The sequence below is a fragment of the Beta vulgaris genome, chromosome 3 (genome assembly GCF_026745355.1).
Source record: "Beta vulgaris subsp. vulgaris cultivar EL10 chromosome 3, EL10.2, whole genome shotgun sequence".
Taxonomy (NCBI): Eukaryota; Viridiplantae; Streptophyta; class Magnoliopsida; order Caryophyllales; family Amaranthaceae; genus Beta; species Beta vulgaris.
In genome coordinates, this window is record NC_079204.1 from 13,694,386 (window position 1) to 13,838,564 (window position 144,179).

Sequence of the window (144,179 nt, forward strand, 5' to 3'; positions counted from 1 at the left end):
CGCACAAAACTCCAATCTATAGGCTCTTTCTTCATTTCTCAATTACCTACTGAAAGAAATAGAAATACTCTAAATTAAATTTGACAGATTGCTTGTAATTCAATTTAATCGACTCTTGCCTTTCTAGTTTTTTAACTTTAAATTCATCAAAGTTGATCAATACCCAAATCTACTACAACAATGAATGCACGTATCATATGGTTTTAGGCTTTTAGCTTTGGTTTTTGTCTTTCTAACTATTGAAGAATGAAGAGGCACGGATACGTAATGATTTATTGAAAGCCAACACAAAAATCACATTCTAGTCAATCATTAAGGGAAAACATGTGAAAAGTATCTTACTTGTCAATCATTAGTACTAATTCCAATCCAAGATTTCAAATTTCATCCTAGTAAGAGGTTTTGAAATACTCCCTCCGTCCCATAATATAGTGCTTGTTTCTTTTTTACACGGTCTTCAAGACGTAACTTTGACCTTTAATATCTTCAATTCCGTATTAATAAAAAATATAAAAAGTTGATATTATGAAATTACACATTAAGGCGAATCTAACAAGATCCCACATGAATATGTTTTTTTATATATACAAATGAGAATATTCGGTCAAAGTTTTTAAAGTTTGACCCACCAAAAATGAAGTAGGCACTATATTATGGGACGGAGGGAGTAATATAGGTTAATTGGTCATAATACTGCAACAAGCAAGCAAAAAAAATATATATCATGATACGCTAGTAATTATACTCAAGAGACACATAAAATGAAAATATAATTATACGCTCCGCCTCTTGTAGAAAAAATCAATAAAACTCAACCAAAATCAATATTTTTTTTTACTAAGTAATTAAGTTTCATTCATTACACAAATTACACCAACACCACCTCAATCAGAGGAAGGCAACCAAATACAATCATCACAATCACCACGCTTTTCCAATAGCAGTGAACCAACTAGGTCGGAACACAGCAACAAGGAAAAGAACCAACTTCACTTGACAACTATCCATATAATTACGGCACATTAAGCATCTATGAACTGACAAACCAAACATAATCTCTCCTACTAATCTTATTTAGTACCACAGTACCAATTCTTTGTTTAACAACATTTTTAATTTGCTTAATACTACTATTAATAGTAGGCACACTTCCATTCCAATAGTTGTTATTCCTTTCTTGCCATATTGAATATATGACAGTTGCTAACGTAGCATACATGACTTGTTTTTGAAACTTTGTCCTCCTGCATTCTGAATCCACCTGCTCAGACCCAGAATTGTTGTTGTTGTTGTAGCTTGAATATCTAACCAGTTTTGCAAACAACTACTATTGAACTTGCACCGAAAAAACAGATGACTATGAGTCTCAGGAGCTTCAGCACAAATTAAACGTAAATATGAATTGCTAATCCCATATATTGCCAACTTCTCTGTTGTCTATAATCTATCTTGAACAGCTAACTAACAGATAAACCTTTGCTTAGGGACACTCAGCCTATTCCATACCAACATATCCCAAGTAACATTCTCATGTATCCCTTTTAACTTCTCATACACCACTAGTATTGAATAATCAGTCATTCCCAACAATTTGACTTCACTATAAACAACCTTCAATTGCTTTTTCACTTGACAAATTATTTTCCAGTACCAGCTGGCACTATTAGTAGGTACATATCCTCACCAATTCACCCCTTTTGTGAAGACTGAATTAACCCATTTTATCCATACATTATCCTTCATAGGTGACATTGCCAAAACATGCAATATTCCACACTATGACATCTCTGAACCCAAGTCCACTGCGTGCCTTGTTCCAACACTACTTATCCCAAGCTACTAAACCAGGTTTCTGAGTGAATGATTTGCCACTCCACATGTATGCTCTGCAAATCTGATTAATCTCTTTTAGCAAGCTCTTAGGCAAAATGAATACTTGTTCCAAATACCTGTGAATACTCATCAATATTGTATTGATTAATTGCATTCTTGTTGTATAGGATAAATTTCTGGAGATCCATATTCTTATAATTATTGTCATTTTATCAACAACTCACATTGTGCCTTAGTGATTCTTTTACCATAAATTGGTACTCCCATATACCTAAAAGGTAGCTTGCGCTTGAAAAATACAGAAGCTTATGTTATTCTTTGCACCTCCCTTTCCTACATTCCACAAGTATAGACTGCAAATTTATTCACATTTTCCTTTAACCAGGAGGTCTCAGAAAAGAGTTTGAAAGCTCTCAACACCAGATAGGTTGAAGAAAAATCTTGTTTACAGCACATGATCAAGTCATCTACAAAGTACAAGTGAGTAAGCTTCATTTCTTTACATCTTGGGGGAAATTGAAATTGCTCCAAGCTGCTCAATTTCTGTAATATCCCGGAAAGGCGTTACATGCATATTACAAACAATTGTGGTGACATGAGGTCACCTTGCCTCAATCCTCTTGAGGATTTAAAATAACCCTCCATACTCCCATTTATCATGAGTGAAAACATAGGAAACACATGTCATCACAAGGCTTATAAAGCTAGTAGGGAACTGCAATTGAGTCGACATTTCCTGCAAAAATGACCAATTGATTGTGTCAAACGCCTTCTGAAGATCTAACTTCATCATGCAACTTGGTTGAGCTTGCTTTCTACCATAATATTTCACCAAGTCTTGTACCACCATTATGTTATGCACAATAAACCTACCGTGGACAAAACCACCTTGATTCTCCAATATTATGTCAGGCGACGCCATTCTCAATCTACCACAAAGCACCTTTTTAATACATTTATATAATGTATTACAACAGGAAATTAATGAGCCTAAATTCACCAACATTTTGAGGGCATCTTGTTTTAGGAATTAAAGTTATCATTGTGTTATTTAATTCCCTCAACACTCTTCCACTTTGCAAGCTATCCAAAACAACAACTACTATATCATCACCTACAATACTCCAACAATCTCTATATAAATGTGATTCAAAGCCATCTGGACCATGTGCTTTACAACCAACAACTGAAAATAAAGCTCTTTATAGTTCCTTCAAGTTATCTTGTTTTAGGAATTAAAGTTATCATTATGTTATTTAATTCCTTCAACACTCTTCCACTTTGCAAGCTATCCAAAACAATAACTACTACATCATCACCCACAATACTTATACAATATCTATAAAAATGTGATTCAAAGCCATCTGGACCAGGTGCTTTGCAACCAAGAATCGAAAATAAAGCGCTTTTTATTTCCTCGACTATGTAAGGAGCTTCTAAAATAGCTTTATGATGATCCGCCAAAAGGGGACCCTCTTGGTGGCCTTCTACTTGCTTCATTACTACCCAACAACTGCTGGTAATAATCTAAGAAAGCAAAAGCAACACTTTCAACATTATCATGCCAAGTACCCTTCTTATCATGGATACTATATACATGATTATGCAATTTTCTAGCCTTGATACTCTGATGTAGCAGCTTAGTGTTTTCATCAACATTCTTAAGCCACTTTGCTTTCTGGTTCAAGAACTCCATATACACCTTATGCTTCAACTTATAATCCTGAACTGCCTGGTGCTCTTCCTCTTGCAATCTAAAATCCCATGGCTACTGATGCAATTGTTGCTGCTTCTCAATCACTACCTGCTGGAGACTGAATCTCAGTAGCTTGCAAGTCTGAAAACCCTTTTTGTTCACTTCTTTCAATGCAACCTTCACTCTTTTCAATTTCTTCATTATGTTAAACATTCTAGTACCTTGAACTTCCATATTCCAAGCTTCTCTAATAATATCACCAAATTGAGGAGCATTTCTCCACATATGAAAATATTTAAAAGGTTTTTTTTCACCGCCTTTAACATCAGGATGCACTGTGATTAATGCAGAGGAATGATCAAAATCACGCTTACATTGAAAGCAAACCTTTTCTAAACTGTATATATCCTGCAAAGCTTGGTTTGCCAAAACTCTATCCAGCTTAGAAAGCACCCTAGCATCGCCATGTTGCTTGTTATTCCAGGTAAAGAAATTACCTGTGCATTTTATATCTTCAACAAAACAATCCATCATACAGCTTCTAATATTAATCATTTCAGATTCTCTAACAGATGAACCTAACCTTTCATCAGCATTCATAATACAATAAAAATCACCACATAAAACCAGTGGATCTTGTGTTCTCAAACTCCTTAAGTCATCCCATAGTTCAACTCTTCTACTCCTCTCATTGAAAGCATATACTAAGGTAAAAAAAACGAGGTAAACTACTGTTACGTTGCACATAGCAATGTATTACCTAACTACTTCCTTTGATGATATTCACATCAACAACAAGGATTCCAAGCTAATTAAAATCATCCTTTCACCATCATGGAAACTTGCATTAGATGTGAAACACCATCCACTAATACCCTTTGATAAAGACTACCTAAATTGATAACCTTCACCTTTGTTTCTAGAATACAAACCATGATTACAGAATATCTGCAAATATAAGATTTCACATCTTTCTGCTTCCTAACACAGATAATCCCCCGAACATTCCAACATAGGATTCTATCCATGTTGGGAGGGAGGGTCCCCCCATCACCTCTGCTTCCCGTTTTCCATCATTCACCTCTGTGTCAAACCCTTCTTCATTCACATCTACAAGAGTAGTAAATGTATTCACAGTATGAGTTGGCTTAACAGAAGCTACTCTTACCTTAATAGGCTTTCATGCTTTCTAAAAACCTTCGGGATCCACCACTTAACTAGATTTATCTCTCTCTGACGGAGCAGATACTTGAGCAGGTTGAACAGGCACATGCTGCACTTCTGTCATCACTACTGGTTGTTGTGGTTTCGGAACCCACACCTTCTTGACAATCTTTTTTGCGCAGTCCTTAGTATAATGACCCAGATTCTGGCATTGTGCACACTTTTGAGGCCTCCACTTATACACCACAGGTACATCAATGTCCATATTATGTTCATTAATGAAATGAATGGAATCTGTAAAGTCCTGATCCACTTTCATCTCCACCAGAATTCTTGCATATTGTATCTTATCCCTATTCCTTGTAGCTTCATCCCTCTTGATTGGATCCTTCAACCGAGTTACAATCTTATGTAGTGATTTCTCCCCTAATATTTAAGTCCCAATTTCAATTGAACCCATATTGGAAGCGTTTTCACATCCTCCTTCTCAAAATCCATCTCAGTTGACCATGGTTTTAGGATCAAAGGCTTTTTATCGAAGAAATAATAACATGCGAGAACCTTATCTCTTGTACCTATCGCCTTGAACATTACTAAGTAAATCCCCTTCTTGATCATGGCCACTTTATCCACATTAAAAGATCGCCAAATCCTATGAATAATGAATCCTTCCATTACATGACTAGGAGGATTTGCACCAATTACATAACAAAGTACGGATGAGTTCTAGTAATCAATTTCATTCTGAATGTCGGCTAAATCAATTTTAACTGATTCTCCTATTCCGTCCATACAGTTGTTATCAGCAATATGTTCATGTTAAAATTCCTCTTCTATTTCATCATCCAAATTTACAGCAGTTAATTCATGAAGAATTGGAATATGTGACATACCTTGTTGTTGCAATTGTTGAATTGAAGAATTGGAATATGGCGTTTTTTGTGATTCAACACTCTTGTGAATTGACTGTAACCACTCATTGAATGTGTGTTTTATCTTTGATTGCTGCTGCGATTGTTGAATCGAAGATTTTGGAGTATGAACCTCCCCTACCCCTAATCTGAAATCCAGAGCTTCCACTCCCAAAATTTCATCCATCAATTTTATTTGGAGTGCTTGTGTAACACCCCGATAATTCTCTCTTTTTCAAAATACCTTTTTATATAAAACTTAGAGAATTATCAAAGCATTATCGTCATGTGTAACGTCTCGGCTTATTTTGAATTTTGCAGCGGAAAACATAATAAATAACTTAAGAATTGAATCTAATTAACTACAAAGTCAACTTCCAAAAGTCAACAAACAAGTTCAACTTTAACTCAAAACCAAACCAACTATAAAATATATAAAACTAAAGTACGATAATTAAATTAAACTACACAAACTCTCCAATCTCGAACCCAATGATGCATCATCTTCAAACCTGTAGATGACAATGCACTAGTGATCAAGAGACTGCTCACCAAAATGGATTGTCACAGGATCAATAAGACATAGCCATGATCAATATATACAAACAAAAACACATAATCAACAAAGCTGAGTACTACATAATAAATAAATAAACAATCCTAACATGACACTACTACATAATAACAATTAAAAAAAACATAATAACTTGCAGATAACTCTTATTAAACTGAATTCCTCAATCAATTATTCAATTACTTCAAATGGAATAGACAATGGAACGAGTTGTCTGGCTAAAAATCAACCTTCCCTTGAAAGACGAAATACGGGCGCGACTCCCTATTCCCATGAGCTACGATATCAAGGAACCTTTAAAATAAAATGGGGAACGATGATCAATCTGATCCCAGGATAGCCATGGGCTACCCATGTACTCCAACTCTCTACTAGTCCATACTTCAGACGTGCACCGGTCTAAAGCTATTGTTATCCATGTTTCACTTTACATGATTTACCGATTATGACTTGTTATGACTCACAAGCAACACATATAATATATGATCAAACAATCAAAACCTTCATTTTATCTTAATTAGGATTAGATAAGTGATCACAAAACTTAACAACCCAAGATTAATTCATTGTTTACTTCAGTCCTCTTATTTGTTGGACCTAGCCAAAACCAAACTACCTTTCAAAGGTATAAAAAATATTCACTTACCAAATAAGGCCCTCGGTCCTCATAGAGTAGTGAAATAATAATAAAAAGGGAACAACATGATTCAATCATGATCCAAACCTACATTATATATATATATATATATATATATATATATATATCAATTCCTCCATGTGAATTAATAAAATAAAGTTTCCAACCATATGCTTGCATCAATCTTCTATACAAACATAATATAATCTCATAATCAACATGTTCCACACAACGACACAAAACATGCAAACTCAATACAATAAAATCATATATGAACTCAAATTAGTTCCTATGTGAGACTATATGATTCTCATCCTTAAAATCATGATATTAAGAACATCAACACATAGGTATGTACATACCTTGGGTAGACAAATTGAGTGGCCACTTTCACAACCTTAAAAGTCGCCTACAGCAAATTGTTCGCCTAATAATAATCAACATAACCAAGAATCAATACTCAAATAATTTTCATCAACTTTAAAATATTTTATACCTCCTCTAAAAGTATTTAAAAATCTTTCCCATCATTAAAACTTCAATTATTAATACTTCCTAGTGTAGTACTACTATACTAGTCATTAAAATCCTCAAAACTCCAATAATAATACCCTTTTTAAAATTCCAGCAACATAGAATATGTTAAAACTTCTTTTAAACATGCTGAAACATACTTAAACTTATAATTAAGAATAGTCAACTCCATTGTTTATAACATACTACTATTATTTTTCAATCTTTAACACCCTGAAAATCCATGCTTTGATAATTAAAAATCCAATCTAAACATGATAAATAAATCTAATTTTTATTTCCTCAATACATAAATTATATAGTCTTAGATTCATAATCAAATGATAAAACTAAAGCTTTTAAACATAATCAAACTAAAATAAATCTTAAAAACACAAACTTTAAATAAAAACTTAAGGAGGAAGAAAAATAATCAAACCAAAGCAAAAGAAGAAAGAAGCAAAGGTGTGTCGGTGAGGCGGTGGTGGCAGCAGCTGTCTGGGAGGCGCGATGGTTTGACGCGAGGAGGTAGATTACTTGCGGAAGAAGAAAGTGTTGCTTGGGGAGGAAGAAAGAAAAACCAAGAAACAAAGAGAGAAGGGATGAAATTTCGATGAGTGAGGAAAAAGAAAATATTGTGCGGGAAAAAATATGGGTTTAATGTTTCCCTTGTGAGCTTAGTAAAAGGTAATTGGGCTCAAATAGAGTTTAATGATGAGTAAAATTGGTGTATGTGTCTCCATACCCAACTAGACGTCATTTTGCCTAATATAAATAGTGTTTAGGTTCCTCAAAGCCATTTAGTCTCCTTTTTCAAATCAAAAAAGTATTTCTAATGTTTTTTAAAGCATGCCTAAGTAAAATATTTTAACTTCTTTAAATCCTTAAAATAATTTCTTTGACTTTCAAATAGTCAACCTTTTAAAGAAATAAATTATTTTGATACTAAATTATATTTAAATATAAATATATTTATATAATCGAGTTTTTTAACCAAGTACCCCCGAGTTTTCAGAAAATTCACCTGGTATCCCCCAAGTTTTCAAAATTCACAGGTACCCCTAAGTTTTTTTTTTTTTTGGTAAGTAAAGAAAGTATATTGATGCTTCACTCCATACAACCTATCTTCCCAAATTGGGAAAAGAAACTCAGGCCAGAAACAGCCCCTACTTACAGATTAGCTAACCAAGCTCTATCTCTGTCACTCCACTTGGTGGACTGACACATGTTGCTCCTGTAATGTACTATACATTGTATCTCCTTATATACACTCTCTATTCTATTGACTTTTAAATGCCATAAAGCATCATTGCGAGCCCTCCATATCTGGTATACTACAGCAGCCAGCACTGTGTATAGGACCTGCCTTCTCATTTTTGTGCCATTGTAGCTTCTTCTAATCCATTGCATCCATTGCTGAAGTGTTTTATTATGTGCTGTTATTCCAAGCCAGCCACACAGCTTAGTCAATAGTTGCTTGCTAAATTCACACAGGAAGAATAAGTGCCCATGAGTTTCAACTTCAATTCCACATAGGCAGCAGAGATTGTCAGTACTGACACCATATTGGTATAGCCTATCCTTGGTTCTGAGCTTATTATGGATACATATCCATGTAATAAACCTGTGTTTAGGAAGAGACATCCTATTCCAAACACCTGTAGCCCAATGGACTCTGCTAGATTCCTCCATCAACATGTCATAAACATTACTGATGACATATTTGTGATCAGCTCTCCATGTCCTCATTGCAATCTGCTGCATTTGATCCTTCACCTTGCATAGACATTTCATGATCCAACTGGCACTTGCTGGTGCTTTGTAGTCCCACCAGCTGCCATCTTTAATATATATTGAGTGTACCCACTTAACCCATAGCTCCTCTTTTTTACACCCAATATGCCACACAAGCTTGCCAACTGCTGCTTTATTCCACACATTGATATTCCTGAAACTCAGACCCCCATACTTCTTTTGTGTACAAACAGTGGTCCATTTAATGTGGCCACTCTTCCCACCCACTGCATTTCCACACCAAAGATAATTTCTGCATATATCATTCACTCTATTCAGAATAGCCTTGGGCAAAATAAAGATTTGTGCCCAATAACTATGCAAGCTCATCAAGACAGCATTCACCAACTGAGCTCTTCCTGCAAAAGACAAATTTCTAGTGCTCCACCATCTGATTTTAAGCACCATTTTTTCAATCAGCTTTTCACAATCAGCTATCTTTAGCTTCTTAGTGCTTATAGGTACCCCAAGGTACTTAAAAGGAAGTTCCTCTTTAACAAACCCTGAAAAGCTTGTTATTCTGTTAACTTCACTCTCCTCTACTGCTGAGCAATACAAGGATGATTTGTGTTTATTTGCTTGTAATCCAGAAGACTCAGTAAATAACTTCAACCCTTGCATCATGAGGTAGGCAGATTTGGCTTCTCCTTTGCAAAAGAGGATTAAATCATCTGCAAAGCATAGATGATTTATCTTCAGATCAGCACAGCCCTTAAAGTATTTGAAATCTGGTTGCTCTCCTACATAGTCAAGGATCCTTGACAAGTAGTCCATGCATAGTACAAAGAGCATGGGTGACATAGGGTCACCCTGTCTTAACCCCCTTTTTGCTTCAAAAATCCTTCTGCACTGCCATTCATCAAAAGTGTAAACTTTGGATTGTTATACAAGCCATGACACACTTGATGAACTGAAGAGGAAAATTCAAAGCCTCCAGAAGCCTTTGACAAATGTCCACTCAACAGAGTCATATGCCTTTTTTAAATCAATCTTCATCATCAAACCCTTCACTTGGTTACTTTTATTGCCAAATCTTTTAACCAAGTCTTGGCACAGGAGGATATTGCTTATGATATTCCTTCCAGTAATGAAGGCAATCTGTGTATGTGACACTATTTCTGGTAAGATCTTCCCAAGCTGTGTGCAAATTAGCTTAGTGATGATCTTATAGAGTATCGAGCAGCAAGCAATAGGTCTATAGACATCCACATCTGCAGGGCTTGAACTCTTTGGTATCAATGTGATGGCAGTCACATTAATTTCTTTTAGAATCTTCCCATTTCTGAAAAAATCTTGCACAGCTTCCACAATGTCTCTCCCAACTATATCCCAGCTCTTCTTATAGAAGCAACTTGAATACCCATCTAACCCAGGTGCCTTATCATCAGGAATAAAAAAGAGAGCAGCCTTGACTTCCTCACTGTTAAACTTCATGTTGAGAGCTTGCTGTTGTCTATTATCCAGAATTTTCCCTTTTGCAATTATGCTAGGTTCTATCTTCCTGGTAGCACTATTGCTCCCCAATAGACCTTGATAAAATTCTAGGAAAGCCTCCACAACTTCCCCAGAATTTGCAGCCCAAGTTCCATCTACTCTTCTTATTGTATTTATTCTATTCTGCATTCTTCTTTGTTTAATACTCTGATGGAAAGCTCTAGTATTATCATCTCCCTCAGTTATCCATCTCAGCTTTGCTTTCTGACTGAGGAAAGCACTGTAATGCTTGTGAGCTGCACTATAGTCCTTCCTTGCTTCTTGCTCTTTATGTCTCAACTCAAGATCATGAGGATTGAGCTGTAATTCTTTCTGCCAGTGGGTCATATTGTGATAAGCTTGAGTATGCTTTACTGAAACATCACCAAACTGAGTGCTATTTAACACCCTCAGATCCTTCTTCAAAGCTTTAAGCTTACTCACAATTTGATACATTTTACACCCCCTCACTGGTTGCTGCCACACCTTCTTCACCATGTCCTGGAGCTCAGGTGCTTGACACCACATATTAAAAAATCTGAAGGATTTCTTCTTTAGTTCATGCTGAAAAGATTTGACCAAGAGTGGACAGTGGTCATATTCCCCTTCAGGCATAGTGATGATTTCAGTGCTAGGCCATTGATCATACCAGCTATCATTCCCCAAAGCTCTATCCAGTTTGCAAAACACTCTGTCAATTCCTTCTTGTTTATTGTTCCAGGTATAGAATTGTCCAGAAGTTTTTAACTCATTCAAATTACATTCTTCCATACATTGCAGCATATCCATGATCTCTCTTGTTCTAATAGGTTGCCCTACTCTTTCATTTGTTCTCATTATTGAGTTGAAGTCTCCCATAATCATCCATGGAGCATCAACTATTTTTATATCCTTCAAATCCTTTCATAAGTCCATTCTCTCCTGTCTACTATTTAAGCCATAGATGAAAGAGCAGAAGAACTTTTTTCCACCATTAAGCACCTCTACCTCAGTATGTATCATTTGACTTGAACACTTTATAATATTCACAGCCATAGCAGTAGGGTACCATCCCAATATAATCCTTCCTTTGCCATGCCAAGGGTTATTAGTTGTAATACACCATCCAGGGCACACATTAAGGTAAAAGTCACCTAAAGAGTGAGCTTTAACCTTTGTTTCTAGGAAACTGAACAGCCTAATGTTGTGAGAAACTAAGAAGTTCCTCACCTCTTGTTGTTTTTTCCTGCTATTCAGCCCCCTCACATTCCAACACACCATATTATCCATTCATGGTAGGAGGCTCCCCCTCCTCACCATGAACACCCAATTTTGGACTCCCATCCATGTCTTCTTTCCCTCCTTCATCCTCCAGTTCACCTAGTATCTCAAACCCATTCTGGATTAGGATTTCTTGTCTGTTTGCACTGTTGGGACCATTACCCTCAGTAGCACCTCCTCGGACCAATTGAAAACCCTCAGCATCCTTAGAAACTGGGCCTTTAGGTATCCATTTCTTCTTCACTATTTTCTGAATCTCCTTCTTACACTCATCTATGTTATGGCCAAATCCTTTACACTTATTACAAAATGTAGGGCGCCATTCATAGACTATTAACCCTAAACCCTAACCCTTAACCTAAACCTAACCCTAACCCTAACCACTCTTCCCCCACACTCCCACCACTGTTGCAGCCTCCCCTAGCCCCCCTCCCTCCCCCACCCCCGCAGGCCCTCCTCCACTACCCCGTCGATACCCCGTCCCCACCCCCACTCTCCTCGATTTCCCCACCCTCTCCCCACCATCTTTCTCGGCACATTCCACCCTAAGTCCCGAAGATCTGGGCATCCCACATGAGCCACCATCTGGGCAACAACGAAGATCTGGGTAACGAAGATCGATGGTGGCGTGGACGAAGATCTGGGTAGCGAAGATTGACGGCGGCGTGGACGAAGATTTGGGGAGTGAAAATCGATGGGTAGGGGAGCAATGAAAATCGATGGGGTAGGGGAAATCTGGGCAACGAAAATAGAATGGTAGGGGAGCAACGAAAATCGACAGCGGTGGCAAGGGAGGGGTTGTGACGGTCGAGCGGCGGTGGAGGGGTAGGGGGTGGGGGGGAAGGGATTGCGACGGTCGAGCGGCGATGGAGGGGTAGAGGGTGGAGGAGGGGTGGGGAGGCTACAGGGGTGGTGGAGGGTGGAGGGTGGGGGCTGGGGTGGGGGAGGCTGCAGGGGTGGTGGGAGTGTGGGGTAGGGGTGGTTAGGGTTAGGGTTAGGGTTAGGTTTAGGGTTAGATGTTAATTAGGATTAATGACTAACGGCGATTAACGACGTTAGTCATTAAGGGCATTTAAGGGTACCCCGTTTATTAGTTTGAAACTTAGGGGTACCTGGTGAATTTTGAAAACATGGAGGGTACCAGGTGAATTTTTTGAAAACTCGGGGGTACTTGGTGAAAAAAACGTTATATAATTCATAAATTTATGAGGGATTACAATCTACCCTTCTTAATAGAAGTTTCGGCCTGAAACTTGACACGAAAACTCACATATTTTCAGAACTTTTTGAACTCAACTTTCATTTGAGAAATACCTGTGCCACTCATGTACACACTTTACCAACTTTAAAAATCACTTGTGTTACTCCTGAACACATTTTTCATGCGGCGAATCTATTTATTTTGCACTAATATGTGCAAATCGCCAAAAGAAGCATAAAAATGCATAAAAATATCATCAAAATAGGTAAAAGCGCGAAATGCTATTGCTTTCTACCCCCCTTAAAGAAAATGAGTTACGCCCTCGTAACTCACCTCAAAGAACAAATCTGGATACTTCTTCTTCAGTTCATCTTCAGCTTCCCACGTTGCCTCTTCAGACTCGTGGTTGACCAAAGTACTTTCACGATATTGACATCCTTATTGCGTGTACTACGCACCTTCTTGTCAAGAATTTTCACAGGTCTTTCCTCATATGTGAGGCTACTATCAATCTGGATCCTCTCATGCTCCAGAATAGGGCGACGTTCATTAGGGATATAATGCTTGAGTTGGAAAATATGAAACATATCGTGCATCTTCTCAAACTCCATTGGCAAATCAACCTATATGCTACCTTTTCAATTCTTTGCAATATCTCATATGGGCCAACCCTTTTCCCAAATCTTATCACGCTCTTAGTTGGTGATACTTTCAGAAACACTTTATGACCCACTGTGAACTCATCTTCTCGTCGCTTTAAATCGACATAACTCTTTTGCCTATCTTGAGCAGCTTGAATTCTAGCCTGAATCATATTGACACTCTTAACAGTCTCCCAAATAAATTATATCCCCAATACTATATTTGGTGGTAGAGCTATATTTTCGCTACTAAGTAGTACTTAATCTGACACTTACACAATAAAATAAGTACACTATGTTTTTTCTTAAGTACAGATCACAATATAAAATTCATGTATATATATCTTAATATTATTAAAGTCAAAGTGGGCAATAGTAGTTTTATACTAAAAAAATTATTTTTTTCAACACTTACAACTTACTGACACTTAAATAGTGGTAGATGTAGTAAAATCGAATTGCTATTTATGAACTCATTATTTTTTTAATTATTTATTATGATTTATCATCGTTTTAAAGTGAATAGTTGTTGGTTGACTCGAACTAATAGAGTCCATAATTTTCGTCCAGTTATAAACTTATAATACAATATAATGACATAAATATATAAAGTTATTGAAACATAATGGAAAAAAAGTCAAAAAAATCGATAACGAACAAATACTCACTCGAAATTAATACCATAATTTGTAATATTGTTTTATTCCAATGCTCATTAAAACAACGAAATTGCGTTACTATTGAATATTACAAAATTCTATTAGTAATCGTTTGATAAATAATGCAACAACGTTGTATTTGTAGATGGTATAACATCTCCTTGGTTCAAGTTGGTTTCTTGAAATGGAACCCTTTCAACTTTATGAACTTTGTTAGGATTGCAATGAAGAAAATGTAGTGTCATATATTCTAAATTCAATGTAATTCTCAAATCCTTGATCATAGAAAATACATATTCATCCATATACCAATTATCAGTATATAAGTCTTCATCCATTTTTACATCTTTGCAAACTTACTTGAATTTCAGATGACTTGAACGGAACATTGTTAACACTATACTTTCGTGATCTATAAAATTCGAGTCTTCCACTTTATGATGTCAAATCTTAAAACATGTAGGTGAAGATGATTTATCTAGAGAAACATATTATTTCTCCATTCAGCAAAAAAAAATAAGGTGATCGGTTTTAAGAGATTAATTTAGCGTCTAAATATATGTTAGGACAATGAAATATATGTAGGATATTTATAGTGCTAGAAATAGGATTTTAAAAATATTTCCTCGATTTGATTACCTAACATCAAAAGCTAATCAATTATTACAATAACTTTTTGCAAGAATCACTCCACTACCTAAAATAAACATATTGTCATTTATATTCATGATTCTTACAATAACTTTTTGCAATATGTAAGCACTCAACTACCTATAATAAATGTTTTCCATTTTAATTACATAGTAACATATTGCCATCTATATTAGGAAAATTTAGTCCATTTTTTCCATAAAATCAATCTGAGGAATACAAATTTTTTTTATCCAAAAAAATAGTGCTTTATGAATCGTTTTCATGCGGGTTTTCTTTCCGATGATATAATTAGTGAAATCATAAATTGGAACAATTTATTGGGATAATAAATCGAAAACGTTCGTTAATATTGGTTGCATTGTATAGGGTGAATTTCAATTAATATTATTTATATCTTAAAAACTTAAAGTGAAAATCCAAAATACAAAAAAAATACAACAAAGCAATTTACAACAAAAATACATTCAAATAAAAACACCATAATATATTATATTAATCATAACGATTAATACAACTCACATCATGACATGATGAACTTCATAAAACTTAAAAGACTACGACTTCGAAAAAAAAGGGACTACAAATAAAAACAACTTGAACTAATAATAACTCCATCACTACAACCAATTACTACTTTGAAAAAAAGAGAGTCAAATTAAATACAGCTTGAACTAATACTAACGACGAACATTACTTTTTTTTAGCTACTATTATAGCTAATGACTACATATTAAAACATATCTTCTATATTAGAGTTTCCATATACTCAACCGTACTCTTTGCTTCTTTTGTAGCAAGTTCAATATGATTACGAAAAGAGATAATCATACCAATGTAACCCGTGATTTTTCATCCCTTCTTTTCTAGTTTATATAAACCTTGAAGAGATTAGGAAATCTTCTCATCAACTGTGGACCAATGGTCAAGGAATTTGATATTACTTCATTAACATTTTTAACATGCTTGACAATTTGTGAAGTGGTGGAATGACAAAAAAAAGAAGAGAAAGTTAGCCTCTTTTATAAAGACATATCATAGTTAGGTTAGGGCATAATTTATGCCACACTAGTAGAATAAATGCTATTTGCTGCGGTGATATTGCTGCGGTTTTACCTATACGCAGCAATATAACACGCAACAGAAAAGAAAAAACAGAAAATAACAATATTGCTGTGGTTTTCGCCGAAAATCGCATCAATATGATTTCAGAGGAAAATTTTTGGACCAAACATATTGCTGCAGTTTCTGACAAAAACCGCAGCAATATATTAAAATAATATAAAAAAATATTATTTGGACATATTGCTGCGGTGTCTAACATAAACCGCAGCAATAACTTTTAAAATTAATATAAAAAGGTTCATTTAGGGTTTCTTCATTTCACTCCTCAACTTCTCCAGTTTCACGCCTCTCCATTTCACCTCTCTCCTCTCCACTTCACGCCTCTCCTTGCCCAGTTCACGCCTCATCCTCTTCTCTCTTTCATCTCATCCTCTCCTTTCATCTGCCAGTGCACCGTTCTGACCGGCCCATATTTGTTGTTAGACAAAATCACTTCAGTTCGACCGGTCCGTTGTCTTGGGTGTTCGACAAATTACTTCAGATCTGGTCGACCGTCCGTCGTCTTCGGTGTTCGAAGATTTTGTTCGTCTACGCTGTTCGACCGCTCCGTTGTCTTCGGTGTTCGACAAATTACTTCAGATCTGGTCGACCGTCCGTCGTCTTCGGTGTTCGAAGATTTTGTTCGTCTACGCTGTTGGACTGGTCCGTCGTCTTTGGTGTTCGACAGATGACTACAGATCTGTTCGACCGGTCCTTCATCTTCGGGGTTCGACGATTTTGTTCGTTTATACTGTTCGGCCGGTCCGTCTTCGCCGGCAACAATGACGATGCGTGGATGGTGGCCATCTAGATTTATTGTTTTATTTTTTATGTTTTGTTTTTGTTTTTTGGTACAACAAATTTCGCATGATTTTTTGTTTTTGTTTAAGTGTTTCTGTTTTTGTTCAAGTGTTTAAGTGTTGATCTGAATTTTTTGTTTTTGTTTAAGTGTTATTAGTTGGTTGTACTCATATGACCAGTAATATTTCATGCATCAACAACAACTAGTTAGTAGCAATCGTGTTTTGGAGGGTTGGAGGGTGTTGTAATTATATTTATATTCTATTTGGGTTATAATTATTAAAAATTAACGTCTAGAGAACATTATATCTTTATATATTGATGTAATTAGATTTTTCATCTTTATATATTAATGAACATTTTATCTTCAGTTTGTCTGTAAATTTAATGGATAGTGAATATGTTAATTGTTTGGTTTTAATATTTCAAATTTAATTGGCAAATGCAAAAAAAAAAAAAAAAAAAAATTATGTACCAGGTCATATTGTTGCGGTTTTGACCAGAAACCGCAGCAATATACTAGATTTTTTCTGATAAAAAATGATAATATTGTTGCGGTTTTGTGCTAGAAACGCAGCAATATAATTAATACCTATTGCTGCGCGCCCAAAACCGCAGCAATAGGGCACTTTTTAACTGCATTTAATAGCATTTATTCTACTAGTGCCATTTGGTGGGACTATTTCATTTAATGTGTTAGAATGTTAGATAAGAATCCATAGTGACAAATCTATAAATGTGATATGTCTTATCTATGGATCCTTAACATATTTGTGAAAATAAACATATAATAAAAGTGAAATACATTTAACATAGAAAATAAATGTAATAGTCCACAAATATGTTTAGAATGTTAGATAAGTAATCTATAGTGGAAGAAGTTGACATGACTATGCAACTTGAGAAGTCGAAAATGAGTAGTAATCATCCATGATAAAGCTTAACTATTTATACAAAAAATGTTATGTAAAATTCAAATATTTAGGTTGATTGTTGGCTAATTAATAACCGAAATTATGGTTTGATTGGCAATTAGCATAAATCATGCTTGATTGATATATTATTTCCATTACCATATTTGAAATCCGAAATGTAATATGGGAGTGATTGATTTCCGACCAAATTTATATGGGGACTGAGAATCATGATATAAATTGACATAATTAACATAGCTAATCACCTAAATTATCGACTTCTGAAAGTAACACTATTTTTTTTTTCCGGCCAAACTAAGCAAATGCCACGTGGACACCAAAACGGAGAGACTTTATTTTGTGAAACTCTAAAATTGATTGGCGAATCTTAGCTTACCATGTAAGATTTAGGATTTTGCTTTAGATAATAGTATAGATTTGCAAAATAAATACTATTAGTAAATTATTTTATGACAAACTTTTGTTTATTATTTATATTTATTTAATGTAAGTGGATTCCTATTTGTTTGATAGGAGTGGGATGAAAAAAAGTATTCTTTCTCCTATTGACTAAACTAGAGCTTGTCTTGGCAACCAACCGTTTGAGTTTCTTAGGAGACTCAAACGGGGGTAGTTTGGTCATTTTATGCGTTGGAAGATTTCACGCGCGTGTGGCTGACATTTGCTTGGTACCAATGCTAGGTTATAATGGTACCATTCTCCGAAAATATTGATACCTTGGTACCAGTCTTGATAACAATTTGATACCAATGTCAGGTTATAATGGTACCATTGTGTTTTATTTTGGGTGTTTGAGTCTTTTTTGGACTCAAACCGTTGGTTACCAAGTCTTTCTCGACTAAACTACCATGTCTCCAATAACTAAGGAGTATATGTCTATTCTTTTTGTTTGACAGTATATTTCGAGTATGCTGTACATAGCCCACTAGGCACTAGCTAAAGCATGCTAAAAAAAGTTGGGCTGGGCACAAAGGAAAGAGGCAACACGCTTATTAAGAGCAAATATAGATACTCGATATATGCTACTCTCTGAAACTACAGGAAAATTGGGTTTCGCTCCCTTTCTCTCTCTATCGATTACAATAAGTTGATTTTCACATTTGTTAATGCAATATATTTTATTAGTTTTTTGATTCATGTAAAATACATGAAAAGTATTTTGTTTTATAATTTATACCTATGTGTATAAACTATAATAATTTAGAAGTATTTTGTTCACATGAATATGTGACGATTCTCGATTTAAAATTTAATCTTTACAATATTATATGATAAATCAACCTACTATTACTCATTAAACATTTAAAAACAACAAATTTGCATTGAGAATAGTGTTTTTCTTTTGTAACATAGCATTATGGAATTGAACTTTTAAATTTATATAAGAAAAGAATGATTAGATATTATGTAATAAGTACCTTGTGACAAAGTAAAACAGAACAAATGTTTACTAAAGAACACTTTTTTTTAGAAAATAAACATATAATAAAGGTGAGTAACTTATATCAATAGACGAATTAAATCATAAGTTATGGACTACTTCTTTATAAACAACATTATTTGTGGTATTAGATACCACGTGCTACTTGTCACAAAATAGGATATTGAGGGCTTGAGGCCCCGTCTGTTTATTACTTTAGAAATGGAAACATAGAACTGATCGTGACTAAAAATCGATCTAGCGAGATACAAACCTACCAGAAATAGACATTGACCGTAACATTTGCTATTTTATAGTCATTGCAAAACAAACGACCAAAGGGAACTGCCTTTTTTAAACTTAATTAGAAATATCGTTGCATCAGATGGAGTTGGAGTCATGCAAGGAATAAATTTCCAGAAATGACTACCACTTCAATAATGCAATTCCCAAGATGCTTAATCACCAGCCTCGTACCGTTACACAACCCATATGTCGATCTGGTAGATATTCTGTAACAACATAATAGGTGCACCTACCCTTAATCTTAAATGCTGATTAGGTAGGCGGTAGGCCTCAACATGTAATGGCATTTAGAACTCCAGTTGAGTAAATTTTACTTGCTCCTAAATTGCTTTCAACATTGCTTATCACATCTGAATTGAGATATATACACTTTTTACTCTCCTAGTAAATGGGATATTTACTATCTCAACTATCTCATGTGTTGAAGCTAAAATAGTTCATTCTTGGAAATATTTTGGCACCTACAGGTGATCCATTAAGAAAGGATATGTCTTTCTACAATTGCCGCTATAGAGTTAGATTCCCTTGCTATGAGAATATCACTTGACACCTTTATTTTAGCCTCGTCTCCCAGTCCTTCTGCATTGCCGTCTCCAACACTAAGTATCCATTCTAAAAATTATTTTACCTCTTCCAAACTTATTTTAGAAATTCCATTTTGAAGACGCATATTTCTCGTCAATTTCAACACCTTATATGAATCCCCATATATTAGAAGAACTTAAGGCCGAGAACACGATAGCTTTTCTGCTTCCTTTCTAAGAAATAAGATTTTGTGCACTTCTCTAAGAATTTAAACCTTGCAAGCTTCATACTATGTGATAATTTTTTTATTTTGGAAAGTAAAATATAGAAGAAAGTGTGTTGTCAATTATTATATGTTACAAGCATGATTCACCCTTTCTTGTTCATTTTAAGGGTGAGTTTGCAATCAACACAATAACCCAAGTCAATAATACTTGTTCCAAACAATTCTAAATGAAATATAATATTTAGAACGAATAAAAATCAATTTATATGTGGAAATGTATATATGTATAAACAGTCACTACCTTTGTTATACTTTAATTCAGTCAAACTAAATCATTATGTCTATTCTTTTTGTTCAAAATTTATTCTCAAAAAATTATATTGAAAATCACTCACAACATTTTTAGTTTTTTATATTAGCGAATTTATATAATCTAAATCCATCTAACTATTAAGCTTTCACATTTTAAGTGTAATCATAACTATAGTATGAAGGGAGTATAGAATAACAAGTTTTGAAATTAACATACGATCGGGTGCATATAAGGCTAGACAGGACAAAAAGTCTGATATACCCTTAATGAATTTAAATTTCCATTATATTAAACAATATTTTCTTCTTTCTACTTTCCATATATATTGAACAATTAACAAAGGAATTTAATTTGAAATTTTAATTAATCATTAAATTAAGGAGAACGATTTCCTCTTCATACATATATGTGTGAAAAACTTTGATCAAACTCTTTCACTATATTAATATTAAATGATTGAACCATATACACAAATTCTTCCACTTCGTTAAGCTTTCTTATGATTTATATTTCCGTCTCTCAATACTACATTTGAATAATAATGAACAAATAACTAAAAAAATTTAATAATATATTATATTTAAGAAAAACAGATTAAAAGATCAAAAAAATATATATATAAATGTCTAGTCAAATAAAATTGTTTTAACACTGATTGATAAGTAATTGAGAAAAAAGAAGTCAATATGACAAGCAAGCATAGCGTGCAACAAATGCTAATAGAAGAGAGTTCATATGAGAATGCATAGTGTGTGTGTGTGTATGTGTGTGTGTGTGCGTGCGTGCGTGCGTGCGCGTGTGCGTGCGTGTGCGTGCGTGTGCGTGTGTGTGTGTGTGCGCGTGTGCGTGCGTGCGTGTGTGTGTTCGTGTGTGTGTGTGTATTATATATACATACATATATAGAAGAGAGTTCATATGAGAATGCATACTTACATGAGAAATGAGAATGAATTTTACGCACTATAACTCTTATGAATAAGTGAGGTAACTCTAATGAAAAAGTGATATAACTCAAAAAAAAAAAAATTAGAAAAAAATTCAAAAAAAAAATAATTTTTTTGGGCTCAAAATTTTTAGGGGGATATAACTCTAATGAACAAGTATTGTAACTCTAATCAATCGTGTGGTTGAGATTCATTCTCATTTCTCATGTAATGAGCATTCTCATGTGATCTTGCCCTTATATATATATACATATATATATATATATATATATACAACAAAGATACTACACTAAAATTATGAACAATTTTCACATAAATTCTATATGTAATTTTAATCTTTTATTTCACATAATAGAGATGTCATACAGTTAAGATAGCATATTCCTAGTGAACTTTAAATATTACATAGTGGTATTTTGTACAATGAATGGAGTCCCATTGTTATTATACTAAACTTAAGATATCCCCTATGCTTATTACTATTACAATTAGGCTACCCTCCTTTAGTTTTGACAAACCTCATGAGCTAAATACAAGTTAATTATATTGACACTTTGTTATCTTTCCCTATCTCTGTGCTTGGGAGAGTTTTTTAAATCGTATATAGTTGGTTTCTTTTATCAAAGTGAAATATGTACATTGGTTATTCCTTTCTTCATGCAGTTGCTAGTTGCTCAAACAATAGGGGCATGTTCTCTTCGGCATAAAACAACTGAACTGAACTGAACTAAATTGAACTGAACTGAGCTGAACTGAACTGAATTGATCAATTGAACTAAACTGAATTGAGCTGGACTAAAATGAATAGTGATATGTGAGAGTAAAAGTATTGTCAAGAGCTGAACTGAACTTATCTGAACTGAACTAAAAAGTTCAGCTCAGTTCAGTTCAGCTTAGTTCAGTTTAGTTCAGTTCAGTTCAATTCAGCTTAGCTCATTCTTTTATAACCATTTTGTTAAATATTATTATTATCTTGGTCTAATTTATTTTATTTCACATAATAGAGATGTCATACAGTTAAGATAGCATATTCCTAGTGAACTTTAAATATTACATAGTGGTATTTTGTATAATGAATGGAGTCCCATTGTTATTATACTAAACTTAAGATATCCCCTATGCTTATTACTATTACAATTAGGCTACCCTGCTTTAGTTTTGACAAACCTCATGAGCTAAATACAAGTTAATTATATTGACACTTTGTTATCTTTCCCTATCTCTGTGTTTGGGAGAGTTTTTTAAATCGTATATAGTTGGTTTCTTTTATCAAAGTGAAATATGTACATTGGTTATTCCTTTCTTCATGCAGTTGCTAGTTGCTCAAACAATAGGGGCATGTTCTTTTCGGCATAAAACAACTGAACTGAACTGAACTAAATTGAACTGAACTGAGCTGAACTGAACTGAATTGAATTGAACTAAACTGAATTGAGCTGAACTGAAATGAATAGTGATATGTGAGAGTAAAAGTATTGTCAAGAGCTGAACTGAACTTATCTGAACTGAACTAAAAAGTTCAGCTCAGTTCAGTTCAGTTCAGCTCAGTTCAGTTTAGTTCAGTTCAGTTCAATTCAGCTTAGCTCATTCTTTTATAACCATTTTGTTAAATATTATTATTATCTTGGTCTAATTTATTTTATTTCACATAATAGAGATGTCATATAGTTAAGATAGCATATTCCTAGTGAACTTTAAATATTACGTAGTGGTATTTTGTACAATGAATGGAGTCCCATTGTTATTATACTAAACTTAAGATATCCCCTATGCTTATTACTATTACAATTAGGCTACCCTCCTTTAGTTTTGACAAACCTCATGAGCTAAATACAAGTTAATTATATTGACACTTTGTTATCTTTCCCTATCTCTGTGTTTGGGAGAGTTTTTTAAATCGTATATAGTTGGTTTCTTTTATCAAAGTGAAATATGTACATTGGTTATTCCTTTCTTCATGCAGTTGCTAGTTGCTCAAACAATAGGGGCATGTTCTTTTCGGCATAAAACAACTGAACTGAACTGAACTGAACTGAATTGAACTGAACTGAGCTGAACTGAACTGAATTGAACTGAACTAAACTGAACTAAACTGAATTGAGCTGAACTGAAATGAATAGTGATATGTGAGAGTAAAAGTATTGTCAAGAGCTGAACTGAACTTATCTGAACTGAAGTAAAAAGTTCAGCTCAGTTCAGTTCAGCTCAGTTCAGTTTAGTTCAGTTCAGTTCAATTCAGCTTAGCTCATTCTTTTATAACCATTTTGTTAAATATTATTATATGTTGGTCTAATTTATTTTACTAATTCTTCTTCTTCTTCTTCTTCTTCTTCTTCTTCTTCTTCTTCTTCTTTTCTTTCTTCTTCTTCTTCTTCTTCTTCTTCTTCTTCTTCTTATTTTTATTATTATTATTATATTATTATTATTATTATTATTATTATTATTATTATTATTATTATTATTATTATTATTATTATTATTATTATTATTATTATTATATCATTATTATTAAGTACTCCCTCCGTTTCCTAAAGATCTTCTCTCTTTCCGTTTAAGGGTGTTTCCAAAAGATCGTTGTTCAAACAATAGGGGCATGTTCTCTTCGGCATAAAACAACTGAAAATGAATAGTGATATGTGAGAGTAAAGGTATTGTCAAGAGTTAAACTGAACTTATCTGAACTGAACTAAAAAGTTCAGCTCAGTTCAGTTCAGTTCAGCTCAGTTCAGTTTAGTTCAATTCAGCTTAGCTCATTCTTTTATTATCATTTTGTTAAATATTATTATTATGTTGGTCTAATTTATTTTACTAATTATTCTTCTTCTTCTTTCTTCTTCTTCTTCTTCTTCTTCTTCTTCTTCTTCTTCTTCTTCTTCTTCTTCTTCTTCTTCTTCTTCTTCTTCTTCTTCTTCTTCTTCTTCTTCTTATATTATTATTATTTATTATTATATTATTATTATTATATTATTATTATTATTATTATATTATTATATTATTATTATATTATTTTATCATTATTATTATTTTATATCATTATTATTAATACTCCCTCCGTTTCCTAAAGATCTTCCCTCTTTTCGTTTAAGGTGTTCCAAAAGAATCTTCCCTCTTTTGCTTTATTCCTTATTTGGCAAACAAATTTCCCTATTTACCCTCTCATGTCACTATCATATGGTCCACCATTACATTATTAATTCAATTTTACTCCCTTTCTCTCTCCTACTTTAATCCCTTTTTATTTGTTTATTTATCTTAACTCCTTTCTCTTTCCTACTTTACTCACACCATGCCCCACACAACTTGATTTTCCTTGGTATTTGTAGGAACAGTAAGTGGGAAGATCTTTAGGAAACGGAGGGAGTATTATTATTATTATTTCTATATATTATTTTGTTTATTACTCCCTCCGTTTCCTAAATATCTTCCCTCTTTCCGTTTAAGGGTGTTGTTTCACAAAGATTCCCACTTTGCTTATTCTTTGGCAAAATAAATTCCCTATTACCATCTCATTCACTATCATATGGTCCACCATTACATTATTAATTCAATTTATCCCTTTCTCTCTCCTACTTTAACCCCTTTTATCTGTTTATTTTAGATTAACCCCTTTCTCTCTCCTACTTTACTCACACTATGCCCCACACAACTTGATTTTTCTTGGTATCTGTAGGAACAGTAAGTGAGAAGATCTTTAGGAAACGGATGGAGTATAGCTTTACTCATTATTATTTCTATTATTATTAGCTAGGAGGAATAGGTTTAGGTCAAAAACACAAATAAACTCACGTTTTTTAGCCCATAAACCAATCCAATCGCGTCAAAACGGGTTATGATGCAATTTTGCGCGGTCCGACTGAATCATTATTTTTATTACTAAATATTATTATATTATTAAATCTAATTATTAAAATAGTAATATTAATTTACTTCTTAGATATTATTGTTATTATTATATAATCATCATCAAGTATTAATTATCATCATCAAGTATTAATATATTAATACAAATAGTATAAAATAATTATTAATTATTATTATTATCATTAATTATGATTATTATTATTAATAGTTTATTATTATTAATATTATATATTTCTAACTATCATTTAAAAATATCAAAAAATACTATTATTATTATTCATTATTAATTATTCTTTATTATTATCATTATAATAATTATTTAATATTCATATTATTATTTTTTAATTATTAATTATATATTTATTACATTTAATCTAATTCAATTCAGTTTAATTCAATTCAGTTCAGTTCAGTTCAGCGTTGTTCGGTTCGGTTCAATTCAACTATTTTATGCCGAAAAGAACAAGTCCTTAGTACATAAGATGCTTGTTTTTTTTTTTTTGCAATACATCTACATGAGGTGCTAATATATTAGTCATTTTATTGTAGATTGTATTTCATATTGCAGATAAACCTTTTTAATTATACCCATCTTACAAATGTCCCTATTATAATTCATCTCTAAGATCACATTATAACTCACAAATAAATCCTTTTCATCCACGTAAGAAAATATGAGACTAAGCACCTAGGATGTTACTATGGGCCTGTTCTCTCCAGCTTCTTTTCAGTTCAGTTCAGTTCAGTTCAGCTCCAATCAGTTCAGTTCAGCTTCATTCAGTTCAGTTCAGTTCCATTCTTTTATAACCATTTTGTTAAATATTATTAATATATTGGTATAATTTATTTTACTAATTACTCTTATTATTATTATTATTATTATTATTATTATTATTATTATTATTATTATTATTATTATTATTATTATTATTATTCATTTTTATATCATTACTATCAATTATTATTATTATTATTATTATTATTATTATTATTATTATTATTATTATTATTATTATTAGGAGGAATATGGTTTAGGAGGAACATGATTTAGATCAAAGCACAAATAAACTCACGTTTTTAGCCCATAAACCAATCAAATCGCGTCAAGACAATTTATGATGTAATTTTCGCGGTCCAACCCAATCATTATTTTTATTACTAAATATTATTATATTATTCAATCTAATTATCAAAATAGTAATATTAATTTACTTCTTAGATATTATTGTTATTAAATATCATCATCAAGTATTAATATATTAATACAAATAACATGAAATAATTATTATTAATTATCATTATCATCATTAATTATTATTATTATTATTATTATTAATTTATGATTATTAATATTATTTATTTATAATTATCATTTAAAAATATCCAAAATATTATTATTCATTATTCATTATTATTACTTATCATGATAATTATTATTTAGTATTCATATTATTATTGTTTAAATATTATTTATATATTTATTACATTCAATTTAATTCAATTTAATTTAATTTAATTGAATTGAATTCAATTCAATTCAGTTCAGTTCAGCTCCAATCAGTTCAGTTCAACTGCTTTATGCCGAAGAAAACATGCCCTAAATCATATTTTTTTCGTATAATAAAAAACAGTTAAATGTAATTATTATGTCATGCATGTTAATATTAGATATAAGGTTTATAAAAAATAGAACTTTGTTATAACTCATAAATGGATTATGCCTCTTTATCATTATAAATTTTCTTTTTTCTCTTCCACTCTTATGCTTATCGTCACTCGTTGTTGTGAGTTTTTCAAAAAAAATGTACAAATACTAGGAGAAAAAAAGGAGGGGTTGCGCTTTCTTCATTACATAGCCTTTCTATACAATAGGGCTACACTTTTAAATGAAGGACTGCGTTTTTTGGGACAAGCGCAGCTCTTTATGGGCTTTTTTATTTTATTTCTCCAACCCTCCCTCCCTCGTTCTCTCAATCTAAAAGTCTCTCACAATCTCATTCTCTCTCTCCTCTGTCACAAAGGTGTTCAGATTGAGAACTTCTCCTCGAGATTTCTATTTCTTCATGTTCATTTGTTTCTCTCTCTTCCATTAGTCCCTCAACAGTTATTTCATACTCTCTAAGATCTTCAAATTTCTCCTCTAATTACCATTGTTGTGTTTGCAATTCTCGAAAAAGTCTTCAAACTACACAATTCTTTTTTCTTTCATTTAAGTTTCCCTTAAAAAATTTATCCAATTATCTCAACCAATTCATCAATTTTTGGATTCTTTATGAGACAAAAAAATCCCAAACTTATTTCGAAGTGGGTAGAGAAAGAGATGGGATGTCGTGGACCTTTTTTTCTATAACAACTTTCTGGTTTATATTTCTCTCGGATAGTAAAAAAAAATTGAAAACATACATCAATATGTGTTGTGGAGCATTCATTTGTGAGATGTTACGATTGTTCTTCTTCATTAGCCTCTCGCCGCCGTCATTATTTCGGCCTTTGTTCGTCGCCTCCGACGAGTTTGGCGGCGGTCTTGCTAGAGATTTCCTCGTGAACTTCGCTCGTTAGTGTTTGATTTCAACTTTAGATCTATAATTTTAGGGTTTTTTTCATTTTCGTTTATTTTTTTCATTTTTTGTTCATTTTCAGATTAGTTTATTTTTTTAGGGTTATTTTTTTTCATTTTCGTTAATGTTCAGATTTGTTCAGATTAGTTCATTTTCAGATCTATAATTTTATATTTTTTTCAGTTTTTGTTCATTTTTGTTAACTTCTATTTTGTATTTTCGTTCCTTTTTTTTTTCTATTGTGGTTCTTTTGTTTTCATTTCAGCATAAAGATTTCAGGAATAATCATTATTTTGTTATATCTGCTATTTAATTTTAGTTGTATATTATATTATTTTGGTTGTATGATATTGTGAATTCAGCTCACATGAGGTGAATTATTGTATGAATAAAGAGTATTAGAGAGAATCTGATCAGATAGAGAAGAGAAGTTTAGAGAGAGAAACTCATATGTGTTTATTTCATTAGCTCACAGAAGAAAGCAACTAACTGAATACATCCTTTATATGTAAGAAAAGAAAATTTCTATTACAAGCTTCTAACAAACTTCTTAAACTTCTATTGTAAGTTTTTAACAAACTGTTGTAATTGAAAACTAACTTTATAATTTACTAAATGAGCTGGCAGCTGATAACTATCAGCTTATTTACATCCCCTCCTCAAGCTGGAATGTGATCAGTCAGAGAGAACCATGCCAAGCTTGACTGTAAGAAACTTGTGTTGCACAGCTCCAAGAGCTTTAGTCATTATGTCATCAATTTGCATATGAGAACTGACATGATGTGTGGCAAAAAACCCAGATTGTACATTTTCTCTAACATAATGACAATCAATCTTGAGATGCTTTGTTTTATCATGAAAAACTGGATTGGCAGCAATATGCTCAGCTGCTATGTTATCACAATAAAGAGGAAGAGGAAGAGATGGATGAATGTGAAAATCATTAAGCACCCCTGTTAGCCAAACAAGTTCACTAGTGGTGTGACTCATGCTCCTGTATTCTGCTTCTGTAGAACTTTTAGAAACAACTTTCTGCTTTTTTGTTTTCCAAGATATGAGTGAAGAACCAAGGAAAATACAATAACCAGTCAATGATCTACCTGGGTAGTGACAATTACCCCAGTCTGCATCACAATATGCAGTTAATTGAAGATCATTTTGAGCTGAATAAAACAACCCATGATGTAGAGTGCCCTTGAGATATTTAAGAACATGTTGAGCTCCTAAAAAATGAGGCATCCTGGGATCAGATAAGAACTGACTAAGTTGTTGTACAACATAACTGATGTCTGGTCTAGTCATGTTTAAGTAGAGAAGCTTGCCAATAATTCTTCTATAGACCTCTGGATCAGGCAACTTGTCACCATCATAAATGCTTAGTTTCAAACCTTTAGGTAAAGGAAAAGCAGCAGGGGAACAGTTCTCCATAGAACATGACTTTAATAAATCTAGGATATATTTCCCTTGATTTAAAAGAATCCCAGAAGAGTCTCTTTTAACTTCGATACCTAAAAAATATCTTAAAGCACCAAGATCTTTAATAGTGAAGGCTTGATGTAAGGCATCTTTAAGATGTTGTATAGCAGAAAGGTTGTTACCAGCAAGAAGGAGGTCATCCACATAAGCCACAACTACTGTAAAAGTAGACTCAGTTTGTAGAGTGAACATGGAATAGTCTAATTTGGATTGAACAAAGCCAAATTTGACTAAAAATTTAGTGAGCTCTAGGTTCCATTGCCTAGATGCTTGTCTTAAACCATAAAGAGATCGTTTTAGTTTGCAAACCTGTCCTGAGGAAGCCTTAGTATAACCTGGAGGAGGTTGCATATAGAGCTCTTCTTCAATATAGCCATGAAGAAACGCATTATTGATGTCCAACTGATGGATAACAAGGTTGTGAGCAGCAGCCATAGCAATGAGAATCCTAACTGTGCTGAATTTTGCCACAGGGCTGAAGGTGTGCTTGAAATCTTTGCCTTCAATTTGTCTATCTCCTCTAGCAACTAAGCGAGCTTTGCACCTTTCTACTGATCCATCTGGGTTAAACTGGGTCTTATAGACCCATTTACAGCCAATAGCTTTCTTGCCTTTAGGAAGGGAAACAAGATCCCAAGTTTCATTTTGCTCTAAAGCATTAATTTCTTGATTCATAGCTGCAATCCATCTACTATCTTAGCTAGCTTGTGTGTAAGTGGCTGGTTCAGATGTAGCAAGAACAGTAGTAAGACTTGCTATGTGTTCTGGACTATATGTAGAGAAAAGAGGAGAAGCACAGATATTGAAACTATGAGAGATAGAATCAAGAGTAGGAGTAGGATTAGTGTGTAGGGCAGGTAGATCAACAATGAAGTCTGCTAATCTAGCAGGAGGTTGAATATGTCTAGATGATTTTCTAGTAACAGGTAGAGAAGGAATAGAAGAAATAGAAGGGGAGAGGTTAGAAGAATCAGTGGGAGTAGTAGTGATTGGTCCAGCAGAATTAGGTGTAGAAGATGTATTAGAAGAAGGATGTAAGGGAGAAAAATGAGGGATATGCACTGGAGAAGAAAGTGCAGGTGTAGTAGTAGGCAAAAAAGAATCATTTATAGCAGGATTAACTAAAGATGTAGTAGTAGGTAAAGAAGAAGACAAGGAAGAAGGATCAGATGAAGAAAGTGAAGCAAAAGGAAATGTATCCTCTTTGAATGTAACATTTCTGCTTAGAATAATTTTGTGTGTTTGAAGATCATAGCATTTGTAGCCTTTTTGTGCAAAAGGGTAACCAAGAAAAATGCATTTTATAGCTCTAGGAGCAAACTTATCAGAAGTCTTATGTGCAACATAGCATAAGCAGCCAATAACCCTTAACTGATCATAAGTAGGGGTTTTCTTCATAAGAACTTCAAAGGGTGTTTTCCAGTTGAGAATTGCAGTAGGCATTAAATTAATTAAGTATGTGGCTGCTAATAAGCAGTCACCCCAAAATTTGATAGGCAAATTTGCATGAAATCTGATAGCTCTAGAGGTATCTAAAAGATGTCTATGTTTCCTTTCTACTCTCCCATTTTGTTGGGGAGTATTAGGAAGACTTCTTTGATGTATGATACCCTCTTGAGCAAATAATTGAGTACAATAACTCTGTATAATTTCAGTCCCATTGTCACTCCTGATATATTTCAAATGTATGCCAAATTGAGTTTTAATGTAGGCTAAAAAATGAGAGAGAATAATTGGAACTTGAGTTTTAGAGTGAACTAAATGAGTCCAGGTGACTCTACTATGGTCATCAAGTAGTGTGAGAAAATAAGTGGCTCCATTTAAACAAGGTTGTCTATATGGTCCCCACAAGTCCACATGAAGTAAATCAAAAGATGCAGAAGCATGAGAATTAGAGATTGGAAAAGGTTGTTTATGCATCTTACCAAACACACAAGATTCACAATCCAAAATTGAATTTGTAGATGAATGAAACAAAGTAGACAATTTATTCATTTTAGCCACAGATGGATGACCAAGTCGAGAGTGAAATACATCACTAGAAGGCAATCTACTAGCATTGAAAGCAGTTTTTACAGGAAGCTTAGAAGATGAAACTAGGTGAAACTTGTACAAATCAGCTTGTCTCACAGCTACTGCTTTGACCTGATTAGTTATAAGGTCCTGAAATACACAGGATGTGGGAGTGAATTTGGCAAGCAATTTATGTTCATCTAATAAACGACCAACAGATAAGAGATTGTGTTTGAAATCAGGTAGATAAAAAACATTTGAAATATGAATATTAGGAGTAAGAGAGACTGAACCAATATGATCAATCAATTTTAGTTTACCATCTGGTAAACCAACTGTTATTGGTTGAGTTAGGACCTTGTAATCAAGGAACATGGATTTATTACAGATCATATGATCTGTAGCACCTGTGTCAACAATCCAGTCCAGGTGAGTATAACAGGTAGATAATGGTGTAGGAGAAGTATGAGAGATACCTGCAAAATTGATTGAAGGTGATGATTGAGAGCATTCTCCAGCTGTGTTAGATTGAGTCTTCATCAACTTCATCATTTCTTTGTAAACAGCATTAACTAATGAAGGGTTGACTGCAACTTCTTGTGGTACAGAATGTTCAGAATGATACTCCAAAGGATTGGCACCAATATATTCATCAGTGTGAATATCAGAAACATGAGCTGCCATCTTAGGAGTAGAGCCTCCATTTGACTGCTTGTTTTTGAGATTTGTGAACCACTCATGTACATTTCCAGAAAGTTTAAAACACTGATCCATTGTATGACCAGTCTTCTTGCGATACTCACACTTCCTATCATTTTTATCAACCTTGTGTTTCTTGAAATCTCTTCTTCCACCAGAATTATATGACAATGAATTGTGCTTCATGGAATTAAATGCACTGATTTGAGAAGTTACAATCTGCTGTTTATCATTCAACTTGTTCTGTTTCTCTACTTGTAACAATATATAGTATGCTCTATTAACTGATGGTAGAGGATCCATACTAAGGATATTAGTTTTAGAGGGTGAATAGTCTAAATTTAGACCAGCTAGAAACTGGATCAACTTTTGCTTTTGATCAGCAGCCAAAACTTTTTTTAACAATCCACAAGAACAGTTAGCTAAAGCACCACAGTTGCAATCAGGAAAACCTTCAATTAGTTGAATCTCATCCCATACTCTTTTGAGTTTAGAGTAATACTCAACAACAGAAGAGTCATTTTGCTGAATGGAAGTCATTTTTTGATGCAATTCAAATAGTTGAGGGGCATTAGATTGGCCATACCTCTCAAGAATTTCTTCATATAGTTGGTGTGCAGATTGTTGTAAGAGAAATCCTTCAGAAATTGTCTTTTCCATTGAGTTAATGATCCAAGATTGAACCATATAATCATTTCTAATCCATTTCTGTAAATCTGCAGCATCAACATCAGGTTTCTTTGTTGATCCATCAATGAAACAAAGTTTATTTTTGGCACCTAATGCCATACGAATCATCCTATTCCAACTCAAGAAATTCTCTCCATTAAATTTGTGTCCAGCAAGTTGTTGTTCTGGATGATCACCAGATCCTAAGTAAAATGGATCACTATATCCAATGTTTGTGGATTTCTCAGGTACCTCAGGTGTATTTGGGATAAAATTTTCAGCAGCACCTTCCATTTCAGAAAGATTTGAAGAAGTATTCAGATCAGAAATTTCAAGAAAATCAAATTTTGAACTGATCAGATACAAATCTGATTAGTATTGAAGTAAGATTGAAGATATGTGCGGAATTTTAATCTTCAAGAACCTTTGTAGCTCTGATACCATGTGAATTCAGCTCACATGAGGTGAATTATTGTATGAATAAAGAGTATTAGAGAGAATCTGATCAGATAGAGAAGAGAAGTTTAGAGAGAGAAACTCATATGTGTTTATTTCATTAGCTCACAGAAGAAAGCAACTAACTGAATACATCCTTTATATGTAAGAAAAGAAAACTTCTATTACAAGCTTCTAACAAACTTCTTAAACTTCTATTGTAAGTTTCTAACAAACTGTTGTAATTGAAAACTAACTTTATAATTTACTAAATGAGCTGGCAGCTGATAACTATCAGCTTATTTACAGATATTCATCAGAATCAATAAAAATCTAAATTTTAATTTCAATTCTGGATTTGCATTTACACGCCTTTGGTTGTTGCTGCTGTTTTATCAAACTATATTATTTCAATTTTTTTTATTTTTTTGGTCTAAAAGGGCTGCGCTTTTTACCTAAAAATACAGCCCTTTACTTGTAGAAAGGCTGCATTTTTAGGTAAAAAGCGAACCCTTCACTTGTAGAAGGGCTGCGTTTTTAGGTAAAAAGTGCAGCTTTTCGTTGTGAAGGGCTGCGTTTTTAGGTAAAAAGCGCAGCCCTTCGTTGTGAAGGGCTGCGTTTGAAAAGCGCAGCCCTACTTAAAAAGTGAAGGGCTGCTATGGAAAAGGCTGCTGTCAAAATACGCAGCCTTAGGGGCCTTTTTTAGCACAATCCTTCCTTATCTCTATTACATAAGGGAAGGGGGAGCAACGATGTCCTCTTTTGAACCGACTATTTTGCCCCCCTTCTCTTTCTAAATTATAAAAGGAATCTCAATACCGAAATGGGGGTCAAACAAAGTCACCGGAAATGAATTTTCAACAATCACTCAGAAATCACTTATATGAGGAAACTTTACCAATCACTCATAGAATTGAAAAAATCACTTTGTAAAAATCACGCAAACCACACAAATGATCAGGAAACTTTACAAAAACTAAAAATTAACTTACAAACTAAAACTAATACACTATGACGTCAATACATACAAAAACATTCACAAAATTCACTTACAAATCATTGTTCTTAATAACCATTCACAATTACATACTCAAAAATATTACCTATAAATACAAATTTGAGAAAAATATAAGATTTTGACAGTGATATCACACATTCGTCCATCGGCGGTTTGCGAACTTTCAGATAGGTACATAATTCTTTTAATTTTCAAAGTTATTTCACATTATTCGACTGTTTTGTAGTTGAAAAATTGAGATAATAGCAATTAGTTGAAAAGGGATTTTATATAATTAGACTTAAATTTGATTCATTTTCATATAAAATCAGAAAACAAGATGTGTATGAAATTTGATTCATTTATGACACTGATGAAAAAGTTACAAATTTAGTTTTTTTTTTAAATTCCAATATACAATTTTTGCCCAAAACTTTTGCAGAATATCCATGTTTAGAAATAAATCTTGAAAAACAAAACAATATCAAACCTTTTTGCGAACAACTTTTGCAAAAATCCATTTTCAGAAAAAAAAAAATTACATTAATTTGCGGAAACCATTTCATGCGAAATCAGATTGTGTTTGAAAATTTTGAAATTTCATTTCACCTGTAATTGAAACTCAAAGTGTTCAAATTTAGAAAAGGAGGAAAATTAAAAATGACCATTTCATGCGAAATCTGATTATGTATGAAAAACTTAAAATTCCTTTCAAATATAATTGAAACTCAAAGTGTGAACATTTAGAAAAGGAGAAAAAATTAAAATGATGAAAATTCTTAAATATATCAATTTGGGAAATCAGAATTTAGAAGTTAGACAAGGAAAAAAAAAATTGTATTATATTTTTCGGTTTACAATTTTGGGATCATAGAGAAATTACTGAAATCCATATCAAAAACTATTATAAATTACAAAAATGAATAAAACCAAAAAAAAGAACATGACGATATTTAGTAAAGAACATCATACTGATTATAAAAGAACATGCACATATAGGACTTGAGAAACAAAAAACTATTCATATTCACAAAAATGAATAACAACATAAAAAGAACACGCAAGAATCTTATTCACAAAATGGAGGTGAACTTAAATACTACTCCCTTTATTTTTTTTTATCTTTCTCACTTTTGTGTGCACATCTTCCAAGCCACATTTTTGAACTTGAATATCTTTCATTATATATTAGTAAAAATTATAATGATTGAATATTAATAATGTATTAATTGAGACGAATCAAACAAGATCTCACATGACTATATTTTTTCTTATAAATTGAAAAAATTGAGAAGATTCTCTCTAAGTATGAATAGTGTCAAGATTCTAAGTGAGAATAATAAAAAAACAGAGGGAGTAACTTGCATTTTCAGTTTATTTACTACTTAGGGTATGTTCTCTTCGGCATAAAACAGCTGGACTGAACTGAACTGATCTGAACTGAACTGAATTGAACTGAACTGAACTGATCTGAACTGAACTGAATTGATCTGAACTGAATTGAACTGAATTAAACTGCACGGAACTGAAATGAATAGTGATATGTGAGAGTAAAAGTATTGTCAAGAGCTTAACTGAATTGATCTGAACTGAACTGAACTGATCTGAACTGAACTGATCTGAACTGAATTGAACTGAACAGAACTGAACTGAAAATAAGCTAGGGAGAACAGGCCCTTACTATTAAGCCTAAAAATATCATCGCACGGATCGCGTGCACAAAAGGCTAATTTTTCCACTAGTGAAAGCCAAGAAATAAAGAAAAACACTCTGCACTATTTAGTATTTTTAACTCGTTGTACTGTAAAGCAAATCTCTTGTAATATGGAACACTAGATTATTGATTGTGCAAGACTGTAAATTGCCTATAATAAAAAATTTCCGGAGTAATAATGCCAATCATGATATAAAATTGATCTTGTTGACATAAAACAGTCCTAAATTAATATTGAATATGATTTTGCACGATTAATTGTATTATGATGTTGACTTGTTGCCTATTAAGGATGACAATTTGGCGGGACGGGTGCGGTGCATGTTGCTTCCATAGTCCCACACGCATAAAATCCCCATCTGCATTCCAGCCCCACTATCCAATTTGGCGGAAAGTTCCAGACCTCTCTCCGCCTGACTAGCTACGTATTTAAACCCATCCATGCCCCATCAAGTACGTATTTAAACCCATCCCCGCCCTAATACCCGCATGGATACCCGCTTCGCACCCACTTCATACCCGCACCACCACCCACATGGGTACCCACACCCGCTTCGCACCCGCGTCATACCCACAAATTTATATTTTGTAAGATAAAAGTATTAATAATATAAGTATATAAATAAAATTTTAATAATAAATATGCGAGGCGGGCGAGGGTCGGACGGGGCGGGCGAGGATAGAGCGGGGAGGGCTGGGGTGGGGGCAAGTATAACATAAAATCCACACCCGCTCCACCACCCATTGCCTGTACAATTTTAATCCCCATCCCTGCCCGATTTCCATCAAACCTAGACCCATCCTCACTTTACTTGGATTGTTGGATATGAATGAGGTGAGGTCTTCTACTTGATCCGTCCCACTGCTATCTCTATGGCCTATAAAAAAAGTTCAAAAATTTACACCCAAAATTATAGACGATGTTGCCGACTTTATGTTATTACATGATAAGAACTTGCTGCCTTCAACTTCGATATGAATTCCAAGGAGCTGACACATCAACATAGTAATAAGAACTTGCCTATCTTTTTTATTTCTTAACTAGTTATTAGATCCGAGCTATACTTCGGATAATAAAAATTTTCATGTATTAATATTATACTTTAATAATATTATACATTAAGATAATAATACTAAATACTCCCTCCGTTTCCTAAAGATCTTATCTCTTTCCGTTTAAGGGTGTTTCCAAAAGATCTTCCCTCTTTTGCTTTATTCCTTATTTGGTAAAACAAATTTCCATATTTACCCTCTCATGTCATTATCATATGGTCCACCATTACATTATTAATTCAATTTTACTTCCTTTCTCTCTCCTACTTTAACCCCTTTTTATATGTTTATTTATCTTAACCCCTTTCTCTCTCCTACTTTACTCACACCATGCCCCACACAACTTGATTTTTCTTGGTATCTGTAGGAACAGTAAGTGGGAAGATCTTTAGGAAACGGAGGGAGTATTACTTAATATAGTGGTTAAGAATTTAGTATATAAACGTGAAGTCGCAGAATTAAGCCCTAATTATGCAATTTCTATTTTTTTTAAAGGTATGTGGATTACATGAAGTAAAACACCCTGAGAGAGAGCACCACATGACACCATTCCTTGTTTAGGAATGCCTTTTAATATATTAGTATAGATTGAGGAGTTATAAATCCGTTTTCATTTAGTTCTTGAATTAATTTTAAAATACAGATTATCTTTTCTACTTTTTTTTTCTTTTATACTCCCTCCATTTTAAAATATGAGGCATTTACTCTTAACTAAAATTTACTTGACCAAAAATATCTCTTATAATATGACAAATAAAAATTATAAAAATTATGCCATTGGGTTCTACTTGAAAAATACTATAATATATTTTTGTTTTATTTTTCTATCAGCACAAATTAAGAGCAATTAACAATTAAAGTTCGACTTCGAATATTTTTTGCCTTATATATTTGAAACGAAAGAGTAGCAATTAGCAGCTGATTCCTTAATTCAAGGGCTAAATTTTCATAATGTTTCATATAGAAAACAACAAAAAAAGGAAAGAATGAAAGTGAATATTGTTTTGTAAACTACTTGGCTGTGAATCCATAAAATTGACACATAAGCAAATCAATAAGAACTTGACACGTGGCAAAATTCTTATTGCTTTATAGTATTATACTAGTCTTTTATGCACACAATGCGTGCGTCAATTGTTTGAGTCTATTCTTAATAAATTTCATCAAAATATAATTATAGAAGTGTGATTTTATAATTATCTCTATTATATAAGGGAAGGGGGGGAGCAATGGTGTCCTCTTTCGAAATGTCTATTTTGCCCCCCTTTTCTTTCTAAATTACAAAAGGAATGTGATGAGTTTTAAAATATACCGCAAGTGCACGGTGTCTGTTTAGCAGAAACTGGCAAATGCGGGTCGATCCACAGGGAGAGGAGTTCTACAGATTTGTGCTCAATTATCTAACTACTTCAAGAGAGGAAATGATTGAATAATTAATAACTAAACTAGAATAAACTAGAACGCAGATAAATGGGAATTTATCAAAGAATTAAAAGCCTAGGGCAATCGATCGGTCCATCATGCTTATACCAATTTAATCAATATAATATAGTTCAACAACACTTGAATTGAGGTTTGAATAAATAAAGTATTTCGTTAATCCTTGACCAGGCATTAACAACTCTTAGATTAACACACTAGTGGAAAAATGAAGAAGGGCTGCGCTGAAAAAGGCTTGTAGGGCTGCGCTTTTTGACAGCAACCCTTTCAGTAGCATCCCTTCACTTTTTAAGTAGGGCTGCGCTAGAAAAGCGCAGCCCTTAAGCTAGAAGGGCTGCGCTAGTTAGGAAAAAGTGCAGCCCTTCTAGCTTAGAAGAACTGCGCTAGTTAGGAAAAACAAAAAATGCCTATTTTACTCATAATCTCACATTTTCTGAAATTAAACATTTTCTAGCTTAGAAGGGCTGCGCTAGTTAGCTTAGAAGGGCTTCACTTTTTTTTTTTGACATTTTTTTACTCATAATCTCACATTTTCTGAAATTAAACAGAAGAGAAGAGAAACGAAACGAAAATACTAAACCCAAAAAAAAAAAAAGAATGAAACGAAAATGAAAAAAAGGAACAAAAACTAATATACAAAGAGAAGTATACAAGAAGTATACAAGAACATTAATCAAAACAAAGATGAAAATACAAGAAATTATATACAAAGAGAAGTATACAAAAATATTAATCAAAATAAACAAAGAGAAGTATACAAGAACATTAATCAAAACAAAGAGAAATATACAAGAACATTAATCAAAATAAACAAAGAGAAGTATACAAGAACATTATAGATCTGAAAATACAAGAACTACCTCCAAACATTAACCTAATAATGTTTACATACATAAAACAAAACCCTAATACATAATTTAAGGGGAAAAAAAAAAATCGGAAAAACTTAAAATGCCTATTTGGAGGCTTAAACGAACTCGGATGGCTTAAAAAGCTTAAACGTCACGGCATAGCGGTGTGTTTGACTCGTTGGCCCGTTCCACTTCCGAAAAGGTATCACAATAGGCAATCGGACTCCGTCGCCATGTTTAGTGCAAATCATTTCAAGGTTTTTGTCGCAAATGTTTATGGGAGTTTTTGAGAGAGAAGAGAGGATGAGAGAGAAGAGAGATGAAAGAGAAGGAGGAAAGGAATAATGAGGGACGTGAGAGAGGAGAGAGAATGAGGGATAATATATTTGACGAATCCCCGCTCAATATTTCAAAGCCCGCGATTTCGAAATTTCAAAATTTTTCAGGAAGGGCTGCGCTTTTTTTAAAAAGCGCAGCCCTACATAGCAGAAGGGCTGCGCCTTTTAAAAAAGTGCAGCCCTTCACTTAGTAGGGCTGCGCTTTTTTAAAAAGCGCAGCCCTTCTTACTTCAGAAGGGCTGCGCTTTTTAAAAAAGCGCAGCCCTACTAAGTGAAGAGCTGCGTTTTTTTAAAAGGCGCAACCCTTCTGCTATGTAGGGCTGCGCTTTTACAAAAAGCGCAGCCCTTCCTCCGCAACCCTTCATTTTTTCCCCTAGTGACATATGCCAGTACGGTCGCTCAACATAATCAAATCTACCTATTGTAACAAGCCTCTAATGTATACGATCTTTCGATTCTAATTTTTATTAGCTAAACATAACTCATGATATTGCACAATTACATGAATCAAACAAGTATAACAAATCAACAGGAATTATTCTAATTCAATCCAATTATCGAAGAACATCAAACCACAATAAAAAAAAGGTATAAACATGGCTTCCCTCTCTAAGTCCTAGAAATAGACTACTCACTCATGATAGTAATAAACTCAATAAACATAATCAAACTAAAAGAATTCATTAAATTAAACTAAGTAGAGAGGAATACCGAATGATTGAAGAACAACGAAAACGAAATCAACGATCTTTATAATCTTCCAAATCAAAAAACACAAAGAGAGAAAAAGTAAGTATTTAGCCCTAAAAACGTAGAAAATCAGATAGTCTAATCGAAAATAGTATTTACCTATTTATGCTTTTTACAAAACCGGCTAAAAAAACCGACAAAACGCATCCCGAGAAACCGCCCGGGCGAAATTAGCCCGATCGGGCGACGGTGAATTAGAGTTACGACAGAAAAGCAGAATCCGCCCGGTCGGGCGCGTAAGCGATTTTGGCTTCTTTCTCGCCCGGTTGACCGGGCTAACATGCCTTACATGCTGTGAAAATTTCATTTCGCCCGGTCGACCGGGCGAAAAAACTGCGATTTATGCGTCAACTTGCGAAGATTGTATCTCTTAAATCAGAAGTTGGATTGGGGCATGTGACCTATTATTGGAAAGCCCTTGAAATCTAGTTTCCAACCCAACTAGAATTTCTTGATTATAAATTGTATATCAAAAGTATAGCCAAAATAGTGATAAGGTATCAGTTTTGACACTTCGTTCACTAACTCTTTGCTTCATTCTAACTCGAAATTATCCCAAATGGATGCATTGTGATCCTTGTGCAAGATATCTTCATATTCAATGATTAATAGGCTTGATCTTAGGTAATCATAATCAATTTGCATCAAAGTAACCTGAAAATGATCAAAACACACAAACGGGGAGAGTAGAGCACAACTTACGTAATTCATTCCATTATGCACCTAAATGCTCTAAAAGGAGTTCTAAATGCAATCAAAATGCATCTAAAAACTATATATAAATGTGACATATCAGAATGTCAAAATCAAAATCGGAACTCAAAGAAGACTACCGAAAATTAATTTACAACACTCACTCACAAATCACTTAAAAGAAAAAACTTTACAAATCACTCATACAATTGAGAAAATCACATTATAAAAATCACGCAAATCACTCAAATAATCAGGAAACTTTATTAAAACTTAAAATTAACATACAAACTAAAACTAATAACCTAGAACGTCAATACATACAAAAACATTTACAAAAATTTACTTACAAATCACTATTCTCAAGAACCATTCACAATTAATGGTGGGTCATGATAAAAAAAATAGAGGTGTATTTGTAGTGAAATCAGAATTTAGAAGTTAGACAAGGAAAAAAATTATTTACTTTTTTATAGTGGTTCCTATATATGATGAAACTTTTATATATATTTGAACCTATCCTTTTCTATTATATAATAGCGATTAATTATCAAGGTAAAAAGGTTTATGTAAAATATCATTCAAGAATTAAAGTACAACATATCTCTATTATATAAGGGAAGGGGAGCTATGGTGTCCCCGAATGAAGAGACTATTACCCCTTCTATTCTAAATTACAAATTCACTTACAAATCAAAGGGGGCTTCATACAAAAATATCAAAAAATATAATTATAACAATCACTCACAAGTCAACTAAAATCATAAAATTGCATAATTTACGTTATGCAAATCACTAAATGAGTAAACTTTACAAAAACATAAAAATTCACTTACAAACTACAACCTATGAAAATTAAAAAGCACTTTTTTTACAATTTATGAAGTACTGTACTTAATTCAAAAATCAACTAAAAAATTATAATATTAGAAATCATAAATAAATTCAATAAAATTTATATTTTGTTCATAGAATTTAACTTTGAAAAGTAAAAAAAAAAACAAAAAAGAATGGTGAGAGACTAAAGTGACAAAACTAAACCAATCAAAATTTTCAACTAAAAATAATTATACTTCGTATGTCTAATGTTCAAATTTTGACTTTTATGCCGAAGAAAATCGAGTTTCTATTTCGAAAAAAATTCAAGCACGCATCGCATGCGAAAAATTCTAGTTGTTATATAAGCTACTGTAATCTATAAAGTTTTTAGAAAATGAGATAAACATTTAGGTGTAAAGTTTTGTAATCAAATTAAATTTGTAATTTTTTTATTGAGTAGCCATTTTTCTCATTATGTCAAGTTACTTTGTTAATGTTTATTTAATTCATTATTGGAAGTTTTGACTCATCTTTAAATTATGAAAGGATATAATTATACAAAATATGAATATCCAATTAAGTATATATTTAGCTAAAGATAAAAAAGACATTTCATTTAGGGACACCAAAGCTCCCCCCTTGGCTTATATAATAGAGATATAGATTTAGGGTTACACTTATTAAATTCAGTTGGATTTAATTGAAATTATTTGAACTATTTTGAACTTATGAAAATTATTGAAGTTCATGTAATAAAGTTTTAAAACTTATCAAAACTTATTAAACATGATTTTTTTAAGATGAAAAGAGCATCAGTAATGTGATTATCACAATTAATTTAATTATCCATAAGCAAAATTATAAAAATTGGTATATGAAACATATTTGTTGAGATGAATCTAACAAGATTTTACATGACTTGGTCTTTCCTGTCTTATGATGAATCATGAAAGATGATTAAAGTAAACTATGTGAATAATACAAAGTCAAACAGTTGCAATTAATGAAGAATGGAGTGACTATAATCTAGTATCCTTAGGGTTAGTACTATTACACGAAAACTTCCTTATTGCGGTTCGTCGAGCGTAATGCTACTATTTTTTATAATATTAAGAATTGCAAACATAAATTCTCATTGATTAATGAAGTAATAAGTTAACATATTTCATTAATTGCTACTTACTTTAATTTTAATTGCAATACTTTTTTCCATGAAATTTCAATTCAATGGCAACATTATTACTTTATTTGGTATTGATGAGTTTTAATTTCTCTATCTCTATTCATTAAAGCTCTAGATTCAATACACGATCATATTATGGGACAGGGCTAGGGGGGAAGTAAATGACCATTGAAGAAAATTATCTAATCTTCCTTGTACATACTTGTAAAATTAAAGGAATCTAAACATTAAAGGAATCAAAGAACAAACAACTTTTGTAATATTCCTATCCACATGCATTTCAACTAGAGTGCTTGATTAGGTCGACATATAATCCATAGACGACCATGTTAGCTTTTCCTTCAAAAATCATGACCTTTTTGCTCCACATAATAACATCTTGAAGCGATTGAACAAATTAAAGATCTTCGAGGGTACTTTCACAAATGGAAAGTTAAGCCTCCACATCTTCCATGCATGCATGTCCCTTAACCACCTAAATAAGATTTAATTTCCCTCTAATATAATCAAAATCCAACACAACCAACAAGCTCTCCCTCCAATTAAGAACACCTTCATTATCTTTCTTATAATTCCATGGGAAATCATTACAGCCCATCTCCAATCTGATCTGATCCGATCCGATCTGTTTCCCTTGAGATCCAAGAAAGGCCTTGAGTTCATGATGTAAACACTAGATGATATCCAAAAACCACCCCAAATTAACAACCATGACATAACAAAGATTTAATATTTACACCGCGCACATTTTCATCACCACAAACTAAGCAAGAATGAATTGAATGACATACATGTTAGTCGTCGAGTTAATTCATAGTAGGAAAACCACCTTGTTTCATCATCTTCTTAAACTCTTTAAAACTAACCATACCATCTCCATCTACATCAACCTTCATGATCATAAGCTTACAATCCTCCAAGTTCCTCCCTTGGTTAAGGCCAAGGGAGCCGAGGACAGACCGTAACTCGTCGACAGAAATGAATCCATCGCCATTCTTGTCGAAGACATTGAAGGCTTCCTTCATGTCTTCTTCGTCAGACTGTTCATCCTCTTCTCTATCCATAATAAGGCTGTAGAGTGCTTGGAACTCACCCCCGTCCACGCATCCATCACCATTGACATCAATGCGGCCTATCATTTGTGTGAGGTCAGTGTCGGGTATGAAGATGCCCATGTTAATTAGCGACTCTCTCAACTCTATCATAGTTATCCTCCCGTCTCCATTGTGATCGAACATTTCGAACACCCGTCTTAGTTCCACCGCGTCCATTGCCTTGTGAGGCTTTCTTTCTTGTGGGGCTTGCGGTGGTTGTATCGTTGGCGGTGGCGAAGAGGGCAATGGGGGGTTGGAGTGATCGGGTGGGCTCTCGGAGGTTTGGGTGCTTGTATTGGTGTTGGGGAGGAAATAAGAGGAGATGGGAGAGTTAAGAAGGGAAGGCAAAGAGAGGGATATGGTTGGCATTGTTTCGTGGGGTTGGCAACAAGTGGTGGGTAATGTGTATGTTGTTGTTAAGAAAAATATTGGATGGCAATTGGCAAAGATGGTTTCCTCTCCTATAAATGTTTGTGGAGTGTGAGAGAGGGCTACTAAATTAGTGTGATCATTTGCCATCGAGAATCTCACTTATTAGAAAAATACAATATGTGCTTTTTTCTATGTTCCTATTAGTGACATAAATTAATAAAAATCTTATTTAAAGTTTAACTTTATTAAGGCTTCTTCTACGTTTTCAATATGATCATTTATGAATGTTTGAGGTGTTTATAGAACGGAAGAAAATACCAATTATGATGACTTTTGTTTTAATAAATGTACATATGTGTTGGGTATTTTTTTTTTTTTATAGGAAATTTGTTATAAATTGAAGATTTGAGAGGTATTACAGTGAAAATACACCATGCGACAAAGTGGTGCTGTCTCACAACATAGAAAAGTAGGAGTTTTAATTTTTTTTATTATTGTTTGAGAAGAGTTTTGTTGTACCATTTATGATATACAATAATTCTCCAGTTAATATTAGTAATATTTGTAGATATTATCACTAGAATAATTTTTTACACTACAACCTTGAATTCGAAATCATACTCATTTTACTAGTACCAATTTTTCAAGTTTGATAAGCTCGAGTCAAGTTCAGGTCATTCAGTTTGCACTATTATGTACATTTTGAGTTATTATTATGCTTATTAAATTTAATTAAACTTTGTTATGTCAGTTTTGCGAGGTCTAATTTATCTAAATTTTCCTTTAAAACAGGTTTGCTTGCTAGGTTAATTAGTGTAAGGTTGCTGTCCACGCAAGGAATACAACCTTTAAACAATGGAAAACGCGTTGTTATAATTGTTGCTTTGGTGACTAATTATGCGACTCAAAGATGTGGGGACAAACCTTAGCTAAGATGTGGGGATCACTAATTAATAAATTTGTGTTATTATGACTTATGAGTTAGCTAGAGAGAGTGGGAGACAGAGTGAAAGCTGGAGTAGTTTATTTGAAAGAGTGACCGTTGATAACGGATCTAAAATAAGAAACTATGGAGAATGGAACGCGCCAACTACAAGTAAATAAACAGGCCCTTTTAAAAAGACAGTTGGTTTGGGATTGGTTGTGTTGAAACACAACACAACAACTTTGCCGCGTGATTAGTTCAGGTTTTGACTGCTAACTCCTTTTTTGTTGGGTTTGGTCCTTTAGTACTGAACTATTACCTCCGTTTTTTTAGTAGCTACATTTTTCTTCTAAAATAGTTGCTTTTTTTTTACTTACTTTATTATTTTAACTTTTCTTATTAGGAGACTTGATCTATCAAAAAATAATAGTATTATATTTATTTTCCTCTATTTTCACCAAAAAGTACTATTTTTTCATCTTTTTCCCACTTCATTTAATGTTAAAAGGTCAAAAAGTACACCTAAAAAGAATAAAAGTGACATCTCCTAAAAAGTAGTTAAATCAACAATATAACAAATAAAAAAAGCAGAGGAAATAGCTATTATCCATGTTATGCATGTGTGGAATGTAACTAAGAGTATCCCCAATGAAAAGTTACAACCTTTGTAGCTTTATTTGCCACGTTATATTTTCAAGTTATATCCTCTCCCAATTAAAAAGTACAACCACTTGTAATTTTGACAGGTCCCACTTTTGGACCAAAGTGGTTGTTAGTTTTATTTTCAACGAAAAGTTTGTGTTAAGTTATTTTCGGATCCACGAAGGTAAAAAAGCAACTAGTATTATTGAGCAATATGACTTGCCCAAGCTACCACGAGGAAAAACTATCTTTGTTTTTTTATATCTAAGGACTATAGTATGTATTTTTTTATTTTTAAGTAGGAGTATATTGGTCAAAAAAAGGTGGAGATCAAAGTATGCAAAAGTTCCCGTATATATTACAGATTTAGTTTTATTATTTTCTTTAAAACAAAAATAAATTTTATACTCCCTCCATCATTGAACAAAAGCAAATTAAGTATTTCAATTAAAATACCTAAATTAATTGCCTTTCACTTATCAAATTTTAACACCTCCACTAATGCCCATATTAACGTAGCCCTTCTATGACTTGTATCATATAATATGTTAAAAGCTAGGTATACAATGCCAATATTGATATTCAATGTTTGTCAAAAAATTAAAAAAAAAATGATACTAATAATCCATGTATGCAAAAAAAAAAAAAAAATGTTGATACCCTATGAAAAATGGCTTAGTTCACAATAATTTTTAAAAAGCAGGGAAAAAGATGAAATCAGGAGTGATGAATTCATAACTGGCTAACATTACTCTAATTAATTTGATTTCATTCCAACAACAATAAAAATTTGTAATTATCAACCAGAAAAAAGTTAAGCAAAGAAGTGAGTAATACTATGATGTACTAAAGACACCCTTATATGATGTTCCCCTTAAACAAGCCACATATATATTATGATACTTCAACAGTTCAACTAGAACTTCATTATACTGACATCTGGTTCCTTGTTAATTGAGCGTATGCTGGGTTGACTTTGAAGCGAATCAAGTGCTTCTGATAGGAGAGGCAACATGGTGATAGCTAAGATATGTGTCTTCACATGAAAGAATTAGCTGGAGTTTTGTTTAATGAAAAGAATATCCCAACTCCCAAGTCTTAATACTCCCCCATGCACACATATTATTGCCAGATCTAACGCGTTTTATCCCATCTGTCTGGGTCTGACTGTCTATCTTGCTAGTGGCAAATGGACATGGCGTATAATGATACAGGGAAGATCAATTTTTCTTATTAATTTTCTTTTCGGTAAGGATGAACAGCAGTGGCGTATCTAGGAATTTACTCATGGGGATACGAATACGTAAGTAGTTAGACTCGTTAATTTTTTCTTTCAAAATAAAGCTTTATTAACATTTTTTTCTCCCTAAGTTTAACTAAGAACTTAGATATAATTGCTAACTATTTAAGTGTTCAATGTTTCAATTTAAATAACCAGATCTTTAGAAATAAGTTGTTCAATTTAAAAACATTGTTTAAGTATATAAATGAGAAAAAATATTTCTCCTTAAGTTTAAGTAAGAACTTAGATATAATTGCTAACTATTTAAGTGTTCAATGTTTCAATTTAAATAACCAAATCTTTAAAATAAGTTGTTCAATTTAAAAACAGTAATTTAAGTATATAAATGAGGAAATTTTGAAGGAAAAAGAATAGAGACAAAATTATTATTTCGGAACTTTTATTTTTGTGGGCTTATGAATTTGTAGTTGCAGAGTAAGCTTACTTATAAATTTTTAGTTTCACACTAATAGCCATAGGCCCGTAGAGAGTAGTATATAGTAAAAGTGTTGAGGATAAATTAAACATGAGTCAAAGGGTAAGTAATTAAAAGCATAAAAAGAACTTTGTGGGGTTTTGAACTCGAGACCTCCTCATAAATTTATGGATCTTTCTTTTCCCTTTCGATACCAACAAGACAAGCCTCAACTTATTGATTTGATTTCATTATTTTCCATAAATAATGGGGGTACAGCTGTACCCCTTGTACCCCCTCTAGATCCGCCCATGATGAACAGGCCCATACTCTAAGCCTAACATTACTTACAATGTTCCTTTGGGGTGCAGCTGTGTTCGGAGATAGGTTGGGTGGGGGTCCATCTGCCATCACTCATGACCTAATTCTCTATCCACACCATTTATCATTCGCCATAAATTCAGGTCCGGTCCTAAATTTTTTGAGGCCCTAGGCAAAATAGTTAATTGGGACCCTTTAAAAACAATATGAATTTATAATAGAGCAAAATAATAACATATGACAAGTTTTTTTCGAAGGGAATGAAGTTTTATTTTGCTAGACGCAGAGATCAGGTGTTACTCATTGAAAAAACTCATCCTAGCCATAGTAGTTGTTAAAAAACTTAGACACTATTTCCAAACGCATACTGTTATTGTTATGACTAACTATCCTGTCAAATCTGTCTTACGACACCCTGAGCTAACAGGACGCATGAGTAAGTGGGCGATAGCGCTCAGTGGATACGACATTCAATTTCGCCCCAGAACAGCCACTAAGTCGCAGGCATTGGCAGATTTTGTGGCAGACTTTAGCCCAGAGTTAGAGAAGCTAGCAAATGACGAAGTCGCACAAAATAACCATGTAGACTATGAGTCTTGGACATTATTTGTTGACGGATCCTCTAATTTTTGTGGTGCAGGTCTAGGTATTGTGCTAAAGTCGCCACAAGAGGGCAAGGTAGTACGAGCCATCTACTGTGAGTTTAGAGCGACAAATAATGAGGATGAGTATAAAGCGCTTATAGCAGGAATGACTTTGGCAGAAGACATGGGGGCAAAGGCGCTTAAAGTCTATAGCGACTCATTGTTGATAGTTAGCCAAATCAAAGGAGAATTCGCGGCGAAAGATTCTAAAATGGCTATGTACTTAGAATTAGCTCAACAAATAAGTAAAGTATTTAACCCATTTGACGTTTTGCAGATCTCAAGAGACCAGAATACGCAGGCAGATGCGTCGGCCAATCTTGGATCCTCCTTGAGGGACATTTCATTCGATTCTGTCCCCATAGTCCATTTAGCAAATCCAGCAGTCGCTCGCAATTGTGGAAAGACTGTCGCGATAACGGAGGAACGTGTCCGAGCCAATGATGACAACGATCATAATGCTGGTAACGATGACGCAAGTGACGAAGCGGAAACTGCAGCGATGAACGACCTTGACAATGAGGAGGTAAGTGTTAGTTAGACAAAACCATTTTATGATTATCTCACTAACAATGTACTTCCAACAGACAAGGTAGAAGCGTGTAGTCCGATTCAAAGCGTCACGATATGTGATCATACAAGGAGTGTTGTTCAAAAAGTCCGTCGCAGGCCTACTACTACAAAAGGAGTGTTATCGCGACGCTTATTGCTCGACGCCACATTATAGGCGTTGGGGGACTTCAAAATTTCCACCCCACCTCAACGCTTAAAAGCATGGAGAAATTTGACAACGCATTTTCGCGTCCAAAAATCACGTGCCTAACACACGTGCCTATATGGGCTTCAATTTTCATCAACACACGTCCAAGAATGCAAATAAACTCAGCGCTAAAAAAACCGCTGCTAATAACTCCCCACTCTACGCCAGTACTCGATCCACTTCTAACATCAAACCCTATCACGCTGGCCGGATTCTTCTCAATTCTTCACCGGCATGTGAATTCTCAGGTAATCTCGTCGTCTCTCTGTAATCCTTGTCCTTTGTTGGTTCTGCATCTTCGACTTATTCCATTGAATTCTTTATCTCTTAATTACCTCTCATCAGTCTTGAGCGACTGCGCGAAAACAATCAATTTGCAACTGAAATCTATGAGATTTCAATAATCGTCTTCAGTAGGCCAAGGATTGTTGCGAATAATCGTCTTCAGTAGGCTGAGGATTGTTGCGAATCAACCAAAATCAGGTTTGTTGCGAATTCACTCTGAATTTGTTGCGAAGAATTCTTTTTTTCTTAAATTTGTAAGATTCCAATCTGAATTCACTCAATTGTCGCTGAATTCTTCATCCTCAACCTTCCATCAATTAGGGCTGACGGAATTGAACACTTGATTAAGGAAATTCAGGGATTTTTAAATAATTAAGCTTAGTACTTTTAAATAATTAAGGGTATGCTTTGTGGTTATAGCTGTTTATTTTTCATTTTTCTGAAACTTCTCCCTTCTGTCCTCTCTTTATGTTTTCTAGAGGGTCGGGTGAGTTGGGGCATAACTTCGACAGACCACATTCATGATTTTGTGTATTTTTCTAGATATCAAATTTTTTTCCTTTTTTTTATAATGAAATTTGCAGATTTCATGTCATTCATATAAGCTTATAAAACAAGATTTTGGAGCTCAATTTTCAAGTTAGCTTCTTTTATCTAACTTGAAGAAATGATGGATCACACAATAATTTTGGATTTCTTGGAGCTTCTGCAGAACGACAGAGTCAGTATATGCATTGGCCTGGTTGATCATTTTGGCAATAGTGCTGCATAACTTGTTAAGCTTTCTTATATTTTTGTAGGTATAGTATACATCAGATGCTGTTTCCTCATTTTTTATTAGCTTTCTGATACTATCATATACAACTTGGTCCATCGGATCCGCGGAGCTTAAATTTCAGCAATAAACTTACTTTCCAACTTATATTTTTCAGAAATAATATTTTATTTGGATATCGGTTTTGTGGGAGTTATTTAGCGCTTGCTTACCTCATCTTTATAAATGGTTCGAAAGGTTTAAGGTACCAGAGGGTGTGATCTGTTGCTGCAGCTGCACTTCCTGTGCCATTTGGGACTTCACATGTTGGACTTGTTCATCGAGCTCAACTCAAAAGTGGTCAGGTAATAGTGTATTGCCTTTAAAGTTTTGACTTGCTTTTGCTCCTCCCATTTACCACAGACCAGCCTAAGGCATTATTTAATTGGAATTTAGTTTGATTATTGGGGAATTAGTTTGTTCCTAGATTCTGGCCTATATTCATCATAAAAAGGGGAGTTTTTCTTTTGGAACTTTGACATGCTTATTTACTCTTATATTATCAAATATCAACAAAGATGTATAGGCCTTTTTAGATGGTCTTTTACTGTGAAGTGTGAACTTGAGGTTGCAAATTTTTGCTCAAACTGTTATTTCCAGAACCACACAGGACCAGGATATGGTTATCTTAACAGGGCAATGTGTTATTATGAGATGCTAAAGAACTGAAAAGCTGATATTTCTGGAATCGAGCTTGAACCTATATGGCTATAGCTGATCATTTTTAATGCGATGATTGAATTTTGTTGCTTTGATTGTGGAATCATGCTGGTGAAATATGAACTGTTATCCTGTCATCTATCGATAATGCAGCAAGTATAATGCAAATATCTTCTGAAATTTGGTCTCAAGGACCAAGTCGCCTTCTTAATCTACTAGACTTAGCTTTTGTGGCATCCAGATTTTACATGGTATAAAAACAGGTCTGTGTAATTTCATAGTGGTGGTCTGGTGGGTTATGATATAAGATGTGTTTTTGTAGTAGTTTTTTTTAAAAATTTTTATAAAGTGTGTTTTTGTACTAGTTTTGATAAATTTTCCATGCATTATGATGATGCACATCAGATATAAGATGTTTTGTGCATAGTGTATACTGTATACTAAGACAGTAAACAGAACCAGGTAGGAGCTGCAACTAGTTGGTGTTCGGATCAGTCTTCTTGCTTAGTTTGTTATATCTAGAGTCTACTATGTACTATCACTTGTTAGAAGAGCTTAATACAAGTTTCAGTAGAACTTCATTGTGAGTTGTGAAGTTCTATCAGAAGGCTTCTTTAGTTTATACCCTTTTCTGATAAAATTAGAGTCTAGTGTCTGTGTTGGGATACCATCAGTGTCGTGATTGGTGGAGGAGCTAGGAAACTAAAGGATCGGTGTAAGACGAACTAGAAAGGGAAACTAAATTCTGGGAGGTTTCTTTTCCTTTGTTTTAAATTTAGATGCGTTATTATCTGACCATGTAACACCCAAATTACAATGTCTTTCTCAAGTGAACAATCATCATATTGTACAATCTGGTGAGTAGTTAGGATTTATTCTGAAGACCACGTCTTTCAGACTAAATTTTCACTTTTGTATCGCTAAGTGCAGTAGCAGTAGTGACTAAATATTCCAAGATCTTGGATCGAATCGGTACTTCCTCACTTTTGTTAGCGCTAAGCACACAATAGTGAGGATTTATAAGTATTTACGAGACTGCTACTTTTATCTGGTGAGAATGTAGTAATGTACAATGTGTCTGTGTAGATGCTACAACGTTATTTAAGTCTCTAAATATATCGACACTATTCTTTTCGCATTTGAAAATCACATTTTAAGTTTCATTAAGTTCACATAAAGCCTTTGTGAAACTATTAAAGGTTCACCTAAAGCCGAAAGTGCAATTATTACTAACAAACTTGTAGTCGAATTAGTTTAGAGATTGATATCTTATAGTGCAGAGATTGATTCATGCTTAGAGCTCATTTAAGTTTCACCATAAAGGAATGAAAGGAGAAGTTTAACATAGGAAGTAGAGATTGATATCTTATAGTGCAGCATGTAAATTGAGTGAAAAGACCACATGAACATTTTGAAAGCAAATCGCCTTATTTTTCCTGGTGTCGGAGCATTCGCTGCTGCGATGAACATTCTTAATGAAAAGGGGTGAGTTGTCTTGCGAAGTCTGTTGTTTCTTAAAGGCTTTGTAGAATTCTTTCTGCTTTTTCTTGTTGATATTATGTTGACTGTTTCATTATTTACGGATCTTTACCCTTGGGTAGTTCATGAATCTATCAGCTCAACAGGTTTATTGAATTGGATGCTTAAGCTTTGGATGACTGATGTGGATGGTCTAATTCCGCTATTGAGGATTTCAAAGGACTTCCTTAGTTCTAGGCTTTACCCAAGTCTTTTATCTCAAGTTTTTATGTTCCTTTCTTTTCCAATATCTGCATGGAGTGCCGTGTGTTGTTCTTGAGTTATGCGTATTATGATTCTCACTCTGTTCAGGCTGTCTATTCTCATACCATTACTGTTGCATCTTAAGTGTTTCAATAAAATGAATTTTCTCAGTTAACTATGGCGATACACATGTTTGAGAATGAGTATTTATGGTAGCTGAACAAACACTTGTTGCAATGACCGGAAGCTAAATTTTGGTTATCAGATAGCAATTCCCATCTTTTTGGGCTCTGCTGTTTCAATTCCCATATTGAAACAAGTATTGATGTTGAATTACTATATTTGTTAGTGTGTGTACAAACGATGAAGGAATATACTCATGTTTGAGGTGTCATCTTAGGATCAGATTGGTAAATATGTTAGGTTTCTTAATTATAACCTTCCATTGAGACAATGAGAGTATTACTATTGTCTATAATCTGTATCCTCAAGGAATTGTGTCAATTGCCTTAGTTGATGAAATGTTATGCTATTTCAGTTCCTTTACTTTTTCACTCCTATTGTCCTCATGAATTGGTTTATTCAAGAAAAACATTGGTCTATTGAAGAAAGATGATGACTCCGCTCTACTAGGCACCAGTGTCTTATTAGCTGTAATGCGAAAACTTTATAGATCAATGCATGGACTGACAGTGATAAGTAGCCTGCATGATGAACTTATTATGGAAGAAGTTCCTCCTAGATTTCATTTACTTTACTCTTGTTGTTTATACTGAAAAAGGGGATTGAGAAGGGTGTTTCTAGTTTGTTATTTTCACCCTCTACTGATTATATTTTGTCTTTTTTATCTCCTTTTGAAGGTACTCAAAAATAATGAAGGTGCAACAGAACGGATGGCTTCAAAGTAGCTACCATCGTATCGTCATCTATTTTGCTAGCGCGCTGGATCTTATTAGTTAGCTTATTTTCAAGGTTACTTCACTTTATTGGATATTTTTATTAATTAGACTTAACTACGACATACAATTTAATTGTGTTTATGGAAAAATACATATATATATGGCTAGGATTTTGGTGAATATGCAATATTTGTAGGGATTTTAATTATCTTAGTGTATATACATTTATAATATATTGATCAAAGTATTTTTTTTACCTTTACTCTATTAGAATAAAAACAAACATTGAAACTTGATATATATATATATATATATATATATATATATATATATATATATATATATATATATATATATATATATATATATATATTTGTTATTTCGGAAAAATAAAAGGGACGATTACAAAAACGAAAACACATTTTATAGTCATGAAATTTTGCCAAATAAATATTAACATTGGAATCCAACTTCTCTTTTAACGACGCCTAAAAGCGTCCAGATTTAGAGGCAACAAGCTGCTGCAAGTCATCGCGAACGGAGACGCTTTTATGCGACGAGACAATTGGGGACTATGTTAGGCGTCGAGAATGGCGACGCTTTTACGTGTCGTGAATTACCTCAATTGACACGACGCTTTTAGAAAGCGTCGCAAGCAAATTTAGCGACGCTTTTTGGCGTCGCCAAATGGGTTAAAAAGCGTCGCGATAACACTCATTTTGTAGTAGTGGCCCCTACTTGTGCTGCTTAGAAAAAGATCAGTGGGGGCAAGTCTTAGAAGACCTACATGAAGGAACGTGCGGGAATCATTCAGGAGGACGCAGCTTATCCAGCAGAGCGTTGCGTATGGGTTACTATTGGCCCACAATGAAGAAAGACGCAATAAGGTATGTCACCAAGTGCGATAGCTGTCAATGACACGCAGGTATGACGTATAAACCTTGTGAGATTTTACATCCTTCTTTAACACCTTGCCTTTCATGAAATGGGGCATGCATATAGTTGCTAAAATAACCTCCATCCCCAGGTCAGAAGGTCTTTATGTTGGCATTAACTGATTACTTTTCTAAATGGATAGAAGCAGATTCTTTCCAACAGGTGCGCGACAAAGAAGTTATTTCTTTTATATATACTAACATAATTTGCAGGTTTGGTGTCCCATCTGAAATCATATGCGACGATGGGTCGCAGTTTATTAGCGACAAGTTAAAACATTTTTGCGACGAATGGAACATAACGTTGTTAACATCAACGCCAAGGAATCCACAAGCCAATGGACAGGCTGAGTCTAGCAATAAGACTGTCATTGATAGCCTGAAGAAGCGACTCACCGCCAAGAAAGGCAAGTGGGCAGAGGCAATACCTTCCATCCTGTGGGCCAATCGCACCACACCACGCACTGCGACAGGACAAACGTCGTTCTCGCTAGTCTATGGATGTGAAGCTGTTCTACCATCTGAAGTGAACGTTCCGACCGCCAGATATGGCTTAATGACGGAGCAGCAAATTTGCAATGAGCTTGTCAACGATTCGGATACCATCAAGGAGTTGCGAGACGCAGCATTGGTACGTATGGCAGCTCAGCAGCAAGTAGTCGCAAGAAGTTTCAACAAAAATGTTCAAGCCAAATCCTTCGTCGAAGGCGATTGGGTTCTAAGGAAAGTATTTCAAAATACACAAGAAGTCAACGCTGGCAAGTTAGGGCCTAAATGGGAAGGACCATACCAAATTAGTAAAGTAGTAGGCAATGGAGCCTACCAACTGGCCCGCCATGACGGAAGCTTCGTGCCACGTAGTTGGAACGCGACGCATCTTAAACAATACTTCTTCTAGCTAAGTAAATTTGCTATGTTATCTTTACAATGTGTAGGAAATAAATGACATCATTATTATGTCAACGCCGCTAACTGTTAGCGACCTTAGTGTTGTCTTACTGTGTTTTGTTGTCTTTCAGGAGATTCATTCCCATCTGTTTCAATAATGTCGCAACGTTCTAACGACGCGAAGCACAATCGTTTATTTCATCGTACAATAAGAGTAGAGTGATGTTGTCACTATCTACAGCCTTTCAGTTTTCTTTGCTCAATAAGTATATCACGACGGATGTCTTGCTATTGTGTACCATGATTGTCTACGATGATTCTACGTGTTCCCCGACAATTACATGTAAGTATTTATATGTTTTTTTCTGTTACTAGTTACTAAGTCCAAACGCTTCGTCTGAACGACCAACGAAGGCTGACTAAACGCCTGGCCATGTCTTTAGAACGTCAGAATAACAACAGTCAAACAAATGCATGCATGTCACACAAACGTAATATCGATAGATTAACTTGAGAACACAAAGTTGTCAAAAGTTATGGTCACTCCCATGAGTGACCCAAAAGTACAAAAGATAAAGTCACTCTCTTTAGTGACCAAAGCAAAGTTTGGTAAAATTCTCAAGATTAAAACAAAGAGACGTAACATTAAGCAAATGAAGACTAGGCGTCTAAACTCTTGTCAATATCTTTTTCTGGTGACGCAGCAGGCGGCGGTACGGTGGATGAGGCTTCCTTCTCAATCTCTGGTTCAGGTGGCACGTCCGACACAATAAAGCCGACGTAGGACGGTGCATTCTCATCCACTTTAGGTGGAGAATATGTTGTCGCAGCCAGTTCATCCTCATCCATTAAATCCTTCATCTCTCCCATGTATTTGAGGTAGAGGTCTATGTCTTTTTGTGGTGTCCAGGATGTCGTCTTCTTCATCAGAAATTGATACATGAGCTTAGCCTTGACCCTGGTGGTCACTTCAGCCTCGAGCAAGTCCAACTCGCTCTTCTGCGCGTCAATCGTCGCCTGGAGGTCTTTGATCCCTTGACGCGATGATTCCTCTAGCTTGGTCGCTTTTTCCCTTATTTGCTCCAGCTCGTTTCCGTTTTTCTTTAAAGTCTCCTCCATGTTCTTGATGGTCGTCTGGTAAGACTTTAGTTCAGTCTCTTTGGACTTTACGTCCAATTCAGCCTTCTCTACCTTTTGGTTCATGGTCTGATTACCCTTCAGCAGCGTCGATATCTCCCTCTTAGCCATGAGGAGATGCTGTGATGACTGTGCAAAGAAAAAAAAAAACTACATGTTAGTTAGTGATTATAAAATATCGTTAAACGTCGTGAAGTCTATAGTTAAATTAAGCAACTATACCTGGAAAAGAAGCTCTAAGCCATCCGACACCATGCGTGGGAGGTGTGCTCCCTTATTCTTTCCTCAGCGTTAGGAAAAAGGAACTTGTCAGCTTCCGGCCAGATGGACATCTCCAGTGACATAAAGTCGTTGGGGACGGTCACAGTGTATGATGGCCCACCCTTGTCAGGAGGGGCCAGAAACTCAGTTTTGCGCATCTTTGGCGCATTTTCTTGTTCATCGTCCAGCTGGACGACGATTGTAGTGTCTTTCTTCATCGACGTCGTAGACGCAGACGCGGTGTCAGTCGAAGTTTCCTTATCTCTCTTGCGCTTTCGTAGCATCTCTGCTAACGCTTGATTGTCCATGCTTCCTCTAGGACGAGATTACGAAGAGCCTGTCAAAGATTGCTTAGTTGTTCAGATTGTTCTGATGTCACTAGAGTTCAGTAGATGAAAGAAAAGCAAACTTACCAGAAGCCATAGATGAGTAGTTGTCCTAGTTAGCAAAAAAAATCCTTCTGAATTGTCTGTCCTCTTCAGACGCTTCCAGAAATTTGTCACAAAGTCGCTGAGATTCGTCGCGATACATCAGCAATTTTGGATTCAGGCCTGCAGAAGAAACGATGTAAGAATAGTGTTAACGACGCGACGCAAAGAAAAATATGATTGAAATCAAACAAACCTTCTGTGTTGCAGCCACCAATCCAGGTTTTTTCAGCTTCTCCCAAAGACGATTTCTTCACGAAAACGTATCTGTTTTTCCATCCTCTGTCGCTTGATTGAACTCCCCCGACTAATGGTTCTAATCTTGCCTTAGCATGGAGAGCTATCCTATTATTTGCTTTAACCCTAATTTCGTAGTAAAGTAGAAGGTCGTGAAGGGTAAAGGCTTCTTCCCAAGACGTTGTTACTCTGTCGATGACGCTGAGGATTCGCCAGACTTGGGGCATTATCTGCCCTGGACTAATTTGGTATATCTGTATCAGGTCCCTAGCTAGGGGAGAAAAAAGGATTCTTAGTCCTATTTTAAAGGGGTACTCATAAAGCACCACCCAGGTGCTAGGGCACATCTCCGGTTGTTCAGTAGGCTCTGCGTTCCTGATGACCGTGTCAACAAGTAGGTTTCCTCGTTCTAGAAATCTCATCATGTCTTCCTCTGACATGATCGATTGTTCGTCCTCGTTTTCTCCTCTCTGTTCTGCGATTTTTTCTTTTCCCCTCGATTTTTCTTGATTTTTTACAAAATTCCTAATGCTACGTCTACTGGGAGCCATGAGTGTAATTGGAGAAGAAGCAAAGTGCGAAACAAAGAAATTAACAGCAGTGGGAGTTTACCTGGTGCTAGAGATAGATTTTCCGACAGAGAAACAACTGAGAGTTCTAGAAATCCTTTTGCTTTAGAGAGAGAAAGGTCAAGTGGGTTGAGAATTCAATCATGCGCGATATTTATACTCCCAAGTGCAATCATTGCTTTGCTTAAACAGATAGAAATTAACGGCTCTTTTTTCTTATCTTTTTGTGCTGTGACCTTTGAGTTACCTTGTGGATATTTTTTATCTAATTCCGCCGTGTATTCTCTCTTATCTGTTGCTCAGTATTTTTAGCTAAGTATTTTTTAACTACAGTTATCTTATCTGATGTGGTCCTTTGATTTTTTAACAATTGTCTCATGGACTTTGTGTTACCCTGTTTCGACAATTGGGGGCAAACTGTTATGGCTGATTTTACAGGACATTGACGCAATGACGCATCGACTTTGACGATAAGACGTGGTAGCCGAAAGGATGAAGCGCGAAGACTAAGTCAATTAGCTTAGTAACTAACTGTCCGGAAAAGAAGGATGATGATCCTATCATGATTCAGCTAACCATGCCGCTAAGGGAAATCAGTTACGCAAGGTTAGGAGGCAGAATTCATTGGTTGAGCAAAAAAGGCCAGAAAAATCTCCTACAATCAAGGAAAATTAACGTTGTAAACTCTTAGTGAAGTGATAGAGTATTTAAGCAGAAAAGGCCAGAAAGAAACATACGGCATTATTGATACAAAAAAAGCATACAAAAGAAAGAGTTATTCATTATTCTGATTTACATTCTATATTTGTACTTAGATCAAAACTTAAATTGTAACGATTGTTGTTCATCTGGAACGATAATCCCTGATAGTAGATTGGTGGAACCATCTCCACCCGCGATTTTTATCCACCCTCATTGGAGTTTTCCGCGTCACCATTTTTGTGTGTTCGTCCCTTGAATCCCCTTTGCATTCATTCCTTGCATCATAACATTCATCATCTCGTTAAATCGTCCCTAACTTTAATTCTGTCGTAAGAGGCAAATTTTAGCATAAACACGCACCATGTCAACCACATTCTACATTTTGCCTAAACTTAAATAATTAATAGTAACATTCGTTACTGTTCTAACCTTCTCAATCTCGTTTATATCTTTAATTTCGGGAGACACCATTCGATGAATCTGTTAGCAAGAATAAAAAAGGCATTGCTAAGGATGGATGATTCTTTTTCATGGACATTCCTTTCATTTTCTCTTAAATGGACTGCAACTGTGAATGTATAAAATTATGCAACTATTCTGTTTTTATAGACTAGGGTTAGCACCACTTATACCAATATTCCCACCAAATCTATCTATACAAATATATTAAAAGGCGTGCATAAACACGAAACTGTGTCGCGTGGCGCTCTCCCTAGAGAGTTTTAGTTCATGTAATCGATGTACAATAAAAAAAATTTAGAAATTGCATAGTATAGAGGTTTGATCCTGAGACCTTAAGCACAAATACTAAAGTCTTAATTAACCATTAGACTACGTTGTATTTAGTGTACTATCATAAAGTATTATATTAATAAATGAAATTTTTTCTTACCCGGGTCTAATAACTATCATAAAGTATTTAGTGTACTATCATAAAGTATTATATCCTGAGGCATAGCCCGGGTCTAATAACTAGTTTACATAAAAAGCCGCCAAGTTAATTAAATAAGTCAATAAAAAAATAACATAAGTTGTTCAAGGAGGACGTAGTCAAATTAGTTATGCACACTTTTGAGAAGATTTTTATTCTATCCTTAAATTATATTTTAAGATTTTATTATAAAAAAAAAATATACTGAATGATATCTCATTAGACCTTTAATCTTTTAAAATTTTGTTAGTAACTTATTTTAGTTGAGTGCGTTTTCTGTAACACAGGCCACACGGAAAGCAAACCGTGTGGTTGTACACCTCCATCTTCCTTCCTCACTCTTCGCTTCTTTCCATCACCACCACCTTTTCATCATCAATTCATAATCATCATCTTCTTAAGCCTTTCAAATTCTCTGCAAACGACTTTCTCTCTCTTCTTTTTTCCCCTACTCTCTCTCCTCATCTTCTCATTCTTCCAACTCAAATAAAAAACCCTAATCTCTTATTTTCAGGTTTAATTTCTCTCTCATGATGAACATCTTCTTCTCTTTAGCTTTCTTCATTTAATAACAATGGCGATAATAACAATAGTGTTTTTGGAAGTTTGTTTGTTGGATTTGATTGAAATCTTCTTCTTTTTAGCTTTCTTTAGTTAATAACAATGGCGATAATAATCTTGCAGTTAATAAAAATGGCGATAGTAGTCTTTTTGTTGATGTTTGTTTGTGTTTTCTGAAAAATCGTAGTCATCTGAATTTAGGTGGTGTCAATTGGTGAGGAGGCGGAGGAGGCTAGGAGAAAGAGAGGATGAGGAAGGGGGAGGAGTTGGAGGAGGCGGAGAGAGACAGAGTTAGAAGGAGTTGGGGTAGGGGTACAGTGGGGGGAGTAGAAGAGGTGAACAACGATGATCGAGGATGATGGAGGTAGAATCGACGGTGGAGCTGAGGAGAGAGAAAAGGAGGATAATGAAGGTTGTGGTGGTTATGGCGTAAGAAGTAACCCCTGGTTTCAATAAAAGTAACCCCTTATAATTACAAAAGTAATCCCTTATAATTAAAAAATAACCCCTAATTTCAGTGAAAGTAACCCATTATAATTACAAATGTAACACATATGTAAAAGTAACCCCTTATCATTACAAAAAGTAATCCCCGATTTCAGTAAAGTAACCGCTTAGCATTCGAAAAAGTAATCCTTAGTTTCACTAAAAGTAACACCTAAAAAGTAGAAGAAAGAAAAAATATATTCAACAAAAGTAACCTCTGTTATAAAAAGTAACCCCTCTTCCCCTTATCATTACAAAAAGTAATCCCTGATTTCTAGTAAAGTAACCGCTTAGCATTCGAAAAAGTAATCCTTAGTTTCACTAAAAGTACCACCTAAAAAGTAGAAGAAAAAAAAACATAAATTCAACAAATGTAACCCCTGTTATGAAACGTAACCCCTCTGAAAATGGATTCAAAGCAACTCCTGTTATGAAAAGGAATCCCTCCGAAAATAAATTTTATGCTTGGGCTTTTTTTAGGGGACGCGGGCTTCATTATAAAGCCTAGCTTGGGCCTTTAATTAGTTGGACACACCATTTGTTCAAGGTGTGGCCTGCCTTATACAAAAGTTTGTGATTTTAGTTTTACCATGCTAAAATCCGAGCAAGAATAAAAAATAAAAATTATTAACAAAAATAGAAATAGTTTTATTTGTCAAAGGGAATTGAAAAATATAGGAAAAAAAAACTCAAACGGATCCAGTGCACACTACAATATAGTTTATTTCATTAATAGAAAACATAATGTGAAATTATATGCAATATAATAGAGGAATTAATTAAAATATTTTAACATACAAGTTGATCTAAGTTGCATAATATATATCATGACACGTGTTCTAACATATGGAATGATTTAGTTTCTCCATGATACAATGAGTGTCTGGATGATATAGTGAGTTTCTGCTTGATATAGTATGTGTTTAAATGACATAGTGAATTTCTACATGATATAGTGTGTGTAATCCCCCATAATTTTAAAGAATTTTATAAATATATTTTAGTATTTATATATTTATATTTAAACATAATTTAGTTTTAAAATGATTTGACTATTTAAAAAGGTTGGCTATTTTAAAAGTCAAATGAAATTATTTTAAGGATTTAAGAAAGTTAAAAATATTTTAATTGATCATGCTTTGATAAAAGTTTTAAATACTAATTTATATTGGAAAAGAAGTCTAATGGACTTGAGGAACCCAAAATCCTAAATGGATAAGGAAAATGAGTCATATTGATGATAGAAGTTCTAATTTATTTATCTTATTCATAATCAATTTTAATTGAACCCAATCTCTTTTTCCTAAGCCCAAAAGGAAGCCTCCTTATAAATATCTTAGTACTCAATTATTTTATTCTACACAAAGATTATTTTCTCTCTCCTCACACTCAAGAATTTTGGCCATCTCTATTCTCTCTCTCCTCATGGTTTTCTTTCCCTCCCTTCACTCGTTTTTTTTCTCTCTCATCCGAATCTAATTGTCCAGATTTCTCATAGTTCCGTTTATTTTTAGCCAAAACTTCCTTCTTGAAAATTCTAGATCTCGAAAAGTTATTGAACTTAGGCTCAAAAATCACTCGATTTCGATTATTATTCTATCAGTTATGGCCTCTGCAAGTTTTGCAATTTTGCTGCCATATTTCACTCGCGATTTCGGTATTTCACTCTTTTTCTTCCTTTTCTCTTTTGATTTTTTTCCTTGTTTTCTTATATATATATATATATATATATATATATATAAGAATAAAATTTCAAATTTGTTATTATTTTTAGATTGAAGTTTTAATCATCAAAGCATGGATTTTTAGGGTGTTAATTACTAGAAAATCATAGTATTACATTATAAACTATGAGATTGCTTTAAATCATGATTTTAATCATGTTTACATATGTTTTAAGAAGGTTTTATGATTTTAAAAGTTGCTGAAATTTTAGAAAGGATTTTATTTATGGAGTTTTAAGAGTTTTAATTACTAGTATGGTAGTATTATGCTATGAATTAAAAGTAATGAAAGTTTTGATAAAAAAAAATCAACTTTTGAATATATTTTTTTGGATAAGTAGAAGTGGCCCGGACCCCGCACGGGTTTTAATGGGCAAGACACTTGAGAGTAAGGGGAATCCTTACCTTCAAAGTGCCTCTAGTGGGGATTGAACCCCCAATCTTGAGGTTGGAAGGGTGCTCTCCTTACCACTAGACCAAGTACTACTTGGTAATCGACTTTTGAATATGTTTAAAAGGGATTTTAAATATTTTAAAGATTTATTTTTATTTAAGAGTATTGATTTTAGTTTATATTGATTTCTGGGCGGAGATTATTCCCTAGGCAACTTTTAGAGTAGAAAAGTGGCATTTCAATTTATCTACACAAGGTACGTCCATACCAGTGTGCTACGTGATTAATATCATGATTTAAGGAAAAAGAAATTTTAGTATCATGCATAGGAACTTATTATGTTCATATATGATTCTAGTATTTGATTGTTACATGTTTTATGCATGTATGCAAGCATGTGATTTGAGATTCATTATGAGTATCAGATTGTATGTTTGTATGATATATTTTAATGCAAGCATGAAAATGAAATTTTTACTTATTAATTCGCATGAGGAATTAATATATGTTATAGAGATTGAATCATGTTATTCATGTATTCTCTGTCAAGTTTTATTTTCACTATCTTATGAGAATTGTGGGCCTTATTTGGTAAGTTTGATAAGTTATGCCTTTTTAAAGGTAACATTATTGTTTGCTGGGTTCAAGAAATAAGAAAGTTGAGATTTTAAAGAAAGTAAGTCTTGGATTGTAAGTTGTGATCACTTATGAAATCCTAAGATAAAACCCGGTAGATGTAGCATTATAACCTTCTCACAACTGAAAAAAACCCTAGCCTCCTCTCTCTTTTTCTCCCTCTCAAACCCTAGCCTCCCCTACCCATTCTTCATCAATTAGGGGATGCCATGGAGGTTTTCATCCATGATAAGCCCCTTTTCCCCTTTTATTTCCAGTTTTTAATTCATTTTCTTGTTTTGTTCAATAAATTAGTCTCTCTTTATGAGATTTTCTCAAACCCTGTTATGGGGTTTTTAGTTTCTGTTTTGGAAATCTCTTTCTTCCCTATTGGAGTTGTGAGTATGGTTCTTTTGTTTTTAGGTATGAGAAATTATTCTCATTGGTTGAAGTTCGAGACTCAACATAAAGGTATTGAAATCTCGGATGCGGTCAACCTGACTCGATCAAGAATGTTCTTCCCAAACTATATCAGAATGATAGACTTCCTCATCAATAGCTGCTTGATTCAGCAAATACAAGATGGTTGTGCTGTATTGTTCAATCTGGTACTCATAATGAAAAATACAATTAAACAATATACAATGAGAATAATTTCTCATACCTAAAAACAAAAGAACCATACTCACAACTCCCATAGGGGAGAACGAGATTTCCAAAACAGAAACTAAAAACCCCATAACAAGGTTTGAGAAAATCTCATAAAGAGAGACTAATTTATTGAACAAAATAAGAAAATGAATTTAAAACTGGAAATAAAAAGGGAAAAGAGGCTTACCATGGATGAAAACATCCATGGCATCCCCTAATTGATGAAAAAGGGGTAGAGGAGGCTAGGATTTCAGAGAGAGAAAAAGAGAGGGGAGGCTAGGGTTTATTTTTTTCAACATAGATTTTTTTAGGCCTTAGGGCAATATAAATAAAACTACTGTATATTTTGATTTTTTCACTAGATACCTCCGAATTTTCAAAAAATTCACCAATTACCACTCATGTTTTCAAAATTCCCCAGGTACCCCTTAATTTTATGTAAATATACCCAAATATCCTTAATGACTAATGATGTTAAGCGTTGTTAGTCATTAACCCTAATTTTCTTTTTTAAGCCCTAATTAACCCCTAATCCTAACCCTAACCCCTAACCCTAACCCATAACCACAAACTCTAACTCTAATCTTAAACCCTAACCCTAATCTTAAACCCTAACCTTCCCATCACCTCCTCCCACCATACTTGTAGCCCCCACCCTGTCGAATCTGCCCCTTCCCCTCACCTCGTCGAATTCTGCCTCTCCCCACACTCGTCGAATTCTCTCCTCTTATAAGAATTCTCTCTTCGATTCGATCAATGTCACATCCATAGTTTCTCTCCCATGATGCTTCTTCTATCAGCTAAAACGACGACAATTGAGTGGGGATTGTGGCTGGTACGATGACATTTGGGTGCGAGTGAGAGTTGCGACAAACGATGGGGGTGGGGGGGATTCGACGTGGTGGTGGAGGGCTACGGGGGAGGCTGGCGCTGCTGGGTGGTTAGGCTGGGTTGGTGGTGCTATCGTCGCTGGGTGGGGAAAGGGGAGGTGGTGGGGTTGGGTGGTTAGGGCTTTAGAGCGATGGGGTCAGGTGGTGACGTTATGATTAGGAAATTAGAGTTAGGAGTTAAGGGTTAATAGATTAATTAGGTTTTTTTTTAATTAGGCTTAATGGCTAACAGCGGTTAACACCATTAGTCATTAAGGACATTTTAAGTATTAATGTTAGAAATGGCAACGGGTCGGACTTGGACCGGATTATAATCCGACTTCGACCTTACAAGAAGTCGGATTTTCCGACTCCGACTTCAACATCCGACATTCGGCATTCGACTCCGACCCGACTTAAAATCCGAATATCTGACTTCGATCCGAATCCGATATTCGACTCCGATAATCCGAAAATCCGAAAATCCGACTTTTTTTGCACGGTTTTAACTTGTTAAAAAACTTGTATAAGACAAAAAAAAATGTAATCATTACTAACAAGTAACAATCATATGAATCATATGACAATAATTTAAGTTTAACTAAGCACATAAAATCATATAGGCAAATACATGATTAAAAAGAAAGGTCCATACAACAATAACAATCTTCTTCCTATGGAAACTAATCAACTAATGCCATTACCTTTTCTTCAACTTTCTATGGAAACTAAACACCTTCATCCAAGTCTTCAACCCGCAACTTTAGTCAACCATGACCAACACAAACCTATACTATAAATCTAAACCTTAAAAAAACTTATATACATTATAAAAGAAAAATCTGAAAAATAAAACTTGAACAAAAAAAAAAAAAAAAATGATAAAACCCAACTCAACTAGAAATCTGAAACTTAAACAAAATTGTATACATTTATACAAACAAATCTGAAAAATAAAACTTGAACACAACAAAAGAATGATAAAACCCAACTCAACTATAATCTGAAACTTAAAAAAAAAAAAAAACTGAAATCTGGCGTGCGTGAATAATAGCATAAATATAAAACTGAAATCTTGAAATATTAAACAAGAACACAACAGAAAAATGATAACTCAAACAAGATAATGGAAAATGATAACTTAAACAACAAATTCGTTACTTAAGCAGACAAATGAAGGAATAAATTTGTTACCCGACTTGCGTGAAGGACTCATTCGCTACCTTGTGTTGAGTATGGCGGGCCTGCGGCGTTTCCAAGCGGTGGTTTCCAAGCGGGTGGTTTCCAAGCGACGGTGGGCAGGTGAGAATTGTTGATTAGGGAGTTAGGGTTTGTCAATTTTAGTTGTTGCCGCCCAACTTCACAGCCTTCACTTTTTTTTTCTACAGTCTTCACTCTTCACTAGTTCACGGTTTTCCAAATGAGTCATTCACACTTTATTTCTTTTTTTTTTTTTTTTTGTGTTTTAAACATTTTTCTATCCTTTCTTATATATTAAAAAAGTTTAACTTTATAGAAAAGAAATACAAAATCACAACTTCGTTTCTTTTCTCCTTTTCTATCTTTGAAGGAAATTTAATTATTCAACATTTTTCTATCATTTCTTATCGATTAAAAACTTTAATTTTAAAAAGAAAGCATAAAAAATAGATATTTAAGTAATGAATATGACATCGTAAAAATGAGTAATACAAAATACGGTATAACAAATTGGACATACTAACGAATGTATGACAATATGAGTTATAAAAATTTAATAAGGTCAGTGAAAGGTTATGATGTATCATATATAACACCAACAAATAACGATGATCATGAACATATTAAGAAAGTAAGGATAGCATAAATCATATTGGATCAAGATATAAAAATGTCATTATTGTGTTGCGTTCCCTTAATGTCGATTCATAGTAATCAAAGGTGTAATAAAGCATCTTTTTGTCATATCATGAGTTATACGTTTGTGTTTTATGTAGGAAAAATTAATTCGAGCCATCCAACCTTTTGTTAAAAGTTAGGATTATTAAAAATGAAAGGTTTTATTAACAAGGCCCAGTTGAGTATATGAACTTATAAAAGTATTCAATTATTGTAGTATACACAAAACTACACTAGATAATAGATTAGAGTTTTATATTAAATTTAGCTATTTACATAGGTCATAAGGTTTATAGGGTATTAGACTATTATGTTGGTCCATCATCGAATTGAATATATATAGGCAAGATATTATCTAATATAAGTATATAATATTTTTAAATGATATCATAAGCATATGTATTATAAATTTGATAAGCGTGTCAAGTGTCATCTGTCAGTCTGTCACGTGACACATACATAATACATTGGAGAGTTTTGTCATGTCATGCGGGTCGTGGCACCTCTATCTATACATATTTCCTTTAATAGGAACACCTTAAAATATAACTAGAGGTGATCATTTTGGCCCGGCTCGGCCCGTATTTTTTGGCTTTGGGCGGGCGTTGGGCAAGCCAAAAACGACTTTTTAGTCTATTTTCTGGCCCGGCCCGTTTTGGCTCACAAAAGCCCGCTAATTTAGGCCTGAAATAGCGGGCTCTGGACACAAAAAATCGCCCCGAATTTAGGCCCGGCTTGGCCCGACCAATGGGCAAAAATTTCTTGGCCGCGGCCCGGCCCATGATCACCTCTAATATAAACTAAGATCAATTGCCTTGAAAGTTAGAATCAAAGTGAGACTATATATACATAATACATTAATATAAAAAAGACTAATTGCTTCAAGTTGGATTATGTCGGAGTTGGAGTCGGATCGAAGGTGTCGGATTTTTTATGAGATCCGACTCCGACCCTACTCCTACTCGGAGTCGAATTTTCTAAAGGGAGTCGGATGCGGATTTTTTTCTCGGAATCGGCTCGGATTTTGTTCCTCGGATCGGGACGGACTAGGGTCGGGTCCGGAATGAAATGTCATCCCTAATTATTGTAGAACTCGAGGTTACTTGCTGAATTTTAAAATATGAGAGGTACTTGGTGAATTTTTTGAAAATTCGAATTTTTAACAGTACATATTTGATAACGTGCAAAGCGTGCGAAAGCACGTGGCCCAATAGACTTTAGTACTATTAACAAATGACACGGCTATTTCAAAATTAGGTGAAGGCTCCATCAATAGTCAACGCTTTCATCCACACCTTCATCGGAAAAAGTAAAATCCTGACCCAAAATGGACGCTTCCGGCGCCGTCAAGTCACCGAAAAATGAAAAGGTAGAACCACATTCTAGTTCACTAACCTCAGCATCAGCCACATCATCAATTACTGAACAAGAATCCCTCAAATTGACGGGAGAACAAAGAACCTCAAAGCGGCCGAGAATGGGTTGGACGCCGCACCTTCACAAAAAATTCATAGATGTGGTTGCCTGCTTGGGTATTCAAAACGCGACACCGATGACAATTATGGAGCTAATGGATGTGGCTGGGTTGTCCCATGAATGTGTGGCGAGTCATTTGAAGAGATACAGGCATTATTTGCGTAGCATGCGAAAGGATGATGATCCTCCTCCTACTACCCTCCAACTATTCGATAAAATGCCTCAATGTTTGGCCGGAACCCACCAAGTATTTGATGAAATGCCTTCTGATGGGATGATCGTGGGTGACGCCTTATCTTATTGTGCTTTGTTTCCTCCTGATCATGATTTTGAAAAAAAATACGCTGATTCAGTTATGGATGGCTGATGGACTTGTTCTTCACAAGCCAATGGAGAGAATTGCTGGCCTTTTTTTTGATTGTTGTCTGAACAAGGGTTACTTTCAGTTCTCCAGAACAAATGTGTTGACTGGAAATGCATTGTACAAATTCAAGGGAGATGACCATGTGCCAAGTCATATGGTTAGGATAGAAGGCAATTCCAACTTAAACAATGTATCTCCAGAAGTCTCTCATGTGTCTATAAGGTGTGACACTCTGAAAGATTATACTGGTTTGAAAAGATTAGAGCGGCTAAGAACGCTAATGTTTCTCCAAGGCCATAACATTAGCTTCAAACAAGTCCCACGCGATCTGTTTTTGTTATTGAGGCAGCTCCGGGTTTTGGATTTGAGTCGGACATGTATCTTGGAGCTGCCAAGCTCTATAGGGAATATGAAATGTTTATGTTATCTAGACCTTTCAGAGAATCCCATCAAACATTTGCCTGAATCAATGAGCTGCCTTGAAAATTTACAGACCCTGAAACTCAAAGGTTGTTTGAAGCTCTGTGCCTTGCCTAAAGGTATGAGAAAGATGACCAGCTTACGCCATCTTGATTTTGATGTCCTTCACCAAATTCGCTCAATGCCCCAAGGGATGGGGGCTTTAACTGACATCAGAACTCTATCAGCTTTTCTTGTTGGTGTGGAAGAAGGGTGCAGTATAAGACAGTTAAAGAACATGAATAACCTCTCAGGAAGCTTTTGCATCTCCAGGCTTGAAAATGTATTGACAAAGGATGAGGCTGAGGAGGCTTGTTTGTCCGACAAGTCAGAGCTGAAAAAACTGGAGTTGCATTGGAGTGATACACAATATGAAGATATCCTAGGTTATGGAGAGGTTCTCTATTCTCTTCAGCCACATACAAGCCTAGAAGAGTTACTCATAAGTTGTTATGGTGGTTTTGAACTGCCTAGTTGGATCTGTAATCTAGCATTCTCTGAACTTGTTAGTGTCAGCCTCTTTGAGTGTGAAAACTGTTTAGTCCTACCATCACTCGGTCAACTACCTTCATTGAAATTCCTAAATATAACTGACTTCCACAAACTAGAGTTGATTGATTATGATTTCTATGGAGGTTTAGGCATTTCAGGGTACATTGCCTTCCCTAAGTTAGAGAACTTGACTCTTGAAAACATGTCTAATTTAGAAGAATGGTTGGCATACGGGAGTTTTGACTTCCCTCGCCTCATTAAGCTCACAATTAAGCATTGTCCCAAACTCTACAGTCTACGCACACTATCATGCCTTTCTTCCCTTGAAAATTTGGAAATTAGTCATTGCACGATGCTTGCTTCTTGTCTTGATGGAAAACTACCTGCTGGGGTGGAAACTTTCATCGTTGAGGAGTGCCCCTTGATAACTGCAAAGTTCTTGAAGGATGGAACTCAGGATTGGATGAAGGTTGCACATATTCCGCATGTATGGATTGATCATCAGGAGATGGCGTTTGGTCAAAGATCTTCATAGACATCTGTTTTTTTTTTCTTGGATGTATGTTCCTCCCAGAGTAATTTCATCTTGGCAGGTTTTGTTCTCCTCACAAATAACAAAATTTCCACTTCTTGTTTATGTGGTATTTTTTTTTATATCATGAATTTTGACATATAAAACATTAGCAACATATCAGAATTCAGAACTCACTGGAACATGTGCACCTGCTTATATGTTATATTACTTCGGCAATATGTAAATTGTAAGCTGCTAATGGGTTCTCTACAATAATATCTGTTTGTAACAGAGAATCTTGAAGATCATATAAAGCTATAGTCTGTTTTGTTTATATAGAGGGACAAGTGAAATCCTTTCATGAGAGTACACTTCTGAGTTCTGACTTGAACTCTGCAGAAGGAAGCATACTTCGGTCAATTGTATGAAGTTGATCGTTTAAAATTATGATTCTTCCCCTTCAATTGTATGATGCATTTGTTCCCAGTACTTGGCAATGAGGCATATGCATAACAGTTCTATATAGAGACTTTTCTTTTTAACACCTCTCACCCCCAGCAAAAGATATGAACCCATGACTGCGATTGATTTTATGCACAAATGATAATAAATTGCACCCTCTAAAAAAAGGAATTTACTGTATTTTTTATCTTACACTTTGTAGTATATAGGTATGGGGTATCCACTACCTTTGATACTACATATATAACTTTTTAACCCTTGAATTAGTCTGCTCCTTGTGATATATCATTTCTTAAAGATGGGTAAGGGCGTTGTTGTCAGTGATAGAGGACTCAGGAGTATTTGTTACTTCTATTTTCTCTGGAGAAGTTCATGGACAAATTCATCTTATACAACAAGACAATGTGCTTGTAAGTGTGGGGCAAGATAGATTTGCAATACTAATTATCAATTAATTGTCTTGAGGGCGATGGTTGTAGCAGCAAAGATTCTGTTTATTTTTATAACTTGTACATTGAATATCCGATATTTACAAACCTGAATTACTGAATAGATGGCTCCTTTCAGATCAGCTTTCAATTTACTTCAACAGCACCTCTTTTAGCTTCTCTGATGTCAAATCTAGACACGTAGGTCAGTTAGATGATTTTCTTTGGGTACTACCTGCCTGTCTACTGGAAAGTTGTGTTGTTAAATCTAAGTTTTGGTTCAGTTCTCCATTGTTACTTTGCTTATATCTTGATTGGTGTCTTCTTTTGTTAATATAGGGACATGAAGAAAATAAATGAATGGTTTGGCTTCCTTCTCATTTCACAAAAGAGGAAAATACTCTGATTTTGTGGCTGCATTTTTTTTATTTGCATTGAAGCCTGAGTATCTGTTAAACCTGCATCAAGTTTTATTAGTTGCTTGCTCTAGCAACTGTCATGTAGAGGAAGATGTGCTGGAATCAGACGCTTACATCACCTGCAAGACACCGGAAAAGGACCAAGTTGAAACTTCAGAAGATAGTAAGAGATTTTAGTATTTGCAAATCTTATTCTAGTACACTCACTTCAATATCAGGAGTGTCACGAGCTTCTAAACAAGGTTCCCTGGAACTCAAGGTGGCCAAAATGATTTTTTTGCTGTTGAATTGTATGGAGAAAAGAGGAAAAGGAGGGGGCATCTGAGACAGAGAACGACCAGAACCAGCATTTTCTGAAGTATTTGAGAACCTTACACATAATTTATGTTTTTTTTATTTGTGCACATAATAATCTATTGATTTTAGCCCTTATGTGAGGCAAATGATCTAAATAGTATTTGGGTTCCTTAAAAGATGTGGTTTTATTGTCTTGTAACATTATTATTACCTGTTTCACTATTGACTAGGATTGTATGATCCTAGAGTTCCATTCTATCGATCTGAACCTACCCGCATTCATTGATCCAAGGTAGAATCCCGATCTTGACAACCTTGATATTGCTATCATCATTTGGTCAAATACCTTATTGAAATTTCTTTACTTGATTAAATTTCACAAGTGGGAGGCGATTTATCATACTTTCTATGATGGAGGTTAAAGCATAGTGTGAAGGGACCTCAAGCATATAGCGCGGTCTGACATGCTCAGAGTTTCCAGCTCTGTTTCGGATTCTTTGTTTCAACTCAAATTCCCATTGTCAGAGTGTTGGATACTCCTAACTCGGCTTGTGGGCATCTCACAATTTATTTGGGCTAAAAACTTGCAAAACCTTTATATCATATCATGTATTAGAACTTGTGGGTTCTCTGTTTCTAGAAAAAATAAAATTAGGAGATACTTATAAAGGGGGTAATTGTCCACAACATAATTATAAGTATTAGTTTTTCTCCATTGAATATCAGAGCAGATTACAGATGTTTCTCTTTGGATATGATTTAGTGAGTAGATAATGAGACTCCATCATGGGTTCCACTTGCCACTAAAGATGTGGCTTCTCATTTCATCAGCACACCCGTAATTGCTCCTTTTTTGTTGTCTATCTTTTATTTATCTGCATGTTGAGGTTTTTATTATTGACATTCACATGTTAATATTCCTTATCTATCGTTTTCCCACTTAATCTATGCATCTTCCAAGTAGCTTCTTAAACTTTCCCATAGTTTATGTTTTAGCTGTTGACTAGACTTCTTAGCTTCATATGTCCACGTCACATTTAGTTAATTGTTCAGAAAAATCAGCATCTTATTGAGCAAATATTGAACAAGAGCAGCAGGACAAGTATCCATCTTTTGCATATACTTTTCTGCTTTTTGATCTTCATGAAGTGATTTAAACTTAAAAGCCACTAATGGAAGCATTTCAGTCAGACATCGCGTTGGCTTTGCTTCAAGATTTGCTAGAGAGATTTAAATCATTAGTCATTGATGAAGCAGGTCAAATAGTACAGTTTGATGCAGAGGATGAACTGAAGAAACTGGAGAGGAAGCTAAAAAAGGCCCAAGTCTTGCTTGGCAGCTTTCAGCTGACAACCGACAAAAATTGGCAACACTGGATTGGTGATGTCACCAGAGTTTGCTATGATGCTGAAGACTTGGTTGATGATATAGTGCTTGATGCCGGCAAAACTTCATTGTTTGAGAAGATCTTGTCATATTTCACAAGAGGAAGCATGGCCCGGAAGATCCAAGAGCTCCAAGATAGGTTGGAAGATATAATAAGTGGATTAGACATGGTTAACAAAACAAAGCAACGAGCACAGCAATGTTATTTAGGGGAGTTTGTTTATGGTAACGAACAATTACTCCTAACAGAGAAGTTATTTGGGAGGGATGCAGATAAGGAGAACATTATCACGATGTTGCTGGAACAGACAATAAGCTCAGTATCTATTGTTGGCATGGACGGGCTTGGTAAAACAACACTTGCTCAGAATATACTATATGATTCCAGAATCCAGGAGAAATTTCATCATAGAGTGTGGGTCCGTGTGTCTGCGAAGTTTGATCTGAGAAAAATCACAGACTTTATCTTACATCGCAGGCAGGAATGTGAGTACAGCTTTCTTCCTGAGAAAATACATGGTTTGTTTCACGATCTGTATATGGGTAAAAGTATATTGATTGTGTTGGATGACTTATGGGATGTGAAGTACAATGATTGGAGCTCTTTTCGCTCTTTGTTTCTGCGCTCTTCTGGTTGCAAAGTTCTTCTCACCACTAGCAATCCAAATGTAACAACGGTTACAAAAGCTACACCGTATCATTTAAAATTGATGAAGGATGAAGATTGCCAAGCTCTAATCATGGATAGAGTTTTCTCATCTAATAATCTATCTGAACGTCAGCTTGTAATCTTGGAGGATATTGCTGTAGCAGTTGCCCAAAAGTGCAAGGGCTTGCCTCTGGCAGCCAATGTTTTGGGCCTCCATTTATCTTCTGGGCGTAGAGATGATGAATGGATGAATTTTTTAGATAGAGACATATGCGAGTTGAGGGTATTCAAAGAAGAAATATTTCCTGCTTTTAGACTGAACAACCCTTGTTTGGCATCACACTTAAAGAAGTGTCTTGCTTACTGCTCATTATTTCCTCATGATTACGATTTCAAGAAAGAAAACTTAGTTCAGCTATGGATGTCAGAAGGTTTTTTTCTGCCTCAAAGGATGACAAGCCTAGAACAAATTGGCAGTGATTGTTTTGATGAGCTCTTGTAGAGATCTGTCTTTCAACTTTCACATGTTGGTGATCAGGAGCTACCAACTTACAAAATGCATGAATTTATTCGCAGGTTTGCTGAATTTGTGGCCTCAGACACATGTTTCCGGTGGGAGGAAGGTCAGAGCTCTTTCTCAGTTCCTTGGTACAAAACGGCTCGTCATTTATCTTTGCTTTCTGATTGCATCAAACCAGAGTTCCGTAAATACATTGAAAATTGTGATGGTCTGAGGACATTTCTTCTGCTAAGTGCAAAAGGAACACAAATTGGCCAGTTTCCTTATTCACTTTTCCAGAAACTAGTACGATTGCGAGTTCTAGACTTGAGTCGTACTGATATTGATGAGCTCCCGGAGTCATTGGGTAGATTAAAGTATCTTCGGTATTTCGATGCATCTCAGACACATATCCTAAGGTTGCCTAAGTCAGTGACCAACCTTCATCAATTACAAGTACTCAGATTGAGAGAATGTTATAAACTTCTAGAGTTGCCAAAAAACGTTAAGAACTTGAGTAACCTTCTACATCTTGACGTGGACATTAAAGGATTGAGGTGTAGACCAGCAAGTATAGGAAGTCTAAGTTGCCTTAAAACACTTCCTTCCTTTGCTGTTTGTAAGAAGGTAGGATATCGCATTGCAGAGTTGAAGAATCTGAAGAATCTATGTGGTACAATTTGCCTTAGTAATCTTGAAAACGTTAAGGATGGGGCAGAGGCCAGGGAAGCGATGATATGTGATAAGCCATATATCAAAAGCTTGGAATTAGAATGGAGCCGTTTTTCTCGAGATGGGTCAATAGAGATGGATGTCCTTGCTGGCCTTCAACCAGACAAAAATTTGAAAGAACTGCAAGTAATCAACTATGGTGGTTCGAGCTTTCCTGCTTGGCTTACAAGCCCATCTTGCATGCTTGTGAGTATCTATATGCAAAACTGTCGGCAAGATGACTTTCTGCCTTCACTTGGGCAACTTCCTTTCCTCAAGACACTTCATGTTGAAGGTATGCATAGCGTGAAGTATGTGGACTATCATTTTTGTGGTGAAAGTACAACTGGGGCCTTTCCTTCCTTGGAATCACTGAAGATCCAGGACATGATGTGCCTTATGAGTTGGTATCCATTACCAGACAATAGCTTGCTCCAGCTCCGTGATCTTACAATTGAGGATTGTCCAAGTCTCTTCTCAATGCAATCGCTAAAACATATGAGTTCACTACAAGAACTAGTGATCAACTGTTGCCCAGGGCTGGAGACATTGCCTCAGCTACCAGGATCAATTCAGTCATTGATCATTTTCGAAAGTGATATGGTGAAACAGCGGTGTCAGATTGAAGAAGGTCCTGAATGGAACATCATAAAAACAATTCCTTATGTGGAGATTGACTACGAGAGTATGTTTCCTGGAGATTCAAGTTAGTGTCTCTCCACATCATGTAGTCTGTTTTTGCTGGTAAGTTTCTCATCTTTTCTTTGCTGAGTTTCTCATCTTTTCTTTGCTGATTCCCGAAAATCTTAATTTAGGTGGACAAATATGATGAATATGCTAACTGGTTGCTGTATATACAAAGGTTATCCATTCTTGTATTGACGTGTATGGCTGTAACTCTTACTATCCCTGCAGACCATGACTCTTGGCAGTTGTCACCTCCGCACACACCCAAAAAAGATATAATACAGTCGATATTATCTTTGATAATGGTAAAAGTATTAGATCAATAATTATCAAATCAATGTGCTCTGAAGATCAGCAACTTATTGAAATTTCTGAGTGATCCATTGAATTTGTTTCGTGTAAAACTGCCGATTGTTTTGCAATAAGAGGGCACAACTATGAGAGATGTTTCAGGGGATCAATGGTATTGAACTGATGAAAGCTAAAAACAAGGTAAGAAAGTTCATAGCTTAGAGGCTTATGGAGGGTCCATGTTGAACACTTATCGTGCACATGTGAATTGTCCTAGGAACAGAGAGAATTGTTCACAACTTATAAGCTTGAGGAGCTACTCCACAATACTTTTTAGATTGAGCCTCCTTTACGATTGTAAGCTGTCCAACTACACTTTTTGTTTTCCTTGGGTAGTGCAGCTCCATTTCAGTATCATCTCAAAATATAACAGTTGACTCTTACCTAGCTAAAAAACGTGAAAAGAAAGAAGTTGGAAATATGTAGGCTAAAAAACAGTTGAGTATCTTTTCGATTGATTATTCCCTCTTTATTTCAGCAGGATTACTAGCAGATCCATCATCTATTTGTGAAAATGCAGGAATGAGGACACTTCGAATGCAGAGTGGCAACATATAATAATGACACGATTTAGCTTTCTTTTACAAATAATACTGTATTCATTTAGATGTGAAAACTTATGATTTTCAAGCCTTGCAGAGTTACAGTTACAGGGATTTCTGTTTCTTATTCTGTCGTTTGTTACATGTATTATTTCAAGCCCACAATTTTAATTTTTAATGCTTTAATTTCACAAGTAGTGAGATAAGATCCAACAAGTGATGGAGGCTGTATTATGTGTGAACAGAACTTTGAGGGAATCAATGTTGGGATGTCCATGCTTACATCTTGGGTGAATGATTCAAATGTGAATTACTTGCATGTTAAGTGTAAGCACAGACAAAGTCGATCAGAATACTGTATTGAAGTTGTAGGAATAAGTGTTATGTATTATTGGTTGTGAGATTAATTCTCTCCCTATTTTGTGGGAAAGTATTAATCATAGAGAAAGAGGAATTGTAGGAAAGTAAACAATATGCGTCATTGTTTTTTAGAGAACATTTCTTATTTAGCATTCCAAATTTAGCACTTGTGTGATTATATAATGCTTAGGTTGTAATGTAGAATTAATTAATTCATTCACATCAGAAAAGTTTAGTTTAAGAAAAAAAACTCTTGCATTACATTTTTTTTATTTCTTTCATAGTGGTTTGTTTATCCCTAAAATATTATTTATTTATGAGGTATCAATTACATATTATCTAGCATAAGTCAAATTTCCGCTGCGAGCTCTAACAATAATTGGTATCAGAGCCAACGTTAAAATATTAAGTGGTTAAATTTTTTATTTTTTATTTATAATGGCATCTACTAGTGGAACGGTAAAAGTTGGGAAATTTGAAATTGAAAAATTCAATGCGAAAAATGATTTTTCCTATTGGAGGATGCAAATGAAAAATTTGCTCATATCACAAAAGTTGCACAAGGCATTGGCAGGAAAAGAACAAAAACCCGAGGACATAAAGGATGAGGATTAGGAAGAGTTAGATCTTGAAGCACGAGCGGCTATAATCTTATGTCTTAAGAGGGATGTTGCATTCTTGGTGAATGAAGAAGCAACGGCTGCTGGCATGTGGTCAAAGTTAGAGATAAACTTCATGACGAAAACTCTAACCAACAGGATCTACTTAAAATCAAAATTGTATACATGCAAGATGGAAGAAGGCACCTCAATTCGAGAGTATATCAATAAGTTTGATAGGATCATATCAGACTTAAAGGATATAGATGTGAAGGTAGATGAGAAAGACCAAGCACTCATGTTATTATTTTGATTACCGAAGTCCTACGAAAATCTGGTTCAAACATTGATGCTTGTCGGTGATACTCTAACCATGGATGAGACTAGAACGTCACTTTTAGCGAATGACCTTCGAAAGGTTGCTACAAGTGGAATGATGTCTAGTAATGGAAGAGAATATAACGAACAACCTCAGGGATTGTTTGCAAACAGAGGAAGGGCTCATGAAAGAGGACGAGGCAAAGGAGGAAAGTCTAGATCAAAATCTAGACCTCTTGCAGAAACACCATGTTTCAAATGTGGTGAGCTTGGTCATTTCAAAGCTAACTGCCCAAACAAGAGGGTAATATTCAAGAAGAACAATAACGACAACTCCAGAGGAAATCATCACGAAAAACAAGAAGCTAGTTATGTCTCAAATGACGAGGATGATTATTGTTACTCAATTTCAGAACAATACAATGAGATATCTGGTAAATGGATGCTTGATTCAGGAGCATCACACCATATGTGCCCAAACAGGAAGTGGTTTACAACTTACCAGAGTTTGGATGGTGGCATTGTCTTGATGGGAAACGATCATGCATGCAAAACGATAGGGTTATGTACTATCCGAGTCAAGATGCATGATGGAACAATAATAACCTTGAAGGATGTGAGACACATCCCAGATTTGCGGAAGAACCTTATTTCTCTTGGGTTGTTAGAGAAAAATGGTTGCGAAATAGTCTTGGAGAATGGAGTTTTAAAAGTTGTTCGTGGTTCCTTGGTAGTCATGAAGGGGATTCATCATGGTAATCTTTATCCTCTTTTGGGAACAACTGTTACAGGTGATTTAACAGTTGGAATCGGTGGAAGTAAAGACCAAACAGAATGCACGAGGATATGGCACATGCGCCTTGGGCATATGTCAGAAAAGTGTCTATCATTGCTTAGTGGTGGTATTACCACAAGTCTAAATTGTTAAAAAAAACAGAGATGAAGTAGCACTATAGGTGAGAGAGAAATTATGTCTCAGGGGTGGGGCCCATGGGGGTGCGGGTGCGAAAAAGTGGTTGTTTCAGGGGTGGGGGTGGGACTGGGTTGGACTGGTGGGGGCAGGTGGTGGACTGGTGAGGGATTTTTTCGAGTGGGCAAGGGTGGGGGGATGGGGAAATAGAAGTAGCTTTTAAAAGAAAATTTACCTGTTTTACAGGTCACGAGTCAACTTGACTTGCTGTAGGGATTTTGGTGTGAGGTTTGTCATATTCAAAAATAATTCAAAGGTTGTATTATTTCAAGCGGACCGCCCGAAGTTTGTATTATATATTCTACTTAAAAAATCTATTTTTCTATTAAATTCATCCTTTCTTCAATAGGTTATTATATTAAATTCATCCTTTCTTCAATATGTTATTATTGTTGTTCAAGAGTACTCTTTTTAAAAAAAAAAAAATAAGATAAAGGGACTCATTGAAGAAAATAATAGTAATTTTTTTTTTTAACTTGGTAAGACAAAAGACCTCCCTACACGAGTACTCCCTCCGTTTCCTAAAGATCTTCCCTCTTTCCGTTTAAGGGTGTTTCCAAAAGATCTTCCCTCTTTGCTTATTCCTTATTTGGCAAAACAAATTTCCCTATTTACCCTCTCTTTCACTATCATAGTGGCCACCATTACATTATTGATTCAATTTTACTCCCTTCTCTCTCTCCACTTTAACCATTTTATTTGTTTATTTATCTTAACCCCTTTCTCTCTCCTACTTTATTCACACCATGCCCCACACAACTTGATTTTCCTTGGTATCTGTAGGAACAGTAAGTGGGAAGATCTTTAGGAAACGGAGGGAGTATTTCTTATTAGAACTAGTATTTAGGCCCGAACGTTGCCCCGGGTTGGTATTGTGTTTCCGAACTTGATATTCATTTTTTCTGATTTCCACTAAAATATATTAAAGAAAACTAACATTTAAAAGGTCCACATATAATAATATGGATATTTAAAGCATGATCAAAAGTGGTTGAGATGATAATTGTGTAGTTCAAATCTTGTTGGAGGTGAATCTTAGTTTTGTTACATTAGAGTACTTGCCTTTAGAGCATATCCAGTGGTTGGTCCTCTGACAGTTTATGAGGAGAGAGAATGCTAAAAAAACAATAAACAATTAAGAGAGAAAAAAAGGGAGGAGAGAGATGCTTGCTCAGTTCATAAATATGGACCGTTTACAAAAGAAAAAAAATCTGAAAAGCATCAGTTGGGTGTAACAAGTGGCAAAGTATAAATGGTTCATGGGGATTGTGTATTTAGATCTAAAGGCTGATAATTGATTGTGATGAACGGTTGAGATTGTGAATAATTTGTTCATGCTTTTTTTTGACCCTTTTTACAATAACGGTCATATTTAATAATTAAAAATTAAATTTTTTTTAAAAAAACTTTACCAACAGCTCTATTTTTCTATTCTCTATAAATAGAGCCTAATATTGAGGTATTTCCATATATTTTTCATACACCTCTTTTTCATTAAACACTTATTTAAGATATGGATCCAAAAAATGGGAGGAAAAAAAACCAACAAAAATCCAAAAACACTCCACAACCCCAAATTAATCCAAATTTGCAATCTTTTTGTAATTCTCAAATTGATCTCAATAATTATGTTGAACCCAGTTCACAAAACTTTCCACAATATCCAAATTAGGAATGCAAAATATGAGTTCTGCTACTCAGTATTCCCAATTATATCCGTCACAAAATATAAGTTTCTCTAATCCTAGTTCTTTCTCCCAATTGCCTCCTTCACAACAAAATTATGTTATCCCAAATCATATTTCTGTAGATGAAACAATTTTTCCTACGTCCCAACATTTTCAAACATCACAAGGTGGACGTTCACCTCCGAACTTCAATACTTCATATCATACCCGTGCTCCATCTGTTGAAGGTGACGACGCTAATGAAGAAGAAGAAAATGATGAAAATAATGCTGAAGGTGGAGAGTCACAAGTTGAAAAGGGACAAAGAAAATATTGGTCTGAAGCTGAAGAGGAAGTTCTAGTAAAGTCTTGGCTTCAGGTGAGTACTACAAGTTTCAAAATACTAAACAAAATGGAGAGACCTTTTGGGGTAGAATTACAAATATGTATGAGCAGGTTAGAGTATACAGAAACAAAATGTGGGCAGAAAGAGCTGAAGGGATGAGAGAAACTGATCTATTAAAAGAAAGGGAATTAGATCCTCTAAGAAGTCGTTGGAAACGAATAAATGCTAGTGTATCGAAATTTGTTGGTGCATTTGCTCAAGCAGAGTCAAGGAGAAAAAGTGGTGAATGCGATGATGATGTTATGAAGACAGCTTATGCTATTTACAAGAGTGACAACAAGCTCACCATAGGGATTTTAATGACCGGCATTGTTGGGAAATTCTTAAGAGTTGTGATGTATGGAACCTTATGGGGATATTGTTAACAAGTGCAAGAAGAAGGCAACAACTCAAGAAAGTGGTTCAAAGAGGTGGAGGATTAATGAAACAGGAAATTACTCCACTTCAACTGACCCAAATACACCAACTAGTGGTGATATAGGGTGTTCTGTCCAAACACCAAGCGATGGGTCCACAAAAAATAAGGGAAGGGAAAAGTTGTGAACATGCCATCAGAAGCATTCCAACAATGGGTGGATAATATTGAGAAAATAAATTTATCAAAAAATTTAGAAACTGAAATGGAACTAACTAGGCTGAAGTATGAAAGAGAATCACAAATTGAGAGGTTGAAATAGAAAGGGAAGCTCAAAATGAGAGGGTGTTGTTGGAAAATAGGAAAGTTTCTATGAAACAAAGGAAGATCAATTTGGAATTATTCAAAGTGCTTGCATCAAAGGACTACTTAACTGAAGAAGAGGAAAATTTAAAGAGTCATTTAGTGAAGGTTTTATTTCCATGAGATGTGATCTCATTTATTAATGTAATTTTAAATTCGTAGGTGTATATGTTATTTAGTTTTTTAATTATGAATTTAGTAGTGGTGTTTTTAATTGTTGTTCTAATATATGTAAACTCTATTAACGTATTTAGTAAAAGTTAATTTCAAATAAGAAGTCTTTTTAGTTGTTTTCTTCAGTGTATTATTGCTCTGATAAATACTGTGGTGAAATGACCATTCAATTGTTTTTCAGTGTATTATTGCTCTGATAAATATGTGGTGAAATGACCATTCAATTGCTTTCTTCAGTGATTATTGCTCTGTAATCTGTGGTGAAATGACCATTCAATTGCTTTCTTCAGTGCATTATTGCTCTGATAAATATTGTGTGAAATGACTTCTTGCTTTCTTCATGTGCATTATTGCTCTGAAATATGTGTGAAATTTTTATTGCTTTCTTCATGCATTATTGCTCTGAAATGAAGTGACAATTCAATTGCTATATTTAGTGTATTATTGCTCTGAAATGAAAAGACAATTCAATTTGTATATTCAGTGTATTATTGCTCCTCACCTTTTCTATATATTTACTTCACAATGCTTTATACTTCAATATACTCAGCTTTCCACTTAATATCTATTCTTGTAGCATCAAATAAATTCTCTATAATGTCATTTGAATCAAGTTATAATAGTTTCATTTCATCTTCAAATTCTTCTAGTTCCGATGATGTCAATTTTATTCCACCAGATCATATAGCAGAAGAACAAAATAATGACTACATGCGGCGTCTTGGAAGACGTAGACGTGCAAATCGTATGATGGACAAAATGATGGAGCCCTTCATTTTGGCTAATCCAGCTGAAGTATATGCAATGGTAACTCAAGTTCCTAGGGCACCTAGGCAACAAGTTGATCGAAATCGTGTGGATGCACACACTCGCTTATGGAATGACTACTTTGCCGACAATGCCCTCTAACCCCCACGATTATTTCGCCGCCGATTTCGCATGCAAAAACATGTTTTCCTTCGTATAGTAGACGTGCTGATTAATAAGAACACTTTCTTCCAACAAAGGCCAGATGCCACAGGGAGACTTGGTGCATCAGCATTGCTAAAGTGCACTGCGGCTATAAGGTTGTTAGCATATGCCACATCAGCAGATTCAGTGGACGATTATCTTAAAATGAGTGGCTCTCTTGCTAGAGATTCACTACAACATTTTGTTGAGGGTGTGGTTGCCGAGTTCGGTGACGAATACTTAAGAAGACCTAATGAAACAGATTTAACGAGATTGTTATATGTAGGTGAGGAAAGAGGATTTCCGGGAATGATGGGTTCCATTGATTGCATGCATTGGCGATGGAAAAATTGTCCACTACAATTTAAAGGGCTCTATTCGGGAAGAGCTGGTAAGCCAACTTTAGTTCTCGAAGCTATTGCGTCATATGATTTGTGGATCTGGCATGCTTTCTTTGGAACACCAGGTAGGTGCAATGATATAAATGTTCTTGATAGATCTCCAATATTTAACGATGTATTTGAAGGTCGTGCACCTCCAATAAACTATGTTATCAACCGCCACCAGTACGACATGGGTTATTACCTAACAGATATATCCTCAATGGGCCGCGTTTATTCCCACAATATCTCTTCCATTGAATGAGAAGGAAAGCCTTTTTGCCCAAAAGCAAGAGAGCAAACGAAAGGATGTAGAGCGTGCATTTGGAGTATTACAAGCTCGTTTTGCAATAATTCGTCAACCGGCACTAGCTCGTGATAAATATATGTTAGGAAAAATAATGTTTGCTTGCATTATAATACATAACATGATAACTGAAGATGAACGAGATTTGTACTCCCTTCGTTTTGATCCACATGATTATGACCAAGATTTTCGCCCATCCTCAAGCCGACGACAAAACGCCGATGAACCTTTTATATATCATAATAGTGATAATCGCATCGGAAATTTGCAGACATTCATGAACAATAGGGATCTCGTCCGTGATCAAGCTATGCATAGACGACTCAAATTGGATCTCGTAGAAAATATTTGGCTTAAATTCGGGCTAAACAACGAGCAAACTAGTTAAGGTGTTGTGTTGTGTTATTTATATTTTTTAAATATAGTGTATCAATCTTTATTTAAGAAAAGTCGGTAATGTCTGGTAAAACATCTATGTATTAATGTTTGATTAAATGAAATAATTTTCTTGTACTTAATTTTTCATACATATAATTTGAAGAAGATTTTTAAATAATTTTGATTAACATAAATAATTAGTTATGATACAAATAAAAAAAATTATAAATATTAGAATTACTCCAAAATGATAAATATGGTGAAGAATTGAGATGAATCAAATTAATAATGAGAGAGAAAATATAATGGGGTATGGTAAATAGTAGGAGAGAGAATTTGATGACCCAAAAACTTGGTCTAACCATTGGGAATAAGAAAATAGAGGTTTTTGAGTAGATTGTGTATAAATGATGTGGAAGAGAGACAAATTAATATAGTACTTCCTCCGTCCAATAATATAGTGCTTGCATTCCTCTTTGGGTGTCCCAAAATGTTGTGTCTATTTCTTTTTTATCAATTTATTTGGACTAAATTATCCTTCATTTCTACTTGAAACTTTCCAAAATATCCCTACTTTCTTTTAAAATATGTGCCTCTATTTATTGTTTTACACCATTTCAAGGTATATTTATTGCTCTTTCATTTTATTTTAAAGGAAAAAGAAAAAAAGAACTAGTTCCAAGACAAAAATACCCAATAAACATTTACTTAAATATATATTTTTGTGAAATCCTAAAACTCTTTCCATTTTCCTTAAGGCAAAAGCTAATGGACGCCCCGGTGGCGCTAGATAAGAATAAAATAATGTAAAACCTAACTTACATTCACTGCTATAGCAATTAATAATTCTCCTTTTCCCCAAATGTTTTACAGCTTTGTTTTTATTGTCCAGCTCCGTTTTTATTGTCCCAAGGCAATATTAATGGAAGGCATAATATGTCTAATTAACAAAGGTGTATTAGTAGGGACTTATCACTTGCATTTTCACTTCGATGCTGGCGAGTAACAATAGAACCAAAATACTTCAACTCTTCAACTCTTTGCTGGTGAGTTTTTTTTTTTTTTTTTTTTTCCTTTGTAATCTTATTCGATTATTTATATGTTTGATTTTAGTATATTTTTCAATGCAAAGAATAGAGTCTTACTTATATTTTATTTTCGATTGTTTGAGTAGCAAAATGTTGCTTGATTTAAATGAACTCCCATACAATGGAGAAATGGTTGCTTTCATGGGGGAAGATATATCTGATATTGTTGTACAAAATGGAGAAATGAATGCGGAGAATTATACAAGACACACTTTCACTCATGTGCAACTACTAGATAATGAAGAGGAAACTATACCTGAACAACTAAACCTTGAACCATTTGTGGGTCAAACATTTCAAAGTGAAGAAGAAGCACGTGTGTTCTATGATAATTATGCACGTCTTCATGGTTTTAGCATTAAAAGGGATCGGACCAAAAAAAAGGATGGCAAGATGGTAAGGCGTGATTTCTACTGCCACCGTAGTCGAACTCAACCGTTAAAGAATCTTGACCCAAATAAGGAACAAAGAAATAGAGTTTCAACTAAATGTAATTGTAATGCTCACTTGCGTGTCAAATTAAGGAGAAACAATGAAATATTTCCTGAAGAGTGGCATGTAACTACATTTACACAAGAGCATAATCATCCTCTGTTATCTCGATCACAAGTGCGGTTCCTTCCGGCTAATAGAATGATTTCTCAAGAAGATGAAAAGCGTATTCTTCTACTTAAGGAAGCAGGTCTTGCAGTGAGACAAATTATTCGCGTCCTTGAGCTTGAGAAAGACGTTGAGCATGGAGAGCTTCCTTTTCTTGAAAAAGATATCCGCAATCTTTTTACTAGAGTTAAAAAAACAGTTTCCGGAGATGATGTTGCCAACTTACTACAATATTTCAAATCTTGCAAAGAAGAGAATTCTAATTTCCACTATATTGTTAAGGTTGATCATGAAGGGAAGTTGGAGCACTTACTTTGGTGTCCAGCTCAATCAATTGACTGGTATGATAAGTATGGAGACGTCGTGGTCTTTGATACTACTTATAAGGTAAACGTATATGACATGCCGTGTGGGATATTTGTGGGTGTCAACAATCATGGAAAGACAATATTATACGGCTGTGCACTGCTGAGAAATGAGACCATAGAAACTTTCAAGTGGTTAATGAAGGTAAATATTATCTTGGATTACTTATATATTATCTTGAAGAATTATTCGGGATATAGTGTTAACTTTTTTCTTATCTTATTGTAAACAACTTGTTCTTATCTTATTCATAGTTCCTAAGCAAGACTAATGAAGATAAGATTTTTTTTTTGTTTTTTGTTTTTTGTTTTTTGTTTTTTGTTTTTTTACTTAACATAGAGAGTCAGTTGGTTTTTTTTCACCTACGATGGAGGACGTTTCAGTTGTTGTGTTTCCATCTTTTTTTTTGTTTTTTTTTTTGTTTTTTGTTTTTTTTACATAAGATAGTTTCATATATCTAATATCTTCATTCCTATATGTATAATACATTTTTTATTTCGTACAGAATTTTGTGGCAATAATGAGGAAGCCACCGAAAACAATCATCACCGACCAAGATCCATGGATGACACAAGCCATTGCTCAAGAGTTGCCATACACTAAACATTGCTTTTGTATATGGCATATCACCTCAAAATTCAGTGGATGGTTTACTTTCATTCTACGTGAGAAATACCAAGAGTGGTGCAAAGATTTTTATATGCTCTACAAGTTGGAGGCAATTGAAGAATTTGAGAATCAGTGGCCTCTTGTGGTTGGTAAATATAACTTACGGGATAACAAACATGTGAAAGGTTTGTATCAGATTAAAGAATTCTGGGCACCGGCATATCTACGAAGTTATTATTTCGGAGGAATGAGGACTACGGGAAGATCTGAGTACATTAATGGTTTTATCAAGAGATTTGTGACGTCTAATTCAACTTTAAAAGATCTTGCTAAACAGGTTAGTAAATTTAAAATTTTTATACAATATATTTCACTCAATTTTTAAACTTGTTGTTCTCTGTTTTAAATTAACCATTGTATTTTTTTTTTGTTTTATTAGATTGATGTTGCGATTCGAGAGATTATTCAAAGACAAGAACATGATAACATGTTAGCAATCACTAAGATGAATGTTTTGAAAGTAAACACGCCTTTGGAAGATCAAGCTTCTCAAGTACTCACTCCTTTTGCTTTTGAGAAATTCAAAGAAGAATGTTGTAGAGCAAGTCAATATTCAATCATTTATCATGATGGATATGATTTCATGGTAAGATATTATGCAAATGAAAATAGTAGATGTCACAAAGTCTTTTGGGATGGGAACTTTGCAATGTGCTCTTGCAAGCAATATGAGTTCTCGGGGATTATATGTCGACACATATTGAGAATATTTGTTCAAATGGATTGTCATGAAGTTCCTTCTATGTACCTGCCAATTCGATGGCGTGTTGATAGTGGTTCCATTCCAACTCAAATTCCAAGTGAACAAATCACTCATTGTAGTGAATTGATTAATGGTGATGATATATTGTGTCCTCCTAAGTCAAAACCCAAAGGACGACCAAAGAATAAACGACAACAAGGCGGGAAAGAATTGACAAAGCAAACGACGAGGCATTGTTCTAAGTGTAAGAAAGCTGGACATTATGCAAATAATTGCTGGCTGGATAAAGAGAATGCCTCTGATTCAAATGGTGCACCGAAGAAAAAGAGCAAACCTACTACACTTGGTGAAGATTTGAATCCTATCTTTTTGGTCAAATATTAGGTAAATGGTGTATTTTTTTTTTGACATCAATGGTGTATTAGTTGAGGCTCAAGAATCAGATATTGTAAGAAGAAGATGATAATGACGTTTTGGTGTTCAATAAAGCTTTTGCCTTTATATTCTACTTTTAGCTAAAATCAAATGCATTAATTGTCCTGCTTTGGAATTAGACATTGTTTTCTATTGTTTTTTTTATAAATTAGTTACATTTAATGCCACTAATAAAAACATGAGTAGTCATATTTAACAATATTATTCTTATCCAGCGCCCCGGGGCGTCCGTTAGCAGCTTCGTTAACAATATTATTCTTATCCAGCGCCCCGGGGCGTCCGTTAGCAGCTTCGTTTCCTTAATTCTTGTCAAAATTGAGAAGTGAACAATATATTATGGGACGGAGGGACTATTTGATAAACCCTTTAAACCATTGAACATACTCTTAAAGTTGTCGTTTACGACTTGCGAGTATCAACTGGATATTATTGAACCATGTCCCCATTGCCGGTAAAGGAAAGTGACGACGCAGCCGCCGCCGATGGAAACGCCAATGAGGTTCAATTACTTAGAAATCCAAGTCCATTTATCATTAGAACGTATGAACTTGTCGATGATTCCGCCGTCGACGACATCATCTCTTGGAATGACGACGGATCGAGCTTCATCCTCTGGCAACCTGCAAAGTTTGCTCGTGATTTGCTTCCTAAATACTTCAAACATAATAATTTCCCCAGCTTCGTCCGCCAACTCAACATCTATGTAATTTATTATATGATTTTCTCTCTCTTCGATGAAGATATTGAAGTCATTAATTTCGGAATATAATTTCTTATAATTTCCTTGATTTGATTTGGCAGGGTTTCCGAAATGTTGTACCGCACCGTTGGGAGTTCGCGAATGATTGTTTCAAGCGAGGCCATAAACAGCTTCTTTGCGGCATTCAACCACTTGCGTCTATGGTGACGTTAGGAGATGATATTTCGTCGGAAATGGACATTTCCAGGGTCGGAGAGTCACTGCAAAAAGGTGATGTTGGAATTTCAAAAGATCCTGGAACATGTAGTTCACGGAAATCAACATCAGCAGTGTCATCAACCAGTAATCAATTCCTCGAGAAAGCTCAACGGGACTTTGCTTTGAGGAATAAGAAGAAGATAGAGATGAAAAAGAGGTTGCGGAAATCAACAGAGAAGTTTTCCGGTGATTCGAAAGACGAACTAGGTGAATTAGAAGTCGAAGAGGTAACTATGGGTGACAATCCAATTCAGTCACCTATTTCTACAGACTTTCTAGCTGATTATTCAATTGATCCTTGCGTTGATTCTCAACCACTCAGTTTGGTATCCTATTCTCCTGATTTTAAGCCTGCCTTGTCTTTTGATGCCTTATATTATTCTACTTTGTTTCCTCCTCGTCATGAATTCGAGAAAGATACACTCATTCGATTATGGATGGCTAATGGATTTGTTGTTTGCTAGCCAATGGAGAGGATAGCTGCCATATTCTTTGATGATTGTATAACCGAGGGTTACTTCAAGCTTTCTAGATTTGATCTAATGTCTGGAAACGCATTGTACAAATTGGACCGAGAGAACCACCTAATCTCATCGTTCATTTCAAGAGGGAGTGATATAGTCCAGATAGAGGGCGATTCCAACTTAAACAATGTCTCTCCAGCAGTCTCTCATGTGTCCATAATGTGTGCCACTCTCAAAGATTCCACTCCTTTTCATGATTTGAAAAGACTTGAGCAACTGAGAACGCTAGTGTTTCTGCAAGCCCATACAATTAACTTCAAACAAATTCCACGCGATTTCTTTTTGATGTTGAAGCTGCTGCGAGTATTGGATTTGAGTCGGACATGTCTCTTGGAGCTGCCAAGTTCTATAGGGAATATGAAATATTTATGTTATTTAGACCTTTCAGAGAATCCCATCAAACGTTTGCCTGAAGCAATGAGCTGCCTTGAGAATTTACAGACATTGAAACTCAAAGGTTGCTTGAAGCTCTCTGCCTTGCCTAAAGGTATGAGAAAGATGACCAGCTTACGCCATCTCGATTTTGATGTCCTTCACCAAATTCGCTCAATGCCCCAAGGGATGGGGGCGTTAACTAACATCAGAACTCTATCAGCTTTTCTTGTTGGTTTGGAAGAAGGGTGCAGTATAAGACAGTTAAAGAACATGAATAACCTCTCAGGAAGCTTTTGCATCTCCAGGCTTGAAAATGTATTGACAAAGGATGAGGCTGAGGAGGTTTGTTTGTCCGACAAGTCACAGCTACAAAAGCTGGAGTTGCATTGGAGTGATTCACAGGAAGAAGGTATTGTAAGATATGGAGAGGTCTTGTCTTCTCTTCAGCCAAATACAAGCCTAGAAGAGTTAAATATAAGTTGTTATGGGGGTTTTGAACTGCCCAGTTGGATCTGTGATCCAGCATTTTCTAAACTTGTTAGTGTCACCCTCTTTGAATGTGAAAACTGTTTAGGCCTACCATCACTCGGTCAACTACCTTCATTGAAATTCCTAAGTATAACTGACTTCCACAAACTGAAGGTGATTGATCATAATTTTTATGGTGTTTTAGGCATTCCAGGGTACGTTGCGTTCCCTAAGTTGGAGAACTTGAGTCTTGAAAACATGTCGAATTTAGAAGAATGGTTGGTAAACGGGAGTTTTGACTTCCCTCACCTCATTAAGCTCACAATTAAGCATTGTCCCAAACTCTACAGTTTACGCACACTATCATGCCTTTCTTCCCTTGAAAATTTGGAAATTAGTCATTGCACAATGCTTGCTTCTTGTCTTGATGGAAATCTACCTGCTGGGGTGGACACTTTCATAGTTGAGGATTGCCCCTTGATAAGTGCAAAGTTCTTGAGTGACGGAAGTCAGGATTGGCCGAAGGTTGCGCATATTCCGCATGTATGGGTTGATCATCAGGAGATGGCATTTGGTCAAAGATCTGCATAGACATCTGTTCTTTTTTTTGGATGTCTGTTCCTCCCAGAGTAATTTCATCTTGGCAGGTTTTCTTCTTTATTCTCCCCAAAAAATAATAAAATTTCCACTTTTTGCTCACGTGGTGTTTTTTTTTTATATCAAGACTCGTGACATATAAAACATTAACAACATATCAGAATTCAGGACTCTCTGGAACGTGTACACCTGCTTATATGTTATATTACTTCGGCAATATGTAAATTGTAAGCTGTTAATGGGTTCTCTATAATAATATCTGTTTGTAACAGAGAATCTTGAATATCATATAAAGGTATAGTTTGTTTTGTTTATATAGAGGGAGAAGTGAAATCCTTTCATGAGAGTACACTTCTGAGTTCTGATTTGAACTTTGCAGTAGGAAATACTTTGTGGTTATCTGGTACCATCCTACTCTAGACTGTAGAGATTCAAGTCAATCTGTTGGGCTTTAGCCATGCAATTTCTTGAAGCTCCATCAGTTGCTCTGATTATTGACATGTCTTTCAGTAATTCACTACCATTATATGCAAATGAGATCGTATATATTTCCAAAGAGGGGGGGGGGGGGGGGGGAGAGGAGGATTTTAGTTATAGGGTGCTTATTATATAGCAGCATATATGTGCGTGCACACTTTTAAGAGTTGTTATTCTGATTATATCCTGAACTCATATGTTATTGGAAATGCTTAATTCCTTTCCGGTAGGTGTGGAAATGTATTGTTGACAGTCATGGGTTCCTACCTTTTTTCTGGGGGTTATTTCATTCAATTGTATGAAGTTGATCTTTTAAATTGATTCTTCCACTTCGACTATCAGCATTTGTTCCCATTACTTGGCAATGAGGCATATGCATAACTGTTCTGTATAGAGATTTTTCTTTTTAACTCCTCTCACCCCCAGAAAAAGGTATAAATCCATGAATGTGATTGATTTTATGCACAAACAATAATTAACTGCACCCTTTAAAAAAAGGAATTAACTGTATGTTTTATCTAATTATCTTACACTTTACAGTATGTAGGTATGGGGTATCATCCACTACCTTTGATACTACATATGTAACTTTTTAACCCTTGAATTGGTCTGCTCATTGTGGTATGTGTATCATTTCTTAAAGATGGCTAAGGGCGTTGTTGTCAGGGATAGAGGACTCAGGAGTATTTGTTACTCCTATTTTCTCTGGAAAAGTACATGGACAAATTCATCTTATACAACAAGACAATGTGCTTGTAAGTGTGGTGCAATATAGGTTTGCAATACTAATTATCAATGAATTGTCTTGAGGGCGATGGTTGTACTTGTAGCAGAAAGATTCTGTTTATTTTTATAAGTTGTACATTGAATATCCGATATTTACAAAACTGAATTAGCAAATAGATGTGTCCTTTCCGATCAGGCTTTCAATTTACTTCGACAACACCTCTTTTAGCTTCTCTGATGTCAAATCTAGCCACGTAGGTCAGTTAGATGATTTTTTTTGGGTACTACCTGCCTTTCATAGTTCTACAGGAAAGTTGTGTTGATAAATCTTAGTTTTGCTTTAGTTCTCCATTGTTACTTTGCTTATATCTTGAATGGTGTCTTATTTTTATAGGGACATGAACAAACTAAATGAATGGTTTGGCTTCCTTCTCATTTCACAAAAATAAAAATATACTCTGATTTTGTGGCTCTATTCTTTTTTATTTGCATTGAATCCTGAGTATTTGCTAAACTTGCATCAAGTTTTATTAGTTGCTTGCTCTAGCAACTGTCATGGTAGGAGAGGAAGATGTGCTGGAATTTGACGCTTACAATGCAAGACACCGGAAAAGGACCAAGTTGAAACTTCAGAAGATAGTAGAGATTTTACTATTTGCATATCTTATTCTAGTACACTCACTTCAATATCAGGAGTGTCATGAGCTTCTAAACAAGGTGGCTAAAATGATTTTTTGCTGTTGAAGTGTATGGAGTTAGAGGAAAAGAATGAGGCATCTGAGACAGAGAAAGACCAGAACAGCATTTTCTGAAGTATTTGAGAACCCTACACATAATTTATGTTTACATTTGTGCACATAATCTATTGATTTTAGCCCTTATGCGAGGCAAATGATGCTAAATACTTCCTCCGTTTCTTCTTACTTGCAACGGTTTGACTTTTACACTATTCACCAACTCTACTTAGTTTATGTTTGGTGATTTATAGTTAAGGAAAAACATATTCATGTGGGATCTTGTTAGATTCGTCTGAATGTATATTTTTCGAATATATACTTTTTATAATTTTTATTTATCGGTAATTAAACTTATTGATGGCTGAAATTATGCATTGGCAAGCGTGAAAGTCAAACTGTTGCAAGTAAAAAGAAACAGAGGAAGTAGTATTTTGGTTCCTTAAAAGATGTGGTTTTATTGTCTTGTAACATTATTATTACCTGTTTCACTATTGACTAGGAAAAGAATGGGTCTGAATAACATAGTGGATTTTCGCATAATATAGTAGATTGTTCAGCAATGATATGTTGTTTTGCCTGGTGCATACTAATGTTAACGTAAATTGGATGTACACAAGTCAGATTGCATATTATTTACCCCTATACCTTTAGGGCCTGTTCTCCCCAGCTTATTTTCAGTTCAGTTCAGCTCCAATCAGTTCAGTTCAGTTCAGTTGTAATCAGTTCAGTTTCAATCAGTTCAGCTCAGCTCCGCTCAACTCCATTCTTTTATAACCATTTTGTTAAATATTAGCTTAGGAGAAACATAGTTTAGGTCAAAGCACAAATAAACCCACGTTATTTAGCCCATAAACCAATCAAATTGCGTCAAAACGGTTTATGATGCAATTTTCGTGGTCCAATCCAATCATTATTTTTATTACTAAATATTATTATATTATTAAATCTAATTATTAAAATAGTAATATTAATTTACTTCTTAGATATTATTAAAATAGTAATATAATCATCATTAAGTATCAATATATTAATACAAATAATATAAAATAATTATTATTAATTATCATTATTATCATTAATTATTATTATTAATTTATGATTATTAAAATTATTTATTTATAACTATCATTTAAAAATATCCAAAATACTATTGTTATTATTATTCATTATTATTACTTATCATTATAATTATTATTTTTAATATTCATATTATTATTGTTTAAATATTATGTATATATTTATTACATTCAATTTAATTTAATTCAATTCAATTTAGTTCAGTTCAATTCAGCTCCAATCAGTTCAGCTCCAATTAGTTCAGTTCAGTTGTTTTATGCCGAAGAGAACAGACCCTTATTTTTGTCTTCGTTGCACAAAAAGACAACTATTATATGTTTAATTGCTCTACTTTTCAATGGTTCCAAATCTTCAATCCCCACATGTACTCTTAGCAATTATGCAAAAATAAATATAGCAACAAAAAAACGGATGGAGTAATTAGTAGAAAATTAAAAACTCCCTCCAAAAGAAAAGGTCGGTACTTGGTAATGTAGTAGGCAAAAGCAAATATCTCCTACTCTCTTCTGCTAAGTGATTCCCATTTCCATTACTCCATCGTTCTAATTATACCATTAGATTTGTTTTAGAAAAATACTACCTCCGTTTCCTAAAGATTTCCCTCTTTCCGTTTAAGTGTATTTTCAAAAGATTTTCCATCTTTTACTTTATTCCTTATTTGAAATTTTCTTTCCCCCTTTTACTATCTCATGTCCCTATCATATGGTCCACCATTACATTATTAATTTAATTTTACTCTCTTTATCTCTCCTACTTTAACCTCTTTTTATTTGTTTATTTATCTTAACCCCTTTTTTCTCTCCTACTTTACCCACCACACACCCCCACACAAAATAATTCTCATTTGTATATGTAGTAACAGTAACGAGGAAGATCTTTGAAAAAACAGAGGTAGTACTAAAGTAATATTACTTTCTTATAATATCAACAAAAATTAAGTGTAATTTAATGTCAAGAATCTAACATCAAATATCGTACTTGTCTTCTATTTTGAATATAAGAGGGAAACTTGGTTGACTCAACGGGTAAATTACCCACTATAAATATAATTTATCATAAAGTGGAATCCAACTCAACATTAACTATTATATTTTAATAATATATTGAAAGTGAATAATCTACCTATTGGATAGATGTAGTAGTTATGTCTAGTAAGATACAACTCCTGAAAGTCTCAAATCCCTCCCAATAGTACAATTAATGTTGCCTAGGCAAACCCTACCAAACGTTATTGTTGCCTATGCGAACCTATAGCCGACAAAATAGGCATGTACTTGCTAGTCATTACTAGACCCGAGACCCATTATCGATGACCACCTGAAACGAAACCGAAGCCAGAATTTCCCGACTCGAAGTGACCTGAACTCGTACCAACTTGAAAATAATAAGGAAATATTTTTCACAAACATTGATTTATGTATCATATATTTTTGCTAGAAAAGAAAGCCGACCTATGATCCGATTCGACCCGTACCCAACCCATATGACCACGTTTGTTACCTTTGAGCGAACCCACAACCTCTTAGGCTACTATTTTTGCTTATTTTAGATCAGATCAGAAAAAATAAGTTCAGATCAGATAAGTTCAGATCAGATCATGCTTATATTTAAAAACTCATTATTACTATTAATACTATTATTTCCTAATACATTTGTTCAAAAGGATTATTATTGTTGTTGTTGTACTTATTAATTATTAATATTGGTAATTATTATTAATCTCGGTGTTATCATTATAAATGTTATTGTTATCATTATTTTAAGTTATTTTATTGTTATTAAATAATAGAAAATTAAAAGCCACTTGTTAAGAACATAAGATTGGCGCAAATATAAGAAATATATAAAATATGATAGCTCAAATTCATGACAACGAAACTACTAAGTTCGTATTACATTTCAAAATAAGCTAAGTGCGAGAAACAAATTATAAATTTAGATCTGGTATACCTCTTCCTGCCGAATTCCAAATCTCTCTAGCTATTTGAAGTTGCACCCTATCCATTTTCTTCTTGCGCAAGTCATTGAGCATATCACAATCTGCTCTGCTTGGTGCAATATTTACAGTCCTTGAAATCGGTATATCCAACTCATACAATCGGATGAAATTTTAGAGTGTGAATGCAGAAACCATAATAGCCAATTGATATGGGACATCCATGTTCGGCATGTTTGACAATATTTTCAATCTCTTTTTAAAGGTTCCAAAATATCTTTCAATTGTAGTACACAGAGATGAGTGACGATAATTAAAGTTTTCTAGCACGCCTTTTGGAGGGGGGCCATTTTGAAATTCGGGAATGTGATATCTTATATTTTTATCTTTAAATGGACTCAAATATCCAATAGTATTTGGATATCCAGCATCTACCAAATAGTATTTTCCTGTTAAAAAAATGAGAATGTAAATATTTTTTCTTGTATTATAATTGCAGTAAAACAAACTTTTTTACTAATTCATACCTGCAGGGGGATGTGGAAGGAAATTGAAATTTCCGTTCACTTAAGCAATGGCTCCAAATTAGTAGTAGTACTTAGGTAAAGTTTCATAGTTGTTTGTATATCTTATATTATTTTATATGGAAAAAAATGAGTTGAATATGCTGACTTCTCAAGTGTGGAACTTTTTTTTTAAGGGATAGTATGAAACATTTTAGAAGTGCTCTTATAAATTAATGACTTGGGTTATAGAATTATTTTTAGTAATAATTATTATCATTGTGATTACAATTATTATTGTTGTTATTATAATAATGATAATAATAATAATTATTATTATTAATAAAAGTTGTGTAAAAGTTGTGATAGAAATAAAATGATAATAATACTAATATTATAAATAAGATGTTATAATGTATTGCATAATAATGAATTACAAAGTAATAATATTATTTTATAAAAGATAAGATCTTGTAAATCATATTAGATCAGAAAAAATAAAATTCAGATCAAATTACATAAGTACAGATCAGAAAATTTCAGGTCAACTAAACATAGCGTTAAGACTTAAACAAGATGTGGCGGGTAATACCGTTGACCTCTACTTCAATTGGTTGTCATTGGGGGCACATAATTCCAGCCAAAATGGACGCTTTCGACGCCGTCAATTCACTAGAAAAGATCCAACCTAACATCTCCCATAATCAAAAGAACCTTCATTTCTGCGAATCGCATTCCACTTCACTAACTTCAACATCAAATTCAGCGGGAGAAGAAAGAACCTCAAAGCGGCAGAGACTGATTTGGACGCCGCACCTTCACAAAGCATTCGTAGATGCGGTTGATTCCGTCGGCCTTCACAATGCGACTCCGAGGGAAATCATGAAGCTAATGAATGTTGATGGGTTGAACTTGACTCGGGCTAGTGTGACAGCCCATTTGTCGACATACAGGTTTTATTTGCGACGAAAAGACGAACTTTCGTGGGTTTTATCAGGAAAAGGGGATGAGACTTCAAATGCTCTCCAACTGTTCGATGAAAGGCCTCAAGGTTTGGTTGGAGAAGGCAAGTCTGCGGGTGCCCACCAAGTGTTTGATAAATTGTCTGAAAGAAATGGAGGTTCTTGTTCTGGGGAGGTTTTATAACCAGGTGTTAGTCAGCAGGAGATGACTTCATTGTCTTTGTTTTATCACCCTGATCAGTCACAGAGTCGGAGATTAGGCACATTGATCTGAATAACGTTGGGGAGATGGAAGAGGTGGCGCGTTTGATTGACGAGTTGCCTGCCTTGCCTGCCCTACCATTTGATGGGGATATGGTTGATCATGTGTTGCTTTAGAGCGCGCCTGATCATGAATTTGAGTAAGATTTGCTTTAGTTATTGTGCACTGTTTTCCGCCTGATCATGAAGTTGAGAAAAAAATTATGAAAATAGTTGACTTCCACAAACTGAAGGTTATTGATCATGATTTTTTGTGGAGGATTAGGCCTTGCTTGCAGGGTACACTGCTTTCCCTAAGTTAGAGAAGTTAATGGTTGCAAATATCTTTAGTTTGGGAATCCAATTTATTTTACTTCCCTTATCTTCTTAATCTCACAGTTTAACATTGCCCCAAAGTCCACTGTTTATGCTCATTAGTTTCCTAAAAAATTTGGAGATTAATTGTTATCCAGTGCTTGCATCTTGCTCTGAACACCGCAGTTTATGCAAGTTTTCCGCATTCTGTATTAATGGTGACTTCTGTTTACGCGTGTTGGCATATAAATACCAGGGAACAAACCAGAATTTTCTGGCACAACTTGCTAATAGAGTTTTCAATAATAGTATTATTTGTAAATGTTTTTAAGACCATAAATTCCTTCGACTTGCATATAGAAAAGTATCTTTTGTTTATATATACAGGGAGATATAGGTGAAATTTTACAATGAGTCTGCACTGCTGATGTGAACTTTGCAAAAGGATCTGTAATTTGTGGTTATCTGGTATTGTACTCTGGATTGCTTATGTTCAATCATTTTGTTCTGGTTTATCCACGGGATTCCTCGGAAGTTCTGTTAGCTTCTCGGACAGCAGTTTAAGGTGAAGCCTTGGTGCAAAACCTAGTTTAGGAAGATGTTATACTCATGGCTTTATGAACTCTTATGTTACTGAAAGGCCTGCAAATAGCAGCCTTAAATTCTTGACATTTTGAAGCACATTTTTTAAAATGAAATCTTGATAATTCTTTCCTTTTTTTCCCAGGGGTATATTGATATAGAAGGTGGTAAATTAAATTCTATTCCTACCTTTGTTCACCTATTTGCCAACTAGCCTTTTGTGCGTGCGATGATATTTTTAGGCCTAATACTAAGTAGTAAACAAACTGAAAATGCAAGTTAGTATTTAAGTTCACCTCTATTTTGTGAATAAGATTCTTCCATGTTCTTTTTATGTTGTTATTCATTTTTGTAATTTGAATAGTTTTTTGTTTCTCAAGTCTTATATGCGCATGTTCTTTTATAATCAGTATGATGTTCTTTACTAAATATCGTCATGTTCTTTTTTTGGTTTTATTCATTTTTGTAATATATAATAGTTTTTTATATGGATTTCAGTAATTTCTCTATGATCCCAAAATTGTAACCGAAAAGTATAATACAATTTCAGTTTTTTTTTCTTGTTTAACTTCTAAATTCTGATTTTACAAATTGATATTTAAGAATTTTCATCATTTTATTTTTTTCTCCTTTTCTAGATGTTCACACTTTGAGTTTTAATTATATTTGAAAGGAATTTTAAGTTTTTCATACACAATCTGATTTCGCATGAAATGTTCATTATTAATTTTTCTCCTTTTTTAAATTTGAATACTTTGAGTTTCAATGATAGGTGAAATGAAATTTCAAATTTTCATACACAATCTATTTCGCATGAAATGGTTTTGCAAATTAATGTAATTTTTTTTTCTAAAAATGGATTTTTGCAAAAGTTGTTCGCAAAAAGGTTTGATATTGTTTTGTTTTTTAAAATTTATTTCTGAACATGGATATTCTGCAAAAGTTTTTTATATTGGAATTTAGAAAAAAAGAACTAAATTTGTCACTTTTTCATCAGTGTCATAAATAAATCAAATTTCATACACATCTTGTTTTCTGATTTTATATGAAAATGAATCAAATTTAAGTCTAGTTATATAAAATCCCTTTTCAACTAATTGTATTATCTCCATTTTTTCAACTACATAACAGTCGACTAATGTGAAATAACTTTGAAGATTAAAAGAATTATGTACATATTTGAAAATTCGCAAATCGTTGATAGACGAATGTGTGATATCACTGTCAAAATCTTATGTTTTTCTCAAATTTGTATTTATAGGTAATTTTTGTAAGTATGTAATTGTGAATGGTTATTAAGAACAATGATTTGTAAGTGAATTTTGTAAATGTTTTTGTATGTATTGACGTCCTAATATATTAGTTTTAGTTTGTAAGTTAATTTTTAGTTTTTGTAAAGTTTCCTGATCATTTGAGTGGTTTGCGTGATTTTTACAACGTGATTTTCTCAATTCTATGAGTGATTTGTAAAGTTTCCTCATATAAGTGATTTCTGAGTGATTTTTGAAAATTAATTTCGGTGGCTTTGTTTGACCCCTCATTTTAGTATTGAGATTCCTTTTGTAATTTAGAAAAGAAAGGGGGGCAAAATAGTCAGTTCAAAAAAGGACACCGTTGCTCCCCCTTCCCTTATGTAATAGAGATTAGGTTCTAAACTATTGGGTCTGAGGGGAAAGTTTAGGATGGTGGATGTTTCTTTTGACAATAGTTTAGACAGGAAGGAAGAAAAGGTTTCAGTAAGCCCTTGGATTATTGTAATTGTATTTGCCGTATTTCACTATACAAGAATAATTTTTAGCAAAGATGATTGTATTTCAATAATAATTAGAATTTTTTTCTTTTTTTGGGGGTTACATCATCTAAAATTAAGTGGAATGAACTTAAATTATCATCTAAAATTAAGTGGAATGAACATAAATTAGCAAGAGTAGAACAACAACATCAATCATAAAAACACAGGCATAACCGCATAACCCTAAGCTAAAGGCATCATTCATTCAAACCTCTACTTTCCGACTAAATTGATTTAATTGTGCAACACAATTTCTTGAGTACAGTCGAGAAGAAGAGCTTGAAACATAAAATCAACTTAAATCAACTAACATGAACCAGGACCAAAACTCTAAAAGTCAACCAAAATGAACTAAAATAAAGTATAATCAACCAAATGCAAGTCAAATAAAATGTATAGTGCCATAAATCAACCTAAATAAAGTATAGTAAACATAATTCAACATAAACCGAGTAAAATCAAGTCAAATTAACAAAAATTAACATAAATAAACTATATAGTACCATAAATCAACCTAAATAAAGTACAATGAACATAATTCAACATAAATCAACTAAAATCAACAAAAAGCAAGTAAATCAACTAAAAGCAAGTGAAATCAACAAAAATCATCATAAATAAACAAGTTCAATAAAAAAGGGAACCCTAATTCAAAGACAACCCTAATTCAAAGACAACCCTAATTCAAAGAAAACCCTAATTCTAATTTAGAAAATGACAAACTAACCTAGATCCACATTTACAAAATCAAAAAGCCAATTAACAGATGAAATTATCATAAAACAACAACCATCAACAACAACAAACAAGAAGAAAATCATGATATTGTCAATCGACCCAGCAGTAAAATCCCACATTCAAAGGATGCAAATAAAACGAAATATAGATCTAAGCTAAGAAAAGAATGACCATAGTTAGAAGATATCACCATAGATCCACGAAGAAACCACACATTTTTCAATTTTTTTGTCTTTGTTTTTTGTTTTTACACTGACAGTAGTAGGGTACATATCTGAATCGCCAATTTTTTGGGGACTTAGAAGTAGAGAACACAGAAGAATCGCTAAAGTCAAGATTTCTTTAGCATGCAACCCAAATCCAGTCTCAATAACATCGTTTCGAGGGCTTTCAACTTCATCAGCCCAACGAAACTTTGAAGTTGGTGTTGCTTGTGAATCATAATCACCATAAAGAATCGCAATAGATGTATAAGAAGACACGTTTTCACGCTGATCTAATTTCCTCAACAACCAGGACTCTTTAGAGCCCTCAACCGTATCAAAACGGAAAACATAATCGGCAATATTCCATGAATCCATCGCAAAAATAAATAAATTGGGGACTTAGGTTTGTTCGCAACAACAAGAACTCAAAGAAGACAGTGAGAGAAGTTGGGGGTAGATATTTAGGGTTCTTTGTAATAAACAACAGACGCAGAATATTGGAAGATGAGAGAAGCAAGACATTCGCCAAATTGGAGGCAGATTTTTAGGGTTCTTCACAAGGAACAGTAGACGAAAAAGAATGGAATATGGGAGAAGCAAGAGATTCGCGAAATTGGGGGTAGCTTTTTAGGGTTCTTCGCAAGGAACACTAGACGAAGAAGAATGGAAGATGAGAGAAGCAAGAAATTTGAGATTTGGGGCAACTGAAAACTTAGGGTTCTTGGTTTCAAGAGAGTTAGGGTTTGTAGATCAAAAGAATTGGGGGGGGGGGGATAATATCAGATGAGGGGTAGATGACGAGTTGGGTTAGAAAAAATGGAGGGAGTCATTAAGTTATTTGGGGGAAATTATATGAATTAGGTGGGGGAGGAGGGGTCGTAAATGTAATAAAGTGGACGGGTGATTAAAGAATACAAAATGTGTAATAAATTAAAGTTGAACATTTTTACCATATATAGTTATGTGTCACTTATTATGATATTTCCTAAAGAGGATTACGTGTCACTTAGTAAAAAAATGGAGGAAGTATTTTGTTCCTAGAATTCTACTCTGGATACGTTTCCTAATCATAATAGGACTATCCTAGAATGTATAATTATAAATATTGATCAAATCATTCTATTTGAGTAGTTTTCCCAAATCTAGCATGGCATCGCAACTATAGGTTTTCTCTGAATTTATTTATTTCTTCCTTGCGCCTTGTCCGCCGTATGCACCACCCTCCTTGTTTGTGCGCCGCTTGCTTTCGCCGCACCATGGCCCTATCAGAACAATCCAACCCCTTTAAAACCGAACTCCCTCACACATATGTTCACCGTGCCCTTTCTATGTTACAAACATCAGAAATTGTATCCCTTTGATTCTTGATCGTGAGAAAGTTCAGTATTCAAATTGGGTTGAGTTATTTGAGTGCCATGCCCACACTTTAACGTTGTAGATCACATAAATTATTAAACCAAATGCCATTATGACATCTCGGATGCGTTATTGTCACGTCTTGCTTCCATTGTTAAACAATGGATTTATGGTACTATTTTCTCTGATCTGCTTTTTCAGACAGTTCTTTTGCTGTGGGGATTCTGCACAAGCTCTTTAGGACAAATTGAAGGCTATTTTTCAGGATAATAAAGATACTCGTCTGTCTATCTTGAAACTCAATTTAATTCACATTCACTTGTCTAATTTTTCTGACGTATTCATATTGCATGAAATTAAAGAATTTGAAGGATCAACTTGATCAACTCGTTTCGGAGCAAAAATTAGTTATTCGGCTTATTTCTGGTCTTAATGGTACTAATTTTGATGTTGTGGCGACGATGATCCAACAAACGGAACCCTTACCTTCGTTTCAATCTGCTTGACCTTGAAGAATCTTGGAGATCCCAAGATTCGGCTCCCACGTCTGCTTCTTCGTCGCTCAAGGGTAGGGATGGCAATGGATCCAGGACCCTACCCAGACCCACCCAGACCCTACCCTAAAATTAGGGTATGGGTATTAATTTTTTGGACCCTATGGGTAGGGGTAGGGTATGGGTCTTGATCCTATCGGGTAAGGGTAGGGTATGGGTCTACTCCTCAAATACCCAGACCCTACCCATAGACCCATCTAAATAAAATATATATATTTTTTTAAAAAATTTTAAAATAAATATAGATATAAACATAACCTTCCAACTTCTAGCAGACTTCCTATAAATTAAAACCATGACCCTTCTTCACTTACTAGCCGCAAATCTCACGTCTATCAGACTCACCATCTCTCTCTCTCGCACTACTCTCACTCTACTCTCTGTCTCTCACTGTCCACCGGTGACCAGTCAATCATCGTTAGCCGAATAGCCGAGCCAGGTAAATTCTGAATTCTCACAATATAAATAATATAATGAAGTAGAAGTGTAGAACTAGTAGAAGCTAATTGCAAAAGTAATATATAAAATTGTGCTTAACGATTATATATAAATGTGATAATGTACGCGGATTTTTTTTTATGTTGGACCCATTTTAGACCCTAGACCCTACCCAGACCCTATTGGACCCTACGGGTATGGGTACGGGTCCTAAAAAAATTTATCCTATGGATATGGGTAGGGTATGGGTCTACATCCAAAAATTAGGGTATGGGTATGGGTCTAGCCTTACCCTACCCAGACCCTGCCCACTGCCATCCCTACTCAAGGGCCTCTCGCCGACCAAATCACCGCACCACCATCGCAGTTGAATCAGCGTGGTGGTGGAGGTCGTGGCTGCGACAGGGGGTCACCGGGACCATGGCCGTGGCCGCGATGCCCAATAATAGCATAAGCTCCAACTACATGCATCTGTTGCCTAGGCTTCGTGGGACGACCCAACTCCCCAACAGCCTCATGCTCCAGTGTAGAGTTGGGCTCCAGGCCCAATGCCTTATCCTCAGCACTATCGGGTCCTAGCCCTAGCCTAATACACTCCTGGCCCAGGTTCGCGCTCTCTTGATAGTGAAAAGAAACTGATTAATGAATTAATCACCTAAACCCTAATATTATATCCTATATATAATAGAAGCGTCATAGGCTAGTTAGGAGAACTAATTCTCCTCATATTCACCTTTGGACCTGCCCATCCTAATCCTAAATACATTTGGATTACGTTGTCCAACTTGTGCTACAATATGTGACCTCATAGGATTAATCTATTTTAGTTTTTAGGCCCAATCAATATTGTCCTATAAACATATTTATTCTCTAGTAAGAAAATACGATTACTAAAATATTTAACTTTATTATCTTCATAATATTATTCCTATTTATATTTAGTAATTGCCGGAATGTCTAAGAACATATTCCTTCACTTTTTTTTTTTTGGAGAATATGAACAGGAGAAGAAGAAGAAAAATACCAAATAGAAAGTAATCTCTTTAAATTTGTAATTAGATTGAGGTTTTCTTTTCTTTTTTTAGGTGGACAACTAATAGAATTGGATACTTATATTTCGGGGGCCCTGTGCAGTTGCTCACCCTGCACATGGCCTTAGCCACCTCTGGGGTTAAATGATAATCAACCCAATTATTAGAATCATAAGGCCTTATTGTGCTGGACTTAATTTAAGTTCCTTTCAATTCATCTATGTTAGGTTCAATTCGATTCGACTGAGGTTCATTAAGTTTCATTGAGTTCAATTTAACTTTAATAAGTCCAAAGGAAACATGACCTAACTATTTTGTAAGTCCTCCTTATAATGATAATACTAGTGTAAGACCACCTCATCTTTATCCTGAAAGGATGACTTTAGGGTTCTTTTTGGATGTAAACAATCACATTCTAAGTGAAGGGGTCACATTTTCCTTTAACGAGATTACTTCTAACCCTTTCAGTTAAGGATATGTTTTTTAGACTAAATATATGAAAATTCAGTTTACTTCAATTCAAATAAATTAGGTTCACTTCAATTTAGTTTATCTAGTTTTCTCTCAGATTTTGTATTCAGTTCATTGCACTTGAATTAAAAGAATATAGCCTATGTGACCCTCTAAAGTAAAAGGTTATTATATGAGAATTTGTAGCCAATTATCTGTGATTTCGACCAATTATAAAAATCAAAATGAGTCCAGTCAAGGCTCGAGCCCTAGCACAAACATATGAGCGCCACCAGGCTTCCCCAGACCCCAGCCATATACTTCATATAAATAGTCCGGGTCTGGGTTTCCATTTGTTGTTTGATTTGGCGCCAAGGTTACTCACCTCTCGCGCCACTCCCAATTCCCACACACTCAGTCCTTCCTTCCAACTTCAACTTCTTCTCCAATGGCGACGCTCCCCTTTCGCCCTCCTCAATTCTCTGACGTACTCCCATCTTTATTCTATACCAATATTCTCCATCTAAACATTATTGTTTTTAATGCAATTCAATTAAATTGTACGTATAATACAAAGTTTATGTCAATTTTTATTTGGACTGACCACCCACCCATATTCTTGGACAGGATGTAGCTTGGCTTCCGGCATGGCTTCAACCTAATCAATCCACCGCCTCACCGCAACATTTGTCTAACGAGGAAGTCTTCCTTCCTTCTCTTCAGGTTTTTAATTTATTTATTTGATTTCTATTTTTGTAGGGTTCGTTTTATTTGAAAATTTGTAGTTATTATGGTGCGTTGTTGGATTCTCACAAATGTTGTGCTGATTTGCTATACCAAAAGTACGGTCTACTCTTGCTAGAAGTGATGTTATATAAACTAAGACTGCTTAATTTCATATTGATAATTATGTAATTTTGGAATTTGAGTGTATGCGGCATTTTTGTAAATGCACTAGCACTAGCTTTGACTTTAAACGTTTCGTAGTATTGAACAAGAACATCCTTTGCTGGACAGTAATAGGATCATTCTTATTGAAAAAATCAAAACAACAAAGGGTAGCATTGTTTTACTTTTGGCTGATATGATATGCTCATAAATTGTTTCCATGACGAAATTTGGTGCACCTTGGATGTGATATTGTGGCTGTATGCTGCCAGTGTCAATCGGGTTGCTTTAGTTTCTGTTGACTTAAGGATGATGCTTTTGTCAAATGTGAAAGAGGAAACAAATAGATCCAATGATATATATTGCAAAATCTCATATAAGGCCGTCTTATCATATTTTATGGTAAGATGGGGTAACTTTTTTCCCTAAAGGGTTCCCTTAGAGTAGAAGTGACTTGTAAGGTAAAAGGTAACCCATTGTCTAAAGGTGACCCCTTTAACTTATAAAGCGACCCTTTATGGCAAAAGGTGAGGTGGGCTTACACTAATTTTATGATAAGGCGGTCTTACAGAATACTTACTAGATATATGTATTGATTTACTCTTGGGTAAAATCAACCGTTAGTTTTGTTAACTGTAAGCATTTCAGAAAGGCCTACTTGTTAGTGAAGGTCACTGATGACAATTTCCCTCCTTCCCCTGCATTGCAACGTGCAGAATGTGGATCCTTTTGAAGGAGAGAACAGGAAAGAGTCCAACATTTTGACAAGTAGAGAAAGCAGATTCAAAATTTGCCATTTGTATCTATCTGGAGAAGAGAGCTCACCAATTACCCTCACTCCATCTTGTGAAAAGGTGCACTAGTAGCTCTTTCTATAATCTTTATCATGTTTTACAACTTGTGATAGTATGGTACTGAGTGTAAATGAGATGTTCTCCTTATTCCTGCCTTTATTTATTGATGTATATCTTCATTTTCCCCTGCCTTCATTGTTTATCTTTGTAACTAAAAACATAAATACATGTTACCCATTCTTCAGTATGATATGCAGCTTTTGGTTTCCAGTTTCAGGGTATTGATTTAAAATGTTCTTTTCTTCTTCCTCTCTTTCTCAGTCTGTCATGAAGGTTCTATAGTAATCTGTTAACCAAGATTATCTATCTGATGGATTATCCCTAGCATTATGTGTTAGTTGTTTGCCATAGAATCTAGTTGCTTTTGCGGGCTCAGTTAAATGGCGAAGTTATGGTTTTAAGGAAGTGATAATTCAGGCATGTGCTTTAGAAATTATACATCAGAACTGTATCTAGTTATGTATGGCGAAAGGAGAGTTTATAAACATGTTTAGAATATTAAAATGTATGGTGAATACTTCGGTATGTTACATTCAATATATCAGTAGGGGAAAATGGGCAATGACTTCAGTAGTGGATGATAATGGTCAATAGTGTTCTTTGCTTTCTGATTTAAAGATAACATAGTATAGAAGTGTGTAGTGTCTTGGAGAGTTCATATACCTTGACATGAAGTACTATTAGAATACAACATAAAAGCGGTAAACCTGCTTCTGGTCACATATCATTTATGCTTATAGAAAGTCTCCGAGTCTCTTTAATGTGTGTCACATTGTGCATTGGACACGCATACACAACTTTATTGCTGTTAATATTTTTCTTTCTTTTGTTTCGATCATGCTTATTCTTAATTCTAGAGGAAGTTGGGTTTCAGTGTTTGCTATTCGGAATCAGGTGCAGTTAAGATTGGCGATGTTATATGCTTGGTTCAAGAAGGTGCAATGACATAGGCCTTTTTGTAGGATGGTGTTTTTACATCCCATTGCTTTCTTTTTTCCAAATGACATGATAACTTTGAGCTCAAAATTAAGAACATTTGCTTTGTCTGTGGTTATTTTACTACAATCTAAAAGCTTTGAATTGCACTTTCCTAGGGGCTACGTGTAGAAGTCTGCACTTTGAATTATAGGTCAAGTTACTTTCTTGTTCTAAGTCTTATTTTGCTTTCTTTGTCTTCTATATATTTCTTCCAATTCTGGAGTTGTAATTTAGCAATCAGGTGAGATTTCGGAAAATTTTGGAAAGGAGATTGACACCAAATGCTTAATCTGCTTTTGTGTGCTATTACAGGTGCATTTGTTCTTCTATTTATCTGGAAGCTTACTTTTGTGTTCACATGTTCCTTTTAGCAGGTACGGCATTTTGATCTACGTCTTTCAACAGGCGGAACTTCATCTATAGTTTCCAATTCACTTTTAGATATCTCACAAGATGACAAGCTAAATTCTGCAACAGCTCTTGTTGGCGCTAGAGAAAAGATCCGGTGCAACACGGACCATGATTCTTCTAAAATGAACATTGTTCCTTCTCCTTCAGATGAAATATATTCCGGATGTTTTGCTAACCGAACTCCATCTCGTAATGATGCCAGACATAACACAATTGAGATCTTTAATTCCAAGTGTGCTGAATGTAGTGATATTAGTGATGCCGTGGAGCTCTCTGTCGCTGCATCAGAAGCATTATCCATACATAACATAGTACAAAGTGAATTGCCTTCAGAAAATCTGTCTACTTCAGCGATACTTAAAGTTGCTCTTCGAGTGAAGCAAGCACGACTAGATGTTTTGAAAGATTCCTTGTGTTGCTTTAAGGATTCTGGTAATAGTGCTGACACCCTTTCAGATTTAGGTGACTCTGACATGGAGGATGCATATAAAGATGTTGGTTTGTCTGTCAGTAATTTGGGAAATATTCCCCTCATAGATCCATCTATATCTCGAGTGAAGGAGACTCCTCAGTCAGAATTTCATGGAGTGGATAACGAGGCTCAATGTGAAATGCAGGGGGACCATGAAATTTATTACGATAGAGGTTTTGCGACAGAACTTCAGGAAAGTAACCCGGGAAAAAATAAATCAAAAGACTTGGTTGAAATCTTTGATAATGAGAAGCTAGAAAAACTGTGCAGAAACTCATCACTTGACTTGATTTTTGAAAATGAGTCTCGGAATAGGAATTTAGATGATCTGCAAACAGTACAGGTAACTGATAACAGGACTTTCCCATTATTCTCTTTTTTATGATAATCCCCAAAGCAATCAAGATTTGCAGATGAAGTTTACAATAAGCTGATAATACACATAATAAGGAACGAAAAATATGTTGTTTTTTTATCTGGTCCCTGGCTTGTCTCAAAAAAATCAGAACACTTGCCTTAACTATATTATTTTAATTTGCAGGAAGAAACAAATGACAAGGCATATGTAGATGGCTTCCCCCATCAACTAGAAGTAAGAGATTCTCCTCAATCTCAGCATTCAAGAAAAGAGCGACTACACTCTATATCTACAATAAGGCATTCACATTATGTAGGTAAAGATCCGTAAGTTTCTCCATGATCATCATTGCAATGTGACAAATGCTGATCTGAACCTGTTACATTCCTGTTGGCAGACATGAATGAGGAGAACAACAGATCATCATGTAGATTCCAAAGCCGTTGGTTTGGTGGTTGGACAGGATTGGTATGCAGAACCTTCAGAACTGGTGATGCTTTGCATCAATTTTCTAACATCAACCTCTTTCTTTAACATGATTTTGTGGCAAACTCCTTTATCGCTGATGGTTAAAGTTATGGATTTGGTTGAGAAACAGCCTATCTTCTCCTACAATGTTAAGGCTGTGTACATTTCACGTTCCAAAGACTCCTTCAGTGGGATCCCTACCTACTGTTTTTTGTTAGTGAAGTAATTGATTTTTGGTCTACTAGAAAGGCGTATATTATCATATATGCTTATTCTGAGTTTATGTCCTGAACTTTGACTGATTTTTTCATTCTGATGTATCTGAAGTTTTGTCAGTTCTTGTGTTAAATAATATTTATGAATCAAGAATGTGTCTCTGAGTATGCTGGAGCATCTTTCTTCAGAATTTATTTCGAGAAAGGAGGGGCAACCGCGAAAACTGTAAAAAGATATTTATGCAGAAAAGAAAGAGGAAAATATAGAATAATAATTTGCTCCCTTATTTCTTCCTTTTTTTTAACCAGGAAGGAGATGCTTGCAATGGCAGCAAATCACCGAGAAGAAAATCTATTCCCAAACTTCTTATTGGCGAGACTAGCTATCTTTCAGAATCCATGGATGTTATTCCTGATCAGAACTCAGTTGTACACAATCATCATCTTAGCTCAAATGCTGTAGAATCTGGAAAACCTTTTGAAGATTCATGCAACACAGCTAATAAAGGCGCACTTGTCAGTCAGGAAGTTGCGAAAGATTCTACGTCATTTATTGATCCTCTTTGTTCAATGGTTCCCTGTAGCATTTCCGAAGAAATTAGTGATTCCTTTCTGCCTACTAATAACAATGTTGATCATCAATTGATTGATGCTTTTAGAACTTTACCTACAGAAATTACAATGGGAATTGCCCAGATAAATTCTGGTCGCAATGATGAGTATCTGGGCAGACAGAAGCACAATGAGCTAGTTATTAATGATGTTGGTTCTTTTCCTCTTATTCGCCGACAGCTGACCTCTCTCAAGAATTACAGTACCGGACTTCCAGTAAATTCCTCTATTTCACCCAAGAGAAGTTTTAGCTTAGGAGAAAATAATGCAAGGGTGCTTTATGGCTGCATCAACTCCCTGAATGACAAGGATTCAACAAAGCAACCACTTGTCATATCCACGTCCAACTGTGCTACTGCTAAAAGTAAGCAGGAAGATAGACCTATTAAATTCATAATCAGCTCTACTACTGCTACAAATAATGAGGAAAATCATGTTGCAAATGCATGTGGAAGACTGATACAAGATCATTGTGAAATAAATGCGGAAAAGAAAGTGGAGCTTCATGTTCATCTTGATAATATCCCAACATCACCTCTTGTCCTATGCCATAAGACACGTAGATTCAAAGCTCCTAAACTCCATGTTGGTGATATCTCAACAGCTAATCTATTGGAAGATCAAGCTCCATCTTCCAATGAAATTTATCACAATATCAGAGAAATCCCTCAAGGTCCATCTAGTGACCTTCCCAAAATTGACATTCCCACTAGAAAGCGAGTTCATTTTTCAGATGCTGACCTCAAAATTCAAATGCCTCAAGGACAATTGAATAAGAATCTCAGAAGAACACCCAACAACGAAAATTGTGAGTATTATCACCTCATTGCATAGTTTTATCTATATTTTTAAATTTTTTTTTTTTGAAGAAACCAATAATATTTTGATTAGGGTCAAGTTGCAGACTGAGGGATAGGTCTAAGAAGTGTGACAAGGACCAAGGTACTGCTTCTCAAGAAGTAAAAGAGCGTCTTACTAAATGCCGCATAAAGGGTAGGAAGAGAACAATATTCCAAGGTTTAGACTTTTTGTTAACGGGCTTTTCCAAGAAGAAAGAAAAAGAAATCGAAGGTCTACTGAGGAAACATGGTGGAATGGTCCTTTCTGATATCCCTGCTCCACCTCCCCATTCAAGGAGAAGGAGGTCTCTCAGACTCAATGCTGAAAGGCTTCCTGTTGTCTTGTGCACAAAGAAGGTCCAAACTCTCAAATCTTTGTTATATGTTTTATTACTCTCTCTATGCAATAACAATGTCAATAATGTCCCATAAAGTTTTCTCCCCCCCTCTTACAACACAACTTTTTGTGATTTGCACTATTATCTTTCTAATGCTAGTGTCCCAATATAAGTAAGTGGGCGTTTTATTTAATTTTTTTTTGCATGTTTATTGCAGTTGCAAACCACAAGGTTTTTGTATGGTTGTGCTGTGAATGCCTTCTTGCTTAAACTTGGTTGGGCATATGATTCCATTAGTGTCGGTTCTGTCTTGCCTCCTGACGGGTAAGTTGTAAATCTGATCTCTGATAACTTCCCTATACTTGCTGCATGATTTTATACATCTCCAATGCTGTTTTCATTTTTAACAGACTGGTCTTATTACCAAAATTAAGTGAAGTAATGGAGATATAGACTAGATTGATCTGTTACGGTTGAAGGAAGGTCAAACTATTGATGATAAATCCTGCAAAAGGATTAATTCTGATAAATATTGCTTACAAGTGTTGATTAATGATCACTTCAATAGTGGTTCAATCCCTTTTCTGTTGCGATTTCTCTTCCCTCCTCACTCTTTCTCCAGTACATCTATTTTTTTATCCTAATTTCTTTGCATAATTGTGTCTAGACTCAATAGTGATGGCAAAGCCCAAAGGTTGTATATGCGGCAAGTTGGCCTAAGACCATTCCAACCCAGTACCTTCTATGTGACTGCTTTTTTTTTTTTTTAAGATGGATACTCGTCTACCATCTAATGCAAGAACCATCTTATCCATTTTGGCAAAAAAAGTTGCAAGACTTGTAAGTGTTAAAGTTAGTTTACTAAGAAGACAAAATGTTAGAGGAGGCTATATAAAGGCAGGGATGTAGAGGCAATAGTGAAGGGCTAGCTGGATTGGCCCTTGTCATTTAGGCTGGCAAAAGGTTTCGTATGCTATGCTATGGGGCTGGGACTTCCATTCTAGTGATGGCTTAAGGACTAGCTGACCCTCTATATCTGCAAAGGCCCTAATAGTGCAGAGGATAGTTCTCTATATGCTTGTTTGCCACCTGGTGACAGACTTTAGACATTTGTGATGTTACAATGTGATAACTGAGCATATGAGCATCTACACAGCATGGTTAATTAGTTAATATTTTCAGAGCTCCAACAGCAAATGGGGAGTAACAGGGAAGTGAAGTAGAGGATTAGAGAAAAGGGTGGTGTTGTTTATCATTGGGGGGGGGGGGGTGGGGGGGGGGGGTGGGTTGAGGATAAACTCTTGTGAAATTTAACTTCATCCTGATCATGCATGACTAGGTGGTAATATTATGCTGAATAACACTATTACTTAATCATCGGCTAGGTACTTTCTTTTCCTATCTTCCAGCTCTCTTTCATGCCCCTCACCTCAAAGCCACCAACACTTTTTGTGGCTTTTAAAAAAAAGCCATTGGCACAATCACATAGTTAATTAACCCTCTATCCCCTTTGATTTTCTGACCTTTTAAAGTTGCGTAGTTTGAACCGTTATTCTGTAATTTTCTCTCACTTGGGTATTTGTTTTGACAGATACTTAATACTATCCAATCAGACTACTAGTATGCTGAACCAAATTGGAAAATCAATTTGTCAAAATGACAATGACTACATCTTTGCCAAAGTTGGAGTCATGCTACAAGGGACACATAGTTTCTGTTCGAAATTGGCTAAAGTTATTAAGGTAACAAAGTGTTTTTAGAGTATGCCATAGCAACATTTTTTTTTACATGAGCAATATCAAAACCCAGTATTTGGCTATTTGCTATCAGAGTCTAAGAAGATTATTGAGATTCTGGCTGGAATAGTTCGTTGCTGGGTTGTTGCTCTTCTTGCATTATCATTAGTCTTAAAGGGTGGCATTGTTCATAATTACTGGAGATATGTTCTAGGTGTACATGGTGCTGGCACGGTGTTCTATGTTTAACTAAATACCTTCATGCTGTCTTTTTTTATGCTGCATATAGTAAACTATAATAATAACTGTGAACTGGAGTACTGTATGCAATTTATCATTTTTTAATTAATAATTGCAATTGTCCGCGTCAAATTAAGGGAAATGCTAAACTAGAAACTTGCAATGTTGGCATTGAGCACCGTACCGGTGTTGTTTGCAGGGTTCTTGATATGTTGCTACTTAGCAACTAACATAACTTCTATTAAATCAGAAAGCTCATCTTCTTCTTCACTGAACTCTGTTAGTTTAACAACCCAAATCCTGTTCTTCTGCTAAGATGTCTACTGTTAGTACCCAACTTTAGTATGGCTCTATTAAATTTATCATATGTGAAAACTGAAACAGATTAATATCGTCTGTTGTCAAATGTCATGTCACCATTTCAAGTTCTTCCTTGCTGGAGGAATTAATTAACAAAATTGGAGTTTAACACATTCCTTGGAGATTAGATGATCTTCATCTTTGTTGTGCGTAATCAAGATAATCAACAGTCCGATTCAACTCCTCCCCCTTTTGCAATTTCAGCATGGACAGGGTCATGTGTACAAAAGTCTGCAATGGTTGGCTCAGAGTTCAGAGAAAAAGAAGGTTGATTTTGGTGTTATTGTTACAGAGGATGAGAGTCGTGCAACTCGCCACCTGAAGAAGTGTGCCTCTGAGCAGAATATTGCTGTTGTGGTTAGTATTGGTTATAAATTTACTGTGCTTGGTACAACATCTTCTAAGGATCTTTTCGTCCAATCTCTACAAACTCGTGTTAAACTGCATGTTGTGTGCTTGTTGCAGCCGGCTAGATGGATCACAAATAGCTTATTTGAAGGAAAGCTACTTCCTGTAAAGGAAAATTACCAGTCGTCTACTCAACGGACAATCAGTGTTCCCGAAGTGTCTGTTTTACTGGAGTGCAGTCAAGAGATCTGATTTTGATTTCATCATGAAAGTCCACAAGTCTCCTCAACTTCATATTCTTTTATTTTATTTTGGCTGGTAAGGAAATGTGCCCTACTAGATTGATATATTTTTCTTTTACGAGTTTGATAGTTTGATTTATTTGTGATAATTATCACTAGCAATGTATAAAAATTTCAATATGTAAATTATGTAAATATTGTACATCTAATGTTTTGTAACCCACACCATAAGTTATGTAAATCAAGCCTTTAAGTGAAGCTTCTTCTGGTTAATATAGTATAATTTGCCATTTGTGATTATTTTTACTTGTGTACTTGTTAGGGTTGTGAGTGCGTAGCGGAAGCAAATTAAAAATGTAGAGATTGAGCAAAATAAATAGAGTTGGAAATATGTGGCAAGAAAGTAGTAAAAAGATGGACAAACACAATTTAACGTGGGAAAAATCCTCAAATAGAGCCAAAAAAAACTCACGGACGACGAGTACCTAAGATCCACTATATAGAAATAGGAGAGTACAAGAATCACCGGAAACTTATTAGGGTGAGTAGTACAAATGCAACTCTCACTATAATATAAACTCACTAGAAGTAGTACAAAAGAGATAGTGATTTAAGAGATTGTGTGTATTAGAATCTCCGACCTCATAGTATCTTAAAGAGCCAAATCTCCATAACGGACACGATAGCAACAAACCTAGATATTGTAGGTAATATCTCTCTAAGCCAGAAGGAACACTTATAGAGTGTAGAGCATCGTAGCATAGAATTGGAGGTGTGTGGTAAGTTAATGGTGGATTAAGCAAAATGTTACCCAATACCCCTATACTATATAAGTGTGGTATGTCGGTGTTGTAAGTTGCCAAATGTGATCCAAATATCATGATTTGTCTAGAACTCTTCATTACCAAGATACTTAATTTTGCCGACATAATACCCAAATTTATCTTGATTTCTAGAGAAAAATCATGATGAGCAAAGCATCAACATTCTTTTGTTATGAAATTGGACCAAAAGAAATTTGGGCCATTTTAACCCAATAGTACTCCATTTGTTTTTTTAAAGATACTTTATGTTTAAGTTTGTTTTCTAAAAATATTTCAACTTTTACTTTATTCCGTATTAGGTTAAACTTGTTTTCTTTTCAAATTATCTTGACTTGTTAGACACACATAATTATACTAAGAAGTGATTGGGATCTGGGAAATAGTATGACTATTGCCACCTAAAACATGATTACTAGTGCTTAAATAAAATGAGAGTAAGAGATTACCAGAATCATGAATTATGTGTGATATGTTCTAAAATTCATATACTATTTGTTTTAAGTGAAACTATTGGGTCAGACCGTTTGACCTAATAGGTTTCGTCGGACGGGGCTGAGCCCAACTTAACGCGCGAGGGCTTTTTCGTGGAGGAGAGAGAAAAGAAGGAAATTGTTGATTCAGATTGAGTTTCAGTATCAGTTTTCCATGGAAGGAATTAGGAGGAAGAAAGGAAACCGCCATTGATATAGTGAGAGAACTTTCAGACGCTCTCTCTCTTTCTCTCACTTTGTGTTCAATTCGTGCTGGTGATGGTGTTGCATCCACAACTATGATGCAGATTGCAGAGCATGTAGTGCTAACTTGCTAAGGCCTTAGCTTCGCACGTGCTACTCACGCGAACTCAATTTTTTTTTTTAGTGTTTATGTTGTTTTTCATTTTATTATTTGTTTGTTGTTTCATTTAGATATGTATTTCTTTCATTTTATTATGTTTTTGTTTCAGTTGATGCTGTCTTTATTTCATTTACATATTTTGTTTTTTTGGTGTGTTATAATTGTTGTTTTGTATCATTCACATATGTTTTCCTTTCATTTGATGTTGTTTTTCTTTCATTTAGACATTTCTACCTTTCATTTGGTATTTTTGATTTTGTTTTTCTTTGATTTTTTTGATGTTTTCAGTTGATTATTGTATTCTTTCAGTTGGTGTGTAAATTCTTTCAGCTTGTGTTGTTTTTCAGTTGATTATTGTATTCTTTCAGTTTTTGATTATTGTATTCTTTCAGTTGGTGTGTAAATTCTTTCATCAACTTGTGTTGTTTTTCTTTCATTTGGTCTTCTGTGTGTGACGTCCGACGAGAATAGTTTGTTTGACGAGTCTGACACAATACCATCTCTTGTTTCCAGAGTGTGCGAGACATATTGTAACAAATGAATTTCCTAATTCGATGGGAGTTATGAATACCCGTAGCATGAACGTTATTCTCTATTAATAAAGTAGTCAAAATAATTGTTCATTAAGTATAAGACATACAACTATCCAGTGTATCACATAAGCCATAATTATTCCCAAATATCAGAAACCTTGAAATCACATCATCGACAAGTGACCTGAAGGGATAACCAGTTGTCCAGTATCATCAAGTTTTTGTTGCTTGAATTTATTAAACCTCTCCACCATGCTTGGTATAAAATGATGGATCCCACCTCCCACCTCCCACCTCCCACCTCCCACCTCCCACTTCCTGTGAAGTAACTCATCTTCTCAAATCACTTGTTATACGTTCCATTTTTGTTGGTGTCCGATTTTTCAAATTTTTCATCGTGCCTGCACGATTATATTCTTGTGGAGTAAATCTGTAAATGGCACATCCAAAAATTCAGCCAACTTCTTTACATGACTTTCCGGATCTTTCTTAATATCCTTATGCTTAAAGAAAACCTTATTAGACCACTCCAAACTCAGCTTCCAATGCTCAACTACGTGGTTGAAGTAAGGTTCAAGATAGCTCTCCTATCATAGAAATTAGAAATTCTCCAAACTAGGATGTTTAAAATTTTCTTTATGATATTAAGTACAAAGTGATATAAGGAATTAAGGACATGAGCATGTCAAAGGAATTTCGACGAATGTGCAAAATTCGATATACGGTAGTCGAAAGTCGAAACAGACTTGGGAAAAAATGAGTACAGACAGTAAGACGTAAGTGGATAAAGCGTATCAGAAAGTTGAGATACCCATAAATTACACCCATGGAAACATGATCATTATAGGCTTATAGCTAATTATTGCTGTTTAGTCACTCTTGTTAATGATTCTATTCCTTTTCAACAAAAATAAATATAATTAAGCACCAAAAAAAACCCAAAAGACGAGACACTGAACACATCGATATTGAAATTCATTATAGTTGGGCATTCACAAGTTTAATTAGGAAGTATTACATTGCGGGAGGGGAAGAAAGGGCCAGTGGCGCGGTATAATCTTTGTAATAAATCAATGAACTCAAGAGACCTAGTTGCTACAATTTTAAGGCAATTATAAATGACCGATCAACTGCAATTTGAGGCGTGCTGAAAATCCCATTGCAGTACATCAATAAATTCAAATTTGTTGTAGCCTTTCTACGTAACAAAACAGCGAGAAACTATTATCTCTTTTGCTGCGGCTTTTCTCTTGAACCACAACAAATTGATGTTAATTATTTGTGGTTTTTGTGGTTGAGAAATCATTTTTTTTGCTGCGTATTTTTCGTACAACGCATCTTTTTATGCCAAATTTGCTGCTTATGAAAACCATGGCAAATTCATCTTTGAGTCAAATTTCAATCCAACAGGTTAACTAAAACTATCCAATATATGTGTACTTTATATTTCCAGAAAACATAATTTAAATATTTTAAGTCAATAACTTTAGTTAGGGTGTGTTATCTAGACTTCGGCAGTGTTCTTTTGACCACAGTTTCAGTTTAGTTTAGTTTAGTTAATTACCTCTCACAGTTTCAGTTCAGTTCAACTAATTTCCTCTCACAATTTCGATTTAATTATGTTCAATTTAGTTAGAGTTACCTCTCATAATTTCAGTTTAGTTTAGTTCAGCTAGGTTTCTCTCACATTTTCATTTCATTTTAGTTCAATTCAGCCCAAATGAACAGGCCTTATTGAAACTATTCTTAATTTGTTGGAACTTAATTGAACTTATAAATACTTATTAGGAAATATTATAGTAAATTGAATAGAATATTATAGTAAATTGAAACCTATTCTAACTTATTCTTAGCTTATCTATACTAATATATTAAAAAAGGCGTATCTAAACAAGTAACGGTGCCATACGACTAGAGATGGAACGGGTCGGACTTGGACCGAATTATGCATACTCCGACTCCGACGGCCCTACAGGAAGTCGGATTTTAAATCTGAGTCCGACTCCAACATCCGACTCCGAAAACCCGACTCCGACTTAAAATCCGGGCATCCGACACCGACTCCGATTCGACTTAAAATCCGAACATCAGACTCCGAATCTGATCCGACTTATTTTTTGCCCATTTTTTATAATAGAATAGTCTTCTATAATACAATAATTTAATCATTACAATTTATTCTAATAATCATATGGAAATCTTATATTTTACAAATAATCTAAATATTACTATTATTTTTAACAATTATTTCTTCAATGGGAAAATCATATATAATATAATTTCATGAAAGTCGAACTCAGTTTGTACATAAATAATACATTAACATAAATAAATAAAAAGGATTGATTGACTAAAAGTCGGAGTCGGATTATTTTTGAGATCCGACTCCGACCCTCCTCCGACTCGGAGTCGGACTTTTTAAACGGAGTCGGATTACTTTTTTGTCGGAGTTAACTCGGATTTTTTCCTTCGGATCGGAGCGGACTAGGGTCGGATTCGGATTGGATTGCCATCCCTACATACGACACTCTCTCTAAGGACATTTTACTCCATGTAATCACATACAATAAAAAAATTTAGAAATTGCATGCTGTAGAGTTTGATCATGTGACTTCAAGTTGATATACTAAAATCTTAACCAATAGACCAAGTGATATTTATTGTTATTATTTTTAAGTGTAATATTAATAAATGAATATTTTCTTTATCTCGAGGCATAGCCGAGCCTCATAACTAGTTTTTATTGAATAGGAGGAAATAAACATCATTCCGGTCAACATTCAAAAATAGATTAACTTCAAAAATAATACTACCATGTCGGCTTGGTTCAAGTTATATTGATGTTTACTCTTCATCATATTCGTACAATACAATACAAATGGTACACTCGTATGTATGGTAAATGCACTTTCTCTATCTCTCCTTACCTTAATTTATATGTCTTCCCCTATATTGCAATTAAATGAATAGAGGAAGTATATAATAGCATTTATTTCTTATTATGACTATATTATTTTTGCATAATTAGAATAAGGATATCCTAACGTCCATTCAACCACTACAAGGAAATAGGTTTTGGGCAACAAAAATATTCGTCGCCCAATAGGACAATTTCGTTGCACAAGGGTTTGGGCAACAAAATTTTTGCGCGCCAATTTCGTCGTCTAAGGCTCGACGCCCTTTCCATTTTAGGCGTCGAATATCATGTTCGTTGCACAAATTGTAGTTTGGGCGTCGAAATGCTTTCGTTGCACATAATGCTATTTTGTGCTACGACTTTTTTTGTATCGTTGCCTAAACTTGACATAGTTTTGGCAACGAAAACTTAACTTTTGTTGCCCATATTATGGAACTTTGTGCAAAGTCACTATTTGTCGTCGCCCATTGTGTGTTATAACCTTATCAGAATGTTATCTTGGGCAACAACAATTTCGTTGCCCAAAGTACTTTGGGCTACAAATTGCTTTACATAATTTTAAATCTCACGCTTTATTCAAAGAACAATGAGTAATACCTAATTAATTGTCCAAATATTCATATATAAGTATATAAACTTATTAAAAACAAAAGTATGATATAATAGAAGAAGTATTCATGGAATAGCAAATTGTAGACAACCGGTGGAGTACAAAATAATCTTCAAATTCGACATCCTATGTAACTTAAATGTCTTACAAAATTCAAAGGAAATCTAAAAAAAAACTAATTAGCACTACCCATAATCTACAAAGAAATTCACATAATCCAAGCCTTGTCATACTTCATATGGTTTCCTTTGCTAATTTGGGAAGATGGTCACGACCCATTGTTCCTGATGAAAGCGAAAACGTTAAAATTAGGCACCCATGTGATAAAAATTGGGGGGGAGGGGGGATGATTTTATTCATCAATGGGTTCCCAGGGTGTCTTTTTAAAGTACTAGTAAGGCCACAGAAAACTAACACCCCTAAAAAAAGGTAGGGTGAATAACCTTATTTTTTAGTCTTCTCAAATAATCTGACATAGTATGGTTCCTGTTCCACTTCAATAGGTTTGGATGATCCTTTAAGATCGTGTTGGAAGAACGAGTGGCTTATTCATCTACATATCATACAACAAATGGTTACATATATACCAAAAGAAATATATAGTACATCATGTAATAAAGGAAGCAAAAATTACGCACCATGTAATACATTATTCTCGCCGTAGATCGTGAAAAATTGGTTGGTGTTTCAGTCAACTTTAGCTTGTTCTATGTATTAAGTTTTCACATATGCTACAAGTGCATGTGAAAGTAATCAATTAGGAAAAAATCCTAGTAAATAAATTTAGTACGAACTGCAAAGTATGATTACAAAATACTAAAGTTTAAACCCATATATGCCCTACTGACCTACTCTCAAGCAATTAAATCTGCAAATGTATCTGGGAAAAAAAAACGGCACACTACACTGTAACATAATTTTCATACATGGGACCAGCAGAAAGCTGCTATAGGCAAGTACTGGGTATGACTATCAAAGGAATGAATTGCGTTCAAATATTTAAAACAAACCATGGAAAATATAGGACACATTAAACACCAAAAGTAGAGTGCTTGTGAGAATCTGAAATTTCTCATATGTCAAATTAATAAGCCTTTTAAAGAACCTTCAACACTATCTAGTTTGACAAGTCTTGATATCTTTTAATTACGGTCATTATAAGAGAAGAGGATTCCACACCACCATCTATATACAAAAATTTGCCTCTACCTGTGGCAACCATATATTGCTCCAAAATAAGAACGGATAGATATACAGATTAAACACAAGTACACAACCAGTTCCCACTGAAATGAATACCAAAATGCATTTTCAATTATCAATCATAGTCCACTTGTAGAAACTAAGAGATGAACGAAAACATGAGGACCAAGAATAAACTCCACGCATTTTTATTTACAAAGAAAAAAGAAATGGTGGCCAGGGAGATGGTGAAGGGATGGGCTGCTTGTTGCTTCTGTCATTGCCTACAAATACTTAGTTACTAACAAGGGGGAGGTATTGTAGGCTTTTGGAAAAAAGAGAGGAGATTTCCTAATTTGGGGTGTATTGTATACAACAAGATAAATTATTTTCATATTAATCTACAATCAAAGGCGATGATGTGCTGCTTGTTTCTTCATCCCTTAACTGCCTCACTAATTTGCGTCATTGCCTGTAATGTTGACTAGTGAATAGTAATTGAATAGTTGAATATATGATTATAATTATATTAATCTATCAGAAAGTTCTACTATAATAAAGTAATATGCAACTTGGACCTATCTTAGTATTATATAGAATCACTAATGGGAGCAACAATGCTTTCATTCAAGTTTAACCATTGAATCTTTACAGGTTTTTTCATATGGTTCTTGCTTCACTACTCTAGATGATCGAGCAATGCTGAAAATATGAGCTTTTCGTAATGAAGTATGGAAGATAAAAATAAACTATGTATTGTTGCCTTCCCTTCTTTGATTTGTGTATTCTACTACAACATCTTGAGATATTAACTTATTAAGGTAATGGTGAAAACAACAAAACATAGTTTCTCTCAAACTAATGGTGAAAGTTAATGATGATATTTTCTTAGTTCACTTTTAACTCTAGATGCTTATAGTTATAATTTCACTTATGTGCCTTTTTAAGAGTTATTATTTCAGCATCACTTCTAAATTGTTCTGTGGTGTTCCTGGTTAAATTTTTCTTTGCTGGAATAATTGATAAGTAAATTTTATGACTATTTAGATCTTAGTTTCTAAACTAGGGAGCCTCGTTCTTTGAACAGAATACGATTTCTTTAAGATAACCTCTCATGGTTCCTCTTCCTTTTTAGTTTGTTTATTTTCCCAACTTTAGTTTGGTGTTTAAGAGACCTAAAAAAACTGATCCGTATTGACTACCCTATCCAAATTATCTCTCCTAAACACGAAATAAAACGGCATCCATATCCACATGCATGGGCTAAAAAAATAAGAGCTTATTATGTTTTTTCTCCACACTTTTCTTCTTGATAAATTCTAATTGATGTAAGATTTCTTTTTAATTAATGATTTAATGTCTGAATCTTGGTGGCTGCATCTACTTAGTAAACTCCTTTTGGTTTATGAGGTTTCGACGGTGTTGTTGATAATTAGTTGTTTTCAGGAAGAGCTAGATGACATCATACAATATGGCTACATACCAATTCTAAACTCTCCTTATTCCTAAACCCCATTGTTCCTTTGGAGAACACACCTTCCCATTGATCTGTAATATATACCAGCAACAAAAATGCTCTACAGACATCTTCAACACAAATTTAGGCAGATAAATAACACAGTACACTAATAAGCACATAGTTGATAGCTGAACTTAGTCTCCTAGAATAAGATAAATATCTAGAAACTTCAAATTTCAATTCTAGTTTCTCATTATCTCCATAAAGAATTATATTAAGCAACAAAGACCCTTTCAAAATCATATTGGAACTCCTAACAACCTACAACACCAAGTACCCTCACCAAGTACCCTCAGCAAAATCACATCGCACAATGTTAAACTATAGAGTTTAACACAATAGCTGGAAGACAGAGGCTTCTATTATTTAGAGAAAAGCTTGAACCAAAGGGGAAAAGGGAGGGATATGAGTGAAGGACAAAGAAACACATTGAACTTGAAAAATACCGATCAAAATTTCAGATTCACTCGTAACAACAAATAATCTAAGCAATTCAAGAAAAATTTTACAAATCCATACCAATAATTCAAGGTAAACCACCGTTTTGTTTGACAAGAAAAGAGTTTGATTTGTGAGTTAGGGCAAATAATAAAATATACCAACCTTGTGGCCGAACTTGCTGCTAGCCTCGCCGCTGAACTCCAGCCGCCACCTACCTCACCACCTGCCGTAATTAGAAAAAGTTAGGGCAGAGTAGAACCTCATTACTCAATAATCGAATTTTCCATATCATAAACAGAGAAACATCACTTGAGAAACGTCGGGATGTCGTCGGAAGTGCCAACCAGTCATCGGAAGAAAGAAAAAGAGGAGGGCGGACCGGAGAGGGTGTGAGTTGAGGAGATGAGCAGTTGAAGCTTTTTTTATTTTGACAGGATGAGCAGTTGGAGTCTTGAAGAAGTGAATACATAATATTGTGGGAAAATATTAGAGCGGGTTTCTTTTCCACTATTTTCTTTTCTGTTTGTGCAACGAGACATAATTTGAATTGGACTATTTATTATACAACGGCAACGAAATATATAGTTTTGTCTAGGCCTGGCAAAAGCTGACCCCACCCGACAACCCGACCCAAACCCGACCTGAAAATAGCGGGTTTGGGTTGAGGTTTTCAACCTGATTAGTTAAATGGGTCGACCTGAACCCGACCTGAACCCGACCTGAAAGTTAAATGGGTCAGGTTCAGGTCGAATTTTCTGACCTGACAATGACCCGCCTGACCCGAATAATTGAACTAAGAAAAAAAAATTTGGTGTTTGCCACTTTACCCAGCCCAAAAGATTTCCCCAGCCCAATAATTGTACAATGACCCGCCTTCCTACACTCTCTCTCTTACTCTTCTAACCCTAATTCTAAATTTTAACGCTGCTTTCTTTCTTTCTCAACTCTCTCTCTCTCTCTTAACCCTAATTTCTAACGCCTCTATCTCTCTACCCTAATTTCTAACGCCTCTCTCTCTCTCATAGTGAAATCTCTCAGTCTTTCACTCTCTCTCACAGTCTTCTTCAATTCTCTTCTTCAACATTTGATGTTCTTTGTCTCGCAAAGTCTCACAATTTGTTGTTCTTCTTCAAATCAGGTAATCTTCTTTTGTCAATTTTTTTTTTCTTATTTTGTCCTTTATTTTTTTTCATTTTTTTCCGCTATTTTTTGTTATTTATGTGATTTTCGTATTTTGACCCTTTTTTTTCGTATTTTGTCATTTATTTTCTGTTATTTATGTGATTTTCATATTTTGTCATTTATTTTTCTATGTTATTTTCTGTTTAATGTTCTGTTTTTTGTTTAATTTTCTATTTTTTTTTATTTTCTGTTTAATGTTCTGTTTTATTTTTCCTGTTTAATGTTCTGCATGTCATTTATTTTCTGTTTAATTTTTTTATGCTATTTTTCTGTTTAATGTTATTTTTCTATGTTATTTTCTATTTTTCCTACCAATTAGTATTAATGTTTTGTTTTTTTGTTTAATTTTTTGTTTTTTTTTCTTTAATGTTCTGTTTTTTTGTTTAATTTTTTGTTTTTTTTGTTTAATGTTATGTTATAAATTTTATGTTTTATTTTGTTATGCTATTTTTTTGTTTAATTTTTTGTTTAATGTTCTGTCATTTATTTCTGTTTGATTTTTCTATGCTGTTTTATTAATGTTCTGTTGTTTTTCATGCTCTTTATTTATTTGTTTACTTTGGTTTCTAGTTTAATATGGCTGATTTCGACTTCAAGGAGCGAATTGAGCTCTCATCAGAGGCGAAGGAGGAGATTCAACAATGTTTGTTTGAGTTGTGTACTTGTGGTTGTATAGTTTCATAAATTTTTGCTAAATTGGTTTGTAATATTGCCAAGTATGAACTTGGTTAGCTAGAACTTGGTAGAAGTATGTGAAGTATAAACTTGGTTAGCTAATACTTTGATGAAATTTCAAGGCCCAAATGCCAAGTGCCTATTATGAACTATGCAATTGTTTTGAAAAAAAAAATCAGGTTATATGGGTTGGGCCAACCTGAAAAAACCGGGTTAAACAGGTTCAGGTTGACCCATTTACAACCCGTTTTAAAAAAAATCAGGTCAAACAGATCAGGTCAGGTTGACCCGATAATTTTCAGATCAGGTTAGGGTTGATGATATTGACCCGAAAATTAAAACAGATCAGGTTCAAGTTAGGGATTTTCAACCCGATTTTACTTGACCCGAACACGAACCCGACCCAACCCGACCTGATTGACAGGCCTAGTTTTGTCGCCCAATTAAGATAATGGGCAACTCAAAACTTATTTCGTCGTCCAAATATGAATTTGGGCAACAACAACAATTTTTGTCGCCCATAATTTACGCTATGGGCTACAAAATCAGCTGGTCGCCCTTGTTTTCAACAATGGGCCACGACATTTCTTTTTGTCGCCTTTAAGTTTCAATTCCGTCGCCCAAAACCTATTTTCTTGTAGTGAACTTCTGCTTTTCTACTTAAATACAACCATTAAATCTCTTATCAGTGCATCTAGGAGATAACTACATCTACCCACTGGGTAGATTACCCACTCCTAAAGCATTAAAAATTAATTGTTAATGTTGAGTTGGATTCCACCTTACATTAAATTCTATTAATAGTGGATAATCTACCTAATGAGTCAACCAAGTTTTCTCCGTGCCCTACTCAACCGAATAAGCTTGAATGGAATGTGGATGCTTCTTTCAATCAAATATTATCAAGATGGTCAATTGGTGAAGTGTTGCGCAATGATAAAGGAAACTTCTTTTGCATCTTCTCGAGCCCAATTCCTCCCATAAAAATTAATTCGACTGAAGTTCTTACAATACTTCTAGCCATTCAAATCTCCCCCTAGCCCAGAATTCATTCTCTCTCATGAAATCGAAATTGAATATGATTCCTTCAATGCAGTCCAATGGTGCAAAAAAGAAAGTGTTGGTCCATGGCACCTTAGTTTCATCCTAAATTTCATCCAATCAGCCGCAAAAGAGGTCTCAATATCTCAATATCTCACAAAGTAAGAAGTGCAAACATGGTCGCAGATTCACTTGCCAAGCAAGGCCTCCACAGAAGTTATGAAGGAATATGTCCTTAGACATCCCGCCAATTACTAAATATTAATAGGAGTTATATTATGAAGATAATAAAGTTAATTATTTTAGTAATCATATTTTTTTTGCTAGAGAATAAGTATGATTAATAGGACAATATGGATTGTTCCTATAACTAAAATAGTTTAATCCTATGAGGTCACACATTGTATCACAAGTTGGACAAAGCAATCCAAATCCATTTACGATGAGAATTGGGCTGGTCTAAAGGGGAATAGGAGGATAATTAGTTCTCCTAACTAGCCTATGACTCTTCTATTATATATAGGGTATAATATTAGGGTTTAGGTGATCAATTAATTAATCAGTTTCTTTAATTTTCACAAAAAAGAGAAGTGAAAGCCTAAAACTATTCCTTCTAAACCGACGCGTATACCATCAAAAGCAAGAGAATTTATACTCTTTCATTCTAGCAAACGTTGGTATTCAACTGGTGCTCGTGTACTAATTAGACCCCTAATTATTTGTAATATGCAAGGCCTTAAAAGAAGTAGAACATTGGGAAATGGAGAAGTAGATCTTCGCGTTGCCAATGGAGCACGAGTTGCTACATTGGCACTTGGAGTGTATAGTCTACTTTTACCTTCAGGATTAGTTTTAGAACTTAATAATTGTTATTATGTTCCTGCTATCACAAATAACATTATTTCGATTCCTGTTTTGGATTCTGAAGGTTATTCATTTACAATAAAGAACAATTGTTGTTCAGCATATTTGAATGATATGTTCTATGTATTCGTTAAGTTATAAAATGGTTTATGTCTGCTAGACTTAGAAACCCACATCTATAATATAGACATCAAGAAACATAAAGCAAATGATTCAAACCTTACATATATATATCTATGGCATTGTCGATTATGCCACATAAGCGCGAAGCGCATTGAGAAACTGCATGAAGATGGAATTCTCACATCATTTCATACTTGTGAGTTTTGCTTGATGGAGAAAATGACAAAGTCACCTTTCACTGGTTCAAGTGAAAGGACCAATGACCTTTTATCCCTCATACATACGGATGTGTGTGGACCTATGAGTAATTTGGCTAGGGGAGGGTACAATTACTTCATTACTTTTACCGATGATGTAAGCAGTTTTGGATTTGTTTACCTCATGCGACATAAGTCGGAATGCTTTGGAAAACTTAAGGAATTCCATAATGAAGTATAAACCTAACTTGGGAAGAAAATTAAGGCATTGCGATCTGATCGTGGTGGTGAATATTTATCTCAAGAATTTGGTGATCGTTGAAGGATTGTGGAATACTTTCACAACGGACTCTACCAGAAACACCACAATTAAATGGCGTTTTTGAAAGAAGTAATCCAACTCTAATTGATATGGTTCGATTCATAATGAGTCTTGCTGATCTTCCTATTTTATTATGGGGATTTGTGCTCGGAACAACGACATCACACTTAACAGAGCACCATCTAAAACAGTTGAAAAGACACCATATGAGATGTGGACCGGAAACGTTCCAAAATTGTCAGGATATGGGGTTGTGAAGCTTATGTAAAACGTTTACTTTTCAATAAGCTTTCACCCAAATCTTATAAATGTCTCTTTGTGGGTTACCCGAAAGAGACTAAGGTATACTACTTCTACAACCAAAGCGACAACAAAGTGTTTGTTGCTCGTAATGGTGCTTTTCTGGAAAATGATTTTTTTTTTCCAGAAAAACAAATGGGAGAAATGTATATCTCGAAGAAGTTCGAGATGAGTAACAAATGGATGAGGTTAACACCTCATTAGAGGCGACCCGACATGAAAATGCTCAGGAGGCGGTTCATTCAATTCACATACCTCCTGCCATCCCACTTGGAGATACTCAATGCAAAGTCATTGAACCTAGTGAGGTGAAAACTTCTTCTGTTGTTCCCCAACATAGGTTTAGTAAGACCATCATTCCGTCAAAAAGATATATTGATTTCCTTTTGACTGAAAGTTGTGAAAGTACGATTTTAGAATCAGAAGAACCTACTAGATACAAAGATTCTTTGGATAGTCAAGACTCTAAAAGATGACTTGAGGCCATGAAATCTAAAATGGATTCCATGTCTAAAAATCAAGTATGGGACTTGGTTGATTTTCCTGATAGGATAAAACTCGTTGGATACAAATGGATTTTCAAGCTGAAAATAGACAATGATGGAAACATTAGTGTTTTCAAAGCAAGGTTGGTGGCGAAAGGTTTTAAACAAATTCATGGTATTTATGATGATGAAACCTTCCCACCTGTAGCCATGACTATGAAATGTGGCAAAGGGATGTCAAAACCGCTTTCTTGAATGGGTTCTTCAAAGAGGATGTGTACATGACACAACCTCAAGGCTTTTAAGATCTAGAAAATCCAGGGAGGGTATGCAAGCTTAAGAAGTCCATTTATGGACTAAAGCAAGCATCAAGGAGTTGGAACCTCACATTTGATGAGACAGTCAAGAAATTTGGCTTTCTTAGAAATGAAGAGGAATCTTGTGTATACAAGAAGTTAAGTAGGAGTAGTATTACTTTTCTAGTCTTGTATGTGGATGACATACATCTCATAGGAAATGATAAAACCATGCTTGAGTCAATCAAAGAATGGCTTAATTCTCTATAAAAGACCTAGGAGAGGTAGAGTACATATTGAGAATAAAGATCTATAGAGATATGTCGAAATGGCTGATTGGAATTAGTCAAGACACTTATATTGATAAGGTTATTGCAAGATTCAAGCTGGAAAACTCCAAGTGAGGTTTCATTCCCATGCAACATGGCATAACACTTGCCAAGACTTAGTGTCCTTCGAGTCGTGATGAGGGTCAAGCGTATGAGTAATGTTCCCTATGCTTCTGCAATAGGATCTATTATGTATGCCATGATATGCACTCGACCGGATGTTGCATATGCTTTGAGATATGCAGCGGATACCAATCAAATCCAGGAGATGCGCACTAGATTGCAGCGAAAAACATCCTTAAGTACTTGCAAAGAACTAAGGATAATTTTTTTGGTTTATGGTGGAGATGGTTGAGTTGGTTGTTATTGGATACACCGATGCAAGCTTCTAGAGTGACAAAGATGATTTCCGATCCCAATATGGTTTCATATTTTGTCTCAATGGAGCAGCTGTGAGCTGGAAGAGCTCTAAGCAGAGTACCATCGTGGATTCTATAACAAAGGTTGAGTATATTGTAGCAGCTGATGCAGTAAAGGAAGCTATTTGAATAAAAATGTTCATTGGTGAGCTTGGTGTAGTTCCTAGCATTGAGAATGGCATTGAGTTGTATTGTGATAATAATGGTGCCATTGCTCAGTCCAAGGAACCCAGATCGCATCAAAGCTAAGGTCTAAACATGTGCTTAGAAAATTCCATCTTATTCCAGAGATCGTTGGAAGAGAGGATGTGAAAGTAAGCAAGGTTCATACTGAGGATAATATTGCAGATCCTCTGACTAAATCGTTTGCTCAACCTAAGCATGATTGTCATACTAGGTCTATGGGCCTTAAGCATATGGGAGAGTAGCTTTAGGTTGTTTACTTCATGTTTACAATTGTAAATACATTTATTATGCTCTGGATGTTTATCAATAAAAAATCGTTTCTTATTTAATTGTTTGGTTTAGTATTAAATAAAATATCCAAATAGTTTGTATTTTCAAATAGGATTATCGAAAACGTTTTGATAATGGAACCCTATAAATTGAACTGAAATCACAATTTATTTAAAGTCCCTAGTCTAAATCACTAAATTGGACATAAGTAATTTATTTAAAAGACTAGTATATAGTTAATTGATAGCGCAATTTCTTGGGCTATTGAGACACAAAGATGTCTAATTGATTATATGGATGTATATTTGATACATTGAGACTTGATTTAATTAGATTCTAAAAGTAGAATCAAAGTATTATATTTAGTGGATTTCTTAGACATGATTATGTCTTAATAACCACAATATAATTAGTTTAACTTTGGCCCTGTTAAACTTCGCGTCGTAAAAGGAAGTTATAAAGGTAGTAATCAGGTGGGCTAAGAATTGAGTGGAAATTATGGTCATACAAAAGTGGATAAGTCCTCCTATTTGATAGGAATGGTGTCTGGGCCTCTTGATGAGTGAGAACTGGAAAATTGCATGGCCATGCGGAATAGGATTAAAGAGTTAATCCTTATTTAAGCAGTTCGAACTCAACAATCAAGGAACATAAATTTGAGAATAATATTGTGTTATCAAATTTGACATTAAGTGATTTAAGGAATTTAACATTGTGCTCTTGTCTTCGGACAAGTGGGAGATTCAAGGAATATGTCCTTAGACATCCCGGCAATTACTAAATATTAATAGGAGTTATATTATGAAGATAATAAAGTTAATATTTTAGTAATCGTATTTTCTTGCTAGAGAATAAATATGATTAATAGGACAATATGGATTGGGCCTATAACTAAAATAGATTAATCCTATGAGGTCACACATTGTAGCACAAGTTGGACAAAGCAATCCAAATCCATTTAGGATTAGGATTGGGCTAGTCTAAAGGGAAATAGGAGGAGAATTAGTTCTCCTAACTAAGCCTATGACTCTTCTATTATATATAGGATATAATATTAGGATTTAGGCCGGTGATCAATCGATTAATCAATTTCTTTTCACAAAAGAGAAAGAAGTGAAAGCCTAAAACTATTCCCTCTAAACCGGCGCCTATACCATCAAAAGCAAGAGAATCTATACACTTTCTCTCCAACAAACTTTGGTGTTCAACTGGTGCTCGTGGACTGATTAGAGGAGCAACGTAACACTTGAGGTTCTCGGATCTTCAAAGCTTGCATAAAACAGGGAAATCACGCTACAAAAGTTTGATATTTAATCCCTATTGAATGATTCATGCGTTTAATTATGTTTGCGATCTTATGATAGATGTTAGGAAATTGTTTCTTGAAATTCCGCTAATTGCATCTATATATTCCTACAACGTGGTTATAATCCTTAATGTTTGATTCTTGTGGGTGACTTCCCTTAATAATTTGTTATGATGCAGCATTATAATACTTAGAGAGTTGATGGTATTTTTTTGAATGAAATGAAACTTACAAATTATTAAAAAAAACCAATTTTTATCCGTGCAGCTATATCAAAAGCCGAGAGAAATAGGTAGGATTCTTAGAATTTTTTTTTTGTTTTTTTTTTGACATCGAGAATATGTGCATTAATTAAAAAAGAGAGTACAACCTAGGCTAATACAATCAAACAAACATAAAAACTAAAATGAGCTGTAATCGCTCTTGCACAACAACTACAAAAACATTAAGAACTTAAACTAGGATAAGACTGTTCGATATGGAGGTCTGAATTGATAGATAACTATAATGAAACGCTTCTTCTGGTGGATGACGACCGCCAGAACCCTTGGAGTGGGCGGAGAGGGTTGATTTCATAAGCGGGGCAACCAAGTGCTAGCGAGATTAGGATCTCGCAATAGGACCAAAGTCAGTGACCTTCTGTCACATGGAATTCCATGGTCATGTTCCCTGAAAGAGTCACATTCCTGTGTGACTCAATACCCTTTTGGAAGGGTGTTACTGGCTTCTCCTTTAAGGAGAAACGCAAATGAGTTGACACGCTATAAAACCAATTAACAAATCGCGGAGCCGTCTTCAGATATCGTTTTGTCAAGACAATGATTGAAAAAATCATTACCAAGCGAGTTTGAGATCTAACCAAGGTTAGAGCTCGAAGAACCGTCCGACTATTAAAATCAGATAAGACAAACCCCAAACATAAAATCATTTGCCACGGAAACCCTAACCAACCACATGAACCAGATCCAACCTTTTGAATACAAAGACTACCTCCAAGTAACAAAAAAACCAAGCAAACTGAATTAACAAACAACAACACCATACTAGTCCAACAAGAACTCAATAACGAAAATAGAAAAGTAAAGGACGCACTTCGAAGAAGCAAATAAACACTAGGTGAAGGGGTTTAGAGGCACAATCACCGGAGGACAAACTACACAACAGTAAGGGGGAAGGGGAGGGGATGCCCTGCAACTTAGTTTACTGCCTACAACACTAAGGGGGGAAGGGGGGGGGGGGAAGCCCTACAACGTTTCTTTGAACCTAACACAACATGAAAGGGGAGGGGAAGGGGAAGCCCAAAACTGACAATAAGGGGTAGGGGAAGAAACCTAACCACGAAACAGGGGGAAAGGGGAGGGGAAGCCCAAACAAATTAACTCACGGTGGGCGGTGGAAATTGAAGGGAAGAAGCGTCTAGGAGGCGACGAGGGTGGAGGGACAGCGGCGCCCGAAAACAAACTGAAACGACCGGACAACCGCGACAAGGAAGGTGACAACGAACCGGACAAAAATTAGGAAAATCGACTGAAAAAAGATTAAAAGAATGAAGAAAAAACACAAGGGAACTCGCCACAGACCCGCCGGAAACCTGCGCGGCGCCGGATCTCCGGCGAGTTCTAGGGTTAGGAGGGTTGAGTGTTTTTTTTGTAGAAAGAAGGCAAAGAAATGCTTTCCTAGAAACAGAGGATTGTTTCGCACTTGCTTCTTGATATTCTTGGAAATTTAAGAAAAATAAAACTACTTTTAAATTGTTGAGTGGCCGAGACTAGGGGTGGCAATGATGCGAGTCGAGTTCGAGTTTGAACTCGAAAACTCATACCCAAACTCGACTCGACTCGAAAATTGGAACCCAAACTCGATTTGACTCGAAAACTCACGAGTTTCAAAATTTCAAGCTCGAACTCGAACTCGGAACCTAAACTCGAACTCGAGCTCGAACTCGTTTCAAGCTCGAACTCGGTTAAAGATCGGAATCGAAGTCGAACTTTGTTCCAGCTCGAATTAAGTTCCAACTTCCAGCTACCTATATGCATTTTTTGAAGATTTTGTATTATGAACAAGAAATACCAAATCTCATCCTTTGATATAGTTTTATTTTTTAAGGAGAAATTCTTCACTTTACCTTTTGATCATTTTATATACTTTTTTTCATATTTATTTTAAAAAAGAAAAGGACAAGTATTTTTATAGAAAGAAAAGTTAAAATTTCTTAAAAAATAAAAAGTATATATATATATAAATTTTTTTCGAGTATCTCACGAGCTTCTCGAGTCGAGTATTGAGTTGCTTGACTCGACTCGTTAACCTGTCGAGTCGAGCTTTGACCGAGTCGAGTTCGAGTTGCTCGTGAGCTGTCTGAACTCATTATCAGCCCTAACCGAGACTAGTTCAATTATACCACATAAAATTTATAAGGGTTGCAACGGATCATATGAAGGAAACTATAGACGCGTGGTTGCATAAAAGATGGAAGGACTTTACTACTCTACCCATCCACTTTATTAATATGAGAAAACATTACAGCAATAATGAAACTATTGCTGCAGCAACAATAAAGAAGACAATAACAACAAAAATAATGTAATAAGCACTTAAACTAGTCAAACATTATTCCCAAAAACTCTGAAAACCATCAAATCACATCATTAAATTAAAGTGACAAACCAGTGCCCTGAAGTTTTTGTTGTGTGAGTTTATTCATCCTCTCCACCATATTAGGTGTAAAATAATGGATCCCATCTCCCACGTTCCCTTTCCTAAAGTAACTCTCCTTGTCAAAAATCTTGTTAATCGCTCCATTCTTATTAACCTCCAATTCTTTCAACTTTTTGATGCTGCATAATTCAATTATCTCTTGTATCACACCTTCCCTCTCCTCTTCCATAGTAAATGGCACACCCACAAATTCAGCTAACTTCTTTACATGACTTTCCGAATCCTTTTTGAGATCTTCATACTTCATGAAAAACACCTTCTGAGGTTGCTCCAAACTCAGCTTCCAATACTCAACAACATTGTCGAAGTAAGGACCATGTATAGCTCTCCCATCATAGAAATCCTCAAAGAAATCCTCCAAACTAGGAGGTTGAAAATCTTCACCACCTTTTTTCTTCTTTATGATATTAAGTACAAAGTAATACAAGGACACAAGCGTGTCCAAGGGATTTCGACAGAGGTACAAAATGCGACATTTAGTTGTTGAAATGGACTCAGGAAGAGATGAGTAGGGTAAGTGGCTATTAAAAAGCCTAGGGGAAGGCAGCTCATTAAGATGATGCGGGCGAGGGTAGTGATTATGAACCTCGTCATAAATGTTGTTCTCTAGACGATATACAAGTTCGTGTGGGTGGTTTTTAAACAAAGGGTTATCATGTTTTGGATAGTTGTTACGATTGACAGTAGCAAAGAGTAAAGATTTCAACCAAGTGGTTCCGGTTTTCGGGTGGCTGGCGAGGATGAGATCGGAATCTCGAGCACAGAAGTGTCTTTGGAACATGAGGATGTTCTTTAGACTTTCATCTGATGCAGGATACCAGAAGCCTTCATACTTTATTAACTTATTAGTACTGATCAGGCTTGTGCTTGCTTTTTCAAGGGTTTGAATGAGGAGTTGTACCTCTTCTTCAGGGACTAGAATTGGTTCTTCATGATTTTTTTCCATTGTTGGTGGAATATTTGTTGATGAAAGTAAAAAGAGATTTAATAGTAGACTACAAGTAAGAAGAACAATACCTGGTTGGTGAAGATGAAGTGGCCGGGGATTGAGGAAACATATATTAGGATGATGGAAATCATGCAATGACAAATTATTCTTCATTCATAAGAAAAAAAAACAGCAAAAATTATTCCGCAGTTTGCATCTGGTAGGGACTAGCTGCATTACCTTAATTTTAATGGTCTGTTTCATGTTGATCGAATCATTACAATGTAGATTTGAGTAAACATATAGGATGATGGAAATCATGCAATGACAAATTATTGTTCATTCGTAAGAAAAAAAAACAGAAAAAACTATTCCGCAGTTTGCATTTGGTAGGGACTGGCTGCATTATCTTAATTTTAATGGTCTGTTTCATGTTGATCGAATCATTACGATGTACGAGTAGTTTAGGTAGACTTTGATCACTTTAAACAAAATATTATTGTTATCGATCTGTTTCAAAATACTTACTTTTAATCGTATTTTTTGTATTTTTTTTTTTGGTTTAGAAGAGTTGTATTATACTTCAGTTATTTATATATAAAACAAATAAGTGCTAAGTCTTGATTCTAAATATAAATTTTGACATATATAAAATTATATTAGTTAACTGGTACAAAATCCGTTGATAGGTCCATATTATAACTCATATAGTCATATGTACAAGTGTTTTACGAGAGTGAGGTTAGTGGCTTAGAGCTTCCTTTCCGATTTCAGGAGGTCCTAGGATCGATTCTCACTCTTGTTTCTCCTTACCTTATTTAAAAACAAAATGTACAAGTGTTTTATGTTTTACAGACTAAAACACGTCATTCTTCTATCGTGAAACAAGGGGGTAATAAGTACTGCTCCCTCCGTTGAAATACCTTATATTTTGAAATTAAAACTTTAGCTGAAATGCCTCATAATTTGAAACACAAGGAGTATATTATTAAGTTGGACATAACTCCAGCACTTTATTTACAATGATGTTGTGATAAAAGCCTTTATGTTTCATTGTTTGTAAAATAATAATCCTTTAGATTTTTGGTAAACAAATTAAACACTAGACGATTTGTCAACTTACTAATGGTAAAAGAAACTACGGTTTTTTCACCAAATACCCCTGACATAAAAATTTATTCACCAAATACCCCAACTTTTTTCAAAATCTACCATATATCCCTGACTTTTAACCAAATTCACCAGATATCCCAAAACTTTAAAAAAATCACCCAAAATACCCTTTTGACTAACGGATGTTAGTACTCTGTTAACTAATTAACCATAAAAACCGTAAATAAACCTAATTAAACCTAACAAAGCCATAAGCCCAACCCCAACCCCTCAACCCTACCCCCCAAACCCTAGACCCACCAACCCCACCCCTCGCCGACAACCCCGCAAACCCCATTTCCGACAGCCCCCTCCCCTCCCTTCGCCTCGCTCGCTCGCGCATCCCTTCCCCCTCCTTCCCTCGCGCCTCCCCTTCCCCGTTCACGGACCACCGTCGCACCTCCACTGATTGCAGCGAACTCTAAATTCGCGCGAATTTCCGACCTTTCTCTCTCCTCCAATGAACCGAAAACAACAACAACAACTTCTCAAGTAAGATTGTTAACAGTGTCGTGGGGCCTACGAGAGTGAGGGAGGGGGAGGGGAGGCACAAGGGAAGGAGGGGGGAGACGCGAGTGATCAAGGCGAAGGGAGGGGAGGCGCGAGCGAGGCGAGGGTGCTGCCGGAAAGGGGGTATGCAGGGTTACTGGCGAGGGGGATGGGAGGGGTGGGGCTGGGGTGGGGTTGGGGTTGGGTGGTGGGGCTGGTGGGTCTAGGGTTTGGGGGGTAGGGTTGGGAGTTGGGGTTGGGTTAGGAAGAGTTTAAGATTTAATTAGATTAATTAGGTTGACTTAGGGGTAATTAGGTTGACTTAGGGATAATTAAGTTGACTTATGGCAAACTTGTAAATACAGGCTAACGGAGCACTAACGTCCGTTAATAGTAAGGGTATATGGTGATTTTTTTTTAAAGTTAGAGGTATCTGGTGAATTTTGAAAAAAGTTGGGATATTTGGTGAATAAATTTTTTTGTCAGACGTATTTGGTGAAAAAACCGAAGAAACTACGTTAATGGGTGTGAAAATGTACAAGTGTTTTACGTTTTACAGACTAAAATACTTCATTCTTCTATTGTGAAACAAGGACATAATAAGTACTACTCCCTCCGTTCAAATTATAAGGCATTTAAATCACTTTTATGCATATTAAGAATTTAGTTCGTTTTAGTTAGATTTGCATAGGTCATAAGAGTTGACATTAAATATTGTATTGATGATAGAAAATAGCCTATAGTCTTATCTTAATAGTATAAAATTGCATTTAAATTTATGTTGGTAATGTAAAGTGCCTTATATTTTGAAATAAAAACTTTAACTGAAATGCCTTATAATTCGCCGAAACACAAGGAGTATATTATTAAGTTGGACATAACTCCAACACTTTATTTACAATGATGTTGTGAGAAAAGCCTTTATGTTTCATTGTTTGTAAAATAATCCTTTAGATTTTTCGTAAACAAATTAAACACTAGACGATTTGTCAACACACTAATGGTGAAAGAAACTACGTTAATGGGTGTGAAATCAGATTACGTAGATACTATTTTAATTAATAATAGACTAACTACCAAAATAATTTTTATCATGTTGGCTTGGTTGGAATTATAATAATTTCAGTTATTTATATTATAAAGGGCAGCCATGTTCGCAAGGGTTACTTTTATAAGTTATTCGGTGTAATTGTTACACCATAATTTATGGTGTAACAAACTACAAACAACGGCTTTTTTGTAAAAAAAAAACTCAAATAACATGACATAAATAACTAAATCACATGAGATTTATGTCATTATTTGTATAGTCCATGTAATTCATATTGAAATGTATATCATTACACATTTTACCTAATAAAAGTTATGGTGTAACATATGACATTGAAGACGCGTTCATTCTATATTACTCCAAATATTAGGTGAAAATGGGGCATGTAGTTGGGGAAATTCATTAAAGTCATACTAACAAGTAACAAAAAAAAATAGGAATATGCAAGAACTCCAATTAGAAAAAGAAGGGCATCCAGCCACGAGTTAAGTGCATAACTAGGTACTCAACTATGCCTTTTGATTCAGTTTGGGTACTGAACTTTAAAAAGTTTCAGTTTAGATATTCAAAACTAACAGATGTTAGTTTGGTACTGATGTTTGATAACCTACCGTTATCAGCACCCAAAAAAAAGGAAAAATGTGACGTGGCTGTAAATTACATATTTTTTGCTTAATTTTATAATTTTTAAATAACTTTCCTGGAATTTTGAGAACACGCATCAAATAGAACATAGTAACAAATACATCAGCAAATCTAAATTCTAAAGTAAACAACATAAATTAAGTTAAAGTAACTAAGAAAAACAAAAAATTACTTGTTAACAAAAAAAAGAGAGAGATTTTCAGGTGATTACCTAAAAATCATATCACTTGAACATTTCCTTGAAGAAACCATCGCCATGGAAGTAGAAGTAGTAGAAGATGAACATCTTCTGCTCACTTTTGGTAGAATAAACAACGGCAAAGAAGAAGAATGCAAAATTTCAGGAAAACAATCAACAACAACAAACAAAGAGTAAGAAGAACATGACCGAAAAAAAAGAAGAAGAAAAAGGTGATAATGATGATGATGATGAAATTAATAGAAAGCTCAATTTCATTATACAAACAGAGTAAAAACAATAATTTCTGAATTTGATTTCTTGTGATTTGAGTCAAAGAGAAAACATTCAAAATGAATTTGAAGAAGAGAGAGAAAGTGAGAAGACTAGTTAAAGATCCTTTTGTTCACCTTTTATTTATGGCTTGATTATAATTTTAATTTTCCAATTGTCCATCTCCTTTTGACAGGGTTTTTTCATTAAAGATCCTTTCTTGTTATGGGATATGACTTCATTCATTGCTTGATACTAACTCTTACAGAGTACACAAGTTGTAAACATATTGTGGAAACTTGCGAGTTAATGCATATTCTCTTGAATGTTTCACTAATGTGGTACATTTATGGGCACTTTGTATTTGACCTAGACAGGTAGTAGTTCACACAAACGCAAAGTGTGAGTCTTCAGATTCAAACGCACAAATTCAGAGATTGAGATTTACACACAGAAAGAGATTGAAGAAACATAAGATGGCGTTTTAGAAACAAACAAAATATCGCAAACAAAAAAGAAGAAGAAATGGCAGCGAGGAAGATGAAGATGATGATCCCGAAGAAGATAGTCATAAAGAGGAGAGAGAAACTGAATTTGTTGAACATGATGAAGATGAAGACACAGATAAGGTGGAAGTGGAGGAGAGAGAATTGGAACCAGACATTACATTCTCACCGTCCAGTGACTTATTTTGCGTGCTTTGTGGTGACCGGCGAGAAGGCAGGGGAATGAGCAGAGGATTGTAGTAGGGGAAGAGAGAGAATATAAGGGAGAGGAATTAGAGGAGAGAGAAAAATATTTGCCATGTCACCTTTTTCCTTTCTTTTTTTGCTGATAGCGGTAAGTTATCAAAGTTTAGTACCAAAACTAACATTCGTCTGTTTTGAGTACCCAAACTGGAACTTTTTAAAGTTCAGTACCAAAATAAAACAAAAGGCAAAGTTGCATACCCAGTTGTGTACTTAAATCTTCAGCCATGCATTCTAGGTTTCACCTCTTTCTTAGTACAACAATTTTGCCCACATAATCTCTCACAACTCAAGAAAATCAGGTTGGGTTTTTTTGGAAATCCATGATAAAGAAAACCCATTTTAAAATTTTAATTGATTAAGAAAAGTTCAATTATAGCTCATATTATTTACGACTATTTGTGAAGGATATTTTCTATAAAACTTAAACAAGTGGGTGAAGGATCTATGGGATTAATTTACTACTCGTTCACTTCTTAATGTCAAAAAACATTACAACAATGATGTAACTATTACAGCAACAAGAATAATGAAGAATATAACAAAAACTCAAACTGGTACAAACATTATTCCGAAAAACTCCAAAATCCATGAATATCACACTATCAACAACAAATCAAAGGGACAAAAGGTCCAACATCCATCACAACCGATGGCCTTACGTTTTTGTTGTGTGAGTTTATTCAATTCTTTCCTCCATGTTGGTTTAAAATGATGGATCCAATCTCCCGCCGGCCACCTTTCCCTTCCTAAACTAATAAACTCTCTTAGCAACTACCTTCTCAAGCATCCCTTTCTCTTTCTCCGAACACATGGATTGATACGACTTACCTGTTTGAATAAAGGGGTTAAGTTAAGGTCGAAATTTTCTAACTGAAGTTAGCATGTTTTGACCCCTTTAAGTCATTTACATATAAATTTCCTGAAAAGTTGTGTTAAAATTAGTGAAAATAGTTAAGAAATACTAATTATAGAACATATATACTGAAAAGAAACTCTAGCCATGCATGCTTTTAAGCGAATTTATTGTAGAAAAATAATGAGCTTTATGTAAAATTTAATATTACGTAGAAAATATATAAATCGGTTATATGTGTAACCAATTTGATATATAGGTTAGGTTAGAATTGAGTTTTTGGGGTGAATTGTAGTTGAGGGGAAATTTTCTAATTTAGATTGTGGAATTAAAGTAACTTAAAAATACAAGAGAAAAAGCACACGAGATTTTTACGAGGAAAACTTTCTAGGCCCACTAGGAAGAAAAACCTTGACCACGAGGGATTTTGACTCAATACTCTCTTTACTAAAATAGGCCAAAAGACTCTCTTTTACAACCTATTAATGGACCCTTCTTTGTTCCTCCAGGAATTAACTTGTTCCCAGTCACTCAGTTCCCCCTGAAATGATGACATTCACTTGACTTCACTCGAAGTCTTCTCTTTTCTCTCTTTATTTCTCTCCCTTGATTACAAGAATATTCTCAGAATTTTCTCTCACCCAAACACTAAGAATAATACAATGATATGTAGAAGAAGAAAATACAAAAAAACTTTCTAAGAAATGATTGACTTTTTAATGCTTAAAAGTTCTTAAGTTTTCTTCTAACAATCCTCCTCTTATATAGCTGGGATTCACTATAAAAAATAAAGTATCTACTCGTGGTAGAATCCTTTCCCACATCAGTCACTAATTTATTTTAATGTCTAATTAGATCGGGAAATCGTTCAAATTACGAAGATAAACTCGTTGTTCTTTCTTTCCCCAAAATTTGAACCATAGGGCTCGATCCATTTATTCAACCCACCCAAACCGATAAACTATATTTATCTTTTTGTTTTGAAAAAATGATGCTTCCATGTTCTCCTTGATAAGCGTTTGTAGAGTAATGGAGATCATGGCTTAGATACGCTGCATGTTCTCCAGGTTTTTTTGCAAACGATCATAAACCGTCTCCACTAGCCGTTAGTGGGAGAGTTTTTCGCGAGTTAGTTGGAGAACCTACAACCGTTAGCTCCACATTTTATACAATTCTTATTCCAACTGATTTTCACACAACAAAAAGAACAACAATCTAATAACTAAGAATTTTTTTCTCAAAGATTCTAAGTTATCAGAATATTAAACATACCTTATAATAGACTTCAAAGTGAATAAAGATAATATTATGAATTAAACTAAATAAATAATCTTTCTCCATAAGATATATGTATAAAAATAAACATTACATTATGTATGATTTTTGTTTTATAATTTTCAACATAAAAACTATATTACTACATACCTAAGTATTTGGCATCATCAAAACATGGAATACAACAATATTCCCTCTTTTTGATGATGGCAAATATAAGACATATAAAATTATAAAATTAACAAAAACTAATAAAAGAAAGACAAAAATAAACCATAGCAAAAGAATCAAAAGCTAAAAAAAAATAAAGAAAAAAACTACCAAAAGATTTAAAACAACACTAATCTAACATTAAGCAGTTTTGAAGACAAGGAAATCGAAAAGCATCATTGAGAAGCTAAGAAGAATAGAAATTTATTTTATGTGCCACTCTACTTCCCCTTTTGTCATCATCGAAAATAACTAAGTATCCAGCATGACTCTAAGAGTGCATCATATATAACAATGTCAAGGTGAAGTAGCTCAAACATGCATCTAATAATACTAGCCATCCAAATATTTTAATGAGCATATTAAGATGAGAGGAATGCACTTAGACATAAGAAATGCAAATACTGAGTTCAAAAAGATAATCAAGATGCTAGAAAATGAAAAGAGACAAAAAAATATAAACAGACTAGAAATAAAACTTATCATCAAAAGTTGATGTGTGATTCACATCCAAAAGATGATAAAAAGAAACTAGCAACAAACCACCATTGTCTAATACAAACCAAAAAATATTGTATCATTGTTTCATCAAATTAATGAATTAGGGAATTAGAGCTTGGGGCGAGCATGAAAGATGAGACAGACAACAATGTCAATCTTCTCCGTTACAACAACTTCTCCTCTCTTCACAACTACTAGGATTTACTCCTACTGAAGATCAACCGTGTCAACCCTGACTTTAAAAACCCTAGATCCTTGTATGCGGGAGAGACATAGACTCCTGAATTGAATGCAACAGTCCATGGAGACCAATAATGGAGAGAAGGGGAAAATCAACAGCTTGTCATCCTTGAGTGACCTGATCCTCATCAAGATTTATATGAACAACACCATGACCCTGTTCCATTGGAGTCTTGGTCACAACAATCCTTTGGCTTTTCCTCACTAATCTAGGTCCTTCAGTGCTGACCTCCTCCACAAACTTCCTCTTGATCCCAGTCTGTATCTTTCCTGCAACCTCAAAAGCCAACTTCCCACCTTGTACCCTCAAAGATAGCCTAGGTAAAGTCTCCTTGGTTAAATAGTTGTGAGGCTCTAGATCAAAGGAGGTACTATAAGGGAGTTTAATTTGGTTCGCTTTGAGAATAACGAAAATGAGGTTAGCATATACAACCTTCGTATTGTGGGAAATACAGTATGAAATATGAGAGATCATTAAAGCAGGAAATTTGATTTTTATATTCTTAGCAAGGCAGAACATTAAGAAAAGATCCATGAGGCTCACTTGAGTCCTCTTGGAGGTTCTTGGTAAAAGAAAATGCCAAACTAAGTGAAATAGAAATTTGTGGAAAGGAGATAGATCTTTTTTTTTATCTAGGGGCAGGTTAATATCCAAAGTAACCTAGGATAGTAGAGTTAGACGCACCATTCACATTCAGTTTTTCCCTACCCTTAACATAGTCCTTGAACCCGTCAGTTGGTACCTCAAACCACTCACCCAACGTCTTTTCATTAAACTTGAGCAACTTGTCGTTCACAACGCTAATGCGCAATCCCTCATTATTTTCAAAACTAGCAGTAAAATCGCTCATCTCACTCTCATAGAGACCCTCATCAAAACTTAACAATTTAACCCATTTTTTAATTAACAAGATCAAGAAACTAACTCCACTTAATTTTCTTGCATCAGGAAAAATCAACATAAATCCCTATGATGTATTTGGAAGACTTAGATTTCTTAACCCTTTTTGTTGCAATCAAGACTTCCTTTTCGTGCTCTGTTTACGTGTTATCCAAATCTTCGTCCTTCTTTGGAGAAATTACTTCATTTTCAGTCGAATTATCTTGAGAACCCAGAGAATCTTCATTAGAATTGGAAGATTTAGTCTCACTTTCGCTGTAATCCACCAGAGGTGAAGATATTTCTGCCGAAAAATTCGTTTTATCATCGGAGTTTTTTTGTTTATTTGAGATTTTTAGTGAAGAATATGAGGTTCAGCGGTTTTGGAGAGAGATAAAAGTGGTTTTGCAGAGTTAATGGTTTTGTGATAAAAGTGGTGAATTTGCCGTGTGAATTTGATTTGATGTGATGGGGGGTTTTATTTGGGCAGATTTATGTTGGATGGGAGAAAAAATTAAATGCGGCTTTTCCTTTCCTTCTTTAAATCCGTTCAATTATTTTATTTTTAGGTTTGTACACGAACGCTGGTGAAGCGTTGCCAAAACAAAATTTATTTTTGGGGGTGAATGAAGAAAGTTAATAAAATGGAGAGAGTATTTACGTGGAAAAAAAAATAAAAAGTAGAAGTGTGAACTCATGCATGTTATGTTCAAGCTATATTA

At 34.8% G+C, this 144,179-nt stretch overlaps 10 protein-coding genes and 3 long non-coding RNA genes across 30 annotated transcripts; 9 read left to right on the forward strand and 4 right to left on the reverse strand.

The window, feature by feature from the left end:
• Positions 1 to 43,298: 43,298 nt before the first annotated feature.
• LOC104888804 (calmodulin-like protein 7) lies at positions 43,299 to 44,765 on the reverse strand. Its single transcript, XM_010673888.4, has one exon. The coding sequence runs from the start codon at positions 44,741 to 44,743 to the stop codon at positions 43,937 to 43,939; it is 807 nt and encodes a 268-aa protein (XP_010672190.2). The 5' UTR covers positions 44,744 to 44,765; the 3' UTR covers positions 43,299 to 43,936.
• A 4,869-nt stretch (positions 44,766 to 49,634) lies between these two features.
• Positions 49,635 to 59,058, forward strand: LOC125495976 (uncharacterized). Of its 4 annotated transcripts, XR_007272517.2 has the most exons (7): positions 49,636 to 49,833; positions 49,931 to 50,068; positions 50,883 to 50,989; positions 53,927 to 54,038; positions 54,461 to 55,802; positions 55,920 to 56,131; positions 58,859 to 59,058. It is a non-coding gene; the product is annotated as an uncharacterized LOC125495976 (long non-coding RNA). The 4 variants fall into 4 exon arrangements; XR_007272515.2 differs by having other exon boundaries at positions 49,635 to 49,833; positions 54,461 to 56,131; XR_007272516.2 differs by having other exon boundaries at positions 49,635 to 49,833; positions 54,468 to 56,131.
• An 80-nt stretch (positions 59,059 to 59,138) lies between these two features.
• On the reverse strand, positions 59,139 to 66,800 carry LOC125495977 (uncharacterized). Of its 2 annotated transcripts, XR_007272519.1 has the most exons (3): positions 66,548 to 66,800; positions 59,552 to 59,602; positions 59,139 to 59,446 (listed from the first exon to the last, which is right to left on the reverse strand). It is a non-coding gene; the product is annotated as an uncharacterized LOC125495977 (long non-coding RNA). The 2 variants fall into 2 exon arrangements; XR_007272518.1 differs by lacking the exon at positions 59,552 to 59,602.
• Positions 66,801 to 68,491: 1,691 nt separating this feature from the next.
• Positions 68,492 to 72,400, forward strand: LOC104888933 (putative disease resistance protein RGA4). 2 transcript variants are annotated; one of them, XR_007272520.2, is made up of 2 exons: positions 68,492 to 70,615; positions 71,766 to 72,400. XR_007272520.2 is itself a non-coding variant. In XM_048641111.2 (2 exons), exon 1 carries the CDS (start codon positions 69,031 to 69,033, stop codon positions 70,555 to 70,557), a length of 1,527 nt encoding a protein of 508 aa, XP_048497068.1. In that variant the 5' UTR covers positions 68,492 to 69,030; the 3' UTR covers positions 70,558 to 70,581; positions 71,766 to 72,400. The 2 variants fall into 2 exon arrangements, 1 of the variants encoding a protein (XP_048497068.1); XM_048641111.2 differs by having other exon boundaries at positions 68,492 to 70,581.
• Positions 72,401 to 72,834: 434 nt separating this feature from the next.
• On the forward strand, positions 72,835 to 77,249 carry LOC104888806 (disease resistance protein RGA2). 8 transcript variants are annotated; one of them, XM_048641117.1, is made up of 4 exons: positions 72,835 to 76,131; positions 76,303 to 76,566; positions 76,643 to 76,722; positions 76,904 to 77,249. In XM_048641117.1, exon 1 carries the CDS (start codon positions 73,315 to 73,317, stop codon positions 74,677 to 74,679), a length of 1,365 nt encoding a protein of 454 aa, XP_048497074.1. In that variant the 5' UTR covers positions 72,835 to 73,314; the 3' UTR covers positions 74,680 to 76,131; positions 76,303 to 76,566; positions 76,643 to 76,722; positions 76,904 to 77,249. The 8 variants fall into 8 exon arrangements, with proteins under 8 accessions (XP_048497074.1, XP_048497072.1, XP_048497075.1 ...); XM_048641115.1 differs by having other exon boundaries at positions 76,907 to 77,249; XM_048641118.1 differs by having other exon boundaries at positions 76,649 to 76,722.
• Positions 74,734 to 76,098, forward strand: LOC125495500 (putative disease resistance protein RGA3). Its single transcript, XM_048640237.1, has one exon. The coding sequence runs from the start codon at positions 74,734 to 74,736 to the stop codon at positions 76,096 to 76,098; it is 1,365 nt and encodes a 454-aa protein (XP_048496194.1).
• Positions 77,250 to 83,118: 5,869 nt separating the features above from the next.
• Positions 83,119 to 83,775, forward strand: LOC125495502 (uncharacterized). The gene has a single exon (XM_048640239.1). The coding sequence runs from the start codon at positions 83,119 to 83,121 to the stop codon at positions 83,773 to 83,775; it is 657 nt and encodes a 218-aa protein (XP_048496196.1).
• Positions 83,776 to 84,994: 1,219 nt separating this feature from the next.
• On the forward strand, positions 84,995 to 88,129 carry LOC104903098 (protein FAR1-RELATED SEQUENCE 11-like). 2 transcript variants are annotated; one of them, XM_010691086.3, is made up of 4 exons: positions 84,995 to 85,241; positions 85,370 to 86,393; positions 86,755 to 87,195; positions 87,298 to 88,129. In XM_010691086.3, exons 2-4 carry the CDS (start codon positions 85,374 to 85,376, stop codon positions 88,003 to 88,005), a joined length of 2,169 nt encoding a protein of 722 aa, XP_010689388.2. In that variant the 5' UTR covers positions 84,995 to 85,241; positions 85,370 to 85,373; the 3' UTR covers positions 88,006 to 88,129. The 2 variants fall into 2 exon arrangements, with proteins under 2 accessions (XP_010689388.2, XP_048497076.1); XM_048641119.1 differs by lacking the exon at positions 84,995 to 85,241 and having other exon boundaries at positions 85,287 to 86,393.
• A 335-nt stretch (positions 88,130 to 88,464) lies between these two features.
• Positions 88,465 to 91,329, forward strand: LOC104888807 (heat shock factor protein HSF24). Of its 2 annotated transcripts, none has more exons than XM_048641120.2 (2): positions 88,465 to 88,759; positions 88,858 to 91,329. In XM_048641120.2, the coding sequence occupies exons 1-2, from the start codon at positions 88,493 to 88,495 to the stop codon at positions 89,476 to 89,478; spliced, it is 888 nt and encodes a 295-aa protein (XP_048497077.1). In that variant the 5' UTR covers positions 88,465 to 88,492; the 3' UTR covers positions 89,479 to 91,329. The 2 variants fall into 2 exon arrangements, with proteins under 2 accessions (XP_048497077.1, XP_010672196.2); XM_010673894.4 differs by having other exon boundaries at positions 88,468 to 88,759.
• Positions 91,330 to 97,079: 5,750 nt separating this feature from the next.
• On the forward strand, positions 97,080 to 97,774 carry LOC125495503 (uncharacterized). The gene is made up of 2 exons (XM_048640240.1): positions 97,080 to 97,554; positions 97,638 to 97,774. Exons 1-2 carry the CDS (start codon positions 97,080 to 97,082, stop codon positions 97,772 to 97,774), a joined length of 612 nt encoding a protein of 203 aa, XP_048496197.1.
• Positions 97,775 to 105,335: 7,561 nt separating this feature from the next.
• LOC104888808 (uncharacterized) lies at positions 105,336 to 114,730 on the forward strand. Of its 3 annotated transcripts, none has more exons than XM_010673895.4 (12): positions 105,336 to 105,585; positions 105,726 to 105,821; positions 106,703 to 106,840; positions 108,190 to 109,044; positions 109,243 to 109,375; positions 109,457 to 109,527; positions 110,052 to 111,162; positions 111,246 to 111,550; positions 111,749 to 111,855; positions 113,123 to 113,273; positions 114,072 to 114,224; positions 114,333 to 114,730. In XM_010673895.4, exons 1-12 carry the CDS (start codon positions 105,547 to 105,549, stop codon positions 114,465 to 114,467), a joined length of 3,294 nt encoding a protein of 1,097 aa, XP_010672197.2. In that variant the 5' UTR covers positions 105,336 to 105,546; the 3' UTR covers positions 114,468 to 114,730. The 3 variants fall into 3 exon arrangements, with proteins under 3 accessions (XP_010672197.2, XP_019104157.2, XP_019104160.2); XM_019248612.3 differs by having other exon boundaries at positions 108,193 to 109,044; XM_019248615.3 differs by lacking the exons at positions 105,336 to 105,585; positions 105,726 to 105,821 and having other exon boundaries at positions 108,296 to 109,044.
• Positions 114,731 to 120,197: 5,467 nt separating this feature from the next.
• Positions 120,198 to 123,819, reverse strand: LOC125495828 (uncharacterized). Of its 2 annotated transcripts, XR_007272236.2 has the most exons (4): positions 123,627 to 123,819; positions 123,480 to 123,540; positions 120,619 to 120,728; positions 120,198 to 120,459 (listed from the first exon to the last, which is right to left on the reverse strand). It is a non-coding gene; the product is annotated as an uncharacterized LOC125495828 (long non-coding RNA). The 2 variants fall into 2 exon arrangements; XR_008968546.1 differs by lacking the exon at positions 120,619 to 120,728.
• Positions 123,820 to 133,502: 9,683 nt separating this feature from the next.
• Positions 133,503 to 135,129, reverse strand: LOC104885061 (flavonol sulfotransferase-like). The gene has a single exon (XM_010669769.3). The coding sequence runs from the start codon at positions 134,974 to 134,976 to the stop codon at positions 133,966 to 133,968; it is 1,011 nt and encodes a 336-aa protein (XP_010668071.2). The 5' UTR covers positions 134,977 to 135,129; the 3' UTR covers positions 133,503 to 133,965.
• Between the last annotated feature and the right edge of the window lie 9,050 nt (positions 135,130 to 144,179).

What these genes read in the sequence shown, in the direction of transcription:
- LOC104888808 (XM_010673895.4), top strand. Translation starts at nt 105,547, where the DNA reads ATGGCGACGCTCCCCTTTCGCCCTCCTCAATTCTCTGAC. An exon ending in TCTGTCTTGCCTCCTGACGG is followed by an intron (nt 111,856 to 113,122) that starts GTAAGTTGTAAA and finishes TTGTTTTGACAG; the next exon opens with ATACTTAATACTATCCAATC. An exon ending in AGCAGAATATTGCTGTTGTG is followed by an intron (nt 114,225 to 114,332) that starts GTTAGTATTGGT and finishes TGCTTGTTGCAG; the next exon opens with CCGGCTAGATGGATCACAAA.
- LOC125495503 (XM_048640240.1), top strand. Translation starts at nt 97,080, where the DNA reads ATGGACGCTTTCGACGCCGTCAATTCACTAGAAAAGATCCAACCTAAC. An exon ending in ATTGTCTGAAAGAAATGGAG is followed by an intron (nt 97,555 to 97,637) that starts GTTCTTGTTCTG and finishes CACCCTGATCAG; the next exon opens with TCACAGAGTCGGAGATTAGG.
- LOC104903098 (XM_048641119.1), top strand. Translation starts at nt 85,320, where the DNA reads ATGCAAAGAATAGAGTCTTACTTATATTTTATTTTCGATTGTTTGAGT. An exon ending in CTTTCAAGTGGTTAATGAAG is followed by an intron (nt 86,394 to 86,754) that starts GTAAATATTATC and finishes TATTTCGTACAG; the next exon opens with AATTTTGTGGCAATAATGAG. An exon ending in TAAAAGATCTTGCTAAACAG is followed by an intron (nt 87,196 to 87,297) that starts GTTAGTAAATTT and finishes TTGTTTTATTAG; the next exon opens with ATTGATGTTGCGATTCGAGA.
- LOC104888804 (XM_010673888.4), bottom strand. Translation starts at nt 44,743, where the DNA reads ATGGCAAATGATCACACTAATTTAGTAGCCCTCTCTCACACTCCACAA.
- LOC104888933 (XM_048641111.2), top strand. Translation starts at nt 69,031, where the DNA reads ATGATTTTGAAAAAAAATACGCTGATTCAGTTATGGATGGCTGATGGA.
- LOC104885061 (XM_010669769.3), bottom strand. Translation starts at nt 134,976, where the DNA reads ATGGAAAAAAATCATGAAGAACCAATTCTAGTCCCTGAAGAAGAGGTA.
- LOC125495500 (XM_048640237.1), top strand. Translation starts at nt 74,734, where the DNA reads ATGCATGAATTTATTCGCAGGTTTGCTGAATTTGTGGCCTCAGACACA.
- LOC125495502 (XM_048640239.1), top strand. Translation starts at nt 83,119, where the DNA reads ATGCAAAAACATGTTTTCCTTCGTATAGTAGACGTGCTGATTAATAAG.
- LOC104888807 (XM_010673894.4), top strand. Translation starts at nt 89,482, where the DNA reads ATGGAGAGGATAGCTGCCATATTCTTTGATGATTGTATAACCGAGGGT.
- LOC104888806 (XM_048641113.1), top strand. Translation starts at nt 73,315, where the DNA reads ATGGAAGCATTTCAGTCAGACATCGCGTTGGCTTTGCTTCAAGATTTG.